The sequence below is a fragment of the Cricetulus griseus genome (genome assembly GCF_003668045.3).
Source record: "Cricetulus griseus strain 17A/GY chromosome 1 unlocalized genomic scaffold, alternate assembly CriGri-PICRH-1.0 chr1_0, whole genome shotgun sequence".
NCBI classification, from domain to species: domain Eukaryota; kingdom Metazoa; phylum Chordata; class Mammalia; order Rodentia; family Cricetidae; genus Cricetulus; species Cricetulus griseus.
Window position 1 is genome coordinate 51,879,435 of NW_023276806.1, and position 144,179 is coordinate 52,023,613.

General features: G+C 44.2%; 1 protein-coding gene and 2 pseudogenes across 3 annotated transcripts; 2 read left to right on the forward strand and 1 right to left on the reverse strand.

Annotated features, from left to right (window-relative positions):
• Positions 1–57,195: 57,195 nt before the first annotated feature.
• On the forward strand, positions 57,196–106,534 carry Cttnbp2nl (CTTNBP2 N-terminal like). 3 transcript variants are annotated; one of them, XM_027393877.2, is made up of 7 exons: positions 57,196–57,428; positions 57,727–57,781; positions 73,000–73,122; positions 78,305–78,412; positions 96,997–97,227; positions 100,771–100,878; positions 102,210–106,534. In XM_027393877.2, exons 4-7 carry the CDS (start codon positions 78,314–78,316, stop codon positions 103,686–103,688), a joined length of 1,917 nt encoding a protein of 638 aa, XP_027249678.1. In that variant the 5' UTR covers positions 57,196–57,428; positions 57,727–57,781; positions 73,000–73,122; positions 78,305–78,313; the 3' UTR covers positions 103,689–106,534. The 3 variants fall into 3 exon arrangements, with proteins under 3 accessions (XP_027249678.1, XP_027249679.1, XP_027249677.1); XM_027393878.2 differs by lacking the exon at positions 57,727–57,781; XM_027393876.2 differs by lacking the exons at positions 57,196–57,428; positions 57,727–57,781 and adding an exon at positions 59,526–59,607.
• A 16,817-nt stretch (positions 106,535–123,351) lies between these two features.
• On the reverse strand, positions 123,352–123,829 carry LOC100760657 (annotated as a pseudogene).
• Positions 123,830–125,058: 1,229 nt separating this feature from the next.
• On the forward strand, positions 125,059–126,230 carry LOC103160544 (annotated as a pseudogene).
• Positions 126,231–144,179: the final 17,949 nt, after the last annotated feature.

Genomic DNA, 144,179 nt, shown 5'->3' on the forward strand with positions numbered 1-144,179 from the left:
GCAATTGTTAGAGGAGTTTAGTCAATGGGTCACAGCAGGATAGAACTCACCCCAGGTCCTATACTCCAAAGGCCACTGAGCAGAGAGCTGATTCTGAGAGTATGATCCTAGAGGACCCCTGTGCAACACCCCAACCTAAGGGATTAGGAATCACCCCTGACTCTGGAGAAGACCTACCTCTTTCTTTTTTAGTCATCAATAGTTCCTCTACAGTATCCCAAAACGACTGAGATACTGTATTTCACAGCATTCCTACCCATCCTCTGGCTCTTAGAGTCTTTCTGTTCCTTTTTTTTTACAGTATTCATTAAGCCTTGTGGAGGGTTGATGTAGATATCCCATATGGGGCAGAGCACTCAGTAATCACTTGTTCTCAGCACTTTCACCAGTCTCTGCATTAAATGGCTACTCCTGCAGAAGTTGAGAACAGTACCAATCTGTGGGTATAAACATAAATTTTTAGAAGATAGTTTGACAACATGTCCATTTATCAAAACAGTTGTAAGGCCTATAACCTCCAGAGCCATGAGCTTTTGACTAGGTTTACAGTACCAAGAATGAGTTCTTTTCTGTGGAGCAGACCTTTAATCCAATTGAAAATTGATTGGTTATACCTATAACCTTCCCACCACTGTTGCACCAATGGGCACATCTTGACTGGCAGGTCATTTTGAAGCACACGGGACTTACTGCTGGGTAATACCACTGATGGATTTTTCCCCAGCAGCCTCCATAGCACTTTCTGGCATTGTGAAAACTAACCAACAGGGAGGTAGTTTTCAGGTCAGTTCCAGTTTAATTTCTCTGTGTCCTGCAGTCAAAGTGTGCTATGTCTTCAACAACAGGATCTTATCATCTTGTGATGGTGAGCAACCAAGAGCAATGGCTGTAGCCTATGTGCCTCTAGAGTCTCCCTGACTAGTAACACATTTTTGCAACTCCATATATATATATGGAGTCTGTGAGACCAATGTCATCACTGTTTTTATCTAACTGGTGAAGAGCCTCACTGGAACCCATTAAAAACTTATAAACTGGCCCATCTGTGAATTGGGAGACTGCAAGCTGTGCCCACCAGGAAATCAAAGTCTTACAGACTTACTTAGAACTCTGCTCTTAAGTTTGTTTTCTTAACTTTAGAGTAAAAATTCTTTTAAAAACAATACAATCTGTTGGTTGCAATCCAAAGGAAAGAATTCTGTCCATGTCAAAACATAGTAGTAGCAATAAAATTAAACACAAGGGGTAGATGAATACTATGCATGGAAGAAATTGGTAAGCTTCCTAAATGTTCTTAACTAAAACTGAATTAAGAATGTGCAACTAAACCCCAATCTGTAGAGATCCCAAGGCTCATTCAATGCCAAGGAGATGGGAAACTGTTTTGGTATGAGAATAAATGTCAAAAAGTCATAATACTAATAAATTAATTAGCTAATTAACCAGATAATGAAAACAGTTGAGCCAGGAAGATCTGTTTCCCACCTGCCAAGAAAAACTTCATGAGAAGAGACCCTAGAAACTCTGCACAAGGATGATTACAGGTGTTTCCCATCATGCTGTGGCATCCACCCCAGAGTTTCTTGAGGGTGATATAATTAATTGGTATTGAAAACCACTGCAGGGGTCTCCAAATAACTTTTTTGCTTGCAGCTTGAAGGATACGGCTTTACAAGTTTGATCACACACACACACACACACACACAGAGAGAGAGAGAGAGAGAGAGAGAGAGAGAGAGAGAGAGAGAGAGATTCCATGCATGTTAAGTTTGATGGTGGCCTTAAGGAGTTACAAAAGACATGCACATTAGCTAGGCAAATAGGGAAAGCAGCTGGTTCTCCTCAGTTATTTAATGCAATTCTTCTCTGTTTGTAAGGGGGAAAAGGTTCTTCCTCACCAGGGAACTCAACCAAACATTTACCAAGGACTCTGTATATTACATATTACAGTCAGATAGTAATTAGGATAAGCCAAACTTTAGTAAAAAAAAAAAAAAACCCTATAGGTCTTATACTGTTTGAGGTTTCTTTTTATGGGGTCCTAAGAGAAGGAGAAGCTGAATTCTACAGAGATAGCTTGGGTGATTCTCTGTTTTAAGTGGCAGACTTGTGTTACATAAACTTTTCTCTGTTAAGTATTTCTTTCCCCATGGTGCATCTGATTCTAATCATATGTACACCTAATTAATAAGCATTAAATGGAAAATAAAATATTCCCCCTAGTTCATTCAAAAGTCACAGTTTGCCTTTTTGCATATATCCAAAATCCCTGCAGACCAGATTGGTCCCTATCTCCCAATCTTGAATGTATCCAGAGTAGTAGTTTGAATAAAACTGGCCCCCACCGGCCCATAGGGAATGACACTATTAGGAGGTGTGGCTTTGTTGGAGAAGATGTGTCACTAGGGGGTAGGCTTTGAGGTCTAAGAAGCTCAAGCCCAGGATAGTGGCTCACTGTCTCTTCTTGCTCCCTGTGGATCCAGATGTACAACTCTCAGCTACCTTTCTAGCAGTGTCTACCTGCATGCCACCATGCTTCCCACCATGACAATAATATACTAAACCTCTGAACTGTAAGCCAGCTCCAATTAAATGTTTTGATGGACATGGTCTCTCTTCACAGCAACAGAAACCCTAAGACAGAAGTTGGTACCAGGGACTAGGGTACTGCTGTGATAGGTCTGACCATGCTTTTGTTTGGAGGAATGTGGAGTTTGGGAGTTTGGATTAGAAAAGCAGTTGAATGCTTTAAGTGGGGCTTAATGAGCCATACTAGTAGGAGCATGGAAGACAGTGATGCTCAGGGTGATTTGAACTGTAGAGGCCTGGTTCAAGAGGTTTCAGAAGAGAAGAATATTAGTACATAGCCTAGCGACCAGGTTTGTGATATTTTGGTGAGTGATGTGGCACTTTTCACTCTTGCCTAAGAGTATGCCTGAGGCTAAAGTGAAGAGTTTTGGATTAATTCCATTGGCAGAGGAAATCTCAAAAGAGACTAGTATTGACTCTGCCATATGGTTATTAGCATTCTCTCTTAAGAAAATCTAAAATGAAAAGGAGCAAGCTGAGTAAGCAAAAAATACAAAATGTACAGATTGAGGAGAAAAGGAGCACCAGGAATTGGAATGGAGCTAAATCCTATGTTCAAGCAGATAAACAGATTAAAGAAGAGCTAGGTGCTAAATGGAATAAAGGAAATGGTAACCTAAAGGAAAGACCCCACCCAGCTAAGCTTCCAACTTGTGAAAAGGAATTAAAGAATGGTTTGGGTCCAGGCATGGTGGTGCATGACTTTAATCCCAGTACTCAGAAGGCAGAGGCTTGTGGATCTTGGAGGCCAGCCTGGTCTACAGAGCAAGTTCCAGGACAGTCAAGCTGAGGCAGTGAAGGAAACCATCAAGAACAGAAAGCTAGTGAAGATTTAACTGAAAGAGGGGTCCATGTTCCAGCCCCAGGAAGCAGCAGAACTTGGCAGCTTTGGTCACATGGTTCTGGCTTTAGAGTCAAGGATAAAAGAAAGGGGTTATGGAATCTCCCTCTGTGACTAAGAAAAGCTACTGAGGCCAGGTGTGAGGCCTCTCTGCATGGAGGCCCAGAGAGGCCATTGTGTGAAGCTGTGAAAGATGAAGCCTGAATTGCCTTGGAGACCTCAAGATGTTGGAGATGCCATAACTGAGGAATAACTGCCAAGGACAGCTACTAACAGGGATTGGAATCAGCCCAAGAGAAAGAAATGTGTTGCAGTTAACAAAGATGAAAGTAGTTGGAGATATGAAGAATGTTTGACATCAGATATGGAGATGCAGAGTTTGGGGTTTTCTCCTGCTGGTTTTCAGTCTTGCTTTGGTCCAGTATTTCCTTACTATGTTCCCTTTCCTCCATTTTGAAATGGTAATGTACGTCCTGTGCCATTATATGTTGGAAGCATGTGACCTGTTTTTTTTATTTTGATTTTATAGGGGATTACAGTTAAAAAATTGCATGAATCTCTGAAGATAATTTGAACTTTGGACGTGTAAACAATATTGAGACTGTGATAGACTATGGGTACTTTTGAAATTGAACTAAATGCATTTTGCATTATGTTATAACTACAAGCCTATGGGAGTCAGGGAGTGGAATATGGTGATTTGAATAGGTATGGCCCCCATAGATTCGTGTGTTTGAATGCTTGTCCCAGAGGAAATGGTACTATTAGGAGGTGTGGCCTTGTTGGAGGAGGTATGTCACTGTGGAGGTGGGCTTTGAGGTCTCATGTGCTCAAGCTGCTCTCAGTGTGGCACACAGTCTCTTTCTGCCAACTGGGGATCAAGATGTAGAACTCTCAGCTCCTCTCCAGCACCATGTTTGCCTGCACACCACTGTGTCCCACCATGATAATAATGGGCTAAACCTCTGAAACTGTAAACCAGTCCCAATTAAACATTTTCCTTTATAAGAGTAGCCATGGTCATGGTGTCTCTTCACAGCAATAGAAACCCTAACTAAGACAAATGCTAAGGGGAATAACTTATTTCCATTGTTTGAAGTGTATACTTGCAGCTTGGTGCAGGAGGAGGTTCCAAGTTGTCAACAGGTTCTTGAGAGCATCATTAGGAAAAGGTGTGTTTACTGCCCAAGTTATGTGGAGTCCCACATTGCTAAGCTATTCCTGTGTTTGTTGGCCTCACTCCCATGGAGTTCCTATGTGTCGGGGGAGACAAAAAGTCAATTAATGAATGAGTAAATGAGATCAAAACTGACATCAAATCAAGTCATGCTAGGAGACTGAAAGAAGAAAAAGTGAGATGGAGTGGGGTGGTTGGTTGATGGAGCAGCTGCTGCAAGTGGGAAAGAATAGCAAGTGTTGTAGTGAGGTATCCAGAAGCCTGGAGGAAGAGAAGGGAGGCACATGTGAGTGAGACGCAGCTTCCCAAGAGCACATAGTTGATGGACAAGTGGAAGTGCCCAGTTAAACCTGAAATTCAGATAAATGAGAATTGTATGAGGCATGTCTAATCTAAGAATCATTGTTTATCTGAAATTCTATTTTAACTGGATGTCCTGTGTTTTTATCTGCTAAACTCAGCGAACATAAGGGAGAAGGAACTGGAAATGTGAAGACCCAAAGGTGAGAGCACGTGTGACATATTCAAAAGTCAGTGTGGAGGGTGCAGCGGGGCATGTGGTAGGAGAGGAGGCTGGAAGAGAAACAGGTGCCTGAGCACATGAGACCATGTGGAATGGAACAGTGCAGGGAGATCAGTGGATCACATGGTCACCCTCCAGTGATGTCTGCTCCTGAAGAGTGATCTGGAAGAAGCTGGTAATCAAGCTTACTCTACACCCCATCAGCCACTGTGTAGCACAAATATGAGAATCAGGGAGTTTTGTGGTCACCAGTGCAAATGGGGACATCGTAACATGGACAGGGATCATGAGTCCCCTTCCCAACTTCCCCTCTTCTCATTCAGGGGGAATCAAAGGGTTAATCGGGGTATCCACCACTATCTTCTCATTCTATATGGAGAAAACCTGGTTAACACCACTTCTATCCACAGACCCCTGGGCACAACCCCAGGGCCCACAGGCAGCTACCTCTATGTCACTATGCATTCAGCTGCTTCTGTCCTTCCTAAATAGGGCAGAAGGAGAAAAGGGGAGGGGAGAGGGTAAGAGTGGGAGAGAGGGCAAATAAGAAGGTGAGAGCAAGAGCAGAAAGAAGACAACTGGGAATGGAGAAAAGAAGAAAAAATAACCTCCCCCTTCTCCCTTTGCCCTGACACTCTTCTGATAAGTCTATGAGGTGGGAAAGAAAGGCCTAGGTTTCTCTTGGTTCAGCGATGCTATTGATTCTTTTCCCACCGTCAGACTGTTGGCAGTTCAGTGCCTACAGTCTGGGCTCCTGGTGCTCCAGCTGTCTCCTTCAATCAACAACAAGAGTAAATACAGGCAGATGCTGATGACTCCCAGGATGCTTTAGAAAGCTTATCGCACTCTGCTTGAAAAGGAGTGTTTTCTGGAATTGATTTAGGATATGTGACCCCCACAAGCATCCAGACTGCAGCCAAGGAGACAAGGAAGGGGCCTTGTTGCAAACACATGAAAGGAGGAGGTTTGTTTTGTGGCTTAAGAAGCTGTAGGCTGCAGTTTCCCATACCAGTATCTGATTCCAATGTCAACAGCTGACTGAGCTTGTACCCAGGGTATTGATTCTGGGATTGGTGTGAGAGACATAGACCTTCCACTAGAGGTTCTCCGGTCTCTGCCCTTGGCTCTGTCCTATGCAGCACTGCTTTCATTTCAGTGTAGTGTGATATAAGAGAGATGCTGAGCCACCTCAGTAACTGGCTAAGATTGTGTTTATTGTTTACCTGAAATTCTATTTAAACTGGATGTCCTATGTTTTCATTGTTTAAACCCAGCAACCATAAGAGAAGAGAAACAGAAAATGTAAAGACCCTAGGCTGGAAGGGAAGCAGATGCCTGGATGATTTGTTGAACCACTCTGAACTACTGTTCCCACCCATATACATGTAAATTCAACCCTGCCACTTTGGATCATTGTAAGGATTCATTGAGATGATCCATGCAAAACACTTGGCCCAATATCTGGCACAAAGAACCTTGTCATCTGTATAATGGAGACAATAAAATTATACTTGATGTTAGAACCTGAAACCCAACTGACTCCAGAAAGGAGGACTTAATTATTGGATAACTACCACGCACTCAACTAATAGATCAGAATTAAGACAATGGATATTAATAACCCATGCAATTAAAAACCAATAACAGCACAAAGACTAAATATGAGCTTGATAACGATTTCAATGAAAAAGACTCAGGAGTTTCAATTAGCCACAAGCTCAGTTTGAAATGAGAATGGAACGAGAAGCTTGTGCAATGGTAGATTGTGTAATGACAATTCACATATAGTGAGCACTTGCTGTGTCCCAAGTGCTCCTTTAAGTACGATGATTTACTTATTTCAGTGCCCTCAGCAACCAATGAGAGGCTACTTTTATCACCAGTTTATAGATGACAATACTGGGCAGAGTACATGAAGTAAACTGCCTGTGGTCATAGAATTTGCTAATAGCAGGGCTGGGACGGACTAATTTCCCTCTTTGCACAGTTCTTCTAGATTTACTGGGTAAGTGCTGTGTATGCTGTCAAGGCAAAGCCACAGTTCCCTGCCCTTGTGCCACCTCAACCCTCTGCTGTTTCATGACAACAGGCTGAGGAGGAGTCTAGAAATGGCCCAGATTAGAGCTAAGCTCCTTCCCCAACACTAGGTTCAAAGACCAAGCCTTGACTTCAAGATGCCCACGTAGCTTTGCATTTCATTGTCTGTTGGGCAAGAGACTCTGAGCCTCATGGAACATCCGTGAATACTGTATCACTTCTAAATTGTCCCTTCTGTCTCCACCAGCTCCCATAAGCCTACTCAACTGTACCCCAGAAGCTTATAGCTACCTTCCATTTAAAATGTTACGGAAGGGAGGGCTCACAAGCCCCCAAAATTTTTATGCAGTTAATGGTCAATGAAAAAGAAGAGACATTTTCTTCGGTGGTGTAGTCACCGATAAGGGGCTCATGATCCTGTAACCAAGCCCTGATAAAACTCATGAGGTCACAGAGGGGAAAAGTAAAGACATGAAAGGAGGAGAGGAGCTAGTTAAGAACAGGAAGGGGATTAGCAGGAGTGAGGGGAGGATGAGAGAAGAAAATGGAGTGAGTGTGATATAAATATATTGTGTTCATGTATGAAAGTGTCATGATGAAGACTGTTGCTATGCACAATTAGTACATTCTGATAAACATCTTTCAAATGATGATACTGAAAGAAGAGGAAAACTTGATGTCTTTGGAGCCTCAAATCTCCTGAAAAATTCATGATTATTTTGTACTCTACTCCATATTACATCTAGTTTTGTTTTAACATAGCAATAGTATTTTAAGCAATTTAGCACTGAGTAAAACTGATGCTCCAAGTGTGATGAACCATCCCTTCTGTTACATATGACTCCAGCACACTGCTAAACATCCCCAGTCTGAAAAGCTCAGAACGACAGATTCGTATTTCATAACATAGATGTCCATGACGTATCTAAAAAATGGGATACCATGCATTGCCATATCTTTTGCATGCCGGAAAGGCTGTATTGTCTATATATGTATAAAAAGTTCACAGAGATTACACATATGGCTTATAAAATGTGGGAGGTTTTATATCGCTCTTTTTTCAAATTATACCATATTATTTTTCATTATGAGCACATGAAGAGATTATACAATCTGTAGTAAGTTTCTTTGGGAAAGTTTTGCTTGGGATTTTGTTGTTTGGAGTTTCAGCTTTTTAAAGATCTCTCTCTCTCTCTCTCTCTCTCTCTCTCTCTCTCTCTCTCTCTCTCTGTGTGTGTGTGTGTGTGTGTGTGTGTGTGTGTGTGTGTGTGTGTGTGTGTGTACCATATGTGTGTGGGTACCCATGGAGACTGGAAGAGTGTGTTGAATCCCTTGGAGCTGGAGGTACAGGTAGCTGTGAGGGAGCTGACTTGGGTACTGTGAAATAAAAGTCTCCCAGAAGAACAGCAAGTGCTCTCAGCTGCTGAGCCATCTCTCGATACCTGTTGCAGCTTTTTTGAGACAGGATTTCACATTATGTCCTAGACTGGCCTAGGACTCACTATGTAGCCCAAGCTAGCCTCTAACTTGAACAATCCTCCTGCCTCAGTGCTGGGATTACAATGATGAGTCACTTTGATGGGCTGTTAGTTTTGCTTTTAAGTTTCAGGAGTTCACAACTGCCTGAATTATTTAGACACTTCTTCAGCGGGCTTGTCCTTTAAAAGCCTGAAACCACTTCCCCCTGATGCAAGGACATCAAACCACAGTTCATGAGAGTGTACGCTCTCTCTAGCTCCCCACTTTGTCACTTCCAGAAGTGGCCTGAAACTGCTGAGATACTTGTACAAAATCTTCTCCCCTTCTGTATTTGCTGTGAATTAGCCCAGCTGCCTGTTCCCAACACTGTAGAATTTTACAGCCAGAGGTTTCTGTATCCTGCCTATGCCATCTTAGCCATCAACCCCAGTCTACCCAAGTCTTTGCCTTCCCAATGACAGTCTTAATACAAGTGATTCATACATACCACTGCAAGCTGAGAAGTAAAGGGTTCCTTACACTGGACTGATTGTCCTCAAGCTGTATGCTGGCTGAAGCTTGTCATTAACCCACTAGACATTTGGAACTTGTGGACTGGACTGGCCCTCTTCTTATTCCCAGAGATGCCCCTACTGCAAGATCAGCCTCCTATTCTTCTGTCTTTACCTCCTTCTAAGGTCTCAACCCAGATCCCATTACTGTCCCACTTATGACTTCATTAATCTCACTTACTTATTGCAGAATTATGCTGTGACATACACAGGTTGAGTGCCTTATGCATATGATCTTTTTTTTTTCAACTGAAGTCTCATGTGATCCAGGCTAGTCTCAAACTCACTATGTAGCAGAGGAAGACCTTGAACTTCTTTTGGTGGGGGAGGGTATTTCAAGGCAGATTTCTCTGTGGCTTTGGAAGCTGTCCTGGAACTAGTTCTTGTAGACCAGTCTGGTCTCGAACTCACAGAGATATGCCTGCCTCTGCATCCCAAGTGCTGGGATTACAGGTGTGTGCTCCAGGCTTGATTTATGTGGTGCTGTAGACTGAACCCAGGCCTTTGTGCATGCTAGGCAAGCACTCTAGCAACTGGGCCACACCTCCAGCCCTGTGAGGTAGATTTCACTGGCCTCATTTCACAGATAAGGAAACTGAAACTCGAAGAGCTCTAATAAAGCCTAAAATAATGATCCAATTAACTTCTGATGCATGTAGAATCACTCCTAAACTTAGCAGCTGAAGACAACTATTTCATTCAGAGGTCGCCCAGGCTCAGTTGAATGATTCTTACCTGAGATTGTTCATGCTTTTGCAATTAAACAGTTTTGCAGTCAAGGGCTGAGTCAAGCATCTCAGGGGTTTCTTAACAACTACAATTACCTTGACGACTGTCTTTTTTTTTTCTATTAAGCAGGATCTTACTATGTAGCCCAGGCTGACCCTGAGCCTCCAATCCTCTTCCTTCAGGTCCCCCAGGGCTGGGATTATAAGCATGCTGCCACTGTACCCTCTTTTCAGTTTTTTTTTACATGTCTGAAGGTTGACACTGGATATGAACTAGGACTTCAGATGAGCTATCCAACAGAGCACACATACACAGCTTCACTGTGCCATCTTCCCACTTGAGTCACTTGGGGCTTCCTTTCAGCATGATGACTGAGTTCTACAGTATACAAGAACTATAATTTCCATGAAATCTTTGTCAATCTCATGTTGAGATTTAATCCCCCAGTGTAATGGTAGTTTGCTCTTTAAAAGGTGGGGCCTGCTGGAAAATGATTAGGCCATGAGGTCATCATCTTCAGAAGGGATGAATGTGATTTTGAAGGACCAAGTAAATTCTTGTGAGAGTGGGTTAGAAAGGAAGACCCCTCCATTTAGCCATTTCCTCCCTATAATGGCTGACTCCCTTCCTACTTCTCCACCATGTGACACAGTCAGATGTCAGCACCATGGTCTCAGACTTTCCAGCCACACCAAGATAATAAGTCAAAGAAGCCTCTTTATATATAACAGGTATTGTGTTATCACAACAGTGAACCAAGTCAGCATCCGAAGGAAATACAATGAAGTGCAGGCATTTTTGTGGCACCCTCAGAAGTACACAGCTTTTCTCAAAGGTCTGCCCAGGTTTCAGGGGAAAGAGTATAGACTCCACCAAATGGTAAAAGGAACATTGTCACACTGCAGGGAGAACATACTGAACAGGGCATATTGTGGTGGCCATCTTTAGAATATGCAATCTGCTACAATCACATGGCTAAAAGCTTGATCAGAGCCAGCTTTTGAACCTGGTTTGTCCTCACTTACAGGCCTGTCCTTTGTTTGCCAGGGTTTTTCATTGTGTAGTTAGCTGGGTGGGTGGGTTATTTCAGTTTGGTTTTGTGGTTTATTAGAAACAACATCTCACCATGAAGCTCAGGCTGGCCTCCAATTCTCATCATGACTCAGCCTCCTGGGTGCTGGGATTGCAGGCCTCCAATTCCATATCAGAAAGCTTATGTTCTTAAATCATGAGAGTATACTGCCAAGTCAGATTCATAACATCCCAAGCACTAGTCTGTGATCGAGAACACAGCGCATCAGAGAGACATTAAACAGTAAGTGTGCCCTGGAAAGGGAGGCTGGGGTATTGAGATGCCTGGGCAAAGAATAGCACCATACAATTTAACGAACACTTGAGAATATTTAGCCTAAAGAAAAAAAAACTTAAAAGTGGCATGCCGTCTTTCTTCAAGTGTGTTAAGGGCAAACATAGTCAAGAAAGACAAGTCTTGGGGACTCTAACAGAGAAAGACACAAGGAAGGGAAGCAGGTCTCCGTCTTGATGAGGTTTGATGCAGGTGGCCTGACACTGACTTTGGATTCAAGCAAGCCTGGCTCACTAACTGCAGCCTTCAGCAAATCACTTATCTTCTCTGGGCCTCATGTTCTGTATCTGACAGACATTAATAAAGTTTACCCTACCATTAAAAGCAAAGTCTCGGTGATCTGTATGTCCATATTCATAGCAGTGCTGTTCATAATAATCTAACTGTACATGCAACTCAAGTGTCTACCAGTGGGCAATTGTGCAAGCACAATGTGGTAAATATGTGTAGCGGAGTAGAATTCAGGCTTAAATAGAAAGGGAAGGCTGATGTGTGCTCCCAAGGATAAACCTTGAAGATGTTGTGTAAACTGAGATAAACCTAGTTAGTGTTTTGTAATGTGAAGAGTTCTAGAGTTGGGTAAATGGTTCCCAACAGTATAACTGTACTCACTGTCACTGAATTGCACACAGAAAAGGGTGATGATGTGGCTAGGGACATGTGGAGCATATGGATTCAATACCCAGTACCCAAAGAAAATGATTAAGATGGTATATTTTACATCGTGTGAATTTCATCAAAATTTAAATGTTGGAAGAAACATGTAGAGTTGCATGTACAGCCTGCTGCTCACTGGAAGTACTTATTAATAAGATGATCTGCTTGCAAAAGCAAACATACCAGGTCTGGTAAAATGGCTCAATGGGTTTGCTACCTAAACCTGACATAAGTTCAATTCCTGGAACTCACATAAAGGTGAGAATCAACTCCACAAAGTTGTCCCCTGACTTCCACAGAAATGCTACAGCATTTGCATCCCTACCTTCACCCACATCACACACACACACACACACACACACACACACACACACACACACACACACGCACAATATTCTTTTCCAAAAACAAAGTGTAAGAGTTTCCAAAATGGATTGTTATACAGGAGAGAAAAAATTATACTTGATAATAGAAGTCTATGGATGGAAAGAATGTTGGACTAAACATTGGAGTGTTTGGCACACCCAAGATGAAGTCTGAAGGCCCAGCTTTTAAGACTAATCATTGTGTTCTGATGGGCTTCACCCTAGGGTGTCCCTGAGACCTTAGCAGAACTGGCTAGGGAACAACAGAAGGAGACCAGGAAGCATGGAGCTCCTGCAGGGTCAGCACTGAACCCTCAAGGAGCATGGCTGGGGCAGCAAGTGTCCCAAGCAGTGATTAGAGTCAAAAAGATGTTGGATCAGTTCTAGAAACATCCGCCTAGACCAAATTAACCTAGGCATAGATTTTTCAAGCAGGCTCCAATCCCTAAGAGAAGGGCATAGTAGAAATTGGGATTCCCATAAAGAAGGACGGACACACACACACACACACAGAGAGAGAGAGAGAGAGAGAGAGAGAGAGAGAGAGAGAGAGAGAGAGAGAGAGAACTGATTACAAATCAAGAAGCTAAGTCTCAAATCACCAAAGAACACAGCAGTAAGAACAAAGGGAGGAAAGGAAGGGGAAGCAGGGTAATTTTGACTCCCCGTTTATTTGAATGGTCTGTGTAGCACACACCATGTCCAGGAATGGTTTTAGGTGTTTTATGAATGTTCACTAGTTTAAGCATCATGATGCTTCTATAAAGTATTAAACACACACACACACACACACACACACACACACACACACACACACACACACACACACACACAGGTGTGTGTGTGCCCGTTAAATGTACAGAAACCCACGCAGAAAGACTGATTAACTTGCCCACACACCCACAGTTACAAAGCTGTGGAGTCCTGGAGGCCTGGGGAGTAGCTCAGTTGGCTGAGTGCTTACCTAACATGCAGAAAGTCCTAGATTTGATTCCCAGAGCCATGTAACTAAATGCAGGCTCACACCTATAATCTCAGCACTTGGGAGTTGGATTCAAAAGAATCTGGAGTCCAAGTCCATCCTTGGCTACAAAGAAAGTTTGAGATCAGCCTGAATTACCTGTCCAAAAAGGGGACAGAGAGTGAGGGAGGCTTGTGATAACTCAGCAGTTAAGAGTACTTACTTCTCTTCCAAAAGACCCAAGTTTGGATCTCTGCATGAACATTACAGGCCTCTACCTAGAGGCCTATAACACAAACTCCACAGGATCCAATGACCTCTTCGGGTACCTGCACAAATGGGGCATGCCCTCACAGACACAATCATACTCATTATTAGTATTCAGGCTGCCTTTGGAGTTCTGACAGGATACAACCTCAGCTGCTACCACTAAGAGCACCACCTGTGCCTATTTGCTATGTTACCTTTTAAAAGGGCCCTGCCCACCTCCCATCCCACTCGCTCTCTCTTTCTTTCTCTCTCTCCCCCTCTCTGTTCCTCTTTATCTATCTGTCTTTCTCTGTCTCTGTCTCTCTCTGTCTCTGTCTCTCTCTCTCTCCCTCGCTCCTTCCCTCCCTCCCTTTCCTCTCTCCTACTCTCCTGCTGCTCCCGTCCCCAGAGGCAGGTCTCCCACCCTATCCCCTTTGGCTTTTTTACAAACCCTTTCCCCTATTAAAAAAATAAAAATAAATAAAAAATAAAAAACCCTTCAGCTTGAACTCAATATTGTATGGTGTTTTTCTCTCACGTGCTGCTTTTTTTAAACTACAACACTCATAAAAAATAAATATTGTTTAACTTGTCAAAAACAGGCTTGACCCAAGAAACTTGGCTCCAGATACATCACCTTTACCATTTATTTCCTACCTCACTGGTGCCAGCCAGTTGTACATATACACCGTGTAACTCAGCTCTGCCGAGAGGATAGTTATTATGGCCTCCTACCCAGGGAAAGAAGGCTGAGGCACAGAGGAATAAGATGCTCATTCAGCCAATGGAGAACTGAGTTAGGGCACTAACACAGCCGGTCAGCTCTCTCCAGCACAAGTTTGATAGACTCAAGGACACATGCCCCTTGCAGGTACCAGGCACCAGCTTAGGGTTATAGGACCAGCTGAACTCATTCATTTTACCTGGAGGCTATGGAGCAGATCAAATCTCAGGATCATGGCAGAGTCTCAGTACCCTCCCCTCCCCTGCCACTTCTCCCTTACAAATGCAGCCCTGCCTGGGCTTGGTGTCACAGTGATAAATTCCTGTCTCTGAAGGCAACCCTCCCAGGCCCCATCCCTGACTGCCTGTTAAGCTGCAAGACCTTTTCCTGGCTCACCAGGGAAAACCTTGGAAAAGAAGAAAAGAGACTGTGGGTTTCCAGAACATTAAACTTCCATTGCTGCTGCTGCCTGCCAATCTCTGTGCTAATCACTTGGAGAAAAGAAAGCCAATGTACCTCAGAGGGAGCCTGAGCAGGGCCTGCCCTCAACAGCAGTGCCTGCTGAGAAATCCTTGTCTCTCCAGCAGGAAGGGACCTTGGAAGGTCAATGTGTCCCTTCTCCTGCCCTGGCTCCAACACGCTTCATACAGAAAAAGAGGCCTGGCTTGGCCAAAGAGATGCTTCTCTCCCCGTATTTGGTGACAAAAATATCAAATGGAGTTTATTCAAAAGCCAGCAGACGTTCAGTGAGTACTCTCTACGTGCCAGACTGATTAGATAGGCCTTCATTTTGTCACCGCAGTTTATAATCAGAAGCTCAAGCAGCAAGAACCAAATAAGGCATGCTCCTCAGATCTGAGGATGTAAACTCTGACCCTCTCACTCCCCCCGAGCACCTCCGCCTGCTCTGCCTTCTCTCCTGGCTTTGCTGACCTAGGAATGATTTTCATCTGTGCAGAACCTTTCCAATGAAGGCTCTGTGGAGTTCAGCCAGCAGGGGGCATTGTAATAACCATAGAGTTCTGACTGGGTTGTTTGCTTGTTTCTCAAGAAAACCGCATTGACTTTAGGGTCAATAATATGGCTCAGCAGGTAAAGGCGCTTACCACACACACCTAGCAACCAAGTTCAATCTCCAAAACTGAATGAAAGTAGGAGAGAAACAACTTCACCAAGCTATCCTCTGGACTCCCCAAATGTGTCATGGTGTACACACACACACACACACACACACACACACACACACACACACACACACTAACAACAACAAGAATAACAGCAACAATAATAATTTTTAAACTACACTTGGTGAGTCAGTTATGTTTGTTTTGTTTCTGATACAGGGTCTCTATGTAGCTCAGGAGGACCTGGAATTCACAAGCCTCCTGCTTCCCCCTCACAAATTCTAGGGTTATACCTGTGTGTTACCACATGTGGTGTGGGATTGGGTCTTTGCGGGAGGAAGGTCATGGCTCATGGCTCATGACCTCATGCTGGCGTAGCAAGCACTTTACCCACTGAGCTATCTTCCCAACTCTGGTTTGGGTCTTAATGACTGGGGAGTCACTCAAACTCAGTGAGTCCCAGTTTCCTTATAAAGTAGGATTTATTATATCATGTACCTTATGAATTTTCATTCCATCCCAATCTCTTCACCATGTTGCTATATTCAACAAAAACACATTTTCTAAAAATTTCATGAAAAGGTGTGAGGAGTGGGCCCTTCTTTGTACTGTTTGGAGAACTGTAAGTTGGTGTGCCCTTTTGGGAGTGTGAACAAGCTTATACTCATACTTTCTTCTAAAGTCTTTCCAGAAATTTACCTTGTACATAAAAAGATACACACTACCACAAGGGTCATCATAAATCATATATTTTTCCATTGTTTATCATATCAGATGCATATAACATATATATGATGGATACCTACACTTTGAAGAATGGCCATAATAAAAAGTAATAATAATAAGCCAAGTACCCAACCTCAACTTAGAGGTCAGACCTACTGCTACATGCCTGTTATCCCAGCTACTCAGAAAGCTAAATCAGGAAGATTGCAAGTTCAGGGCCAGCCTGGGAAAAGTTAGTGAGATCCTGTCTCAAAATAGTTATATCTCGGTGGTAGGATGTTTGCTTAGCTTGTAAAAAGCCAAAGGTTCAATCTCCAGCATGCTGGCTAGTTTTATGTCAACTAGTTGACACAAGCTAGAGTCATTCAAAGGAGGGAACTCAATTGAAAAAAAAAAAAATGCTCGTGTTCAAAATGAACTTTGGGAGTCCTCTCCACATAGTGGGATACTCTCTCAGCCTAGACATATGGGGGAGGGTCCAGACCCTGTTCCAAATGATATGACAGACTTTGAAGATCCTCCATGAAAGACCTTTACCCTACCTGGGGAGCAGAAAGGGGTTGGGATAGGGGGATGAGTGGGGGCATGGGTGGAGGGGAGGGAAAGGGAACTGAGATTGACAAGTAAAAGAAGCTTGTTTCTAATTTAAAGAAAAAAGAAAATATGGACATCAAGAAAAATATTTTTAAAATGCTTATATTTTATATCTCACAAAAATTACATAAAAGCATTTAAAATTAATGATTTTTAATTTAACAATACATTTATTTACTATCACTTTGGACAACCAGTATTTAAACAGCTGCCATTTTCTCTCTTCATTGTTTATTGTTGTAGTTTAAATCTTATGGGAAAATTTTCTTCCTTCCTGGGGTGCATTTTAAAAGGTTCCTTTAGTAAGTGCTCTTAGTAGCCAATTGTTTAATTTTAAAACATTTTCATTGTCTTTAATTTGCTGTCACATTTGGCATATACTTTTGAGGGATTAGAGCAGTGTTTCTCAACCTGTGGGTCATGACCCCACTTGGAGTCACATATCAGATATCCTGCATATGAGATATTTATATTAAGATTCATAACAGTAGAAAATTACAATTATAAAGTATCAACAAAAATAATTTTATGGCTACGAGAGTGAGAAGGGAAGAAAAGGAAGGATACAGAGGTCATGAGGAAGCAGAAATTTTGAGTCAGGTGTAGATTAGAAGAGAGGACATGCGATAGGTGGGGTTTTAGTTGGGGGTGGTAGGGGAGGAAGGGAGGGAGAAAGGAACTGGGATCATCATGTAAAACAATCTTGTTTGTAATTCAAATATATAAAAAATAAATATAAAAAACACACAAAAATAATAATTTTATGGTTGGGGGTCACCACCACATGAGGAACGGTATGAAAGGGTTGCAGCTTTAGGACGGTTGAAAACCACTGTCTCAGAGTTTAGCATGACAGTCATTTTCACATCATGGTACAAAGCTGCCATCCCACAGTCTTCTTGGCTTCCACTGTTTCTGTAGAAAAACAAGGTGTTGTTATAATTCTCATTTCTGTGTGGGCAATCTTTTCTCTCTAGTTACTTTCACAACCCTTTCTTTGTCTAGCTCTTGTGCCGGGTTAGGGAGAGTAAGGGTCTGGGGGCATTAATCCCCATGTTCTTGATTTCCTTCAGAGCTACCTGGATGGTTCTACAGAGTCCTGTAATTTAGACATTTGACACTTGACAAGGAGTGAAAAGAGGAGGAGACTTTGACTCTTTTGTCCTACTTCTGCCTCCCTTCCAGTTTATGTGGTACTGCGAATGGAATCTGGGGCTTTACTAATGCCGGGCAGGGGCTCTACCAACTGAGTGACATCTCCAGTGACTCTATTCTGTTCTTTATAGAAGCTGTCTTCTCCCACTATAAGGATATTAATAAATTTAAGATTTTTCCTCTATATAAAACCTTACTTTCAAGACTTTTGCCTAAGTGAACCCCAAAACAAAGAGCTGGCTTAGAGATGTCAAGATGAACAACAGCTTCCTTTTTTGAAGTGCTTCCCGGCCTCTCTGAAGCACTAAAAACCCGTTCGCTCTCATAGGAGGAAAGCAAAATATACACAATATGGATATTCATCCAAAGTGCACTCAGTCTGTCCCCTGAGAGATGTTCCCTCAGAAGTGACCTCATTGCCATCAATTCTTTATCGAGACCACCAGCATCTTCCTTACTAAGCTCACCTCCCTCTCTTCTTTTCAGAACTCAATCCCTACTGCTCAGTTTGTCCTCTTTCTGACTGCTCAGTTTGAGCCTGTTTTCCTGGTTTTGAACATAGCAATTCTCCCAGGCTGTGAGCTCTACTACTTACCCTTTGAATGCAAAATTAAAAAAAAAAAAAAAAAAAGGATTCCTGGCCAGGCAGTGGTGGTGCATGCCTTTAGTCCCAGCACTCAGGAGGCAGAGGCTGGAGGATCTCTGTGAGTTCGAGGACAGCCAGAGCTACACACAGAGAAACTCTGTCTCGAAAAACAAACAAAGGATTCTTTCCAGCACCGTTTACTAAGGAAAGAGAAGTCAAATGATGGCACAGTCTGTCATGTTAAGAAATTATATATGCAAAGTCACTTTGCAAATTGTCGCTCACTACATGGCTATCAGGTATTATCTCACGAAAGAAGCTTCTCGTGGCACTTGTCTTTCTGTTGCCCCCTCTATATACTTGCCTTTGTGATAACATATGTCCCAGAGGGCAGCAAGGAGAACCTTAGGGTCAGAAGGTATCTTCTTAAGTCTTTAGTGGAAAAGGGTGGCACCAGAGGGGGCACTTGTGGCAAGGCATTGCAGACGCAGCTCATCTGCCTTGACAGCCACTGGCTTCGGGCATCTGCTGACAGAGTGGTATTAGGAAATGCAGCTCACAGACCACATCTAGAGAGGTCCAGGTCCTAGTGTGAGCTGGCAGCACATCAGAACCTCCAAGCCATCACTGGTCACTTCTGTGGCCCTGGGCAGACATCCTCCCCGGCTGCCGTCCAAACTCTCTCTGCTGAGTAGAAGAGGAACTGATTTATATCTCCAGCAGGTATGCCAGAGAAAATTCAAATTGATCAAAAATTAAATATTCATAGGACATTATTCATTAAGATTCATCTCACCGAGTGGATGAAATGAGGCAAGGGAAGAAATTAGCTTGCTTGAGAGTGTCAAAGTGATTATGTGATTAAATTGCAATTTATAATTTCTCCTTCAAAAAAAAAGTGTTACTTCATGATTTGTGTTTTCTCTTCCTTTCTGTGCCCCCTTGTTGTCTAGACCTAAGCCAAGGACACTCAGGGTTAATGAAAAACAAGACTCCAAAACCAGGGTCTGGGTCACTCCTGCCCGCCCCTATCCACACTGACTCCACCCAGGACCTGGGATTGCTCTTTCCACTGGCCTTATCCATGCTGACTCCACAAAAAGCCCTTCCACCAGTCTCAGTCCTCTGCTCTTGGTACCAAGGTCAGGAACTCCAGAAACAAGTGTCCACTCCCAGAGATCATAGACTCTCTACAGCGCCACTCAGTGGACAGTTTTCAGATCTGACCACTGCCTTTCCTTCCTCCACATGAAAAATCAAATATATGCAATTCAACATTTCCATCCTTCTAGTTGTCCCTGCCCAGTATATCTAGGGACCTCCCCCACCCCACCCCACCCCAGTTAGTGTCCACACTCTCAGAGAGAAAGGAGGTCCTTCCCATATCTGGGTCTCCTCTCCTGAACTTCCAAAAGACTCTTGATTCGAAGTCTGGATCAGGTGGTCAGCTGACGAAGGTGTGCCCCCCACCCCACCCCCTTACTCCCACCCACCACCTCGAGAAAGCTTTACCAGGAAGCCAGTGAACCAGCTCCCAAGCTCTGCCAGCAAAGGTCCCTGGGGGAAAGATTGTCAGAGCTCAAGAAGCCAAGAGGTTCATAAGCAAGTGAGTACATGTTTGCTCCTGAAACCCACCTCGAGGACCAGGTGGCATATTCTGTCCCCCAAGCCCACTCTAGGTGACTCTAGGCAAAGCCTGAATCCAGGGACGAAGCAGAGGCATGGGCTCTAGGCAGGGTTAGTTTCCCAGCTGTGCCTGTCCTGACCTGACACCCCTGGGGAAGGAGACAGAGGGGCCCCTAGGAGCAGTAAGTTCCAACCACCATAGCTCAGTTTTTATCTGTTTTAGACATGATGTTTCTGTGTGAAATTTCATTTCAAGAAAAAGCTTTGCTGCTAAAAATAATTTAGAAACCATTGAATTAGATGACCCCTTCCATGGCCCTTCCTGTCCTGGAGGCTCTGATGCCCTGACTTCAGGAGTACAGGAATCAAAGCATTCTCTGAGCTAGACAAAAGCTCTGGCTCATAGAAAGAAACTTTTGTCTGTCTGTCTGTCTGTCTGTCTGTCTGTCTGTCTGTCTGTCAGTCTGATTCCAGACTCTAGCTAAGCTGGTATGTATGGAAATGGAGACAGATGGAGAACTGTATTTATCTTCCCCCATCTTTCTATCTTCTTCCTCTTGGCCTTTTGCTGTCTCTCTAACTTGCCATGTCTTGCTCTTCCTACTTCCCAATAAAGATTTAGAGGCTGGCTCCAGCAGCCGAGAAGAGCAATATTAATTCCAAGCTTGTTTCCAAACACCACGGAGGCCTGCCCGGGTTAATTAGTTGCACAGGCTTTTCTTCGAGTGAGCGAGCCGGCAGGATTTTTTTCTTAACAGCTCTGTCACTGCATTTATTTGTTTGTTTTCTGTTTTATTTGAAAATACATTTATCTGACAATAAATAACATCCACCACGACTAGAGCTGATAAAGACAATGAACAGCCCTTCCCAAGGCCTTGGAGAAGATACATTTAGAAGGTTTCCTGATCTGGTCTCTCGATCTCAAAGGCTGTCTCCAGCCCTTGAGAAGTGAACAGGCCAGGGCTGAAGAAGGAGGCAGCAGGAAGTGACAAGTCCAAGGGCATGGACTTGTAAGTAGATGCCCACTGGGGAAACAACCAGAAACAAGGGAGTGGGCACCTGAAGGTCTCGGTAAAGGACATAAGGATGCACCTGCAACATGATAGGTGAGACAGACGTGTCTCCAGTCCCAGTTCTACCACGGATAAGCTGTGCCACCTCTGCTGCTCACCTTGGGCTCCTCCACACAAAAATGAGAATGATAATCACACCACTCTGCCCAGGCTGCTTGCAAATACATAAAGGAGATGACGGAAGTGAAAGTACTGTGCAAACAATAGACTCTCTTTCAGAAAAGAAATGTTCAGGTGGACTCACCCAGAATATGTAGTCAAAGTCTGAGTCTCCCTGGAAAAAGCCAATCTAACATATTAAAAGGGGAATTGGTGAGAGAGCCTTCTGTCTACAGGGTCTGGTGCTGAAGACCAACCTAATGGCATAGTCTGTGTAGTCCTCCAAAGTCTCAATCAGCTCTTGCACAAACTCTATCTGGGAAGATTTTGTTATTCCAAACAAATGAATACTGTGGTGTGTACCTCACTCTGACCCAACAGAGCTGTCAGTGAAAGATGGGAGAGGCAAGAGGCAGAAGGCTGCAGCATAAAACCAGGCAGGCAGTCTGGACTAGTTTGACTTCTGTCATTGTGATAAAACACTGACTGAAATCAACTTGGGAAGAAAAAGAATTATTTCATCTTGCAGTCCAGGTCAGAGTATAACAATGAGGGAAGTCAGGGCAGGAACTCAAGGTAGGAACCCAAAGGCAAGAACTGATGCAGAGGCCATGAAGGAACACTGTTTACGGCCTTGCTCTCCATTTTCTCAGTTGGCTGTCTTCTACAGCCCAGGGTTGCTCACAGGGGTAGTACCACCCACAATGCGATGGGCCCTCCCACATAAATCATTAATCAAGAAAATGCCCCACAGGCTTGCCTATAGGCCAATCTGACGGAGGCATTTTTTTTTCAGTTAAAGTTCCCTCTTCCCAGATAACTGTAGCTTGTATTAAATGAAGAACAACAACAAAAAAAAAAAAAACAAATCCCAGCATGCAGTCCTAGTTATGGTAGAATGAGCCCAGGAGTCCAATCCATCTCTTTGTGCCACTTTCTAACTATAATGTTTAGGCGTGGTGTTTCTGTCTTAGTTTAGTTTTTCCATCTGTAAAGGGGATAATGATGGTACCTAACTCACTGGGTGAAAATGGATGTAGGATGTGCTCCAAGCATGTGATAGCAAGAAGTGAGAGCTCAGTAAACACTAGTCATCCTCATAATGCATAGAAACTATCTAAGATACACACAAAGACACTCAGCAGATATAAACTCACTGCCAAAAGAGAACCTGAGGCACACAGTAAAGGAAAATTCCAGAGGGGTAGGATTTACTCAAAGAATGCTTGCAGGAGAAAGAGCACACTAAACACAGTCTTAAAAAGAAGACACAAACAAAACTGTGCATGTTTGTACCTGTGCTTCCAGCACTGAGACAGGAGGATTGTCATGAGTTCAAACCTGGGCTGCATGAGTTCCAGACCAGCCTCAGTTAGAGAGTAAAACCCTGTCTCAAAATGATGACAATGATGATGATGATGAGTGCCATGACCATGATGATGGGCAGAAGAAACAGGATATCCCTGCACACTGCTTGATTTGCCTCCCAAGTCTCCCCATTGTGCAGGTATCCCCATTGTGCAAGAATTAAAGCCAAGAGCCAGCCAATACCAGAGTTACCAATAATCACCAGCAGATGGAACCAGTACCCACCACACAGGGCTGAGGGAACACTAGCACATCACACCCCAAAATGTACCAGCATCCAATCCAGCTCAGAAACAGCTGACTTGATGGTGTAAGTGTGGAGATGCGACAATCTCTCTCCCCTGTGGAAAAACTGACAGGTGGGGGGGGGGGTTGCTTTCTACCCAAAGTGAAGGAAGAGAGAATCCAGACTAGTGATTGTAACAGAGGCCCAGAGCATCCTCAGAGGCCTTTAATATGCATACTAAAGAACACAACTTATATTATTGAGTATTCCAATAAACTGGAATCCTGGAAGTCTGTGACACAGCCCAATGTGCTTTCTGCTCCACTCCCCCACGGTGGGGAAAGAGAGCAGAATCCGTGATGTTCCTGGCCTGGAGTCTGGAGCTACACTGAGTACAGACAATACTTTAATAACCTTTATTTTACAGTGCTAGAGATTGATCCCAGGATCAATACTTGCACATACTGAGCAAGAACATTTAAAACAAACATGTGTGCACAGTCTCAAGCACACTCGTGTGTGTGTGTGTGTGTGTGTGTGTGTGTGTGTGTGTGTGTGTGTGTACAGGTTCATGCATGCTTGTGTGTGAGTGCAGGTACACCCATGCCACAGTTCACATGTGGAGGTTGGAGGACAAACTGGGATCAGTCGTTGCCTTCTACCTTGTCTGAGACAGAATCTCTCTTTTGCTACTGTGAAAGCCAAACTAGCTGGCCCACAAGCTTCCAGGCATTATACTACCTCCATCACCCATCTGAACAAAGGAATACTGGTACTACAGATATACCCTACTGTGCCCCTCTTTACATGGACTCCGGAGGGTTCAGAGAATCCAAACCCAGGTCCTCACACTTGGGTGGTTAAGTGCTTTTACCCACTGAGCCATCTTCCCGACCCCTAAGCAAACACTCTTGCGTAGAAACTGGTACTCATCTGAAGCCTGGAGGTTCTGAAAGCAGGAAGACCACTGACTTTCACCCAGAAGCAACAGACAAAGCTGCTGCAACATGCCTGAGCAGAAGACAGAGTGCCCTTCCATCCAATCTCACAGAGGTGCTGGAGAGCATCCAGAAGACCCTGTGCCTCCATGTGGTCATGTACAGAAGTCTGCAGAATGACCAGAGGCCAGATTTGCCTGGCAGCTTCTAAACTGACAGTTGGATGCACATGGCAGAGATGGAGTCATTGAGGGACTGTACTATTGGCGAGACCAAAGACAAGGTACAGCTAATGGGTGAGGAGAGGAAGAGCTAGTTCAGGAAGAGAGCTCAGTAAAATCTCCAGCAGAGCCACATTGGACCAGGAAGGGGTAAGGGACACTAGCCCTTTCCTGTAAGTCATGCAAAGAGGCCTATCATTCTCCATCCTGCCCCTCTGCCCGGGGCCCTGAGCCCTCACAAAGGAGGGTGATGGGGTGGCTGCCAAACACCATTTCTCAACCACTCTGCTCCAACATCTGTAGACCAGCTCCAGCATGTGTTGAAAGGGAAGGAGGAAAGCTTAACTCAAAGTTACAACGCAATTTTTAATGTAAAAGACTGTGTCTTAATTAGCATAATAAGACCCTTGTAGTAGATGAAAATGGTTGGGAAGTTATGGAAACAAACAGATGGTGAAGGGAGCTGCTCCTCAGCAGGAAAGCGACCTGGTGCCACACAGGTCGAGCACAGGCAGCAGCTAACTGGAATAACAAAACTGCTTCATGTTCATGCAACAATGAGTTGAGATCATCCAGTAAAATCAAACGCAATTACATACATGTGAGAAGTAATAGGGCCTTGGAGACCCTGCCCCCACCATGGTCAGCACCCTGGTCAAGAGTAATGACTCACACAGAACACATCCCTGTCTTAAGCCATTTGGGCATTATGAGGCAGGAGACTCTGTCCCAGGCTTTTAGGGAGGCACTTACAAAAGGAACATAATGGTTTTTCCTTATGAGAATCCTTGGTGAGATGTGCTGTAAGAGATGCAGTTTGGTTATCCTCTCTTTGATACACTCTAGAAAACATTAACCCCACCTCATGGGAACAGAAGCTAGTGGACCCATCTGGAAGGGTCAAAGCCAAGGACACCCTAAGTCTCCAAGCTGAACTCTGGAGAGGAACAAGTCAGGGGACACCACAGGTCCTGGGACATATATCCAGAAAATGGGGAAACTGCCATTGGTGCTGGGGTAGGAATGAAGCTTTAAAAGAGCAGAGTGGGAGCTGGCTTAGAGAACACAGTGTCTGCTTGCTTTATTTCTACCCAGCACTGATTAGTGTCTGCACTGTAACAGAGAATTGCTCAGCCTTGCCTGGCCTTCAGTTTATGTGGTATTGAGACAGGATCTCACTCTGTAGCCCAGCCTGAGCTCACACTCCTGATCCTCTTGCTTCAGCCTCCCCGTGCTGGGTTTACAGGCATGAGCCACCACACCCAACATCACCCTTGTCTTAGCCTCCCACAACCCTGTAGAGAAATATTCTCCCCGTCTTACAGATAGGGAAAATGAGGCATAGAGATCACGCAAGGTCACATGTTGCTGTAATTTGAACCCCGGGTCTGTCTGTATGACAGACATGGTAATTGCATACCCATATGGGATCTAAGCACTGACTGGTCTACTCCTAGAACTATTGGCTTTAGTTTCTTAAGACGCCACCTCGGCTTTTGAGATACAATCAGACTTCTCTTAGGGGTATCCCCTGCCAGTGGTTGAGCAAGGTAGTAGTGTAAGATGGTTGTCCTTTCCTACCAAGCAAGAATTCCTATCAAGCGATTTTTGCCTGACATGTGCCACCTGACTGGCAGGGACCTCCAGGGGTCTGTGTCACCCACTGAGAGCCAAACATCCTGCCTCACTTTCCTTCTGTCCTTTGATAGCTGCCACACCCCTGTGTGCACATAACTCTGTCTCACTCAGCATCTGGTTCAGAGGCTTCAGCTGGGACTCCCCAACAGTCTGGCTCCAAAATTCTCTCTCTTTCTGACATTTCTTCCTCCTTCTCACTCATCTTCAGGTGCTGCAGTCAGAGACTTCATGCTCTATCAGTAACTGCAGCTTCACTTGGTCCAAAGCTTCTAAACCAGAAAGAATTAGGGCAGTTCCCAAAGAGTGATTTAACCTTGGTGAGTAGATGTTAATGCTCAAAGACAGTGGTTAAGGAGCCTGTGGGCACCAAGGGCAAAATGGAATGGGTTGAAAGTGAAATGTCACCTGTATGTCCATGTGTTTGAACAATTAGTTCCCAGCCAGTGGCACCATTTTGGAAGTCTGTGGCAATTTTCTGGGGCAGAGGCTTCCTGGAGGAAGTGAGTGACTGAGAGCTGACATTGAAGTTTCACATCAGACCTTAACTTCCTGTTGGATCCCTGTTTTCTGTTTCGCTAAAGTATGAGGAGGCGAAGTCCCAGCTACTTGCTCTCACTGGAGCCACCTACTGCCTGCCATTCCTTCCTGTCCATAGTGGATGTATCCTCTCAAACTATAAACGCTTCCTTTGTGAAACATTTTTAAAAGTTGAACAATGAGGCTGGAGAGATGCCTCAGTAGTTAAGAGCACTGGTTGCTCTTCCAGAGGACCCCAGTTCAATTCTCAGATGGTGGCTCAACCATCTGTAACTCTAATTCCAGGGATCTAACTCCATCATCTAACCCCTTCAGGAACCAGGCTCACAGACATTCAGGGGAAACACTTGTATACATAAAATACCTTTTGTAATTTTAACTGAAGACGTAACAAATGTGCCACCATACTTAGAAATCTACGTTCCAGGTAGAGTGTCCCCAACTTTCTTCACTTTCCTCTTATCAGCTCCATTCTATAAACTGCAACAACATAGAATTGAGCCGTGTAGTTTCATTATATTCTGTGCTTAATAGGGAAGCTTTTCGATACCTGGATTTGGTCGTAGAAAGCAGCTAGTCATGAGCCACAAAAGAGAATCTACATAATGGGAGCTTCATGAAAAGAAAAGCCTTTTGTGCTTGAAAAGAGAATGAATGAAATGACAGTCCTAAGAATGGGAGCTGTATTTTCAAACTGTGTATTTGATAAGAAATTAGTATCTGCAATATATAATTAGCTCCCACAATTCAACAATAAAAGGATAAGAAACTCGATTTAAAATGAGCAAAAAAAAAAAAAACTGAACATTTTTCTGAAGAAAATGTACAAATGGCCAATATGAACATGAAAAGATGTTTAGCCATGTTCACCATGGTGGAAATGCAAATCAACACCACAGTGAGCGGGAGAGCATCCAGCTTAGTGGTAAAACACATATATGATGAAAGAGAGAACCAACCCCTGCAGGTTGTCTCTGACCTCCACACACATGAATGAGTAAGAAAAGAAGGAATCACAATGACATACCCATTAGTGTAGCTATAGTGTTTTTTAAAGACCAGGCATAGTGACTTATTCCTTCAATCTCAGCACTTGGAAGGCAGAGGTAGACAGAAATCTGAGTTTGAGGCAAGCCTGGTCTACATAGCAAGCTCCAGGTCAGCCAGGCTATATAATGAGACTCTGGCTTAAAAATAATAGTAATATATGGAGGCCCTGGGTCTGGGCCACAACCTGTGACCTTTTTGGTGTCTGGGGGCCATGCAGATCTAAGTGGCCTGTGTTACCACATAGAGCCATGGTGTCCTCAGGCCCGGGCTGCTGCCGAGAGCCATGTCTGAGTCCATGGCCCTATTGCAACCAGGGTCTGTGTTGATGTCCTTTGATCCTGTTGTCATGAGGGCCATGAAGATTCCCTGGGGTCTGGGCCTGTGTTGGTGTCTGAGGGCCTCACTGCTGCCAGGGCCGTGCAGGTCTGAGTGGCCTGCACAGCCATCTGGGACAATGGTGACATCCAGACCCAGCTGCTGTGGAGGACTGTGTCAGGGTCCATGGTCCTGCCACAGCTGGGATCTGTGTTGAAGTGCAAGGCCTGTGTTGTCACCAGAGATTACATGGAAACCCGGGATGGCGTGCAACTTGTGGCCATTCTTATCTTAGTGGCCTGTTGTAGCCACGCCTACTTAGGAGCTGGCTACAGCAAGCGTGGTCAGGCACACCTATAGCCAGCCCCTAAGAAGGCGTGGCTACAGCTTCCCCTACAGCCTGTGCTTCCACTGGAGCCAGGATGTTGTCTGTCCAGGCCCAAGCTACTGCAGAGGGCCATGTCTGGGTCCATGGTCCTATTGCATCTGGGGTCTGTGTTGATGTCTATGGCCCGTGTCATCTCAGGGGGCCATAGGAACCATGCATGATGAAATAAGAGGGCCATGCTGAGCTGGCCCCACCCTTTACTGGTCCTGGGATAACTGGACCTGCTCCTTGCTGGATGCTAGAGCAAGACAGCTAAACCTAACCCTCATGCAAGAGCCTTCCCATCCCCACTCCCACCACTCCCCACCCCACCATCACACCCCCCACACTCCCTCTCAGCCATACTCAGGAGAGATGGTCCCATCCCTCACTATAGGTGAGGAATAGGCCTGTAGGGGAGCTGGCTCCACCCCTCACTTGAGGGGTGACCCCAGTGATCTGGACTGACCAACTCAACTACCATCCAGGCCCACAGGGGGCCTGGGGTTGGACCACCCTAACATCTACCCCATCTAGAACCTGCTGGAGCTCCATGACTCTGGATGGCCACAGTATATCTAAGAGGAGTTTCTGCGAGGGTCCAGTAACAATGGTGTACCAGAAACCAAAGGCCTTGAACTAATTGCAATAAACATTTGCAAGTAAAGCTGATTGGACAAAAGTGTATACTGTGTGACATACTGTGGCTTCTGATGCCACCAAGATGAGTGAAGAAGTGTTGGAGAGGAGGGAAAAATGGAGGAGCAAAAAGGGGTCTTTGTTTGTTTGTTTATCTTTTTGTTTGCTTATTTTGTCTTGGACTGGTTTGATTTTTCTTTTGGGGGGCAGTGTAGAGGTGAGAGGGGGTATGGAGGGACTGGGAGATGAGCAGAAATAGGGTGCATGGTGTGAAATTCCCAAAGATTCAGTAAAGAAATTATGTTAAATTAAAAAATAATATTAGCCAGGTGGTGGTGCATGCCTTTAATCCCAGCACTCGGGAGGCAGAGGCAGGCAGATCCCTGTGAGTTTGATGCCAGCCTGGTCTACAGAGTGAGTTCTAGGACAGCCAAGGCTACACAGTGAAACCCTGTCTCAAAAAGCAATAAATAAATGAAGCATAATAACAGGCATTAAGATATCAGAGAGCATGGGAGGAAATTGGAACCAATTATAAAGCAGGGTAGTCACTTTGGCAAACAGTTCAGGCAATTGATTAAACTATTAATAGAATTTTTATCATAGTTACTTTGTGTGGCTGTGGTCAAAAGCAGCTGACAGAAGAATTACTGCAGCTCATGGTTTCAAAGTATTCTGTCTGTTATGACATAGAACACATAGCAGAGTAGTTTCAAATCACTGAACCTGGCAGGTGCAGTGGACACGGAGACTGTTCATATCATGGTCACCCAAGAAACAGACAACACAGGAACCAGGAATCAGATGCAACCTTCAAAGAACTGCTGATCTGTAACCAGGAAGGTCCCGCCTGCCAAATTTCCATAGCCTTTCAAAATGGCAACTCTCACCAGCTAGGGAACAAGTATCCAAGCATAAGTCTGTGGAAAACACTTCAGATTCAAGCCATAACAGTTACCATATGACTCACCAACTCTACTCCCAGGTGTGTATCCAAGAGAACAGGAAACAAGCAAAAAAAGAACCTTGTACATATATTTCCAAAGACAGACCATTAAAAAACAGAAAAAGAAGTCCAGCAATTAATAAACCAAACACAGTATATGCATACCAATCCAGGATTATTCAGCCATAGACAGAATGGAGTTCTTATACATTATACAACACAGTGAACCTCAGAAGTGAAGAAGTCAGATACAAAAAGCCACACAATGCATGATTCTACCTACATTAAATGTCCAGAATGGCCAATCCTTAGACACAGACAGTGGGTTCATGTGGTTGTCAGGGACTAGGGGAAGGAGAAATGGAGAGTGACTACCTAGTGGGTCTGGGGTTTCTTTCTGGGGTGATCAAAATGTTCTGAAATGACATAACGGTGATGAGTTCACAGCTTTCTGAATATACTAAAAATTACTGAAATGTGCACTTTTAAAGGGTAAATTTTATGGTATGTGAATTATATCGTAATAGAAAACTTTAAGCCAATAAGTTAAATATTTTATATTTCTCTAAGGAGACCAAACCACTTCAAATTTGGTGTCTCAAGACATGACCTTTGACTGACTTCCTCCCACTAGGTTGATGGTCTTTGACAAAAGACCCATCCTTGGTCTAAGAGGGTCATTTGTCAGGCAGATTCATACGTCAGGACAAGGTCTAGAATGACTAAAGTCATTAAGGCTTTTTAGTTTAAGAGATCAAAGAAGGAAACTAATGAGACTCAGCGAAAAGCCAGGTGCGACAATTAGAACAGATCATTCAACCAGAAACAGAAATTCCAGTGTGTGTCCTTCAAGTCAAAGAAGGCAGCTCACCAATAATCAACCCATGAGACAAAGGGCCCTGTCCCACTGGGAAAATTCCACCCTGATCCTAAGTTTATGCCCAGCCCATGTTGTGAGCGGACTTAACCACAAACCCCAAGAAAGGCCTGAAGCTATAAAGTTAAAATTAAGGCTTCATAATGAGTAGTTGATATGGTTCATTGGGTTTATAAGATGGCCATGGGTCTCCTGTTTTTAAAAAGCAAAAAAAATTAATGATCCATGTATACCAAGCCTATATATGTATGTAAATATGCATATGTGTGTATGTATGTGTGTATATATATATACATATATATACATATATATGGATTGTGACAAAGAATAAAAGAATTTTTCAATAAAGGGAGCTCAAATAATTGGATGTTCACATGCAAAAAAACAAAATGAATTTTAATCCTGGCCTTCATAGCATACCATATACATTATATGAATGATAAAAATTAAAATAAGACCACAGATATGAATGTAAAAATCTAAAACTAAAAACAAGCAACCAAACAAAAAAACCTACAAATATATAAAAGGGGGCTGGAAAGATGGCTCAGGGGTTAAGAGCACTGGCTGCTCTTCCAGAGGTCCTAAATTCTATTCCCAGCAACCACATGATGGCTCACAACCATCTTTAGTGGGATCTAATGCCCTCTTCCAGCATAAAGGCATACATGCAGATAGAGCATTCATATATCTAAAATTATATACATAAAAGAAAATTCATGGTAAATATTACTTAGATGTGCCATTAAAAACAATCTATAAAAGGGCAAGTTAATAAATTGGGCTTCACCAAAAATCAAAATATTTGCTCTTTAAAGCTAGAGCCCGACAATGGTGGCACTTGCCTTTAATCCCAGCACTACCAGCAGAGAATGAGCCGATAAGCCACACAAACTGGGAGAACTCTTTCCTGAGCATATATTTGATAAATGCTTATATCTAGAAGATGCACCAAACTAAAAACTCAGCAATAAGAAAGCAAATATACAATTTTTTAAGTAAGATAGATTTGAACAAATGCCTCAACAAAGAAAATAGATGCAAAATAAGCTCAGGAGAAAATGATTACAAATTGGCACACCATGAGGAACTACCACGTACCAACAGAATGCTTACAGTTTTCAAAGGCCACATATGTGTTGCTGGATGTTAGAGCAACTGGAACTTTCATAATATAAACAGTCTGAGAGTAGTTTGGCAGCTTCTTCAAGACTTATACATAGGGAGCTGGGGAGATGGCTCAGCCAGCAAAGCTCTTGTAGAGCAAACATGGGACCTGAGTTTGATTCCCAGAACCCACACAGAAAATAAGCCATAGTGGTCCATGCTTGAAACCCCAGCACTGGGGAGGAAGAGACAGGCAGGTCCCAAGGGCTCACTGGCTACCCAGCCTAGCCTACTTAGCCAGCTTCAGGTAAGTGACAGAGTCTCAAAAAAAAACAAAACAAAACAAGACAAAAAAAAAAAAAAAACAAGGTAGCAGGTTCTAAGGAATGGCACTCAAGGTTTACCTTTCATCTTCACACTTGTTTTACACACTTGTGCACCTGCACACACACCAACAAGCACACAAATCCATTAACACTCATAACATAACAAAAGCCTGTAACTTCAGTTCTTGAGAGCCTGAGCAGAAAGATCACTGAGTTTCCAAGATGGTGCTCCTTTTGAAGGTATGAAGAAGTCACAGAGAGGAGCTTGGCTGGACTCTACTCGATATAAGAACTTTTTGTTGTTTCCCTTTAGGGAGAATGAACTGCCCACAAAAGAGCTATGAGCTGGTGATGAGAAGATGAGCGCATGACAGTCCAAGGCAGGGATGATTCTCAGCCAGAAAACAGTTTTGGGGATCACATCAATCTCTTATTAAGACTCTGGAAGCATCACTTAAGAATCTTAGTTGTGCTTTATAGCATTTAATGAGGAGAAGCCTTTCAGTACAGCAGCATTAACAGGATTGGAAATTTGAAAACGCTTTGGACCTTGGCCCTTGATAATGTCAAAAGTGCCCAATAGCACTGTTCAGGTTGCACTATAATCTTGTGTTTAGCTATCTCGTCTCCAGCCTCAGGAGCAGAGTCATTCTGACCCCAGACCTACCTAGATTATATGGGGTCAGATCTCAGATTGCTTAACAGTGAGGTGAACTTGAACGTGTTATTTTTCCTCTATAAACCACAATTTCCTCGTCTTTAAAGTAAAATAGCAAGCACCTGATTGATGGAGTTAATTTTTGGGATTAAATATGACAATACATAAAAAGCACTTCAACCAATGTCTGACCCATCAAAATCCATTGATAAATTCCAGTAATTAGGCCGGGCGTTGGTGGCAAACATCTTTAATCCCAGCACTCGGGAGGCAGAGGCAGGCGGATCTCTGTGAGTTCGAGGCCAGCCTGATCTCCAGAGTGAGTGCCAGGATAGGCTCCAAAGCTACACACAGAAACCCTGTCTCAGAAAAAAAAAAAAAAAAAAAATCCAGTAATTAGCTTGAGAGTTCCCTCTGGGGCAGAGTCTAAGTCCTAAGACTCTTAGGAGGAAGTGTTTAAGGTTTTTAGTTCTCCAGTGGCACTTGAAGTGCTTGGTGCTTAGAACAACCTCAAACAGAGCTGGGTGGACAAATGAGTCAGTAAACGACTTAAAGCCCGGCCATTTTGTTCCTAGCATCAGGATTGCTTGATTGTTAGTGTGGTGGGGGCATTTCACCTTGGCATGCCTGGTATCTTGATACCACTAACATGGCCCTCCTTCCTACCATGACCACATCTACCACTATAATCAGTTTGCAGTTATTGAAGATCATGGTGAAATGATTACAAGAAGAGAGACAGAGAGGCTTTATGGAGCCACGCCTCTACCTCTGTACTGCATCTTACCACCATGATACTGAGACAACGGCTAGAATCTGACAAAACTGGAGAAGAGAGATGCAGACAGACAGCTGCCTCAAGATTAAGGTAGTAGAGCTGGGTGGTAGTGGCTCATGCCTTTAATCCCAGCTCTCGGGAGGCAGAGGCAGGCAGATCTCTGTGAGTTTGAGACCAGCCTGATCTACAAGAGCTAGTTCCAGGACAGAGAAACCCTGTCTGGAAAAAGAAAATAAAAGATTAAAGTAGTGGGGCTGGAGAGATGGCTCAATGGTTAAGAGCGCTGGCTGCAAAATATACAAAGAACTCAAGAAGCTTGTTATCAAAACACTGAATAATTCAACTAAAAAGTGGAGTACAGAACTAAACAGAGAATTCTCAATAGAGGAATCTAAAATGGCTGAAAGACACATAAGAAAGTGCTCAAATTCCTTAGTCATTGCAGGGAAATGCAAATCAAAAAAAACCTCTGAGATACCATCTTATTTCTGTCAGAATGGCTAAAATCAAAACACCAACAACAGTTTATGCTGAAGAGGATATGGAGAAAGGGGATCACTTCTCCATTGCTGGTGGGAGTGCAAACTTGTACAGCAACTTTGGAAATCAGTATGGCAGTTTCTCTGGAAAATGGGAATCAGTCTACCTCAAGATCCAGCAATTCCACTCTTAGGCATATACCCAAAGGATGCACATTCAACAAGTACATATGTTCAACTATGTTCATAGCAGCATTATTTGTAATAGCCAGAACCTGGAAGCAACCTAGATGCCCCTCAACTCAAGAATGGATAGAAAAAACGTACATTTACACAATGGAGTACTACTCAGTGGAAAAAAACAGTGGAATCTTGTAATTTACAGGCAAATGGATGGAACTAGAAGAAACCATCCTGAGTGAGGTAATCCAGTCACAAAAAGACAAATATGGTATGTACTCACTCATATATGGATTCTAGACATAGTGAAAAGGATTACCAGCCTACAATACACCCTGCCAGAGACGCCAGGAAACAAGGAGGACCCTAAGAGAGACATACACGAGCTGGGCGTTGGTGGTGCACGCCTTTAATACCAACACTCGAGAGGCAGAGGCAGGCGGATCTCTGTGAGTTCAAAGCCAGCCTGGTCTACAGGGCGAGTGCCAGGATAGGCTCCAAAGCTACACAGAGAAACCTTGTCTCAAAAAACCAGAGAGAGAGAGAGAGAGAGAGAGAGAGAGAGAGAGAGAGAGTTCCCCAGTGAAGCAGAAAGTGACAAGAGCCCCTAAACAAATGCAGAATATGGAGGGGGGAAGGAGGAGATCAAGGAGGGAAGAGGAGGGGGGAGGAGAACATGAGGGATCAGGAAGATTGAGTGGGGAGGGGAGTAGAGGAGAACAAGAAAAGAGACACCGATAGAGGGAGGCACTGTAGGTTTAAAGAGAAATCTGGCACTAGGGAATGATACAGAGATCCACAAGGATGACCCCAACTAGGACCCTAAGCAATAGTGGAGAAGCTGCCTTAAATGCCCGTCCCCTATAATGAGATTGATGACTACCTTAAATGCCATCCTAGGGCCTTCATCCAATAGCTGATAGAAGCAGAAGCAGAGATCCAGAGCCAAGCACTGAGCCAAACTCCTGGAATTCAGTTTCAGAGAGAAAGGAGTGACAAACAAAGGTGTCAAGACCATGCTGGTGAAACTCACAGAAACAGCTGACCTGAGTAAGTGGGAACTCATGGACCCCAGTCTGACACCTGGAGAACCAACATAGGACCAAACCAGGCCCCCTGAACATGGGTGTCAGTTAGGAGCACTGGGCAGTCTATGGGGCCTCTGGCAGTGGAACCAGAATTTATCCCTAGTACAGAATGGATTTCAGTGGCCCATTTCCCATGGAAGATACTCTCTTAACCTAGATACACAGGGGAGATCCTAGGCCCTGCCCAAAATGACTTGACAGAGTTTAATGATCCCTCATGGAAGGCCTCACCCTCCCTGGGGAGTGGATGGGAGATGGGATGGGGGGGGTTGTTGGGGGTATGAGAGGATGGGAGGGAGAGGGAACTGGGATTGATATGTAAAATAAGATTGTTTCTAATATATATATATATATATATATATATATATATATATATATATATATATATATTTTTTTTTTTTTTAAAGAGCACTGGCTGCTCTTCCAGAGGACTCAGGTTCAATTCCCTGCACCCTTGTTGTGGCTCACAACTGTCTGTAACTCCAGACCCACTGGATCCAATGCTGTCTCTGTGGGCACCAGGCACACTTGTGCAGATATAGATGCTGACAAGCCATATATAATAAATAAATTAAATTTAATTTAAACTTTTAAGCTTCCCAGCACTGGGGAGGCAGAGGCAGGCAGATTTCTGTGAGTTTGAGACCAGCCTGGTCTACAGAGTGAGTTCTAGGATAGCCAAGGCTACACAAAGAAACCCTATCTCAAAAAGCAAAAATAAAAAAGATTCAGATAGCACCCTTGCCACCTGGAATCTATCCTCAACCTAGCACTCAGAATGATCCTGCTAAAATCTCAATTGGGTCATGTCCACTTCTCTGCACAAATCCCTCATCTGCAGACTTCCCTTGCTTGGAGCAAACCCTAAAATTCTCACAGTAGCCCAGTAGGCCATGTCCATCCTCTCCGAATTCATCTCTTCCTGTGTGTCTTCTTGTACACACTACTTCAGCCTTTTTCTCAGAATTGGCCTTGCTTCAACTCTGACATTCCCAAAGGGCTCTTGCTTGGAATCTTTGCACTTACCTGTCCTCTGCCTGCTATGCCTTCCCCAAAAATTCATCAGTTCTCTGTTCAAAGACCATCTCATCAAAGAGGCCTTTTCTGCCTTATCTAAAGCTCCATGGCAGTGAGGAATCTATTCAGTGCACTCCTCCATCCCAACAGTCAGCCCAGCGAGTGGCGCAGTAGACCAGTGAGTGCTTATCAACTGATTGAGTGAACTGAAAACCTCAAGGTTCGTGCTGGGGAGATGGCTCAGAGGTTAAGAGCACTGACTGCTCTTCCAGAGGTCCTGAGTCCAATTCTCAGCAACCACATGGTGGCTCACAACCATCCGTTATGAGATCTGGTGCCCTCTTCTGGTGTGCAGATACACATGGAAGCAGAATGTTGTATGCATAATAAATAAATAAAATCTTTAAAAAAAATAAAAAAACTTCAAGGTTCACTTGGTTCCTGCTTGTTTCCCTTCCAGGGCTAAGTCCTCCCCAAGGGGAGACTTCTCCCGCAGTCAACTGTGCCCAAAGATGGCTCCTGGACCCGCAATGAAGCAAGGAACATAAAAGCAAATCACTGGAGGGAAGAGGAGCAACTGACTAGAACTCTCTGCTGGAAAAATTGAGGGTCCCTGGCTTAGCACGATGATTGTGTTTGTTAGCGTTTTCAAGGCAAGGTATGATGTGTCAGTGTCCAAGAAGACTAAGTGCCCATTATGTGACATTATTAAACAATAAATGTACCAAAATGGGACACAGAAAAAAAAGAGAGAGAGAAGAAAGAAGAAAGGAAGGAAGGAAGGAAGGAAGGAAGGAAGGAAGGAAGGAAGGAAGGAAGGGAAAACCTGTTGTAGAGGGGTGTCTAACATTTTGACATTGAAATATGGCATTGTTACCAACAAATGTGTTGGGGCACATTTTCTTTTTAGGTTTATTATTTTATGTGTATGAGTATTTTGCTGAGTACATGCCTGGTGTACCCTCAAAGTTCAGAAAAGAGCATGAGATCCCTGAGACTGGAGTTACAGACACCTGTAAGTCACCATGGGATACTGGAAATCAAATCCAGGACCTCTGCAAGAGCAATCAGTGCTCCTAGCCACTGAACCATCTCTCCAGCATCAGTTTTAATTTGGTGTAATTCCTGCTTAACATTTTTTTTCAAACAGTGTCTCACTGTATAGCCCTGGCTGGCCTGAAACTTGCTTCATAAACCAGGATGGCCTTGAATTCACAGAGATCCATCTGCCTCTGTCTTCCACATGCTAGGACTGAAAGTGTGTGCCATCACACCTGACCACGTTCTTGGGATTCACGTGGCCCAAGGGCTGAAAGTTGGACATGCCTGGATCATTGATGAGGCTCACTTTGGAATATGCATTTTAAACAAGTTCCTTGGGCAATTATTGTTCTTTTTGTTTTGTTTTAAAGCAGGATTTCACTGTGTAGCCCAGACTCACCTCCGGTTTACTATGCAGCCCAGGCTGTCCTTGAACTCCCAGTTCTCCTGTCTCTGCTAGCTAGGGATTCAGTTTACAGGTATGCACCTCTACACCCAGCCTTAGGCTGTGTGTGTGTGTGTGTGTGTGTGATGCCACTTTGTGTGTGTGTATCTCTCTCTCTCTCTCTCTGACACACATACACACACACACACACACACACACACACACACAGTGACATCACAGAGCACAGAGGTGAAAACATAATCCAAAAGACCTATTCTGCACTAGAAAACACTCTTTAATCCCTTCCCTAGAGCTCCTCTTTGCCCTCTAGAGCACACTGGGTGACACATTTTGCTCTTAACTACTATTGATCACTAATAATAAATCCATATATTTTTAGAGTCCTCACTCTACCAGAGTTTTTGAATATGTTGTTTCAGGACTGAAGCTTAAGGAGGTGTCAGAACAGAGCCCCTAATCTCTCACAGTGAGTGGTCTGTCTGTGAGAATGTTATTGCACCTGGATTCAGAGACCACAGTGTGCACAGTTCATTAGGAAGCAGTCTCTAGCATCAGGACCTTAGGACTCCAAGCTTGAGGACAGAGGAGAGAGAGGCAGAGACTACACCACCCTGTTGCTTCTCCTACCCTGAGCCAGCAGGGCTCGGAAATAACAGTTGAAGAGTGTGGGGCGGCTGGAATTGGTCTAAATTTGACTCTATGTTCCAGCAATGTTCAAGATCGCCAGCCTTCCACAACTCCACACTCCCACCTGCTGGAAGCTGCCCTGCACAGCTGGGCCACCCATAGCCTGCTCTGACTGCAGCTCCCCAAAAGTCATCCCGAATGAAGGGGCTGCTTTGGGAGCCACAATACACAGGTTAGAATTACTTTCTAATCTTACTTGAGTCTCCATCTGTGCTGTTTTGTGAACGCTGCACACTTGGAACTTTAGATTCTCCCTATTTGTAACCAGAGGGACACAGCCCTGGCTTGCCCTGCCCTGGCCTGTCTGGGTGAAATGGATAGAATGACAAACTGCCCTGTAGGCCAGATGGAAAGAATTGAGATGTTAGAGAGGGAAGTGCTGTAAGCTTCATAACTAGGGGGATAAAAGCAGATACATTCCCAGTAAACAGATGGAGAAGGGAAGACCCAAAAAATCAATGCAAGCACCATAGGGAAGGAACTCTGTTTCTTCAATTCTTTCCCCAGTTCTGTTGACGCAGCTCCCACTGCGGACTGATACACACAACCACAGAAAAGCTCACTGTCTGTACTTTCAGACCTTTGCATAGGCACTCCTTGTCCTTCTGTCCATCTTCTTATCCATTTGGCTTTTGAATCTGCTCTTCTGTTGCCTTGACAACCTTATTCTAACAGAGAAGAGAACAGCACCCTCCAAGAACTCTCCCTCCCTCCTCTCTTTCCCATCGTTGAGTCCTGGCCTCCTTGTCCAAGGACACTGGTGTTCTCAAAGCCCTCTTCAGTGAGCTTGTTCTTTCTCCAGCATGAGTTCCGTTTCCCAGCCAGAAAGGGAGTGCCTGGGGTCAGCACCTTCCCACCTTTACCAGATCCACACTGTCTCTCTTAATACCTCACTTAAAGCACTCTTTGTGCTGAATAGTGCATTGGTTCGCCTCGGTCTTTTCTGGCCATTGCTACTGATCCTGGCCCACATTGGCCAACAACTTCCCCATTGATCACTGGTGTTAAACGTCACTGTCATCCAGAGACAAACTGGGGAAGCCTGACACCTAGTCTTCTCTCATACCCTCCTCTCTTCCAGTGACCTTCTGCTTTCCTCCGGGCTCCTCCTCTGAAGGCCATCAACAGCTCGCACCTCTCAAATATTCACCATAAACATCTCAACTTCAACAACACTACCCACGCCCCTCTTCCTCCCACTTTCCCACCCCTGACCTCCCTGAGCTCTAGTGCTTCAGTCCTTTCCCTTTCTCCAAGTTTATCTCCCTCTCTTCCCACCCCACTCCCAGGTCAGTCTTTTGAAACTCAATCTAAAGCCAGGCATGGTGGCACATGCCTTTAACCCCAGTTTTCAGGAGGCAAAGTCAGGCAGATTTCTGTGAGTTCAAGGCCAGCCCAGTCTATGTAGTGAGACCCACTCTCAAACAAAAGAATCTAAGTCTCTTAGCAGTATCTTAAATGATTCCTCGTTTTCTTCCTAGGTTCCCTGGCTCCCTTTTGCTTCCACTCACAAGCCCTAGAAAACCCTGACCCTGAGGCCATTCTACCACTGCTTGCCTTGCACTTAAGTCTGGACTTTGGAATCCTGATTGAAAGAGCCTACACTCTTGTACAAATCAGTCACTCGTAAGTTTCTTTAAAGGCCATTACAAATCTACCTGATTCTCCTGTCTCTCACCAGGCTGACTGGCCTTTTCCTTGCTGAATAGAATTAAAGTCAATGGTGGCTCAGAGAAAGAGCGCTTGTTCTTGCAGAGAACCCACATTCAGTTCCCAACACCCTCATAGCAGTTCACAGCCATTCGTAACTCCAGTTCCAGGATGCCCACGAATAAAAGACATATGTGCAAGCAAAACACCAGAAACCATAAAATAATGATAATAACATTGATGGTGTAGGCGATGGTGATGCCGATAAAGCCAAGAGCTCCCTCAACATAACATCTCTTTCCTTCTTGCCCTTCCCTCGGTCTCTGAAGGTGACCCTCTTTCTGTTCAGAGTCAGCCATTCAGCCTAGGTCTAAATCCTCCTCTTCTGTGCCAGACATGTAACTCAGTGATAGAATGCTTGTTTAGTGTGTTCAAAGTCTTAACTATGTTGCCATCCCTTTTAATGCTCTAGCACAGCTCTAACCACCACTATCCAAGGAAATTTCCATGGTCAAGCTTTATAATTAAATTCAAAGCATATTTTTTTATTTTGAATGCTTTATTTTTTTACTTCATGTATATGGGTGTATACATATCTGTGTGCCACACATATGCCTGTTACCCACGGAGTCTGGAAGAGGGCATCAGATTTTCTGGAACTGGAGTTACAGACAGTTGTGAGCCACCATGTGGCTCTAGGAATCAATGCTGGGTCCTCCGGAAGAGCAGCCAATATTCTTAACTTCTGAGCCATCTCCCCAGCCCCAGTAATTTTTATCCTTATCCTTTTTCATTTCATTCTTTTGAAGGATATAATCCCAAAAAGAGGTTGTAGGACCCAAACACGGTACTCAGCAGGAGCTGAGCCTGGATGTCACTATGGTCCTGGGCAGCAGCATAAGCAACTCAGATCAGTATGGTCCCAGCAGCAGCATGGCCCTCAGACACCTACATGGTCTCAGGTGGCAGCCCATATTTCCTGGACATCTGCATGGCCTTGGGGGTAATAGGAGCCACAGACCCTGACTGAGGTAGGGCCATGGGATAAATTATTTTTTTAATGCAGAGGGATACAAATATGAAGGGAAGAGCCAGTAGATCTTAAGATGATGCTTGTTACACAGATTCCTTGAAAGACAAATTATCAAACTGACACAGCAGAAATAGAAAAATATAAGGAGCCCTTTATCTACCAAGTATATTGAATTTTTTATTTAAAAAACTTTTATACAAGGCTGGGGTAAGCACATTCTTAAGATGCAAAGCCCTTGGTTCAATCCACAGCCCCTCAAAACAAAAGTTTCCACAAGAAATCCCTAAGCCAAACAGCTTCACTGATGAATTCTACCTCTCACATCGGAGGAAGAGGCAATTTAATTTGTTAGTAGTCTTACACTGCTATTAGAACCTAACAAACACATAACAAGAAAGTAAAACTGCATCAGTACCTCTCAGGAATATGGATATACTCTCCCTAACAAAACATTAATAACTAGAAGAAGCAATATGTAAAAATGATTTTTGAAAGAATCTGTTATGATTAAATAGAGTTTCTCAAAAGCACAATATTTAGTCAAATAATCACCATGGTTTATATAGAGAATAAAGGAGAATAAAGGAGACAAATAATGATTATCTCCACCTATGCAGAAAATGTGTTTGATAAAAAACTTGGCAACTGTTCATGGTTAAGGTTCTCAACGAACAGGATAGAAAAGAATTTCTTGACCCAGTAAAGCTCCTACAGAAAGCCTAGTGGTCACATCACACATGCTAGTTGGGCCTTGAATACTCTCCCTGCTAGCAGCAAAAACAAGGCAAGAAAAGCCCTTTCTTTACACCTCTATTCCACACTGTATGGAGTTTCTAAGACAGTAGAGCTAAAGAGACAGAGAGAATGGTGGAGACCCAAAGAGACTGCAAGAACTGGAACTTTCTGCACTCACAGCTGGATTGTGCTTGTAGGAATTTCTAAGGCATCTAGTTCTGAGATTTCACAATACAAGGTCAAATATCAACACCACTCTTTTTTAAGATTTATTTATTATGTATACAGTGTTCTGCCTGCATATAAGCCTGCAGGTTAGAAGAGGGCACCAGATCTCAGTATAGATGGTTGTGAGCCATCATGTGGCTGCTGGGAATTGCACTCAGGACCTCTGGAAGAGCAGCCAGGGCTCTTAACCTCTGAGCCATCTCTCCAGCCCCAACATCACTCTTTTTTTTTCTGGAGCATATTAACATAGTTTTTAATTTTAGGGAGTGTTAAATTGAACCACTTACTCCATGGTCCCTAAAAAAAGACTACACAGATATGGGAGGCAGGGGTCCTTGAGCTCTCTATCAGGTTGGTCACCCAGTGCCATGAAGGTCTGCCTGAGGAGGAAGCAGAACATGTGAACATGCTAACACTTGTTTTTACCATAAATGAATAATTTTTAATTATTACCATAAAAACAATTTTTAGCCAGGCGTTGGTGGCGCACGCCTTTAATCCCAGCACTTGGGAGGCAGAGGCAGGCAGATCTCTGTGAGTTCGAAGCCAGCCTGGTCTCCAGAGCAAGTGCCAGGAGAGGCTCCAAAACTATACAGAGAAACCCTGTCTTGAAAAAACTAAAAAAACTAAAAATAAAAAAAATTTAAACTTTAGTACCATTTAAAACAGCACCAGGACTGCTAATCCTGACCAAGATGGAGTAACAGGAACTAGATGTCCACTCCAACCTGAAATAGCTAAAACTCCAGACAAAATGCATGAAGAAAATTTCATACTTTAGCAGCAAAGCAGCTCGGGTGTGAATCCTAAGAGACAAGCAGTCGGGAGGGCACTGCAGCTTCAGGTGTTAATCTAAGAAGAGGGATCATCAAAGCTCCCTCCATTCAAAGATATCATGCAGGCCAGGTCAGAATTCAAAGATGGAAATAAAGCGATAGCCAGGAATCTGGGAAAGGTCTCCATCAATGCTGACCCACATTTGTTTGTGGCTGGCTGACCATTCTTTCGCCCAATCCAGATAGATATCTAAGACAGCCAAGGAGCAGCAGCCCCCTAGATATTGAAGGGCCTGAGTTCCAGAGTCTCTCATCTAAGCTTCCAAATCCAGGAGCTTAAAGCACTAAGCCTCAAAGATGAGAGGTTTACAGCTCCACGCTTTCTAAGCTGGAGGCTTATTGCTCCAGGTGCTCAAGGCACAGGCTTACTGCTTAGAGTGCTAACACTTGATAGCAATTGGTAGAGCCCTGAGCTTTAGGTATAGGAGACTCCCAGCTCCTCAACTCTCAGAGGCTCTCTCAAACTCTTCTGGCATCTGGAGCTTGCAACCCTCATAGCCTCGAACCCTTCCTTCAGCTCTTCACAGCCCCTCATCTTCTGCAATTTCAGTGACTCCTTCCTTCAGTCCTTCACAGACCCTCATCTTCCAAAATCTCAGCTTCTCCATCATCTCTTTGCTTCTCACTACTTCCAAGGCCCTTCATAGCCTTAGGGTTTTCAGAGTCTGCAACCTCCTCGTGCTGCAGCACAGGGCTTCGGCCATCAGAGCATTTCGCTCTCTGGGACTCTTAGCTTCCTCTCTGTGTTATGTCTTTGAACTTTTGTTATCAAGCCCTTTAGCCAATGGTGACTCTGGAACTCTTCAGAGGCCTCTGCTGCTGCTGCTACTAGGAAAGTCCAGGCTTTTGTCTACTCTTCATGTTTAGCCTGTTTTACCCAAAAATTGACAAAAGACCTTTCAGAAGAAACCTTTTCTGAGACCTAAGGTTGCAGCACGGGGGAGGAGGAGTGTTGGTGCCCAGGAGAGAAACCTCCCAGACAGAGCACACGGAAACTGCATGGAGAAGAGTAGGCACGCTTGTGCACAGACTCTGATTTCATCATTCACAGCCCCACCTAGTGCAGTCTCTAACTCCACCAATCACAAGCCTTACACATGGATTAGACACAAGCCTTGCTGAAGTTGGTACAAAGCGCCTGGGTGGTCCAGACTGGAGTACGGTTCCGAAGGTGGAGTCACCACTGCAGTGATCCTTTGCAGCTAGCGTGGTGTGTGCAAATTAGCCATCTGATTGCTCCTCCTCACTCATGGCAGCCAGGCATAAGGGAAGGATCTGCCAGCTGCCAAACACAGCGTCAAAACATCTGCCCTCAAACAGAGTTTCTTGTATGAAAAAAAAATTTAAAAAGCAGTTAAGAACACCTGTTGCTCTTGCAGAAGATGGAGGTTCGATTCCTAGCACCCACGTGGTGATTCGAAATCATCCCCTAACTCCATTTCCAGGAGATCAGATGATTTCTCTGAACACCAAGCACATATCTGGTGTTCATACATACACATCTGGTGTTCATACGTACATATCTGGTGCTCATACGTACATAAAAGCACATACATAAATGTAGGAACAATACTCGCACATAAAATATGTAGATCTAATATTAAAAATAAAAATTTTAAACCAGGTACCAGTGGTGGCACACACCTTTAATCCCAGAATTTGGGAGCCAGAGGCAGGTGGATCTCTGTGAGTTCCAGGCCAGGCTGGTCTACAAAGCAAGTTCCAGGATGGCCAGGTTACAAAGAGAAACCATGTCTCAAAAACAAAAGTAAAACAAAACAAACATGTAAGTACTAATTCTCCTGCCCCCATCTCCTACCTCCAGACTTTCTACTCATAAACCAGCTTTGCCCAGTAAGTGTGGCCCCCACCCCCACTAAAGAAGCTTTTCTTTGCAACAGATGGAGACCATTATGGAAAAACACAATTGGCCAAAACTTACAGAACAACTGATCATGGAGTCCCTTGACCTCCAAAAGCTACATCTACAATGCAACCTCTACACCGACATCTCAAGGAACTTTGAGGAAGAGGAGAGGGTAGAAAGACTGTAAGAGCCAGAGGACCAGGAAATCTGCTGTGAGATTGTGTCTCCTAGGAATGTCAGGGAAGCTTCAATAATATGGCCACCTAACCAAGGGAAATGCCAAGGATGGGGGAAACCTCACAAAGTCCTGTATCTAGAGGAAAAACCACCAGAAAATAAGGAATGCTGCGAGCAAGAGATGAGCTTCCCCAGATATGAGTTCCTTAATTGGTTACCCAATACCAAGTGGCCAACCCTAAAATTGCATACATGTAAGCAATAATAAATGGATGCAGCAGTGTGTGTGTGTGTGTGTGTGTGTGTGTGTGTGTGTGTTTGTGTGTGTGTGTATGTGTAACAATAACGATTAAAGAAAAAGAGGTCATAAATTTGAGAAGGATAGAGAAGAATGGGCAGGAGACATGGGAGAGGTGGGAGGGAGGAAAGGGAAGGGAGAAGTAATATAATAATATTTAATACTAATAAAAGTGTTATAATTTTTTAAAACAAAACAAAATTAAAGTGTTTACAATAAAGATCTAGCATGACATTAACATTCTAACAGTATTTATAACTCCTAGCCAAAGTCTCAAAATCACTCAAGGTTAGAATAAAATTATATTTGAAAAGAGTAGAGAAGGAAATCCTCGGAGTTCGCCTGCTGGTCTGCTAACCTTCATGAAAAACCTCAAAATCCACAAGTCATCGCTTTTCTTTAGCTAGTCATTACCTTAGTGGTGGAGCAATACGAGGCAGAGACCAAAAATCGCTCTGGTTGTACCTAAACAAAGCAAATTCAAAAGATCAAATCTATTTCCAGAAGCTCAGTTATATCACAGATCCATGTCCAGGAGCATTTGTAGAACTACAAAATATGCAACACAACAAGTCAAAACGCACAGTATTTGGAATTCAACCAAGATGTGGTTTTAACAAGGAGGGCCCTCATCGCTCATATATTTGATTGTGTTCCCCAGCTGGTAGACTCTTTAGGAAGGACTGGGAGCCATAGAGTTGTTAGAAGAGGTGTGTCACTGCTGGTGGGTTTTAAGGTTTCAAAGGCCCATACCAGGTGCGCTCTCTCTCTCTCTCTCTCTCTCTCTCTCTCTCTCTCTCTCTCTCTCTCTCTCTCTCCTCTGCCCCCTGCCTACAGATCAAGGTGTAAGCCTCAGCTACTTCTCCAAAGTCATGCCTGCCTGTGTGCCACCACACTCCCTGTCAGTGTGATAATGGACTCACCTCTGAAACAATAAGCAAGTCCCAGTCAAATACTTTCTTTTATAAGCTGCCTTGGTTATGGTGTCTCTCCATAACAGTGGAACAGTAACTAACACACAAGAATTATAGTACACACAAATAAACAGGAAAATATAATAGAGATAAAGAGCAGGGAAAACTGCCTGATCTAGTCGGGCAGTAGTGGTGCATGCCTTTAATCCCAGCACTCGGGAGGCAGAGACAAGCAGATCTCTGTGAGTTCGAGGTCAGCCTGGTCTACTGAGAGAGTTCCAGGACAGCCTCCAAAGCTACAGAGAAACCCTGTCTCAAAAAAGCAAAACAGAAAAAAAAATAAAGAAAAGAAAACTGGTCTAAAACGGATAAACTTAGTAGACATAGATATTAAAATGGATACTAAAACTGCATTCCATATATTCAAGAAAATAACAGAAACAATCAAACACATTAACTAAACACATGGAAGGTTGTCTTGTTTTTACGTGTCTTTATGTGTGTATATGTGTGATGTGCAAGCCTGGAGGCCACAGAGGCAAGAAGAGGACATCAGGTGCCCTGAAGCTGGAGTTACAGACAGTTGTGAGCTGCCATGTGCGTGCTGGGAATTGAACCCAGGTCCTCTGGAAAAGCAGTTACTGCTCTTAACTACTGAGACACCTCTCCAATTCAATAACACATTTTTAAAGTGTAATGGAGGCAAATTATTTCATGGCACATGGTGTTATTAAGCTGAGCTATGGCTCCATGCTAGAGCACTTGCTTAGCACACTCCAGGCTCTGAGTTCAATCCTCACACTGAAAAAAAGAAATTTCATCTTCTTCTCTTGTTCCCTCCTCCTCCCCACTGCCACCTCAAGCCCTTTCCAGGAGACGGGGTAAGAATGAAGTTGGCACACCTCTGAATGGCACATAAGCAGCTTTCTCACTCCCCTTTCCCTCTGGCAACATGGCTACCACCATATCTGCTGGCAATTGGTATTTTAGGCAGCTGTGTCCAGCTGAAGAGATGTGTTACCTGATGGTGCATCTCTCTGGGAAACCAGAAAAAGGAAAACTGTGTTTAGAAGGTATATTTTCTCCCTCTCCAGGTAAGCAGGAAAAATAATGGAATTCAAATTGGACTGACCATGTGATAAAACTTCTGCCCACCAGGTGTTTATCCCAGTTCATAAAAACAACTATTTGAAGGTAATGAAAAACCACTCCCTGTTGGGGAAGCATATGGAACCACATGGTTCAGAACAGTTTGAGAGAAAGCTGCAAGCCTGGGGAGCAGACAGCAAATGCATGTCAAAAAGGATCAGCACGGAGTCCCTCAGGAATTCTCTCCAGATGAGGCCTGAAACTCCAGAAACCCAACATGCATGCCATATGCCTTCCATTATCAAACACACAGGCTGCTCTGCTTCTGTGGGAAGTGGGAAGGCTTCCCACTTTCCCTCTACCCAGTGCCTAAGCATGCATCTTCATCTCAGTTTCCGTTTGGATGCCCTAGTACTCCATTCAACTGGACTTCCCCACCCAGTTCTTTCTTCCTTCCTCCATTATGCCTAACGATAAATACACAGGCTTTTATGGTTGGCAGAGTTTACTGCTAATCACACAAGCAAAATAGGGTATAAGGTCAAACAAAGATGAAGACACTTATTTGCCTAATGACCCTTTATATGTGTGTGACCAAAATGTCCCTCTTTTCCAAGGGCAGCCCTGTTCTCCTGAATTGTTGTTAATAGCATCCCTTCACTCTCAAAAGTATTCATTATAGTCATAAAGTAGAACAAGTTATTTTATTCATATAGCACTTAGTTTATTCCAAGATTAAAAGCACAAACCTACTTAATCCCCAAAGCAATCCCATGAGGTAGGAAATATTTTTAAAATAACAAAGTCAAGGGATGGAGATGTTTTTAGTAGCTAAACCAGGCCTCTCAGATGCACAGTCAGTGTCTAAGCCAGGATTTGAACTGAGGCAGCCTGGCTTCAGTCATCTTGCACTTCTGAAAGTATGATGGTTAACCTTCACTGTCAACTTGTCTGGATTTAGAATCACCTCTTCATGTGTCTGTGAGAATGTTTCCCAGAAAGCTTACCTGAGAAGGGAATACACACCCTAAATATGAGCAGTGCCATACTGTGGGCTACGGACCCATGCCGAATAAAAAAGAGAAAAAGAAGAGAGGGAGCTGGAGAGATGGCTCAGTGGTTAAGAGTGGTTAAGAGCATTGGTTGCTCTTCCAGAGGACCTGGCTTTGATTCCCAGCAGTCACATGGTACCTCACAACTGCTGATGACTACAATTCCAGGGAATCTGATGCCCTCTTCTGACCTCCATGGGTACCAAGCACTGATGTGGTACACATACATGCATACATGGATACATACATAGAAGCAAAACAGACAAAATCAAAACATTTCTTAAATGCCCTTCCTTCTTTATTTTGTTTTTGTTAGATATTTTGTCCCATCAATGAGAAAAGTTACTAACACAGAAAAGTAGTGTCATGGAGTGGGTTTGTCACTGGGATAAATCTGACCATGTGGTTCAAAGGCCTTTAGAAATGGTTTGTGAAAGGAATGTGGGAAAGTTTGGAGGTCTAGAGAAGTCTTAGGATGCTGTAAGCAGAGCTTAATGGGCTGTTCTGGCAGGGATTTTTGAGAACGAACACAGGAAGCATCAGTAAAGACAGTACCCACAGGGTTTCGGAGGGGAATAAAGACTATTGGGAGCTGAGCTAAAGACTGTGTTATATATTGGGGGCAGAGTCTGGCTGCCTTCAGCCCATGTGCTGAAAATTTGTACAAGTCTCAACTAAAAGTTAATGGACTAAGTTGTTTGATGGAGGAAACTTCAAGATGGCCTAGCATCTAGGTAGGGACATGGCTATTGCTTACAACTATTAGCGAGATTTACAATAAGAGAGCAGGAATATATTTTTTAAAAGTGTACAGTTTGTGGGCTAGAGAGACTCACGGCAGTTAAGAGAATTGGTGGCTCTTCTAAAGAACCCAGGTTCCATTCCCAGCACCCATGTGGTAGGTAGTTCACAACTACCAGTAACTCCAGTCTTGGAGATCTGGTGCCTTTTCCTGGCCTCCAACGGCATCAGACACACATGTAGTGCACAGACATGCATGTAAACAAAACACCTATACACATAAAATAAATAATAAAACTTAAAAAAGAAAGAAAAGTATGCAGTTTGGTGAGGGAAAACATAAGCAAGTTTAAAGTTGCAGATAGGCTTGTGTGGGGAAAGTTAAGAGAACTCCCCCTTCATCAGAATAATGAGAAAAGGAAGCCCTCACCCTTGTATGGAATACAAATTCATCCCAAAGGAAAGAGCCTGGACTGAGAATGCCAGTGAAGAGGGGAGTGTTTTCTCGGGGTTAGGTATTGAGACTCATATAAGGCACTACAGAAGGGGGCCAGACTTCATCAGCATCTGGCAGCAGAACTTAGCAGCATTCTCCATGTAGTTTTGTAGGCATGCAATAATTAGGGGATTATGAAAGTTTAAACCAAAGCAAGGTCTAAGAAAGTCGGTGAGGCCAGGCAATGTGTGGCAGATCAGATTCCCTGCAAGTATGCCCTGACAAGCCATTGTATGAAGCTATGAAAGTGAAGCCTGAATTGCATTGGAGACCCTGGAATACTAGAGATGCCAAGACAATGAGATGACTGACAAAGGAAGCTTCAGACATAGAGTAGAATGGGCCTGTGAGTACTATAGGTGGCAGAGCTGGAAAATAGGATAAGCAAGACCATTGGGGCTCAAGTGATTCTATCATGAGACCCAGATGCCAAATATGGAGCTGTAAGATTTGGTGTTTGCCCTGCTTGGCTTTGGTCTTTCTTTGGCCTTTCCTTGCTGTTCACTATTCTTTCCTTTTGGGATGGGAATATTTATTTTTGTACTATGGTATATTGGAAGTATATGCTTTGGATTGTTTTGATTTTATGTAATGTGAGCTTACAGTAGCAAGATTGTCTTTAGTCCTGGAAGAGACAGAGTTGGAGGCTTCTTGAACAATGTTAGAACTGTTAAGGTTTTGGGAGACCCCTTATATAAATGTACTAAATCCACTTGCATTGAAATAACTTATGACTGTATGAGGACTAGGTTGGAATGACACTGGCAAAAGCTATCTGTTTGGGTGTGAAGCTGACAAGGAGTAGAATTGTGGTGATTGACCGCCATTGTCAACTTGACTGGATTTGGAATTACCTAGGAGACACAGCTCTAGGCGTGATTTTTAAAGTGCTTTCCAGAGGTATTAAGATGAGGGAAGACTCATCCTGAATGTAGATGGCAATGCCCTATAGGCTAAGGGTCTGGAATGAATGAAAGGGGGACAGGAGAGAGACCACCAGCATTCTCCATTTCCTAACTGTGTGTGACCAGCCTGCCCTGATCCAGGCCACCTGCTTTCCCAACACGATGCGCTGCATCCTCAAACAGTGACCCCAAACCAAACCTTCCTCCCTTTAGTTGTTCTGCCAGGTAGGAGGAAAGGAACTAATATACACCCTCAATCTAAAGAACCTCTAGTCCTTAAAACATTTTTTAGATAATCAGGTCCTTTAATAATGACAGCCATTCACGGAGGATCGGAGATCCAACAACAAAGTGCCTCCCATTCCTGTTCCATTTTGGGCCCCCAAATCCTCCATAAAAGTCAGCTACACACAAATCTCTTGTTAATGGGTTTCTGGACAACAAAGGACAAAGATAAGGAGTCTAAATGTGAACAAGGAAAATCCCAGCCAAAGCCAAGTCAAGATAAAGTGATGAGTCGGGTGACTGACTCCTCGGTACCTCAAATGACACAAGAACAGATGCAAAACAAACCCTCAGATGTATGGCAGGCACTTATAATTTGCCTTTCAAAGCATCCAGTCCCACTTTTTTGTGACAAATAGACAGAGACGATAGATAGACAGATAGATAGACAGACAGACAGACAGACAGACAGATAGAGGCAATAGTAGGTATATAGAATATAGACGATAGACAACTATGATTATAGATAGTTACCTTTATTTTCATTTGAGGTTGCAGCTTTCCACCCTCTTGATCCACATCTCCCAGTGGAGGCCATGACAAATACCATGCCATGAAAGCTGCCCACCCCCTGGCCACAATCACCAGCATGAATATATAGACGTTGGGCACAAGGCATGCCTGTAATCCCAGCACATAGAAAATGGAAGCAGGAGAATTTGTTAGTTAAAGATAAGCCTGGGCTACAAACAAGTTCTAGGCCAGCCTGGGCTACATGTAAAACTCTGTCTGAAACAAACAAACAAACAAGCAAAAAGAATGAGCACAGGGACTAAGCCCTGCCAAAGACACAGTGAGATTTTTCTCAGTCTCCTGAGAAAAGTGGGTGATCCTTCCCACTGAATGTGGCAGGTCATGAAATGGGATCCAAGGTGCCTGGCGCCTGTGGAGGGAGAAAGTATGCCCGAGAACAGAACCAACACACAGGAGATGGAGTTGCAAACTACACAAAGAGAAACTCGACCTTGGTAAATTTTTGAGAAGCTAGATCAAGCCACATCTGAAGTCAGATTTCACAGACTTTTCCATCACATGAGCCAATAAAAACCTTGTTTTCTTTTGGCCAGTTTGGCTGGAGCTTTTTGTCCCTTCCATCTGGAGGAGCTCTGATCATGATGTAAGATAATGATTTCAATTATTTTTTTTGGGAAGCTCAAGTCCCGATTATGGTGTAAGATAGTGGTTTGAGTTATTTTATTTGGAACATGCGACTGCAAGAAAGCAGGACTTCTTGGGGTCAGCAAGTTACACAAGCCTAACTCAGGGTCCTGGGTGTTCCAGGTCCCAAAGTAAGAAGGAGTGGTTATTGCTGTAATGGGAATACGCATTAAATAATCGCTTAAGTGTAAAAGGAGGACAAGAGGAGGGCACAGTGGCCAGAAGAAAAAGGGACATGTAATATACAAACTCTTTCCAAAGAAACTAATCCTGGTCACTTTGTTCAGAACAGATGGGGCCCCTATAGTGCCCAACAGGGGCAGTGGAGCAGGAACTGAGGACATAGATGCTTCCAGCATGTGCTGGCTCCAAAGGGCACTTACCAGGAAATTGCCTAGAAATGACGGTACAGCCAACAGTCATAACTGGCCCATTACTTTCTCTACAAATATGTCTCCCTTTTGTGAGCAACAAGGAACCATTCAGCCAACTGTGTGGTACTTCAGCTGAAATAACAACTGGAGGAAATGCCTAATTGGCCTTCAACAAATCAAAACTGTGGGGCAGCTCTGGCTCTGGCTCTGGCTCCAGTGTGGAAATGATTTTCTGCTTAATGTCAGGCCATGTGTGGAGAAGAAGAGGGGAATAAAGAGAAGAGAAAAGGAAGATCAGCCTTTAGACCATCTTTAACTTCTTTGTGAAGCCATAGCCCAGAAGGGACAGAAAGGGATTTGGCCTAGGCTTGGGAAGAAGAAAAGCAAAGGCAGAAAGGCAAGAATGGGCTGGGAAGACAGCTTCATTGGTAAAGTGCCTGCCTTGCAAGCATGAGGACCTGAGTTCAAATGGGGTGGTTTATAATTAATTCCTCTGCTGAGGAGAGAGACACCAAAGGCCCCCTGGGACTCCCCAGCCAGCCAGGCTAGACTAACTGATAAGTTCCATGTCAGCAAGAGACCCAGTCTCAAAGGAGGCAAACAATGTACCAGAGGACAACACCTGAGGTTATCCTTGGTCCTACACACACTCACACACTCACAAACATACACACACACCACCAACAGCAAAGGGGCAATTAAGAGAAAAAAAAGTATAGTTAGCCAGGTGTGGTAATACACTCCTTTAATCCCTATCATCAGGAGGCAGATGCAGGTGGATGTCTGTTGAGTTTGAAGCCCACCTGGTCTACATAGTGAGTTCCAGGACAGCCAGGCCTATGTAGAGAGACTCTTTCTCAAAAAAAAAAAAAAAAAAAAAAAAAAAAAAAAAAAAAAGAAAGAAAAAGAAAAGAAAAGAAAAGAAAAGAGTATAGTCAACTAATACCTTCTCCCACCTGACTGTGCAAAATTTACATTTAGAGATAATAAATGGGGGTTGTGTGTTCCTTTACTCTCAGTACTTAGGAGACAGAAGCAGGCTGATCTTTATGAGTCTGAGACCAGTCTGGTCTACACAGCAAGTTCTAGGTCAGCTAAGGCTATGAGACACTGTAAAAAAGAAATGAAACAAAAAAAATCACAGTTTACCAGCTCATTGCTCAGAATGTGTGATGACAATGGTTGTTTAATGCTTTAAAAGATGACAGTGAAAAGGGAAACATGTGACTCAGAGACACGAAGCATTATTCAGGAGATCTATGACTAATGAGTGTTTGGAGGGTGAGAGGAAGAGCTAAAAATAATCCAGATTCTTGGGAACCTCGCTGAATGGTTTGAGAACCCTGTAATTTCTCTATTTCCAGGAATTTCCCCTCTCACATTTCTTTCAGGCCCGGTGAGCTCTGGATTCTGCACCCTGGCACATCAGCCACGGGGGAAGATGTGGGTTGCATCAGAGTCCTCCGGGTGCTCTCCCTGCTGGGTCCCAGAGACCTCTGCCTTAAAGTTTTCATTGCCATCCTTCCTCAGGTCTGGAGATATGAGGAAACACATGACCCTGCTATCTGGTCCTCAGAAAGAACCTTAGTAAGTAACGCAAAATCCTCCAAGTCATACTGACTCCGCCTAGGGACCCACTTCTATCACCAACTGCACTGTGAGGCAATGATAGCAGACCGGAGAGCCCTCCTCTGTGACTCCAGGCAAGCTGTTTAGCTTTTTAAAGTATTGAAATCTATTACCTTGTCAGCAAAATGGACTTTAAAGCTTTGCTGTGATAACCAACACAATGTACCTAGTGTGAAATAGACACAGTAACTGGCATTTGGTGCTGCATTGTTACCATGTGACCTTTGTTCGGAGCAATCTTTCTGAACTTGCTGCTTCTCTCCAAAGGCTGGAAGTAGTAATAATTACCTCTCAGGGTGGTTATAAGGATTATATTTATGAAGATTACAAGGTGTATATGCAAAATGCCTGGCCTAGTGTCTGACAGACAGTAGGCACTTGATCTTTGGGTGGGTTTTGTTTTTGTTTTTGGTTTGGGTTTTTGTTTTTCCTTCTTCCTCTGAGAACTACCTCCACCACAATCCAGGTTAAGGGTCTGGCACTTCTATCACAACCGTTCAGCTAAAAGCCAAACAATCTGTTCCTGGAGTTGTCTTTTGAAACTGCCTGAAGGTCTTTAAAATCCCCTACCTGATGAGCTTTCTGCCTACACCCATAAAAGGAAAAGCTGTCAGCTCACCGTGGAGACATCGGGAAAGAAGCAGACAGTTGCAGGATCCAGAAGTCAACACTAGAGGGAGCAATAAGCTCGGGAAAGTGGTGAGGGCCACACCCAAAAATCTCAGCACTCTCCTGGTTCCTGGGGCTCAGGTCCAAGAAAAGAATAGAAGGATTAACAGTTGCCCAAAAAGACCTTCGTGAAGACAAAAGATGCGAGGGGGATGCGAAAGCAGGGATAAAACACCATCCCTTCGGCTGCGGCCCATGTCTGGTCTTTGAGAGTGGGTAGGACACATAACTCTTCGTTGTCACTCCCGCTTCTTGATCTAGCTCAGCCGGCATCGCCACCACGTGCTCTGAATCGTAGCTCTACAGAATATTATAGAGTCCCTGGTGTTTAGTTTGAGAGCTGAGACCCACAAGGAGAAGGAGCTTCAGTAAAGTCTCCAGTTGGTTTACAAAACCCCACGTGGAAATGATGGGCTACTTTCATGTGTGTCCTCTTACTGGATATTCACAGGCTGGTATTTGGGACAGAGGCGAGTACCTCATCTTAAGGAAACTGAGGTTCGGGTAACCGCCCACACTTTGGGTATTATGCTCCAACACCACTCACTATTTGCACCTCTTTTGTTGCCCTCGTTTTTTGTTTTTTATGCGGTCTGGGAATCTAACCCAGACCCTTGCCTGTGGTAGGCAGGTGTTCTGTTTCTGAGCTATACCCCAACCTCCCTCCCCTTGCTTTAAAATTAGTTCAAACTACACACGAAACTGCAGGAAAACAACTCAGCCCCCCCACCAAGTATTCCATAAATCGCTTAAATGTTTTTATTTTATTTTATTTTACCTTTTACATGTCTGAATGTTTTACCCGAATGGACATCAGTATACCATGTGTATGCCTGGTGCCTGGGAGGCCAGAAGAGGATGTCAGGTTCTCTGGAACTGGAATTGTAAGCTACCATGTGGGTGCTGAAAATGAAATCTTGGTCCTCTTGTAAAGTAGTTAGTGTTCTTAACTGCTAAGCTATCTCTCCAGGTCCCATAAATCAAAAAATGTTATTGCATTTATTCGTGTGTGTGTGTGTGTGTGTGTGTGTGTGTGTGTGTGTGTGTGTGTGTGTGTGTGTGCATTGCCATGATTTGGGTGTAGAAGTTAAGAGACAATCTGTGGACGTTCATTCTTTTCTTCCACCATGTGGGTTCTGGCCCCACGCTTGGCAGCAGGTGCCTTTGCCCTTGACTATCTCACTGGCCCCATAAATCAAAACAACATTACTGTACTCTTTCTTTTCCTAATCCACTGAGCATGGTGGAGAGATGACACAACATAGTAAATAAGATTCCTCAATTGTGGACTTATTTGTGCTCAATTTCTAAATCTGCAAAATGGGACTATTAATATTCTTCCAACGGTACTGATGCAGATGCTTTATGAAAAGTAACTCCACAGTGCCTGGCACACAGTTTAGTCATTAATCAATGCAGGATGTATATAATGGTTTTTACAATCACAGCCTGTAATGATATTTAATAATCCATCTATTTCTTTCCTGCTATTTAACAAGTGAAGTTAGAATTAAGTGGGGGAGATTACTTTGTCAACTAGATTTATACTGAGTTGGTCCTCTAAAAATTACTGTCTACCCAGAATCTCAGAAGGTAGACTAGTTTGGAAACAGGGTCTTTGCAAATGTCATAACTTAAGATGAAGACAAGCAAAGCATAGTGGTACATGCTTTTAAATCCATGATTTCTAAGCCAGCATATAGGTCTATAGAGGGAGACTGCAAAAGAAAAAAAAGTCACCGTAGAGCTGACTCTAAATTCCACATCTAGTGTCTTTATGAAAGAGGAGGGCACATAGAAACATGAGACAAAGGGACAGCACCAGGTGATGATGGAAGCAGAGATTGAGGTGATGCAACCGTAGCTAAGGAGTGCCAAGGACTGCCTGGAGCCACAAAGAGTCATAGGTTGGATTGTCTTCACAGCCCCCAGAAGAACACAACCTGTCAACAGCTAGCTTGCTTGCAGACCTCTAGCCTCCAGACAGAGGAGAGAGTGTGTTCTGTTGTCCTAAGCCACCCACTCCCTGGTGATTTGTTTCAACAGCTTGTGACAGAGCAGCTATCAGACCCTGGTTCAACAAATACTTAGAACATCTACCTACAAAGTTTGCCATTGTACAAAAAACTTGACCCAAACCTCAATTATTTTTGTTTTTGTTTTACAAGACAGGGTTTCTCTGTGTAGCTCTGGAGTCTGTCCTGGAACTCGATTTGTAGACCTGGCTGGCCTTGAACTCACAGAGATCTGCCTGTTTCTGCTTCCCGGGTATTGGGATTAAAGGCATGGACCACCACTGACTGGCTGCAAACTGCAATCTTTTAGCATGTAAACAGCATAAAGTTGTTGCCAGACACACAGGGCCCATTTAATAAATATTTATCGACAAGTTGATAAAACATTAGACCAAAACATGATATATTGTGTTATGCCTATTCAAGATATCATGAGCCTACTTTCCTCCTCTACATTCCAAGACCCTAAATTTATTTACAAGTTATATGAATGGAATCACAAGATTCCAGCAGAACTGCCACTGTCAAAGCCTTCAGTTGAAGGCCGAAGGTTATCAGAGGCTCAGAAGCCCTCCTGTTCACTACCTCAGCGGTGATAAATTTAAAGCCATCTTAACACTCTCAGGACTCTGAATCTTACAAGGCAGGATGATCTCATCCTTGCAGAACCCTTCTACACTTGCTCAGGAATGGGCTTAAAGCAACCCGTCAAGCCAGAGGAGCTGTTCATTGCTGTTAAGGATGTGGGTCACATGGTAGTTTCCATTAGGTCAGTTTTGGAGTAGAATGGGTGGTGGTGGATTAATAGCTACAAAGGGAGGGAGAGGGAGGCTGGGAGAGCTGATTCATTGGAGCAATCTTAGAGTGAGTCAGAACTGAGCAGAAAAATAGCCTGTTGTCCCACATCTGCCTCATTGTCTGGCAATGAGACACTTCCTCCATGCATACCCACAGGCAAAGAAAAGGAAGGAGGAAATGCATTCTTTTCAAGCTTATGGTACTATCCCTGTACCTAATACTGTCTTTAAACCACCTCCAACATTATGTTCTGTGCTGAGAGGTCTCCTACAGCCCAGGATAGGCTACAACACTCAGTGGAGCCAAGAAGGATCCTGAGTTCCTGATTCTCCACCTCCCAGATGATGGGATTACAGGTGTGTGGCACCCTATCCAGCTGGATTGTCTTTCTGAACACAGAGCATGAGGTCTTTGTGAAGTTCTCCATGCCCTACATCACTGCTCCAAAAGCACCTGTGCTGTACTGGAGCATCTCTACCTGTTGCTGCTTTTGCTCCGAAGCTGTCTTAATCACTATCCAGGACAGGTCCCCAGGACAGGTCCACCTGGTGAGAACTGGTGGTTAGCAGAATATAGCCCAAGCTTGGAGTTACTTATTCTTGAAATTTTTCTTTACCATTTACTAACTCTATAACCTTTCTCTGGTTCTCTTAGGTTTTTTGACTATCTTCTCTTCATAAAGTGATCACAGTGATATCCACTTTACAGGGTAAGACAGACTTCTCACACAACACTGACACAAATATTATATGGAGGAGCATAGCTGTAATGATGAGAAATACCTTTTTATTTCCTCTAAACCACGATTACACAGGCTGACATCTCTCTATCAGACTGTAAACTGCACCTGTCTTGAAGACTGTGTTTGCCTAAGGCAGTGGTTCTCAACCCTCCTAATGTAGCCTTTAATACAGTTCCTCATGTTATAGTGACCCCCAACTACAAAATTATGTTTCTTGCTACTTCCTAACTGTAATTTTGCTACTGTTATGAATCATACTGTGAACATTGTTGAAGATAGAGGTTTTCCCAAGGGGCTGCGTCCCACAGATTGAGAACCACTGACTAGTTAGGGTGTACTAAGTCTCTAATTAATTATGAAGGTTAGGAATTATGTATTCAGAGTAATACATTACTTGTGCATTTAAATGCTAGGATTCTCTTTTTGTTTGGTTGGTTTGTTTTTTAAAGACAGGGTGTCTCTGTGTATCTTTGGAGTCTGTCCTGGAACTTACTTTGTAGACCACACTGGCCTCGAACTCACAGAGTCTCCTGCCTCTGTCTCCCAAGTGTTGGGCTTGAAGGCATGCTCCAGCACCAACCGCAAATACTCGGCTTCTTGTATGTACTTGTTACAGCCCTTTAAAACAATGTGATTATTAATCCAGCTCAATCACTTGTGAGCTGAAGTGCAGCCTATGGAAAAGGAAACTAAAAACTCTGATCTCAGGTAGATTGCATTCTCTTCCCTGCAGGTTATCTGGTCCTGTTTCTAGGGTTTGCCATCACTAATATCTGTCTTGTTAGAGTGTTCACAGAGAAAGTCATTCTCTCTCATCCAACTGTTCTTTATTTCGGCTTCATTACAAACGCCATTGCCCATGGTAAGACGAAGCCCAAACGTACAAGTGTCTCGCCAGGCGGTGGTGGTGCACGCCTTTAATCCGGAGGCAGAGGCAGGCTGATGGATCTGTGAGTTTGAGACCAGCCTGGTCTACAAGAGCTAGTTCCAGGACAGCCTCCAAAGCCACAGAGAAACCCTGCCTCAAAACAAATCTAACAAACAAAAGTGTCCCATATACCCAATGGCAAGCATAGCATGGGAAAACAACACATAAGTTTGCTATTATTTTACTTCGGCCTGAAAGGGAGGTCGGCAGGGCTCATGCCTTCGTCTACCGAGTGCTATCTGGTTTGTTCCGCCCTAGGGGCTCCATAGCTATAATTCTTTATGTGATTAAGAAAGTGGTCTTCGGCGCTTCACCTTTATCTTTGCGCCCTTGCTTCCAACACCACACCCAAGGGTCGTCGGTGCAGGAGGAAAAAGAGAGCAAAGAAGCCACGTTACCAGGTTTTCAATAATTAATTCTAAAGCAGACGCTAAAACTCACTTGCTTTATTCACATTGTGGATAAAATCCCAATTAGGACACCACAAGGTGTTCCCAGGGCCCCGTCGCTCAGGCTCCCAGGAGGTGGAAAGTTGCTGAACCTTGGCCGGGGAGAGAGCGAGCCCACACTCGAGCCGGTCTGAAGAGTGCACTTCCTTCCGGAAGTGACGCGAGCTCAATCCCAGCCTGGCTCTCCCAAACAAAAGGGATCTTGGGGCCCCGGGAGGAGATGGGATGACTTTGGAGAAGCCCCGCCCTCGACAGGCGCGAATTGGTGGCGGTACCGCGAAGGCGAAGCTTCGATTGGCCGAAGCATCTGCCAGTCGCTGCCGCCGGCGGATAAGGGGGCGGGTCCTGGGAGGCTGGGGATGGGGAGCGGGCGGCGGAGGCGGCGGCGGGGAAGGATCCCGGAGCGCCGAGACCAGGTAGGGAGCGCGGGCTCGGGGCTCGGCAGTGCTGGGGGCCGGGTCCCCGAGAAAAGCCTTCAGGCCTGGAGTGTGGGTGGGTTCCAGCAGCGGTCCCTGCCGCGGTAGGGCTGGTCCTTAGGGGGCGGGGCCGCCGCCTCCAGCTCTCGGGATTCCCCGAGGAGGCGTCTCGGCATCCTCGGGGGTCCTTGCGGCTGTTCATTGTCTCTCGCTAGCATCCGCCCCTCAGCTGGGATCCCATCCTGACAGGGTTCACGCCACGGTGCCTTGTGCCCAGTCCCAGCCTCGGAGAGGGATTGGTGAGCGCAGTCTTCGAGGCTGCAGCCCCCACCCCTATATTGGACCCCCACCAATCCAGGCATCCCTTCTCACACCTGTCCTTCCTCGCAAGGGTGGAACCAGAACTAGTGTTCTACATAAGATAAAAACAGAGTTTTCCCTATGAGGGATGGGGAAATTTAAAAAAAAAAAAAAAAGGACTAGATCCAGACAGACATTTACAACAGCCAAAGCGGACTCCCCCCCCCCTTTTAGTCCTCTTTAGTCCTTCCCATCCCCCAGCCTCTGATGCTCAACATTGCTCCTGCAGCCCCTCGATTCCTGTGTTCTCTACTGAGTGTTGAGAGCTGCCCAGCTTTGGGACATTTTTAGAATGTGACAGGAGAAATCGTACATTACCTCCTTCACGTCTCCCTTTGTACCTTCTTCACCCTCCTAGTTCTTGTGGGAGAAGCCAGCTTTTAGGGTCTTTTTAGGTTTGAGTTGCCTTTCGGTTTTGCTTTCCATTCCACCTGATTTCTTCCCTGAGAACTTGATAAGAAAGCATCCGCATAGTTCATAGCAAGGTGGGTGTGTTAGCTATCAGCAGAGTTGGCCTTGTGTGGGTAGGAATGCAGTGTATTGTTTGACAGTGAATAATAACATATTTTCAAATGAAACGGTGTCTAGGAGTCAATAAATGGCTTTGCACTAAGAATCCCCTTCTCTCAGTTTGGAGTGGGCTGGTCCGTTGCTCAGGGAGACTGCAGTTAACCTTGAAGGTGTATGGCAGGTTGAAACAAAAGACAGGAAATATTTGAACAAAATTCAGGTTCAGTTGGCTAGGTTTATGATTAATCTAGTCCTGTGGCCTTTGCATTCTCTAGACCTTCTTTTGTAGTGGGATTTTACCCCCAAAGGAAATGAATATACATGTGATTGTTTCTTCCATACCAACATCGTCAACCAAAATTTAGAGCATTAAAGTAAAAGGTAGTTTGGGTAAATAAAGGCCTGGTAAATTCTGTTCTCGTGTAAAACTACCCAAGTGTCTCTGTAACTGTGAAGATTTGCTCAAGTCATCAATTGTGAAGTACAAATGACTTTGTCCCCATGTTAATGTCATTGAATATCCAATAAGCATCTGTAACTAGCAGTACCACCTTTAGTTTTTCCCATATTTTTAGCATTTCAAAATTTTAATCTCAAGTTCACTTGACTACTGGCTATTTATAGCTGGTAACTGTGAGATGCAGAACTGCAGTCCCAGAGGATGATTGGAGTGGCTGTTGTCTCTAACCCTCCCGAGTAGACTTCCTGAAGGTAATTACTTTTGAATAGTCAGGTTCCAAGGTTTCTGAGCACTCTGGGGGCTTACAGATCTGCTCCATGATTGTTTCCAGATATCTAGTAAAAGGAAGCACAAAGAAGAAACTGTATTCACATTCTCTCCAGCAAACACAGAGTTTATTGCCGAAGGAGGGAAAGATACGTTGTCCCAGCAATAGCAGGAAAAAAAGAAAAAAATCCTGAGGCAGAACAGGAAATCCCCAAAAGATATATCTTATTACATGAGTAGAGAACAGAAAATAAACTAAGGTAGAAGACTTCAGGAAACCAAAAGAGTGGTGATTGCCAGGGTCTTGAAAACAGAGAGGGAAAGAAAATAATGTTCGTTGATGTTTTGGCACAATAAAAAAGACCTGTTTAATATACCTTCGGGTCTTGAGGGTGTTTTTTGTTTTTGGTTTTTGTCCTTTTAAATTGAGTGTGGGGCACTAGGTCTCACCATGTTTCTGAAAGGTAGCTTCCATCTCCTGTGTGTTGGAATTATAGCATGTACTACTACGCTGGTGGAACTCTTCCCTCTAGCCTTTTCAATGTCTTTGGTCATGTTAGATGGAGAAAAGTGTTGTGTACGGTTTGTGAGTGTATGCTTAGTGGATTTCCTTAAAATATTCTTTGAGGGCATAAAGTCTTCTCTTTGTAGCTTCCACAGTGCCTAATAGGAACACTGAATTCAGTTAAAGCTCTTAGCTAAGGATCAAACTAGACAGGTAACAAACTGGTAAAATATGGCACATCATGTTAGTTTAAAACCATCTGCCTTCTGTGTTCATGTAATTTGATTTTTCCTTATCTGATATGATAGAAAATTGCAATATCTGAAGTGACTAAAATACTGACTTTCCTGTGAGAAAATATCTCTGGTTAGGTGTTTTTTTTTTTTTTTTTTTTTCTGTCATGAAATTTGAACCAGACTTATGAACGTGATCAGTCGTAGTCATTTTAAAGCTACATATAAATTAGAATCTGACCTACTGGGGATGAAGTGAGCTCTGGAGAACATACTGGGAACTGCTGGTTATTTTTTTATTTTAGTTTCTGACTAGTTTTATGTCAGTCTCACAAAACTAGAGTCATCTGGGAAGAAGGTACCTAAGTTGAGGAAATGCTCCCACCAGATTGGCGTGTGGGACAGCCTATGGGGCATTTTCTTGATTGATGATGATGGATGTAAGTGGGCCCAGCCCACTGTGGGTGGTGCTAGCCCTGGGCTGGGAGCCTGAGTGATAGAAGAAAGCAGGATGAGTGAGCCAGTAAACAACCTTCCTCTGTGGTACTGCTTCAGTACCTCTGCCCAGGCTCCTGCCTTGAGTTCCTGCCTTGACTTTCCTCAGTGGTGGAGTGTAAGCTGAGAATTATAAGATGACAGAAACCCTTTTCTCCCCAAGTTGTTTTTGTTTGTAGTGCTTTGTTATATCAATAGAAACACAAACTAAGATAACTGCTCTCCTTTTAAGTTTTTTTATTTTGTTTTGTTTGTGGTGTTTTTGGTTTTGTTTTTTGTTTTGTTTTGTTTTTTGATTTTTGTGCTTTTCTCTTAACCCTGTGCAGGGACTTGAACTTCAAACCTTCCATCTGAGCTACACCTCCAACCTCAATTTTTGTGCTTTAACTTAACCACTAAATGTATTAACAGGGTACAGGCCATCATGAGTTTTTTGTTTTGTTTTGTTTTTCTAGACAGGGTTTCTCTGTGTAGCTTTGGGGCCTGTCATGGAGCTCACTCTGTAGACCAAGCTGGTCTCAAACTCACAGAAATCGGCCTGCCTCTGCCTCCCAAGTGCTAGGATTAAAGTGCGCCACCAATGCCTTGCCCCATCATGGGTTTCTGACGGTTATCCAAAATGCTCACAGTGAGCACTGTATCCCTAGTCTGTTATGGATTTATGCCAAGTCAAAGTCACATTTACGGTGCTGCCAGTTAGTTTCCTAACCAGAACTTGAATTCTTGGCTTTCTGTGGTGTGTCTTAGAGGCTACCATTGAACTGATGTTTAGTGGTATTGAGGGGAGAGATATTATTTCTGTATAGGAAGATTGTTTGTGATAGTGGTCTGTGGGGTTGGCCCCCAGGAGTTTCTTGCCAACCTGCTTTTAAAGGCTATTTTTAATTCCTGAATGTTTTCAGTTGATAACTAAAAATCAAGTTCCAACTTTTAGTTCAAAGCCCTCTCAATGACCGTTTCCTATATGAGGCTCCCTAGGAGGTTCACACATTGTAAGGTGCTTGATTCCTTATGCTTCGAAGACCAGTGTTCTGATCTGCAGCACCCTCAAAAACAGCCAGTGCAGCTGCAAGCCTGTGATCTCAACACTGGGAACCGGAGACCAGAGGATCCCTGGGGCTTGTGACAAACCAATCAGGAATTTCCAGGTCCAGTGACAGAATGTCTCAGAAAATAAGCAGGAGAGCAATTTAGGAGATACCTGTTGCTGACCTTTGTCCTCTACATACATGCACATCTACACACACATCCAGACATCTCTCTCTCTTTCTCTCTCTCTCTCCCTCTCTCTCTTCTCTCTCTCTCTCTCTCTCTCTCTCTCTCTCTCTACACACACAACACACACACACACACACACACACACACACACACACACACCACACACGGGGGGGGGGGGAATCAAGAGGGATTGCAGATAAGAAGGAAAGAATATTTTAAAAAGTGGTAGGAAAAAGTGCTATTGAGGGCAGAGTGATGCTGTACTCGCTCGGTTGGATTCTCCTAGCTAGTCCTTTGTGTTTGCAGGTACCCCAGGGGTAGCAGTGTAAGCAGAGCCAGTTTAGTTCTTCTTTACCCCAACCCAGGAAAAGGGCCTTATACATGCTAGGCAAACACTCTGCTCCTGAACTATGCCCCCACTCTTTTTTTCTTCCTTTTTTTTTTTTTTTTTAAACTGAGACTGATCTCACTAAATAATTGCTCAAGCTTGAACTCATTCTGTAGTCCAGACAGTCCTTGACATTGAGATCCTGCCATCTCAGACTCCTGGGTAGCTGGAATTGTGGTCTGTGCCACCAGGCCAGGCTATAGTCCTTTTTTAACTGGCTTAGGATATGAGGGTACAAATCTGGTCCTATATGTCAGCTTTACCCCTTGTCTTTAGATTAAAGACACCAAAATAGATTTCTTTAAGAGCCCATCTCCTAAGCCCTTGCCCTGCAGCACACTAGCTAACTCCCACAGGTTCCTCTTGGGGGCTGCTTGGTTCTTACTCAGCATGTCTCATGTCACGGTCTTCATCTTCCCACTAAAACTAGTTCCCGTTCTGACATCCCTGTTTCTGTTGACTGCACTGTCATTTGTCACCAAGTCTCTAAACCTCTGCTGGGTTTGGATTATTTCCCCATTAACCTCCCTAAATGAAATCAGTCTCCAAGTTACTGTAAGTAAATCTCTCCCACTTCCTCCTCCATTTTCTACCAGACAGGACAGCTGTCCACAGAGTTCAGAATCTTGTGAAACACTAAGCAGATATGTAAATGGATGAATTAATAAAATAGAATGGGATAACTGATCCTGAGTTTAGAGTTGGCTCATTTCTGTTACTTGTCTAATGTCAAAATTAGCTGTGTAATTTTTAGCAACCCCATTACAAGTTAAGAGTTGTAACTTGATTAAAAGATGTAAACTTTGGCTAGAAGCAGAGACATACTTTTGCTCTCATTTACATTGCCAAAATCACAAAGGAATGATGGAGGCAGAAGAGGGTCCTTCTCTGTTCCCAAGTAGTTTGCAGCCGTCATCACTGACTTGGACATGTATGGAATATAGCCCTAAACTGACATTTTTGGGAACTGGAGATGCCATCTCCTTTTTGGATTAGGTCAGCCTTCTAAGTTGGGTTAAAGAAGTACATTTATTTGATTTGTAAATTAGACATGTGAATGCTAAACCGTGGTGCTCTATGGGGGGCGTGGGGGAAATAACATCCCATCCTTGTTGGTAGTCTGGAATGGATGCTCTTCAGTAAAGCAAAGTGAGAACTGACCAGTCACAGGCACTAGCTCATTGAGTCCATAGCCTCCTGCTAGAATAAATGTCATCCTATTTTCTGTATGAAGATCTATAGCTGAGATGTTAAATGTACCGGAGGCAGCTTGAAAACCCAGTTGTCAGGCTCCAAAGTCCATGTACTTTCCAATACAACATACCGTCTCCCATGAGAATGATTTCCCCTGAAGGACCTAGAGCAGGAGACATTGCTGTTTCTTGATAATACTCAGATGGCAACAAATTGCTAAAACTATACTTCTGTTAGAGGCTTGTGTGGAAGTTTTTGCAGTTCGGGGAAAGAGGTAGTGAGCATTGTTAAGACACAGACACCTTGACTGTGGTGGTTAGTCCTCCAGGCTGGTGGTGTGTGTCTTTGTAATCCCTGTGGAGCCAGTGACTTCATCTACTGCAGCAACTGAAGGTTTTTCTATCCAGGCGGCCTCAAGAATTGTGACCCATGAAATATTTACTGAAAATGAAATCAACCTACACAACCATTGTTCCCTTGTTCTGGCTTTGTCAGAAGAGCAGAGTTTTGGGGAACTCTGTTAGTTAAAATAAACATGTTAGGCAGAAATCTTGTATAATTTCATTTGAACTAACTAGCAAGTACAAAAATCAAACTTGTGATAATCTGATGTTGAAAGATACATGTTTCTTAAAATTTCAGTGAAAACTGTTACTAATTTTCATCCACACCCTTTCTTCTGGTGTGGTTTGCAGGGTGTAAACAGATATCCAGGTAGACCTGTTTTTTTGTTTTATTTTGTTGTTGAAACTAGGTCTTACTGTGTAGTCCTGGCTTGCCTTGAACTTGTAAAAACCATCTTGCCTCAGCCTCTAGAGTGCTGGGATTATAGGTATGCACCACCATACCTATACCTGGTTAGCAGACCTGTTTTTAATAGCTTTGTCTTGGTGTCTTCATAGAGGGAGAGATGCTTGTTTATGGGCAGCTATTCTTTAGTGCACATGTAAATCTTGCTGACAACATGTAAGAGAAATAATGGGAGAGACAGATGCACAGATACACACACAGAAGACCCCAAGGACCAAACCAAACAAAGCTTAATTGTAGTGTCCGAAACAGCAAGTTAGACCAGATTTTAGAAATGAGTAAGTGGGGTCTCAATGGATAAGGACATTTGCTGCCAGGTCTGATGACCTGAGTTCAGTCCTGGGACCCACTCTGAACTTTCCACAGATGCCATGGTATACACACAGATAGATGATAGATAGATAGATAGATAGATAGATAGATAGATAGATAGATAGATAGATAGATCGATCACTAGACCTGGTTCCCTTTAACTGTGCCATATGCTCAGTCCTCATTTGTAAAGTGGAAGGCTGAATGGGATTATTTCTGAGGTCCTGTCACCTAAGCCATGAACAGTGGGGTTTTTTGTTTGTGTTTTGTTTTGTTTTTTCTTTTTGGGGGGCCTGGTTTCAAGACAGGGTTTCTCTGTGACTTTGGAGGCTGTCCTGGAACTTGCTCTTATAGACCAGGCTGGTCTCGAACTCACAGAGATCCACCTGCCTCTGCCTCCCAAGTACTGGGATTAAAGGCTTGCACCATCACCGCTAAACTTATGAACAGTGGTTTTCAAGAACACCTCTTGAGTCATATTTACTGGGTTCAATTCCCATTTCTTCCACATACTAGCTACAAGATTCATAGCAAGTTCTTCAGCCACTGTGCCTCGGCTTGGCTGTTTTTAACTGGGATTTGCAGTGGTCTGTTGTTGAGGGGTGTGACATCTGTCACCCAAGGCGGGGATACTATATGTCTGTCGAGTACCTAGAAATGCCTGGCACACATTCGTGTGTAGCTCAATAAATTTTCATTATTTTTCACTTGAATTCTTCGAAAGTTATGCTGTAGAATGCTGAGGTGGTGATTAATATTTTCATTGTTCATAGTGAACTTTTTTAGAGTAGCATAGGCCTTGAAAGTCTGGTGTCCTTGACCAAGTATGCCAGTGTCTTAATGCTGACCTTGAGGAGTTTTAGCATGACTGCAGAGCTCGTCTTTAGAGACATCCTTGGTGTTAGATAAATAAAGTCTTGATTCCCCCAGCACCATAACATCTCCCTAAGTGTGTTATTCAGGTGTCTTTCAGGGTAATTCAGAGAGGGTCCTGAAATGTACAGTCTCTAAAACATTTTCCCAAATCATTCTTTTTATTGTAATGCTGTTTATTGGGTGGCCAAGAGAAATGCTAAAGCTGTCTGAGAAAGGGTGTGCTGTGGTGTCCACTCACCTGGTAGGGGGAAGGCTGGGATCCAGTTGTTCTGATGTACTTTTAGAGTAGAAAGTGAGCCAGGCCTAGTGGTACATACCAAGTTCCAGGCCAACCAGGACATGGGAAACATAGAAACAAAAAGCGGTTAGTAAATTGTTCTATTGTGTCCTGTGTCACTGCAGACTGGTTGGTTTAAGTTTTTTTTAAAAATGTGTTTCCTCATATATTGGCTAAAAGTTTAGACTACTGTTCTGATTAGAGTGCATTCTGGCCGGTTTCACTAATTTTCTCTCATGAGGATACCAGCCTTACTGGATTACCAATTATATTGACCTTTTTTAAATTAAGTTTTCTTCATACAATATATTTTGATCATATTATTTTTTCCTCTCCCAACTCCCAGATCCTTCCCACCTCCCTACCATGTAATTTCATGTTTATTCTCCTTAATAAACAAACCTGAAAACCAAAACAAAAATAAAACACACTAAAAAAACATGGAGTCCATTTTGTATTGGCCAACTACTCCTGGACCTGCCCTGGAGTATGGCTATCAGAGTCAGTGGTACTCCATTAGAGAAAATGATTTTCTTTTTCCCCATCAGGTATCAATTGCAAATAGCCAAAAAGGTTAGGGCTGGGACCCTGTGTCTGCTTCCCTTTCTCCGTGCTGAAATCTTGTCCTGTTTGCAGCTTCGAGGTCTGAGGATACTCTCACAGTCTTTGTGACTTTGTGACTCTTTGTGTCCTGTTGGATCTGGATGACTGTTTCTTTGGAGTCATTCACCACCTCTGGCTCTTACAGTCATTCTACCTCCTCTTTCCCATAGATCCCTGAACCTTGCGGGAAGATGTTTGATAGACATCTCATTTAAGACTGAGTACTCCAAAGTCACTCTCTTTCTATGCACGTTGTCATGACCTCATTTCAAGTTAATTGCCTCTTTAAAGTCTCTGTGTCTGTGAGTGGTAGAGCACTTGCCTAACAAGTTCAAGGCCCAGGGTTCAGTCACCAGTACTGCCAAAAAAGAAGTTGGGGGAGGGGCACTCCTGTGTCCTCAGATGCAGTCACATTCTGAAATGCTAGGAATTAAGATTCAACATGAATATGGGGTAAGGGCTCAGCTCATCAGCATATGTTATAAGAATGAAATAGTCTTGTAACATCTTCAGCTGAGAAAAGCTTGATTAAAAGTATGGCTAATTAGACAAACATGATATGTACTCACTCATATGTGGACCTGCTTTATGATACATAGTAGTGACGTGCTTTATCAGAGCTGTTTTTAATGATGTTGCTCAGAATGGTTCCCTTCCAGATGATGATTGAGAAGCTAATTTTAAAAAAAAAAATGTTGCCAGGTACCACAAGGGTAACAGAACTGTGCTGTTTTTCTGGGATTTTGTTTACTTTTTTTTTTTTTTTTAATGGAGAGTGCTGGATGTCTCTACAATTTTGTTCAAATGACTGCAGAACCTGGAAAAGCTGTTGCTGCTATTAATGCATAACATACTGCCATTATTGGTCTTTTTATATAAATATATATACATATATATAATTTGAATTTTTGGAAACTTTAGCTGTGCTGTCAACTTTGGAAAAAAGTATCCCAGTTTACTGCGTTCCGTTGGCATTGTACAAAAATTAACACCCATATTGTTTTAGAAATGTTGAACTTAATTTTTTTCCATTTGTACAGGGGTAACGCACTGTATTAAATATGTAAGGTCTTAAAAAAAAAAAAAAAGAAGGGATTTTGAGAGCCCATCCAATATGAAGGGATGCTCTCTTGACCTGGACCCATGAGGAAGGGCCTAGGCCTGGCCCAGGATGATGTGGTAGACTTTGGGGAGCCCCTTTTGAGGGCCTTACCCTGCCTGGGGAGTGGAGGGGAGGTGGCTAGGGGCAGGTGGGATGTTGGGGGGGAGGGGAGGGAGAGGGAGAAGAGATTGACATCTGAAGCAAGCTTGTTCCTAAGTTGAACTAATAAAATAAAATAAAAATTAAAAAAGTATGGCTAATTAAGTTTATATTACTTAATATTATAAAATGAAATTGTTTTTTGTACCTTGACTTTAGTATTTTTTTTTTAAGGGACAGTAGTAGCAAAAAGAGATGCCTCCCAAATATTGCTGTGTATTGCAGTCGGCCTCTCCTGAGCTTTCTCTGCCTTAGTCTCCCAAATGCTGGGGTCACAGGTGTACCTGCACACTTGGCTGAAAAGACAAATCAGAAAATTGTTTTGTTAAAGCATGTTAACATGGTCGTCTTCTCTAGCTAGATCCTATTTTAAAAAAGATAAAAGAAGGTGGGACCATTTAGAGCATTGTCACTGTCATTGTGCAAATGGACAGCTAGCTCTTCTGAACCCAGATATACTAGAGCTTGGAGAGATTTTAATCTTTTGAGATAGTCCAGTATGTGGGTGCTTTCCACATCTAGGAAGGGGCCTCTGGACTCGTAACAGCGCATCGTGTCCATGTTTAGGTGTAGTCACCTTAAACAGTGCTTCCTATTCATTTTTGTAGTATCTCATGTATACTGATTTGGCTTTGTTTTTACAAAAGGTCTCATAACCCAGGTAGGCCCTGAATCCACTAGGTATTTACGTCCAGGCTGGTCTTGAACTTTTATCCTACTGCCTCCCACCTCCTAAGTGCTGGGGTAATGAGTATGCACAAGCAAGTACAGGTATATACTTGGGCTCATAGGCCAGGTTTTTAAGATAATGCACTATTTAGTGGATAGATGTCAAGATCCTTATTTTGTGTATTATCTCTTTGCATTTTAAGAAGTAACTGACTACCAGGCAGTGGTAGCACTCACCTTTAATCCCAGCACTTGGGAGACAGAGGTAGGCAGATCTCTGTGAGTTCCAGGACAGCCAGAGCTGTTACACAGAGAAACCTGGGGGGCGGGGGGAGGGGGGCACCAGTAACTATTTTAGTTTTACAAATATATTTGAGGCTACATGATTGGAACAAATTCAATTTGTATTTCTGGCCATATTTAATTACTGATTCTAAAGTCACGACGAATGGCCTATGAGCCCAAGTGTGAGTTATTTAATTGGACATGAGTGTATAACAAAATGATCTAGTAAAATAACTGAATGTGTAAAAATTTGAGTTGATTTTTTTTATTTTTTTGTTTGTTTTTGAGGTTGCTCTGTTAAAGCGTTGATTTTTGTTTAACCATGTTCCTTATTACTGACTGCTTAGAAAGTAAACCTTCCCTTGCATGTACACCAAGATACTAGACACAAACATTTTACCTGTGCTCCGCCCTGCCCCACCCTGCCCTGCCCTATTACTTACATGGCTGTAGAAGCTGTTTGGGGTGTTTCTTTTTCTGCCACCTCGTCTCTCTGGTGAAAGGGCAGCTGTGCCTGTTGTTCTACAGAATTAGTTCAGTTCCAGGGTACAGGCAGGCTTCATCGAGAAGCAGGAAGCACAGTGAGAACCAGAATGAGTGGAGTTTGGGTGTTACTCAGACGGGAAGGTTGGGAACAAAGAGCAGATCACAGAAATGCATTTCCCAGGCACAGTCACCATGGCAGTTAAGGAGGTGCTGTTTGGGTGTAGCTCATGTATGCATATGTGCTCCCTCCTCCCTGGCACCAGTAACTCCTGTGATTGTTGTCACATTTAGGCCAGGCATAGTAGGACACACCTTTAATCTTATTGCTTGAGGAGTCCCAGGCAAAAGGTTAAATTCAAAGCCAGCCTGGGCTACATAACAAGACCCTGTCTCAAGAAGAAAAAAGAGGGTTGCATGTACTCAGGAGGCTGAGGCAGGTGGATTTGTCAAGTTCAAGACCAGCCTGTTCTCCATTGGGAGTTCCAGGCCTCTCAGGGCTACATCATAAGACTGCCTCAAAAAACAGACAAAAGGAAAAAATTTGTTTAGTGAAGATTCACAATCTCTTGCTGTTAGCTCTAGAGAAGTGGGAAGGTCTGTGACAGACCCCTTGTTGAGCAAGCTTGTTTGAAATCACACACCATAATGTAAAAAAGTCTCGGGCTTATTCTCTAAGTGGGCTTATTTTTCCAGGACATTGAAATACTTGTAACATTTTTATTGTATGTGTTTATATGTATTTTTATTAAGAAAACTCTGAAGTTTAATACACTGTCAGCTGGCACTGGAATATATCCAGACAACTTGTCCACAAGTGGTTTTTCTTTCAGATTTATAGACTGTAGCATTCCTTAGACAGAGTGTCTGGGTATAAACTCTGGGGCAGACTGGAGGGTTCTACTGGAAAGAGTAAGCTGGGCATATGGTTGGAATGATCCTGTCTTTCAAAGTCACTTAACGGATAGTGTCAGTGACAAGTAACAGCTCACTTAGAAAACCAACGAGTCAATAGCCTGAAGTATAGCATGTCATACATACCTGAGACCTGGCAGTGGTGATTCTGGTAATGAGTGTGGGTTAAGAACAGCCTTTTTCTGAAAACCTTGGGCTGTATAATTCTGCCCGTATGCTGGCAGAAATTGCTGGAGTAACTTATTTAGTGGTTTGCCTACATGCTGTTGTCCTCTACTCTGGACTGTGTGATAGACCCACACTTCCTGTCCTAAGTAAATTGGGAGGTTTGGAGTTTAACCGTTGACCCGGGAAATAAATTGAATAAAGTTAAAGCTCCCCCCTTTCCATTTTTGTTATTTTTTTTCAATTTTTCATACATGTTTATATTATATATGTTGAGTCTGACTCCCCCTCCCCCACCCCCCCCTGAGCCTACCATCCCTTTCCTTGCCCCACTCCTTTCCCAGTGCCCCTTTTTTCCCCCTGTCAGTTTCACTTCTTTCAGTGTGTGTGTGTGTGTGTGTGTGTGTGTGTGTGTGTGTGTGTTTTAAACTATAGCTTAATAATACTATTGGGGCAATATAAGCAAAAACATTTGTTTATAAGTCAGCATTTAATGTGTAGACATGATGGGAAAATACAAGCTGGAGGTATTTGATCATCCTTATAAACAGTGAAAATGGTCACAGATTGATTTGTTTCTTTGTGGTTATCAGGAAGTGAGATGAGACATTTCCTTACAGATTTGGCAGGTGGGACATTTTGGTTGTGATTATGTTCTGAGTGCATTGTGGCATTGTGCATGAGTTGTCTGATACTGACAGACTTTTGTCAGTTCAGGGAACGTGAGTGCCCCCAGTGCCCTTAAGAAGATAGTCCTTGAAATGGTATTGGACATGAGAAGAAATTTTAGGATCTCGGAGGCTGAGGCAAGAGCATCACCATTTGAGTTTGAGGCCACCCTAGGCTCTGTAGCAAGCCCCTGTCTTAAAAGAAAGGGGGGGGCAGAGTCAGCAGCTCCCATCCTCCCTGAGAACCCTTGCAAGAGGGAAGTCAGCCCTAGTGTTTCAGATGTTATTCACCTTCAGCCTGAGGAACCGGCTATATCCTCTTGTTAACAACCTACTGCTGTCAGTTCTTACCAGCTGTGGTCCTAGTTGACACTAATGGACTCATTGCATTGTTCATGGTATGCTCACAGGGACAATGAATTTCTTCTTGTTTTGCAGTGTTGGACACTCTTTCACCATGCTGACAATATTTTAAATATCTGTCAGTTTTCTAAAATTTTAACTGAAGGAAACCTCTAAGACTTTGTACCAGAGGACTAAAGTGCAGCCACCAATTACCAGGTCAGTGTCACCTCTACTCCACCTGCAGAAACACCACCACTGCCATACTAAATCATAATGCACTTTGGAGGTCTCTGTGATTCAGACAAGATTTTAATGTAAGAAATATTATAATGTGTATTGAGAATAGAGCCCAGTGTACAGAAGAGCAAAGAATTGCTAAGTTTTACTATCTGTGAAGAAAAGTTACTAGAATATGTTGGTCTTGAGTTATACACCTGTGTCTTTTCCCCTATCTTGTATACTGTTTGTTTTGCATTATAAACAATAAGCCAAATGAGTTGATATGTGTTAATAAAATGTTCCAGATATTAACATTTGTGTGTAGAAGTTATATATAGACACAGGTAAGACTACGGTGTGTGTTATATATGCAAGTGTGTGGCAATACATGCTCCTGTGCATGCCTTGTAGAGACCAAAAGACAATATGAAATGTCTTCCTCTATTGCTCTTTACCTTATTTTTTTTTTCCTTTTTTTGTTTTTTTTTTTCTTCAAGACAGGGTTTGTCTGTGTAACAGCCGTCCTGGCTGTCCTGGATTTACCTTGTAGACCAGGCTGGCCTTGAACTCACTGAGATCTGTCTGCCAGTCTAAGTGCTGGGATTAAAGGCGTGTGCCACCACTGCTGGGCAACAATTTTATTCTTTCATTCAGATGTATATTATCATAGCAGGTCAGAGACTTTGATTTGGGTATAACCTGATTTACCGAGAGAGAAGGGTGTGTGTGTGTGTGTGTGTGTGTGTGTGTGTGTGTGTGTGTGTGTGTGTGTAGGTTTTTGTTTTCATGGTAGTAGAGGTAAAACCCAGGACCTGATAGACTAACCAGTCCACCACTGAGCTTTACCTCCACTTCTTAAGCTTATTTAGAGTGGAACTAAGGAGGACTTTGGAGAGCACTAATTTGTTTTTTACTGTTTGGGCTTTAGTCCTGGACTCACTGTAGACCAGGCTGGCTGGAACTAAGATCCACTTGCCTCCACCTCCCGGCCTAATTTGTATTGTTTAACCTGTTAAGAAATAAAGGGTGGCTAAGAATCTGTGTTCCTCCAGGCCATCTAGCTATTCCTGTCCAAACCAGGACTGTGTTTTACTGGAATGGCACAGTCATCGTTTAATACCTCTAAACAAAAATGTTTACAGACTAAAGGTATTGAAGAAAAGAGAGTGATATGAACAGTCATGTTAGCATTGCTTATGCCATCTTGCCTTGGTGCTTGATTTACTCTGCCCCATTGGTGTTTGTGGTGTGCCTTTCCCATGTGCCCATTATTCTGCAACATGGGAAGAGAGAGGAAGAACATGAAAGGATATCCCTTTTATCTGGTCTTGGTAAGGGAAGTAAAAGCATGAACCCATGATAAGAAGCCCGCACAACTCAGCCAGGGTTTAATTCCTTACTATGCTTCACCCCTGATGCTGTGGCTCTGATGTGGTCATGACTGCAGAGGGTCCAGTGCCTTCCTTAGAGTCACTTTAGAAAACAAAAGAATCACGTTATTAATTACTAAAGCAAGGAGCTGGGAGATAGCACAGTGGTTAATTGTGCTTGTTGCATAGCTGGGTGTGATGGAGCATGCCTTTAGTCCCAACATTCAGGAGGCAAAGGCAGGCCGATCTCTGTGAGCTCAGGGTCAGAAAAAAAAAGAGGAGTGCTTGTTGCTTTTTCGAGGAACCTAAGTTTGGCTCCCAGCATCATGTAGGGTGGCTCATAACTACACATAACTCCAGTTTCAGGGGATTTGATGCTCTTTTCTGACCTTTGTGGGACCTATATTTGGGTGCACATACACACAGGTGTACGTACACATAAATAAATAATAAAATAAGTCAAAAATAATGGTTATTAAATGAGGACCAACCAATGAGATGGTTCATTGGATAAAATCACTTACTACCCAAGCCTGATGACCTGGGTTCAGTCCCTGGAACCCAAGCTAAAGGAGAGAACTGACTCCTAAAAGTTGTCATCTAACCTCCTCATGCTGCCAAGACACACACACGTTGCCCTCCTCATGCTCACACCCTCACAAAATAAGTAATAAGTAATTAATTTTTTTTATTTAAAGTCATTGATCAAGGTGTGATGGTTTATGCTTGCACTCTTAGCACTAGAGAGGCTGAGGCAGGAAGATTGCTGTGAGTTCAAGGCTAGTCTAGTCTGGACTTCAGAGTAAGACCCTGTCTCAGAAAAAAAAAAAAAAAAAAAAAAACAAGGAAGGAAGGAAGTCAGTTCTTAAACAGCTCTGCATGTCTTAAAGTAAAGCTTCCTAGAGCCCCATCTTCCTGAATACATCTGTAAGAGGAAGTCGCCCAGTCATTCAAATAAGAAGATGCAGACCCAGCACTGGCTGCAAAGCTTTGTGTCCTTTGCTGTGCCCTATGTAGCTTACAGCAGGACTGACAGACAGCTTTATTAAGTTTGTTGGGGATTTTCTAACTGCGTTTCTTGTCTGTTTTTGTTTCTTGTTTTCACAATTAACTTAACGGCACATGATCTTTAATGCTACAGGGAGACTCAATAGAGGCAGGAATCCACTAACCAGAAGTTAGCGCTTAGAGCTGAGGTTACATTAAGGACATTTTACTATGTGGTAAAAGATTTCAGATTACATGCTAGAACATGCTCTGGTGGCACATTGAAGTACATACACATCTGTGCATGTTCTCTTTCACCGTAGTACAGTAGCCCCGAAGGAGTCAGTGGCTTGAGGGCACCTCAGATTTAAATTGATGAATGAGTAATTGCTGGAGAGTATATGAATTCACCATGTTGCCTTCACTCTGAAGAAACACAATGACAGTTACAGTTTAGGAATAAAAAGTAGAAGGAAAATAATATTCGTTACTCCCATGAAAGCTGCAAAATCTTGTACAGTGATCACTGGTGGGTGACCCTTCATAGATGATGGAACCAACTGCCTTCTGTCTGCATGTGTTCTGAGACAGTAGATTGAGTTGGTGCCACGCTGTTTAACAGATCCTTGTAGAAACATGAACTTGTTAAACAGATTGACTAAAAACACCTCTTAGTGCTGGTAAACACTCTGAGCAAAGTAGTAGAATACAAAATCAATAGAAAAATCAGCACCTTCCCCATATGCCAATAACATACACCAAGAGAAAGAACTCTAGAAAGCAGTCCTATTCACAGTAGCTTCAAAAAATAAGTAAAAAACTAAATGCCTAGGAATAAACCTAACCAGGAAGTAAACTATTCCTTTTTCCTTTTTTTTTTTTTAGATGTTTATCTTTTTATGGGTATGGGTGTTTTTGCCTGCCTTTATAGCTGTACACCATGTGTGTGCAGTGCCTGCAGAGGAGGGTATTGGATCCTCTAGGACCGGAGCTACAGATAGTTGTGAGCCACCATGTGGGTGCTGGGAATTGAACCCAGGTCCTCTGGAAGGGCACTCAGTTATACTCTATAGGTGGTCCATTCAGAATTATGGTTCCTCAGAAAACTAAAAGTAGAACTACTGTAGGATCCTGCTATACACCCAGGTAAACGCCCAAGGACTCTGAGATACTGCACACCCATGTTTATTGTAGCGCTGTTCATAACAGCCAAATAAGAATGAGCTGTCTCTGCTAACAGATGAAGAGTAAAGAAAATGTGTATCTGTACAGGGTCATTTTATCTAGCCATAAAGATTAAATGTCACTCCATTTGCAGAAAAATTGATGCAACTAGAGATCACTATATGAAGTAAAATAAGTCAAAACTGCAAAATTTTTTCTCACTTATAGATTTTTCCATTGATACCTAAGAGCACACACACACACACACACACACACACACACACACACACACACACACACACACACACACACACACACACACCACAGAAGTAGAAGCAGGATTGGGGGAAGAAGGGAACTGGTGTGTATGAGTAGAAAGGAGAATGTTTGAGGAGGTGAATATGGTCAAAGTATGTGATATAAATGAATGAAAATGTCTTTATGAAATCCATCACTACGCACAAGAATACTGTCTGTAATCTGGCACTTGAGAAGTAAAGGCACAAGCTGAAGGCCAGTGTGATCTACATAGGCAGTTAGGCCGAGCTGCACTATATATTGAGACCATATCTCAAGGAAACAAAATAGTGGTCATAAAAAGTTAAATTTGTAGTAGTCTAGCTCATTAAGGTGTCTAAACTAATTCATGACTCTAATCCTGGCACTCTGGAGGCTGAGGTAGCATGATTGAGACTTCAAGGCCAACCTGAACTACATAGAAGACTCTGTCTCAAAAAAAGAAATAAACTAAGAGACTGATAGATGGCTCCATGGTTAAGAGCACTTGCTACTCTTGTAGCCGCAGCCGGCCGGAGGTCAGTTCCTAGCACCCACATCAGATGGTTCCCAACCTCCTGTGACTCCAGCTCCAGAGGGATTCAGTGCCCTCTTCTGTCCTCATGCACAAACCTGCACACAGCTGCATAATTAAAAGAAAAATAAAATCTTTTTTAAAATACGAAGGCAGACAGGTGCTTACTTGTATATACTTATGGGTTTTTTGGTTTTGGTTTTGGTTTTTTGGTTTTTCGAGACAGGGTTTCTCTGTGGCTTTGGAGGCTGTCCTGGAACTAGCTCTTGTAGACCAGGCTGGTCTCGAACTCACAGAGATCCACCTGCCTCTGCCTCCCGAGTGCTGGGATTCAAGGCGTACGCCACCAACGCCCTGCTGCATATGCTTATATTTAGATCTGCTTTTCTGAAGGGTGGGTAAACATTTGTGATCCCTACTGCTACACTCCCAGCAAGTATTACCTTTGCTTAAACTTGACTTCAGCCAAACAAAGGGAGATGCCAAAATGATCTGTGTGTAGTTTTCAAGTTTGGTTATCTAAAATGAGGATCTTTGTGGGATCCAGCAATTCGTTAGTGAAATGGTACCCAATGCAACCCAATTCTACCTCAGTTTCTAGCAGACAAAATTAGTTCTGAACTTTTCTGTGACCCAGGTTGCAAACCAGCCTGGAAAAGGTAATGAATAATTGATCTTAGTGATGGAATCAATAATTTACAGTGGATTTTATTTTTCTCCTCCTGCTCAGTTTGTTTTGGATTGCAGCTCCTAAGATTATCTTCTGTATGTTCTGTCTCTACTTCTTTTCCTTGGCTCCTGTCAAGCTCCCTCCTCTCCTGGAGACTGATTGCTGTCTTTGTTTAAGACTTTCAGGATGAATCTGGAAAAACTCAGCAAGCCTGAACTCCTGACACTGTTCAGTATTCTTGAAGGAGAACTTGAAGCAAGGGACCTTGTTATAGAAGCTTTAAAGGTATGTAGAGAGAGAGATTGATTGATTACCATGTGTTGTGAACCATTTCTCTAGTGTGTTTATTAAAGTGGATGTTGGTGTAGTTATTGAATTGGCAGGGGAACATATTGACAGTAAGTTGCTTTAGGCACCCACCTCTGTGACAAGATTTTTTTCAGTCAAGTGTGGTGATGCACACCTTTGATTCCAGTGCTTGGGAGGCAAAGATGGGGGGATCTCTCTGAGTTTAAGGCCAGCCTGGTCTACATAGCAATTTACAAATCAGCCAAGGCTACGTAGACCCTGTCTGAAGAAACAAATCAAGGGGGGGAGGAGTGATAGAGCTTTTCTGCCTTCAAAATTGCTCCCTCAGTCTCTACTAGGTTTCTAAACCTTGAACCTTGTACTTTTAGTGTATTTTGGCTGTTTTCAAGTGCTGACCTCTTTGAGAACTTACTGAGATCTACTTCATGAGAAATACATACACATATAACATGTATATATGTATATATATGTGTATATATATGCATTCATATACCAAAGCTTAGGTATATGTCCAGGACATCAAGGTGTTCATAAAACTTTCTGTGCCACCAACACAATTAGAAATTCTTTTGTTTGGCCAGATGTGGTAGTGTGGTGGTACACACCTCCACTGGGAAAGCAGAGGCAGGCAGATACCTGAATTTGAGGTCAGCCTGGTCTACAGGGTGAGTTCTAGGGCAACCGGGGCTGCACAGAGAAACCCTGTCTCAAAAATAAAGAAAATCATTTTGTTACTTAATTTGTTGTCTGTTAAACTGCAAAGGTTGGGAGAGGTATGTTAGTGAAGACAGTTGATCTATGGAAACACTGCAGAGCCTTAAAAAACAGCCAGCAGATGCAGATGCCCCTCCTTTCAAGTTCACGTGCACAGAGACCTTTCCCTTCTGTTTCAGCATATTTAGATGAGAGGAGAAGAGACTTTTTGACGTATCTGTTGAATCTAGGCAGATGATACTCCCAAAGCCAAAGGGCAGTAACCAAAGCAAGTGAAAGGTGAGCCTGCTGCAGACTGAGGACTCCCTGCAAAGTGAAATAAAACATCCAAGCTCGTGGCTTCTGTAACTGTAAAGTTTAGAATGATGCTAGTTTATTTCTTTCAATGCTGACTAAAAAGGCTGACTTTACTAGTTAGATTGGCCTCAGGACACCTTCCCATTCTGTGTCCTTATCTGCTAATGGGGAACAGAAAAAGTACCAAGGAAGGCTTGAGCCTTCTTAACCCTGCTAGTACCTGTTGATGCTCTGTGTTCCTCCCCGTATCATCTGCCTTCATCCTGTCAGAACTAGATGGGGTGGGAGAGGACACCTGTAATGGAAACAGTCAGAGCGTGCTCTGAGTTTTGCCTTGACCAATTTCCCCAGCCCGAGAGGGTGCAGAAAGACACCCGATGCGTGTGTCACTCTGATGTTCATTCTCCCCTAAGCCTGGCAGAACCTGCTGTAGATACGTGGTAAATATTTGCTGTAGTAATTGTAAGATAAGCTCAGGGACATGATCAGTCACTAAGCCACATCCCTAGCACCAAATATTTATTGAACAAATAAAATTACTGTGCCGTTGTGATGGTTGCCTTAAGACGGCCACATTACTTCAAGGCAAGTGTTTGGAGCTAGTAAGAACTGTTCTCTTTTCTCTGCCACAGGCTGCCTTGGCTGCTTGTTGTATATGTTTCTTAACAGTTTTTTTACTTGTGTCTAATTCTGTTTATTGCAAGAATAGTCTGAAAAGTTGAAAGGAGCCAGAGAAGCAGGAGCTCTGTAAGGGAGTTGTTTTGATAACCAGTGGCATTCAGAATTGGGCCAAGTGTTAAACTGAATCTGTGTGTGGCCTGTAGGTGATATAACTGAGCTCGGTCTCCATCCAGTTTAGTTCCGCCACAAGACAGGCATCTTTAGACATCTACTGAGTCAGTCACAGCTGGGGTTAGAGTCATAGTTCTCCCCAAGACTCTTTGTTGTTGCTGGTTTGAGTTTACTTTTATTAATGTATATGAGTGTTTTGCCTTCATGTATGTATGTGCACTGTGTGTCTGTGTGTGTACCTGGTGCCTGGGAAGCCAGAGGAGGAAACCATGTTCCCTGAAACTGGAGTTACATAAAGTTGTGAGCCACCATCCTCTTAACCACCTAGCCATCTCTCCAGATCTTTACATTAAAGTGAAATCTCACTTAATTTGTGGGGTAGTTTCTGTTTGTTTGGATTCTATAACAATACCAGATGTTATTGTCTTACAGCTCTTTTGCTTAATAAGTACCTGGTAGAATTTTTGGACTAACAATGATTTTCTCTTTATTGTTAGTTCCTAATTCATGCTCCATGAGTTGAAAGGCTTTGATCTGTTTTTTTTTTCTTTTGGGGGGGTTGCTTTGGTGGTTTGGAGGGGATTTGTTTTATTTTTAAGTGTGTGTATGTGTGCATGAGAACACACAAACACACGTGAGCACATACAAACAAGTGAAGATTCTCTGGGAGGCCAGAGGCATTGGATCACTTCCATCTGGAATTAATAGGCTGTTGTGAGGTATCCGAAGTGGGTTCTAGGAAACAAACTCAGGTCCTCTGCAAGAGCTGTGTGCCCAATTAACCACTAAGCCATCTCTTATCTCTCCAGGCCACCTCCTCTCACCCCCCACTTTTTGACACAGGATCTCACTATTGTCGCCTGGCTGACCTGGACCTCAGGCCTCAAAAAGATTTTTCTGCCTCTTGAGTACTGGAAATAAAATTGTGCTGTAGAATGTCCAGCTTGGTCTTTCTTAAACAACTTTGACTGGTCTTTTCTGTTTGCTTTCAAAGGGGAAGGACGATCTCTTTTCTACTTTAGGTTTTTGATCTCTGTACAAAACCATATGGCTACCTGTTGCTTCTCAGTGAATAGCAGGTCACACTGGCAGGTTTTGTTTCTTTAGGGAAAGATTATAAATGTCCTAAGTTTGTAAAAAACGAAACCCACTATAGAGCTGGGATTGTAAAAGCTTTATTTACTCTCTGGAATTGTTGCCACATGCTAGATTGCACTGCAGCTCCTATACAGTCTTCAGGTAGTGTGCTTCTCCTACCCAAGGAGGCAAAGAAAAGCCTCCTTGCCCTTCTCTGTTGCTACCAGAAGACCATGAAAGGCAGTGTTTCTATGATGTAATAACCAGTCTTCCTGTATGTGAACTTTAGTTGTTAAAGAGACCATTTATACTGTATTTGGTCCCAGTTGAACCTTATATAAACATGATTTTCTGTTCAGAAGTATGTGTCAGGGAAAAATAATCTTCGTGAAAGTCACATCAACTTTTATTTTCCTGAATGAGAACACTACAGGAATCCCCTCAATAGTAAAAGGAAAATTATACTGGTCAGAAGCCAGGGGCGGTGGAGCTATACAATTCAGCAGCAAAGCCCAGTTCAGTAATTCCATGCACACAGAAAGTGCTGCTGCAGGGGGTGGAGGACAAGGGACTGCAGTCAGTAGCAATTTAAAAACCTGGAAAACAATTGACCACTGATCAAATCTAGAGCCCGTGCTTTGCTTTTACTCTTCCATGCTGGGCATGTTCTACACACGTCTTCTCGGATGCAGAGCCACACTTAGCTGTATCCATGGAGAACCTGTCTTGAGAGAGAGAGAGAGAGAGAGAGAGAGAGAGAGAGAGAGAGAGAGAGAGAGAGAGAGAGAGAGAGAGAGAGAGAGAGAGAGAATAAAGGAAGACATCTTCCATCAGTCTGCAGCACAGAAGCACAGTGTTGTGTCATGGCTCTTTCTGGATGAATTGAGGGGGGAGACAGAGACAGGGTCTACTTTGCCGGTAGTTACTGTGTTACAATCTAAGCTTCAAAGTTCATTGGTTTAGGACAGAATTGTGGTCATAAAGCAAACAGTGCTGATGGGATGCTGTCCTCTGCGAGGAAGATAAGAGCGCGCTTACTTTCCAGTGGCATTTTCTGTTGTTACCAGTCATGCTTGTTTGGAATTACTTCATTCCCCACCCAGATAACCAAATGTGTATCTTTTGAAACAGCTGACAAAGGTGAGGGTTGACTTTGTGGCTTGGAACAGATGGTACATTGTAGCTTCCCTCACCCAAGCCCTTCCACGTGTTTGTATTTTGAGACAGTCTTGTTATTCCACCCAAGCTGGCCTTGAGCTCAAGATCCATCCATCTCTGCCAGAGTGCTGCAGTTACAGGTGTGCTCTGGGGACCATTTCTACAGTCTCAAGGACATGTCCATCACCCCCAAGATCTTCCTTATGCCCTTTGTAATCCAGCTGCCTAGCCTTCCCACCCCCACTGCTGAATCCCTGATCTGCTTTCTGTCCCCAGATACTAGTTACATTATGCTTTTATGGAATCATACAGAAGTATTCTCTTAGTTGTGGAAGAGTGAACTTATTCGACCCTACATGATTTTTTTTATTATTTGAGAGTTATATATATGAAAATAGTATGCTTTGATCAAATCCACCTGATGCCCTTCCTTCCAATTCCCTCTTTATCTGCCCCCTCCCACTTTTTCCTCTCAACTCCATGTGCTGTGTCTTTCTGTTTTTTTCGAAACAGGGTTTTCTCTGTCACTTTGGAGGCTGTCCTGTAACTAGCTCTTGTAGTCCAGGCTGGCCTTGAACTCACAGAGATTCACCTGCCTCTGCCTCCCAAATGCTGGAATTAAAGGTGTGTGCCACCAACGCCCGGCTTCATGTGCTTTGTTTTTGAATCCACTGAGTCTGAATAGTGCTGCCTGTATGTGCATTGGCACAAGCCCATCTACTGGAGCCTAAACCACATCCCTGGAAAAAAAACAGACTTCCCCCATATCCCATAACAGCCATCAGTTGCCAGAGGCTTCTTAGCTAGAAGTGGGACTTGAAGAGCATCTCACCTATTCACACTTGGGTTTTAGCTGGCTTACTCTTGTGTGGGTCGTAAGCAGGCAGCCTCTGCCACTGAGAGTTCTTGCGCATAACAGGTGCCCTGTCATGTCCAGCAGCTACTGTTTCTCTGCACACATCTACTACTTCAGACTCTTACAGACATTCCAGCCCCTGTTTCTCAACAGTCTCTGAGCCTTGAGGGAAGGGAGAGTGCCCCGGGTGTCCCATTGAGCTGAGCATTTCACAGTCTTAGTCTCTGCAGTAACTGCCACCTATTGCAAAAAGAAGCTTCTGTGGTGACAGTTGAGAGATGCCCTAACCCATAGGTACAGAGGTAAGTTAGGCTCAGCCTGCTACTATGCATATGATTACTTATTATCTATGCTGTTTAATCTATTGATAGTTGATTTCTTTTATGACTGGTGTTCCACTATCTGTATATAAACATCATAGTTTGTTTTATCTATTCATCTTAGTATCTGCATTATTTCTAGCTCTGTGTCATTAAAAATAAAGCCACTGTGAACATTTACCTGTACAAGGCTTTGTGTGGACATACGTTACTAGTTCTTTTGGTTAAATACCTAAGAATGGAATGACACATTGTAAGTGCTTGGATTTCTTTAGCCACCACTATGCCAAGTATCATGTTTAAATTTTAAGAAACTATCCAAATACTTTTCCAGTGTGACAAACCATTTTCCATTCCCCATCATGTGTTAAGATGCCCATGCCCAGCTTTACCATATTTGGTACAACCTCCTTTTTTATTTTAGCCCTTCTAACAGTAACATAAGTCACTTCAATGTCATTGTTGTTGCATGAGACCTTATAACCCCGGCTGGCCTGGGACACACAATGTAGTTCAGGTTGGCCTGGTGCTCTGTGAAGTTCTGCCTCGGCTGCAAGTTCCAGCATCCACACTATGCTCTCGTTTCACTATTAATTTTCATTTCTTATTAACTAATGACCTTGAGTATTTAGATGCCATTAGTATTTTCTTTTTGAGATACTATTTAGCCCAGATGTGTCTGATGTTTACCCTCCTCCCACCTCAACCTCCTGTGTCAAGCTGCAAGTAAGACTGTTCGTAGAGCAGAATTCAGTGTGGTGAGAGTGCTAGAAACAGTCTTAGCATCTCATAGTGGGGGTCTGGTCAAGAAAATTTTGGTGTAATCAGAGTGGAGTACCTCCAAACTAATAAGGAAAGTGGTCTTTGTGTGTCATATGGAGCCCTGTCCACAGTGCAGTATGTGAAAATTGAACCATGAACATAGAACAGTACTAAGTTGTAACTGGTGGAAACTCCCAAGCCTCTCCATTCTCCCTTGGCTGGCTTCCCTGGAGGTGGTAGGAGTCCTACACCACCGGGGAGGGTGAGTCAGCGAGAGGGAAGTGCCAATGGGGTGCCCAGGCAGAAAGAGCCAGAAGAAGGGGAAAGGCCATTAGTACAGATCATTGTTCATAAACTGGGTGCTTGTAACTAGAAGCGTGTGTTCTTAAGTGATGAAACATCTGAATTTTATTCATGAAAACATTGAACCTCATCTATAGCAGCTATCTCTTAAAAGTAATTATGTGGTGTCAGCTGTTGGCTAGACAGTTTTCTGTTACGTGTCATTCACACTGTGAATTGTGTGAGCAGTAATTACAGGTGCCAGAAGAACAGCGACTTTCCTCATCCAGTTCACATCTTCCTGTGGACTGTGGGGTCTGTGTATGGGGACGGGGAGGGCTATGCCCTGGAGGAAGGGAAATTCTGCTTGTGAAGTGTCACTTCCTTCCAGAACAGTTCTCCTCTCCTGGCAGATGGGGACGAGCACATTGCAGTCACTCAGCCTGTAAGACAGATAAAAAAGGAAGTGGCTTATTCCTGTTATTTTGACTTCCTGTCATTGTGTCTCCTGGCATGTGTTGGCCTCGTGATTCAGGTTTAATCAGAGGCTATTTCTAGCTGCTCCTATGGAGAGAAAGTAAGGCAAACTATGAAAGTTTCAGTTTAAAATAAAACTGTCATATAGTGTTGCAGAAATAATTAGGACAGGAGGAAGCTTACTGGCAGTCTGTGTGGAAAGGAGATACTTGCAGAATGCATTGGGAATCTTATTAAATGGAAAAACCAGAGCCAGAGGTGGCTCTTAGCAGGTAAAGGTGCTTGCTGCCCAATGATACCGTCTCCTGACCTGAATGAAAGTCTCAGAACCCATGTAAAGGTGGAAGGAATAAACTAGCTCTGCAGAATTGTTCTGACCTCTACCCTTACACACATACACACAGCAGTAAATAAATGCTCTTAAAAGGGAAAGCTAAAAACTTTTTTCATAGGACCTAAAGAGATGGCTCAGCGATCAAGAGTCCATGCAGCTCTTCCAGAGGACCTGAGATAGGTTCCCAGCACCCACATTAGGCAGCTCACAACCACTTGTAACTCCAGCTCCTCTTCTGGACACACCAGGCACCCATACAGGAGTGGCATATGCTCATGCAGAAACATATACCCCAGTCTGGCTTCAGCTCATAGCAGTCTCCCTGCCTCAGCCTCTCCAGTGATGGTATTTTAGGCTTGTGACCACATGCCTAATTTATAGGGTTGTTTTTTGTGGTTTGTTTGTTTGTTTGTTTGTTTGTTGAGACTGGGTTTCTCTGTGTAGCTTTGTAGACCAGGCTGTCCTCAAACTCACAGAGATCTGCCTACCTCTGTCTCTCAAGTGCTGGGATTAAAGGCATGTACCACCATGAAAACTGCTATGCACTACCTAGATCTCTTACGACAGTGATTGGAAAGTCACAGCAGGGCCTTGCAGATTAGCTGTGTCATTATGTTTTAAACATACACACCTAAACATTGTGTTTGCTTTAAAGTGACCCAGGAGAATTCAGGAAGACTTTCAGAGAGGAAAGATAGATGAAATGGCCCAGGGAGAGAACTCACAGACTTTGGAGAACAGGAGATTGGGTTGCAGTCAAGAAGGACTTCCGTTTATCTAAACAGTTAAAATTTTATGAATGCTGGGATATAGAGGTGCATTACCATACCCAGTTAGCTTTATGGTGCTGGGGCTTGAACTCAGGGCTGCGTGCATACTGGACACGCACTCCACCAACTGGACATCTTTGCCAGCCCTTCTCTTCCCTTTCTTCATGGCTTACTCGTTGCTTACTTCCTCCCTTTCCTTGGTGCTCCGGTCTCTTCCCATACCATTACTACTTGCCCCAAGCTCAAGGCCCATTTGAACCAATTTGTGCATCCTGTTCTTTTTTTAAAAACAAGGCAGCTCTTTGCAACTGTCTTCATTCTGAGCCACCTGCCATCCTCGTTTCCTCTGGTACACTCAGATATTTCAGTGTCATTTGTATTCTGCCTCCCATTTCTAGCATCTCCCGTTTACTTTTTACCTCTATCCCCCGACTAAATTCCATCTACTGAAAGTACATGTAACTTCTAACTCCTTCCCCTCTCTGTACTGGGGATTGGACCCAGAACCTAGGTAATGCATAAGGTAAACTCTCTAACCTCTGAACCTCCGGCCCCTAATGACTTCTTCTAATTAGATTACCTAAGTACTTTTTGTAGTGGTGGTGGTGGGTGGTGATGGGGGAGAGGGTGTTGAAGACAGCATTTCTCTGTGTAATAGCTCTGGCCATCCTAGAGCTCACTCTAGACCAGGCCTCTGCCTGTCTCTGCCTCCTGAGTGCTGGGGTTACAGGAGTGTGCCAGCACCGCCTGGATAGTGGTAGTGGTTCCTTAAGATAGGGTGTTGCTGTGTATAGCTGGCAGACATCAGACACAGCCGACCACCTACTTCAGCTTCTCAATTCCTAAGACTATAGACCTTTTTTTTTTTTTTTTCATGTATATGGGTGTTTTGCCTGCACATATTTCATGTATGCATTCCAGGTGCCAGGGTAGGCCAGAAGAGAGCATTAGATTCCCTTGGAACTGAAGTTACAGACAGTTTTGAGTCACCATGTAGGTCTTCTGGAAGAGCAGCCAGGACTCTTAACCACTGAACCAGCTTTCCAGCCCCTCATCTTAGTTTTTAAATTTCTCTTTTCTTGGTGTCACTGACACTGTTGTCTTAATCCTCCTCAACCCTACATCATTTTTTTTTTTCTTCCTCATGCCTCTTAAATGAAATGCCCTCCCTGGCTGTTTAGATGTGATTTTCTGTGATTCCCATGGTGTATGTTCCAAGTCTGTTCTAGAGCAATCCAGGACTGTGTTGTAATAGTATTGTGTTTAACCCTAAGACTTTTTGGGAGTGGTTTGGGTTTGTTCTGTTGGTTCATTGTGTCTGGGGAGGTGTTTGTTTATTTTATAAAATTACATTTATTTATTGTGTCTGTGTCCGTCCTTGTCTTAGAACTGGAGTTGCAAGTGAGTTGCCTGGTGTGTGTGCTGGGAACCAGCAGCACGCACTTTTTTTTTTTTTTTTTTTTTTTTCAGCACGCACTCTTAACCCTGAGCACTCCAGTATATTTTTTAAAAAGCTAATTAAAAAAAAAAAAATCACTTAATGTGATTTCTCTTTTCTGGTTGACCTCACTGAGTTTTATGGTAATAGGAAAATTGGTTAATTCTGATAAGTACTTCACATTACAAGAATCTTTCTGTTTTGTGTGTGACCACCCCCCTCCCTGCCCCTCCATGAAGTGTCATTTCCATGCAGAGCCGGCATTTAATATCTTCCAGCCTTGCACCCAGTATCCAGAACCTCTGACATACTCACAAGTATTTGTCACAGGAAGAATGACCTCAGACCTGTTAAGTCTTACTTGAATATTGTCAGTTCTCAAGAATAGATGCCATTTAATAATGTGTTTTTAGGAGAGACTTAACTCTAATAGTTTCATAACTCTCACTGTTACAATTCCCATCCAGTCACGTTATTTACATCTCTGGGAACAGCTTGTTCTTCAGACAGGAAGCCATGCCTTGTGTTTGCTCTCATGTTTGTGCAAAGGGTACCAGAGGACAGGCTGGGCATCTCTGTCCACTGGTTGTAGTCATAGACTAAAACACATTTTCCTATTTTAATTTTTAAAATAAAAAATATTTTAATTTTATGTGTATGGGTGTTTTGCCTACATGTATGTCTGAGTACCACATGCATGCAAGGCCAGGGAGGCCAGAAGGAGGTGTAACTCCCCTGGAACTGGAGTTGCAAAGAGCTGCCATTCGGGTGCTAGCAGTAGAACTCTGGTACTCCTGAAGAGTAGCCAGTGACCTCATGGCTGAACCTTGTCTCCAGCCCCCACCCACCCACCACCCACCCCAACCCCACCACCACCCTGTTTTAATTTTCAATGAACATTTTGTCTTGGTATCCTTTCAAGTCAGTGTGAGGTGTAATCATCTGAATTCCCCAACTGGATAATAGTGAGAGCTTTGTATCAGAAGGGAAAAAAAAAACCTGCAGGTCCTTCCCCTCCACCCTCTCCCCACACTGAGCTCTAGGCAGGCCCTCTCTCTCCCAGCAACAGTGCAGTGTTGCTGGCCCTTACCCTCTAGATACTTAATAGAAAGTATACCTCCCAGACTGTCCCAGTGAGGGCTCTTATGAGCATCTGTCTGAATTACAGATAATTCTCTTTCAGAATGCATTTCTTTACCCTGTTTCCCCTGTGAGCTCTATTTTTATTGGGGATTTGTTTTGTTTTATTTTCTTGGGGCAGGGGTAATTTGAGACATGGTCTCACTTTGTAGCTCTGGCTGTCCTGGAACTCAGTTTGTAGCCTCAAACTCATAGAGATCTGCCTGTGTCTGCTTTCTCAGTGTTGGGATTAAAGACATGCACAACCCTGCCCAACTGTGGATTTGTTCCTCAAGATTTTTGGGTTTTGTTTTTGTGGCTTTTAGAAAAATGCTCATCATCTTCCTTTTCTCTCTTTTCCAAATTAACTCTCCTTTAATTTTTTTACTAAACTTACTTTTAATTTACACACACACACACATACACAACACACACACACAGACAAATCTAAAATAAAAAGTTAGTACAAACTAACTTTAGGCTGGAGAGATAGCTCAGCAATTAAGAGTGCATACATACTGCTCTTCCAGAGGACTCAAGTTCAGTTCCTAACACCCACAGCTGGCGGCAGTTCACCGCTGCCTCTAACTCCAATTCCAGAGGATCATATGCCTCCTGGGACATATGCCTCCTTTTTTTTTTTTTTTCCCTTCTGATACAAAGACACATATACATAATCAAACATAAAGATAAATCATTTTTTAAAACCTTAGCCTCAGAGTTAAATGTTTAAAGGGAGCTCAAGTGTGGTGGCATGTCAATGGTGGCTAAGCTTGGTACACTTAGTCTCCAGCACTCGATAAATGTGAGCGAGGAGGAATCCTCTTCTAGCTGGGTGACTCTGCGAAGGAAGGACTGAAGCTGTGCAATCGTGAAATGGGTCTTGTGTGGGATGCGATTTTATTTATTTATTTTGAAGCAGGTCTTACTATATAGCATTGACTAGCTTGGACTCATAGAAAACCACCAGCCCCTGAGTGCTGGGATTAAAGGTGTGTGCCACCACACCTAGCTTTAATGTAACTTGTCTGAACTGATACTCCTAACCCCATATGTGTACTCACACAGCCTGGCCAGCATGGACATGAGGTGGTCAGAGGAGAAGACAACTTCTGGGAGTTGGTTCTTTTCCACTATGTAGGTCCCAAGTATCAAACTCAGGTTGTCAATGTTGGTCTTGGCTGTAAGTACCTATACTCACTGAGCCCTGTGCTTTTCAATATACTGCGAGTAAAAGAGCCTTAGTACATTTCTAGTAGAAAGGGTTTCAGGTTTGTAGGATTAACTAAGGTGTCACATAGTGTGGGCTAGCCCCACTGTGTAACATTCCAGAGGGAGTTTGGGCTCATGTACCTCCCCAGCTCACCACCACCTTACCATATTTCCTGTGATTCATTAAGTCGCTAATTGTCCCATTTATCTGCCAGAACCCACCCACTTCCTGGGTTGGCCTTTTCCTTCCTACCCTTATGAGTTTAAAGTCTGGGTCTTAGAAAATTCTCATCAAAGAAACTGTAGTTGCTGTTCCTCTAAACATGGGTGGTGCTGTTGAGAAAATATTAAACAAGTGGAGGCTGCTGTCCCCTGCTGATGTTGAGTCTGTCCTTAAAATCTAGCAGATTCTCATCTCCTTGAAGACTGAGAACTGTGTCTCTCATGGTCAAATCTGTCTTCCTGTATCACTACCCACATCACAGCATATGCACTGCCCAGCAAAGATGAAGTACTCAATAAATGCATGTGTCCTGGGAACTGTCCCCAAACTCCAGAATATTTTGGTTATCTAGTTTTTGTTTCTTTCTTTTGTATATTATAGATTTGATCTACAATCAAACCTGTTTTAGTTTGTAGACTTTTGTAACATTTGTTAGTTTAAAATAAAGTAGTAATGCTGATAACTTTTTTATTAGAATTTGTATATTTGTTTTACCTTAAATTGTTGAAAAGCATAGTCAGGAGTCAGACTTCTGAGAGTCTTCATTCTGTTCCAGTGTCATTTAGGATTGAGGCATAGTACAAAGTAGATTTTGCATTGTGACATAGAGGACACAGGCTTCTAGTCTAACATGGGAGGCAAGTCTTTGAAATAACCCTCACACTCTCAGTGCTCTGCTGTGGTTTCTCTTATGGTTTTTAGGCAGGGAGGGAGGGTGGAGATGAACCCAGCCTTTACTCTATGCTCTGCAAACTTCCAGCTCCCCTTAATTCACCAGTTAGGGCCTAGTCAATTGAAACCTATTCCTGCTAGGTTCTGAGGAACATCAGCTTACCAACAGACATGGTCAGTACCACTTCCTCTTCTTACTCACTGCAAGTTAGCTTTATAACTTTGAGAGGGTTAAATGCTAAATTTAACTTCTCCTTCTAAGAGAAATGGAGACAATAATGATGTCTAATTGAAGAGGAGTATTGTGCTGGACATGGTGGTGCATGCATGTAGTCCCAGCTCTAAGGAGGCCAAGGTAGGAGGATCTCATGTTCTAGACTAGCCTGAGCCACATTGCTAGATTGGCACAAGCACACAAAAAAAGAGAAATATTGTTAGGATTAGGCTGGAGATGTGAAAACTCAGCATTCTGCTTTCAGGTCATAGCATTTGGATGTTGGCATCCCTGTTGTTTCTGCTACAGCTATTAAAATTACTTTGGGGGTCCAGCAAAATGGCTCAGTGAATGAAAGTGCTTATTAGCAATCCTGATGACCTCAGTTCAATCCTTGGGACCCACATAGTAGAAATATAGAAAAACTGACTTCAGGTTGTCCTCTGACCTCTACCTAAGCAGTGTGGCATAAATGAGCACTCACACATGTGCATGCATCCATGCTCTCTCGTACATATAACACAGGGGTGCTAAATTCAATAGATACTAGACAGGTCAGTGAGATCCTGCTGTAGCTGATGTTGAAACCTGACCTAACCATAGCAGAAGCTGAGAAGGGTGAGACCTGAATGCTTCCCTGGCACTGATGAGGGCGATGATGTGGTAGACAAGTAACTAGCTATAATAACAAAAGAAACAAAGATTTCACCTACAAATAGCTCTTGATTGTCTATAACAGCTTTATTGATAGAAGAATCCAACTTGTTAGAATCACATGTCAATCAAGAGAATAAATGCAGTATATTCACATAGCATTCGACACATGATTTAAAAGGACAGATTCCTTACATGTGCTGATGAGAGTGAACATCATACTGAGAACAGAAAAGGCCAGATACAAAAGGAGTGAGCAGCTGTCTAGAGGAAGCTGTGGATCGGGTGAAAGGACAACAGGAGTTGTCCCTGGGAGGAGGGAGAGTTCTGGCTGAAAGGGGCACAGAATAACTTTCTGTTGAGATCCAGAGCCTTCTGTGATTTAACAGGGATGTGGGTAATAGAGATGTGTGTGTCTATGTGGTGTCTGCACATGTGTGGGAACTGGGGAGTGGGTGCGCCAGGTGTCTTGCCTGGAACTCTCTATCTTATTTCTCGGGACAGGATTTGTCCCTGAACCTAGAGTAGCAGGCAGTCAGCAAGCTTCAGAGACCCCTGTCTCCACCCACTGGCACCACAGGTGCCAGGGGTTACTCCCAGCTGGTCTTCATGCTTGCACAGGAAGTATTATCAACACAGAGCCATCTCTCTAGCCTTTCACTGAGCCCTAAAGAGTACTTCTTGGCCATTTGGATTTTCTCTTTGGGTCTGTGGCCAATGTGTTTTTAATGTGTTATATTAAGCAGCCATTGAATTTTGTTGTGTTTTAAGGGATGTGTTATCACCTGGCAAAAAGATGAAGAGCTGGAGTTGTAGCCTAGGAGGTCCTGGGTTCCAAGAGCGGCACTGTGTCCCATTCTAATAAGAGGTAGTGGCCAGGGGAGAGGCTTTGGGCATGTGACAGCAAGAATAAATGAGAAATCTCTAACTTGCTTAGTTAGAGAACATAAAACTTTGGGGAAAGGTAAAGTAGTTTTTGGTTTTTTGTTTTGTTTTTTAGTGTACCTTGAAATCCTTATTTTATGTTCAGGAGTATTTGCCCTACCTCTGTTCTTTCTTTTCTGTTGAATTCCCATACGCATTTTCTTCCCCACATCAAAGAATTGAGCATATGGACCTAGGCCAGAAAGTACATACAACTCATGTCAGCCTCATTCCTGGAGGGAAGGACAGACATACTCCATGTTTCCTTTGGTTTCATCAAAACGTTTCACAGACTTTGGAATTTGTATGTTGACGCTGCTCCTTGCAGCGGCACTTAAAACTACTTGGATTAAATCCATTCTCAGTCCTGAATAGAATTTAGAGCACCTTAGTCAAATAATAATAAATCATCGTCTATCCTTATGTAAATAATTGCTTTTATAAATATCTGTGCCTGAAGATTATTTTGAGGGGATGTTTGAAGTCCATCCTACTTCAAAGGCAGTTGACATACTTTTTTATTGGGGGCGGGGTGGGGGGGTGGCACATGCCACAGTACTCTTGTAGAGGCCAAGAGGATGACTTACAGGAGTTGGCTGTCCTTCCATGTAGGTCCTAAGGATCAACTTGAGGTCATTAAACTTGGAAACAAGTGCCTTTTCCAGCAAAGCCATCTTGCCTGTCAAGTTGTTAGTTTGTTTTGCTTTCAGGCAGTGTCTCAAGTAGTCCAGGTTGGCCCTGTTGATATTTAGCAGGAAATGACCTTGAATTTCTGATCCCCTACCTTCACTTGCCAAGTACTGGGAATGCAGACATGCACCACCACACCCAGTTTCATGCTGTGCTGGGATTGGAACCCAGGGATTCGTGCCTGCTAGGCAAGCACTCGGCCAATTGAGCTATCCCAGACTAATTCTTTATCTGTAGATTTGGAACCACTTCTTATCCAAAGAATATAGGGACTGACTTCCTGCACAAGACTGGACTATGCATACTCCCGTGTCATTGCACACATTATACTAGGAAGGTAAGAAAGGAAACTACAGTTTTTCTTGGGGCTTGAAACAAAATCTTCCTTTGTGGCTCTGGCTGGCTTGAAACTCAGTTCTCCTGCTTTAGTCTTTCTCTTTGAAGTTGGTGATAACACAGCTGGGACTTTGGAGACTAAGTATGACAGGCTCCAAGGCTGTTCTCTGATGTTATTTTAAGCCTTCTGTAGCGATGTGTTTCCTCCAGCCTGTGAAGTGAAAATAAATGAGTAATAGATGGCTAGTGTGTTCTGTCTGTTGATAACACCCCTGTCGTCGAGTCTGTCTAGCAAGCCAGTTATTTTCTTCTTCTCTGAAATTAAAGGCCAATGTATTTTCTGACAATGTAGGAATTTCTGTTCACCTGAAGTTTATATTGTCACTTAAAGCAAAGTAAAAATGCTGAAACAGGAATTTGATTGATTTTAGCTTTATTACTAAATTTCTCCAAAGCTCAAACCCAAGATCATACCCATCCCACTGTATATTCTTAATAGTTGAAATATTAAAAATCAGTGTTGGCAGTTTGGGTCTTCAAATTTTACTCCAGTATGTAATGTTAATGGCAGTGTACCTCACCCCCTGTCTGTGGCCAGCTTGAGGGGGGTCACAGCTCTCTGGGGAATGAGTGCTGCCTGCTGATACTCATACCCTATGTGGTCCCGTCTGGAATGTTCAAGGTTGGGCTGCACACCTGAGATGTTGATCACCTGCATGCTGTACACTGTGGGAAGCTGGCACTCGAGCCATGGCTTCAGGTGATTAGAACCTCTTAAGATCCTGATCTAGAACCTGCCAGCTAACCCTTCACCCTAAATTCCTAACCATCAGATACCATGTGAGATAAAGTGAGTATTATCTGCACTGCTGATTTGGGGGGGAGGAGCGCTGTTTGTTATGCATCGACAGATAGCCAGGACATGCCTGCCTAAAAGTTATTTTCATTATTTAAGTTTTAGCATTTGGTTTTGCTTCTTACCGTTATTTACAGTTTAGTCCATTTTCTAGGTGTTTGGTATCATAAATACAGCCTTCATGTTGACCTTTTCTGTGTTTGGCCCTATGGTAGAATTGCTGTGACTAGAGCCTTTTAGAAGTCCGTCCACAGCGCCTTGTCACTTCCAGGTGAAGCCATCTGTGTGGCTTGTAATTACTGTGCTGGTGACTATAGAATTACTCTCAAGGACTCGGAGAGAAAGCAGACAGCCTAACCGCTGCTTTTGGGCTAGGGCCTCAGCAGAGAAGCTCCTATTACTCGGGACTCTGATGCTCATTAATTATACAAGATAATCACTGTGTGGGTCTTTAAAGTCGTGTTTTTAGGATTAGTTAACTATATATTCAAACCTGACAGACAGCTTCTCAGCACAACTGATGTCAAGGTTGCTGGAGCTTCTCCCAGCCCTTTTTCTCCACAGCATTTGGAAAAGAAAAGATGTTAAAATAATTTTTTTTAACTCCAGCTTATCCTATATGTTTTGCAGTACAAAACCAGCCAGTGACAGTAGTCACCCATTTACCACACTAATGATGCGGTCATAGTTATTATAGGAAGTGTGACCAGGGCAGGAGCTGTAAGAGACTCTAGGTGAAATCCTCAGGGTGAGGGGAAAGAGAAAGAAGAAAGAAACGGAAGGAAAGTGGTGAGGACTTTCGTTTTTAGGTTTCCTGTGATGGCTCATGCCTGTAAATCCAGCCAGAATTCAAGCCAGCCTCCTCCCCAGCTAAGGACCTCCATATGCCAGTACACATGGAGATGTTTTAAAATAAAGAATATTTTCAATCTAAGTAAATTTCTGTTTCTACTGTTTAAGTATCATCAAAATACTCCAATCGTGTGGTGACAGGATGGCTTATTTGTTTTGGACAGGATCTCACTGTATAGCCCAAACTGACCTCCAGTTCAGGGGCTCCCCATCTCAGCCTCGGGGCAGGACTGTGGGATGTGGTACCACACCCAGCCTCGGGGTTTTCTTAATAGTTTGCTTGTTGTTGCTTTTATTGTTTGTTGTTTTTGAGACAGGGTCTGAAAACGTTGCTCATGCTGGCCTCAAACTTATAGAGATCCACCTGCCTTTGCCTCCTGAGTGCTAGGGTTAAAAGTGTGCCACCATACCCAGCCTCTGCAGAAACTGCTAATGCCCCTGGGGTGCTGGTGGCACACGCCTTTAGTCCCAGCACTTGGGAGGCAGAGGCAGGCAGATCTCTGTGAGTTCGAGACCAGCCTGGTCTACAAGAGCTAGTTCCAGGACAGCCTCCAAAGCCACAGAAAAACCCTGTCTCGAACAAATTAAAGGAAGGAAGGAAGGAAGGAAGGAAGGAAGGAAGGAAGGAAGGAAGGAAGGAACTGCTAATGCCGCTCTGTTTACCTACATGTAGTACTTGTTGCTTCTACCATGTAATTCTTAAAGCTGTCCCAAGCAGAGGTAACACAAGAAGGAAACTGAAGTATCTTTCCAAGCATTTGTTGATCCTTAGATGTCTGCTTGCTGAGGGGAACAGAAAAGACTGAGGAAGGTAGAGACTTATTGGAGATTGAAAAGTTTGGGTAGAATTTGATGGCAGGCAGAAGGGATTTTTGTCTTCGGCTATTGTGCAACCCCCTCTTGACCCATCAACAGTGGAGTCAAGTTCTCTGTACAGATAGATCACAAGGGGTCCTGGATTCTCCTGTGTCCATACTTGCATCTTTTGCATACCTGCTGGCACTTTGTTTGTCTCTAAGTATATAAACCCATAAAGTCATCATGCTTAATACTATAACAGAAGGAAGGTGAGATAAACCTGAGGGTAACACAAACAGACATATGCAGGGACAGTGAGACTGCCGCTTCAAGACAGGGGCTTGGGAGGCAGGCTGGCTGGGTTTAAGTCCCAGTCCTGATAGTTGGCTAGCTGAGTAACTAGCCTCTTTGTAATGGTTTTCTCATCTGCAAAATGAAGATTATTAGCGCTACTTTATAGGGCTATAAAATATCCAAGTTAATATGGCCATATCTGCTTTGGATAATGTCTAGTGCCCCGTCAGCTCCTCGTAATCATTATCACACTGTTACACCTTCTGAAGTGTCCTGCTTTTTGTGAATCCACCTGATTTGTAATGAGATTTACACCAGAGCTACCATATTTAATATGTAAGTACTGGTTATAGCACATTCCTCACTTTAATGGTTTTGTTCTTTGTTTTTTTTTGTTTGTTTGTTTGTTTGTTTGTTTGTTTGTTTGTTTTATTCTCAGGCCCAACACAGAGATACTTTCATTGAAGAACGCTATGGAAAATATAACATCAGTGACCCTCTAATGGCTCTTCAAAGAGATTTTGAAACACTAAAGGAAAAAAATGATAGTGAGAAGCAGCCAGTGTGCACAAACCCCCTCTCCATCCTTAAGGTGGTGATGAAGCAATGCAAGAACATGCAGGAGCGAATGCTGTCCCAGCTGGCTGCTGCCGAGAGCAGGCACCGAAAGGTAGGCTCGCCCATGGGCAGGTGTGTGCTTCGGAAATCCTCAGAGGACTCAATAAACAATGCTCTCCTGTCAGCCACCAGTGTTCATGGGACTCTGATGGGGCAGGGGACCTCATGGGTATCAGAGGGTCCTTCAGGAGCCAGGAGAACACAAAGCAGTACAGATTATTGCACAGGTCCAGTGTAAGGATCAAGCCAGACATTACTGAAGGAGACATTCCTTCTTGGTATGTCACTCCAGAACACTCAATGCATTTCTTTTTCCCAGATCTCAATCTTCCAAACTTTGGCAACAACCAAGTGTTGAACCAAGCTTGTAGCTGAACAGAGTGTTCTCTGTTTGCTTCCTTAAGTGATAAATAGATTAACAGGTATTTAGGGAAGAGAGAGTATAAATCTACCTGATTATAACCTTGCAAGCATGGAGATGGTTTCCATTCATTCTAGTTTTGTGTTCCATTACGTGCATGCTTGTGAGGCCATATGCAGCTTCTAGGGTGGCTTGCTTTTAAGTTTTTCCTATACTGGAGTGGGGGTAGGAAGCAGGCTGTCTGGTTCTGTCTGATAGCTCCTAAGTAAAAAGGGCAAGTTTGTGTTCCCTGCTCTCTTCATCTTTTAGAATTGTGGTGTGTGAACACTCGTTTCTCAGCTTGTCATTTATTGCTTCCTCAGTTTTGGCCTGCAGACGATGTTGGGCAAGAATCTGCATTTTAAAAAATCCACCAGTTTGATTTGGGCCTACAAGATAGGCATCAAGAGCATTTTGTAGGAGACATTTTAACCAAAAAATGAGGTCAGCAACTGCAAACTTAGTAGACATTAGTTTGTTTCCATGGTTATCTCCTCAAGAGCGCTATGCTAACGCTACATCTGGTGAGTTGCCCCCAAGCCGGGTCTTCTTGCCTATCAGCCTTTGTTTCTCTTCATGGAGTACAAAGGATGGGTCCTTAGTCATGGGTAGGCCACAGATGTCCCACAAGGCCTCTGAAATACATAAAATGTCGGAAGTGTATGCATTTTTGTGGAAAGTGTATTTTTTTTTCTGCCTTTAGTCTAATTCCAAAAGTTGCCTAAGACCTCAAAGAGTCTAACGAAGAATGCATCATCTATAGTATTCGTTGACATGAACTACCTCACCAGATCCTTGAGTAGTGGGCAGGCTTTACTCCCACTTCATGCAGGAAGTAATTGAGCTGTGCTGAATGGCTTAGGAGTCATGAAAGGTGTGGTATCGTTTGCAGGTTTGGGTGACTGGAAAAAAGAAAAAGTCAAAAACAATTGAAAATTCCTTGGTATACTGTTTCAAGTGTAAAATGTTAAGTAGCATTAAATTTTTGAAACCTAGTAATTTGCCTGTTTGTTTGTCTGGTTTCTTGAGACAGGATCTCATGTAGCCCAGGCTGGCCTCAGCTCTCACTGTATCACCAAGGATAACCTTTACTATGCATGTGGGAAGGTTTTGTTACCATGCCCAACAAAGTACCTGTCTGCTCTTGGGTCTGTAACCCAAGCAGGGCATTAAAATTGTCAGAATCAGTTGGTACTTACAGGTCTATAATTAGAGAAAGCTGATAGTCCTGTCTGAATTTGCTGAAGATTCTCAGTGTCTACCCTTCACTGTCTGTGGCTATTAACTAACCCCTTCACCACTGGGAAAGATTAGGATTTGAACAACAGGTGATGCTGTCACACTGCTTGTAATGGAAGGAGAGTTCCTCAGTCACATCTCCTTGCCCAGCCCCCAGCATGCAAAGGTAGCTTTATCTTTGTTGTTTTGAAACAAGGATTTGTGGATTCGTGGAGCTCCCGTTAGGCTTGAACTCACTACGTAGGTGAAGATGACCTTTCAACTGTACCTCCCCAAGCACTGAGATGACAGATGTGTCTTCCCATACCCAGTTTAAGGAAGAGTCTTTATCTCATCTTCTGAAAATTCACTCTGAACCAGCCTCCCACAAGCACCTGCTACTTCCAGGTTCCGGCTCTTTGGGATCCTGAGGGTAAAATGGCTTCCTCTGCCTTACTGATGACTACCTCTCCTCAAACTATTTTCCCACTTCAGAATGTTATTAAAGCTGCCTATCTGGGCCTGGAGAGTGGCTGAGCAGTGAAGAACTCCCAAAGGGCCCAGGTTCAGTTACTATCACACCCACATCAGACAGCTTACAAGCACCTGTAACTGCAGCTCCATAGACTCCGATGCCTCCATGGGCAACCACACTCACGTAGTGCACACACTCTCTCACACATAAATAAATAAATCTTATAAAAAAATCTTTCTCCCCTACTAAAGCCTCTCCTGTCTCTGAGACTTTGTAGTTTCTTTCATTCCTTTCTGTAATTTTAAAGGGCTCTCAAGAGAGGATAGGTAAAACATGGCTACATGAGGTAGCTGACAGTGCTGTGCCCTGGAGGTCTGGGCTGAGCCACCTCTGAAAAAAAAGCTACTGAGTAATAAATACATCCCCATCTAGGATATTGTGTGGTTTGAGCAAAATTACATGGTTAGTGTCCTCTTCTGCTTGTTTTTTCCTTGAAACTGGTGTGGATCCTTGAGCACCAGGATAAAATTCCAAATCATTAAGAGTTTTGTGAAAAAAATCACCACTTAGGATCCCAATAATTGAGCCTTCTGCACGTAGGATGAAGTAGGAGTCTTCCCTGTTTTATCTGGGTATACCAAAATAGATATTATTGCTGGCCGTTGGTAGCACAAGCCTTTAATCCTAACATTCAGGAGGCAGAGGCAGGTGGATCTCTGTGAGTTTGAAGGCAGCCTGGTCTACAGAGTGAGTTCCAGGACAGGCTCCAAAAGCCACAGAGAAACCCTGTCTTTAAAAACCAAAAGAAAGGGGGCTGGAGAGATGGCTCAGAAGTTGAGAGCACCGACTGCTCTTCCAGAGGTCATGAGTTCAATTCCCAGCAACCACATGGTGGCTCACAACCATCTATTATGAGATCTGGTGCCCTCTTCTGGTGTGCAGATATACATGGAAGCAGAATGTTGTACACATAATAAATAAATAAATAAATAAATAAATAAATAAATAAATAAATAAATAAAATCTTTTAAAAAAAACAACTGAAAGAAAGGAAGGAAGGAAGAGAAAGAAATAGGTATTATTAGTTTAGTAAGGAACAGGACAACCCACTTGAGATGTTTAATTTCAATGGTAGTATTGAGAAGAACACCTCAGCCTTGTACACACACACACACACACACACACACACACACCAAAGTAGGTCTCTAGTCGCACCAAACTGCATATGATTCCCCAGACTTCTGCTAGTTCTCAAATCTTCTCAACCCCCACAGCTAATCAGTTACTCTCTTGTCTCTGCATTCTTCTGCACATACTTCAGCAAAGTAAATATCTTGTTTGCTAGCACATAGCTTGCATGTCTTTCACCCTGCTAGACAGCATGCTCCTTGACGGCCCTGGCTGGATTTCATTTATTTATTTAATCTGGAACCCTCAAGTGTTGAGTGGTATAAATGTGATTACTTGGTATTTGAAAGTGAATGTTTTAAAATCCTTTACAGGTGATCCTTGACCTTGAAGAAGAAAGACAGAGGCATGCGCAGGACACCGCTGAAGGAGATGATGTCACCTACATGCTGGAGAAAGAGAGGGAGAGACTGACACAGCAGGTAACTCAAGCAGAAAGATCATGATGGCACTTGCCTAAAGTGACATTTCTTAGGGTCATTGTCAGTGTACCAAGTTACATTATAAGTCTTCAAAAAGAAGATAGAATGTTCCATGTATATCATGTCTTATTTCCAATGTCGTCTTTTTTTAAACATAGATTACTTGGGGGTTGGAGAGATGGCTTAGTGGTTAAGAACACACAGTTTGGTTCCCCGACATCCATATCAGATGGCTGACAACTCCCTGTAACTCCATCTCTAGGGGATCTGATGCCCTCCTCTCATCTGCAATGACAGGGGCACTCACATACACTTAGCTCCCTAGATGCACCCACAAGTACATACAATTTTAAAGATAAAACAAACAGATCATTCAGTGGAACTGTCATTTATAGCACATTCTTTAGAGGTCTCTGATTTTCAGGATTTTTTGTTGTTTCACAATCTACAGTAACAATGTGGCCTATCGCAAACCAATATGTCCAAAGCAAAGATTACAGGACACGCAACAACCCTTTATTCCTATAGTACACAGTGGTATTTTCAGTCTTTTAGATCAGGCTAGCTTTGAACTCACACTTTTTTTTTTTTTTTAAAGTATGATCATGGCTAACCAAATTGATTTCCCCATCCATTAATGTATCTCATTTTGAAAATCCCTGCTTAGAAGGGTTCAGTTCACCCTGTTTCCTCTCATTCAGAGTCTGGAGTCTGTGTGATTATGTTAGACAGTTAGACAAACTACATTTATGTAGATCCAAGGATGGTGGTGCAAGCCTCTAATCCTAGCAGTTGGAAGGAGGATTTCAAGTTCAAAGCAAGTCTCAGAGTAAGACCTTGTCTAATGAAAACAGCAACAAAAGGAAGATTTAAGTGCAGCTACTTAAGTTTTTTTTTTTTTTTTTTTTTTTTTTTTTTTTTAGATCAGAGAAAATGATTGCTGGAACTTTTAAGTTTGATTTTCAGCGGCATCCATCCCCAGATCTAGCTTACATAGTGTTCTGTTATTTGTTTTGGCTGATTCTATGTTCTCTCCACATACCTAAAACACAATGGTGCATCATATTCCCGCTGTTCACCCTGAGGCAGTTAGGAACTCAAATGCCTCCCAAGTCATCAAGAAATGATTAAATCATAGTATGTGGGGGTTCTGTGTGGGATGTTTTCATACTTCAAAAATACTAATTAACCTAAGCACCGTGGCGTTCCTGCTAATACCGAGTGTGCACCAGAGAGCAGCTAGCGAGGGCACTCTACATGATCATAATTTTCAGTGCATCCTTTTGTTTTCCTACTCTAATCAAGATGTGTGGTGGCTTCTTTTTTTCTAGTTGGAATTTGAAAAGTCCCAAGTGAAAAAGTTTGAAAAAGAACAAAAGAAGCTGTCTAGTCAGTTGGAAGAGGAGCGCTCCCGCCACAAGCAGCTCTCGTCCATGCTCGTGCTTGAGTGCAAGAAGGCCACCAGCAAGGCAGCCGAGGAAGGGCAGAAGGCCGGAGAGCTGAGCCTGAAACTGGAGAAGGAGAAGAGCCGGGTGAGTAAGCTGGAGGAGGAGTTGGCCGCTGAGAGGAAGCGAGGCCTGCAGACAGAGGCCCAGGTGGAGAAGCAGTTGTCTGAGTTTGATATTGAGAGGGAACAGCTGAGAGCCAAACTGAACCGAGAGGAGAACCGGACCAGAGCCCTGAAGGAGGAAATGGAAAACTTGAAGAAGTTTGTGAGAGACCTCGAGGCTGCCCAGCGGCACAGTGGCACCAGTGAGCAGTGCAGAGAGCCAGTAACCACGTCCAAAGGCACAGCCACAGAGCCCCCCATGCTAGTGTCTGTGTTCTGCCAAACAGAGAATGTTCAAATGGAAAGAAGCCACGGGAGCATCATAGCCAAGCTGACAGACACTGGTCTTCCATGCCCCACCACTCCTGCTTACTCATATGCAAAAGCCAATGGCCACTGTGACCCAGAAATCCAAACTGCTAGGGAGTTGACCTCAGGCAGCAGCACAGAAAACCAAGGGCCTCCACGAGAGAAGTCTGTGGCATCGGCCCAGGAGAAACCAATGGAGAATGGTGGGTGTCCTGTAGGAACTGAAACTCCAGTCACAATGCCAAGTCACCTCCCTTCCAGTGGCAGCTCACTGTCTCCCAGCAGCACTGCCTCCTCCTCTCTGACGTCATCTCCCTGCTCTTCACCAGTTTTAACCAAGCGTCTCTTGGGGTCATCAGTCAGCAGCCCCGGCTACCAGTCCTCCTACCAAGTAGGGATCAACCAGCGCTTCCACGCGGCTCGGCACAAATTTCAATCGCAAGCAGACCAAGACCAGCAAGCCAGTGGTCTCCAGAGCCCTCCGTCCAGGGACCTGTCCCCTACCCTTTTAGACAACTCTGCTGCCAAGCAGCTGGCCCGAAACACGGTCACACAGGTGCTCTCCAGATTCACTAACCAAGGGCCAATCAAGCCAGTCTCTCCCAACAGCTCTCCCTTCGGTACAGACTACCGAAATCTGGCCAACACTGCCAACCCAAGAGGTGACACCAGCCATTCCCCTACTCCAGGGAAAGTGTCCAGCCCTCTGAGCCCCCTATCTCCAGGAATCAAGTCCCCAACCATACCCAGAGCCGAGAGAGGAAACCCTCCGCCAATCCCCCCAAAAAAACCTGGCCTCACCCCGTCCCAATCTGCGGCCACTGCAGTGACCAAAACCCATTCCCAGGCATCATCCTTGACCAGTACAGAAGACCTTGCCAGCAGCTGCTCTCCCAGTGCTGTGGTGGCCAACGGCAAAGACGTTGAGATACTTTTGCCCACCAGCAGCTAGTCCCTTGGAGTGAGTCTCCACACTTGACATTCCATCAGATGTCATCCAAGAGCTCAGAGTTAAACCTTGGAGTCAGATCATATTATTTATTTTGATAGTAGCTACAGCCATCTGTATAATACATTCAGTGTATTTACCTTTTTGTATTTTTTTTTTTTTTTTAAGTAGAAACTGAGTACTTTGGGTTTTATGACTCACCTCTTTGTACTAAGCTAGAAGGGGACCCCACAGACATCTCAAGCTCAGCAGTCACCAGCATGTTGTGATGGAGATAGCTAATTGGCGGTGATCTGCTGTCAGTTTGGGAGCTAGAATTACTCAGCACTCATTTCAAATTATGCAGAAGCAGTTCATGCAGATTTTTATCCCAGATGAACATGCTTTAAAAGTGCCTGAAATAAGACTGCCACATGAATGTGATTCTCCGGCAGAGCCGAAAGACAGAGCATTTATTGCAGAAAATGAGATCCTCTGAATCTGAATGTCAAAAGCCAACACTGCTTTTAATCCTCTCCGACTGTTCAATACCAGCTTTGTGTTCCAAACCAAGGTTTGCATACGTGGAGTGGAAATCCTTCTAAAGGGGCGTGATCTCTGCCAGGCTGAGCCTTGCGCTTCATTAAGCCCTTGAGAAACCCTCCTGAGCACTAAGCAGTTAGGGTGCTGATTTTCTTGTACTTTTGAAAAATTAAGTCATTCTCAGTTTCCTGCATCAGTTCTAGAATAGAGTGAAATCACATCTCCATTCCAAACCACCTTCAAGCATCGACTGTTGGGAACTTCTGGTTCTGGTTGCTTTTACTTGAATAGGAAATGACCTAATGAGCTCTTTATTCTGTAATCAAAAAGCAATAACTTAAAAGTCACTCTTTGTAATATTGTAGGTCAGAATTATACAGGTTTTACCAAATTGTTACATTTATTCTCCATGCTGCCAGCACTTGTAACTGTGGAACCAAATTAACTTCTGCCCAAATGGAAGTATACATATATCTGTATAGTTACATGCCCCTTTACATGTTCAACACTTAAGCACATAAATATTAGTGTGATTGTATGTTTGGAGTTTGCAGTATAGCATAAAGGACAAGTAGAATCGCATGTTAAGATTACCTACCAAAGCAACTACATGTGGCTTGGAGCCAGTCAGTCAACTGAGGAATCAATTTCACAAGGATTCCTTCATTTGCCACAGCCCCAAATGAAGCCCCAATCATCAGATCATAGAAAGGCACAACTAAACTAACTAGCCCTCAACTGGTCATCTAAATGAGTGAAACCACATACTCCTTCAAGTGCTGGCCACGTGTTTGGAGTAAAGGGAGATGTAGCAAACCACAATATCACAGCCTCATGTTAATAGAGACACCCCTTTGAGCCCCGCTGCTGGCATGCAAAATTTCCAGACCAAGGTTACCAGTTCTCCAAACTTTCGTGGAATTCAAATTTCCACAAGAAAGTTCTCATTCAAAATATTTCCATTTTTTAAATACCAGGAACTGATTCGAAATGTTTTTAAACTGCTGATTAGACCAGCATGGCTGTCACTGACTTTAGCTTGTCAGCTACCAAGCTGCAACCTCTTTCATCCTAGAACTTCTGCTGTTTCCCTCATAGTGACTTTGACTAGACAGAAGCCTCCAGGCTTCTTTCTCTGCTGTGTCCTCTACATGTGACCAAGTTCACAGAACAGAACAGTATCCCTCTTGGCAAGCAGAAGTCTACACAGGCCAGCTCAGGGCACTGGTTATATAGTTTTGTATCCAGAGTGGGAGAGAGGAAGGCCTTGGCGTCTTTACATGCATTCTCAAGCCAGCATCTATCCAGAAGCCCTTGACCTGCTGTAACCTTTTACTGGAAAGTGGAATGGGTGGTATAGGGAACACTTGATCATGTGTTTCAAAAGCCAAAGGATTCAGTAGATCCATCCAGGTTAGGTAGTGCACAAGGAGTTAGACATTGGTTTTCTTGAAAAACATAGAACTTCAAAAAAAGTCTTCCCAAAACTGTAGTAGTTAATAATTTTTAATTCTATTTTCATTAACCCATTGAGTTAATGGGCGAGAGACCGGTGATGTAAATCGGCAGACAAGTCAACAATGGACTGTTGACTTACAGCTTATCTCTTGATGTGATTAAGGTAAATGCATCGCTAGTGAAAGTGCTGCTGAAGTCCTAGGGTGTCTACCAAAACAATGGAGGCATGTGAAACTCCCCAAAGCAATCCAGCATTGAATTTATTCCTATTGCGATTCCAAAACAGAGCAGTGATGGTCAAAAGCTGAACCTTCTAATCAGGAGAGACTCCAATGCCAGAACGTCCTTACCTCTCTTGCTTTAAATGGTAATCTTAAAAGTTGCATTGTACTCTTCCTCTTTTTGGAGATAGAGATATATATATATAGAGAGAAATGCTATAAGGAAGTTTATTTCTTAGGTTCACTGAACAATATTTCTTTTACAGTGTAATATGGGGGTGGGGATATGCAAAAGAAATGTGTATTTTTGCTAGTTGCCTATCTTCTGAGATAATAAGCACAATCCTGAAATGGATCCAATAATTCAGTTAGATGTTATAGATTAGTATTTAAGTTTGCAGTAGGGGTGTGTGTGTGTGTGTGTGTGTGTGTGTGTGTGTGTGTGTGTGTGTGTTAAGTAAAAGTTCATGATTCACAATTTGGGTATTAACCCATGTCAGAAAAGCTGTTAACTGGTCAACAGATTCTAATGATGTGCAAGGTGTAACACAGGCATTAACTAGTTATTAACATTTGTAAAGCCAAATGTACCATGCAGAAGTCTTCATTTTTATAGCAGACTACTACATTAAAACAAATTAAATCATACTGTCTGGGGAGAAAAGTCTTGTCTACAAAACGAAGAGTGTTGTACAGTTCAGGCCTGTTTTATTAGGAAGGGGAGTGGATGCTGTAAGGAACATCTGTTTGAAAAAAAACAAAGTATTCAATGGGTGCATCCAGGTTAGAACTCATGAACAATTGCCCAGCGTGCGCATGCCTTTAATCCCAGCACAGAGGCAGGTAGATCTCTGTGAATTCAAAGCCAGCCTGGTCTACAGAGTATGTTCTGGGATAGCCAGAGCTGTTATACAGAGAAACCCTGTCTGGAAAAAAAAAAAAAAAACTCAAAAAATTAGACATTAGTTCTCTTATGAAACATAGAGCTGGGGGAAATAATTTCCCAGTTATCTAGTCTTCAATAACTTTTAATATAATATTTTTAATCATTGAGAAGCTCTGCTGGAGTCTGGCCTGTATCAGTCCTACACTACAAGGGCCATCTATTCCGGACTGATGTCTTTAGGGCTGTGATCCGGACCACCTGAACAGCCCCAGGTCCAACCCTGAGTTGAGGGAGTTTGGATGAGGGAAAGCCTAGCTACCCAACTATGTTAAGGATGAGACAGGGACATCTGGTCATCTCAGGAGGGCTGTTAGTCAATACTGGAAAGCACGGTTTATTTCAGCATCATCTTCAATAACTTTACAAAAGCGGAGATACTGGCAGAAGACCTCAGTTATGTGTATGGAGCTGATATCAAATATGTCCTTTAATCCTAGAGATACTCCGGAACGGCATGTCTTACTAGCCCAGGGTAGTAGGCTTGCCCAGGGCCTAGGTCTTTTGTTACACAAACTGGGAGCCATTCCGAGGCCAGGCACCCGGAGGTAATCAGCCAGCATCTGAAAGACAATAGGAGTTCTGAACTCCTAGAATTCTTGGCTGGGCTGAGCATATTTCTGAGAAATAACATCGGGGCCCCAATAAAGCTCATACATACATATAATGTAGTTTGGTATCTTTGCCCCCAGCCAATTTCCCTAAGTACTCCCAGATCCACCCCACCCCACCCCTGCCATTTTCTTTTTTATAGGTTTGAATTTATGCTATCCATATGTGCAGGAGTATAGGACCATCCACTGGAGCATCGTCCACCTGCCAGAGGCCACATCTCTTAGAAAAACTGTCACTCCCTCTCTGGTAGCCATCAGCCCCCACTGACTACTCAGCTAGGGTAGGAACATGAGAGCCCATAGAGGATGGTGCAGGCAGCCACGGCTACTCTAACTTCACAAGTGTGCTGGGCGTGCCATGTCTGGGAGACACTTGTCCCCATCTTCCCTCACCTCCGGCTCTTAGAATCTTACCTCCTCTTCTGTGATGTCCCCTGAGCCTTGGGAGACAGTGTGATACACTTGACCCATTTGTGGATAAGCAGTCCACTTGGATTTATTCTCTGCACTTTCACCAGTTGTGAGTTGCTGTCATAACCATTGAGCCCTACACAAAGAAGCTACTCTGATAAAGACTGAGAGCTGTACTAATCTGTGTATAAAGATACAAGATTAGAGAGCAGTTGCTCCTCTGTCCACAGCAAAACAATAGTAAGTTCACCCCTTCGGCCTACAAGCTCCCCAGCCATGGGTTCTTGGCCAGATTTACAGTACCTCCTGCATGCATTTCTTCCTGTGAGACAGGCCTTAAATCCAATCAGAAAGCAATAGACTACTATAGCACCATGGGCATATCTTGCCAGATCAGTTAGTTACTAAGAACTTTTCAACATTTTTAGGGCTCTGAGCCTTTCGAAAAATCTTAGAAAAGCTGTATGTTGTATTCCCAGAAAGATAAATATGCCTATATGCAAAATTGGTGGATGGTTTCACTGGAACCAGACCAGAAGCCACCAGTGACTCATGTGTTCCAGCTTTAATGCCTGGTCTTGTCCTGCCCTCTCATTTCACAAATGACTAATGCTTCCCTTAAAGTTTACTAGTCCATGCCTTTGCTGCTGCTCCATGTTTGCAATTTTAAGTTGTAGCCAGACGAAAGTACTTGAGAATCCTTTGATGTACAAAAGATGTTAAACAGTGTGGATGTTTACATATCTTCAGTAAGCTCATTAGTGATCCATTCAACAAACACTAGCTATATCCAGTTTCCCATGACTGCTGCCGAGTATCTGTGTATGTGTGTGTGTGCGCGCACGCGCATGCGTGCGTGTGTGCATGTGTGATGTGAGAGAGAGATCTGATGAGTAGGTCGTCCTTGAACACAACTCCAGCGTCTTGAGATGCTGACATCAGAATAGGGGGTCCCGGCTAGAGATGGGTCTGTGGTGGCATGCTTGCCTAGCACATGCTAGGCTCTGGGTAACATCCACAGCTTTGGGGTGAGATGAAATACATTTTCAAAACAGTGAGTTAAGAGACAGGCAATGAGCAATGTTCCATGGGAGTTGTTTTTAAATTTTAATATTCAAGCTAGTTGAGGAAATGTGGGATTCTCCATCTATCTGTTCACCTATCAATGGACAAATCATTACTAAAAGGAGGAAACAGACTGGGATGGGCTTCTCAGACCTATCATGCTTGTGTATTACCTGGGAAGCCTGCTAAAAATGACTGCAGGGGTATTGTGAAGACCACATTTTGCTTAAGTAATGCTTCATATCCCTCGCTTGTTCTTTTGAAACTTAAAATTTGCCCATTGTATAAAGAAACATCTTAGTTTCTGGAAGTCTTGCCAGCATATCAGTGATGCTGAGAGTGAGAAGTGCCTTTTTGGGTACCAAGCCCCATGACAGTGCTGACTTGCATCCCACTCTACTGCTCCTCCTGTGAGCCCATTACCTCTAGAGAGCTGAGGAGGTCTGTACAAAGACAGGATTTCAAACCTGTTAGTGAAAATCTTAGACTTGCTGGATGTGATGACCAAGTAGGATGATGGGCAGGAGAAGAGGGAAGAGGTTAGTCTAAAACTCCAGGAGCTTGTGGCTGGAGAAAAGAGCACTTGGTGCTCTTGCAGAAGACTCAGGTTCCGTTCCAAGCAACCACAGTATGGCTAACAAACCTGTATCGGTGCCCTCTCCTGGCCTGTGCAGGCACTGCATGCATATGGTACGCTTACATACATGCAGGGAAATCCCTCGTACACATAAAAAGAACCTTAAAAAACCTCTTCGTGCTGGAAACGGGGTCTCACCACACAGACTCAGCTGACCTGGAGTTCACTGTGTAGACTAGGCTGGCTTCAAAACTTTCATCTCTTTGAAGGTATGTTAAGGTCTCATGGCTCACCACCAGGGCGGTAACACCCTGTTCTACATAGACTTTTGGAACTATTAAGTACAGTCCAGAGCCAACAATTTCATCTATATACTGCCTTTCTACAAAGTGTTCCTGCTACACATAATCCGTACCCTCTTAACAGCCAGTTTCATGGAAACACTTCATAAAAGTACTCTATTTGTGCATGGTGGCTCACACCTGCAGTCCCAACACTTGGGAAATGGAAGAAGAAGGATCCAGAATTCCAGGTCAACTCAGCTACTTAAGGAGTTTGAGGCTAGCCTGGGCTTTTTGAGAACTTGTCTGGAAAAGAAATGGTTACCAGTGCTTGCTGCTCCCACAGAGGTCCAAATCCTCTTAAGTCCAGTTCCTAGGGATCCAGTGGCTTCTGAGGACACCCTTGTGTGCACATGCACACACACACACACACACACACACACACACACACACACACACAAAGAAACGTCTCTCCCTCCACACACACAAAAAAATGAAAAAAATACTCTGTAAAAATCCCCTCAGCCCTGGGTCTGGTGGCTACTTTCCTATTGGCTCGGGAGCACTGCTGCATCAGGCTGTGAGATCTTCCAGACCCTGGTTCTTTATTTTCCTGCCAGCATCTGTAATAATTTTGTAAACTTGCTTATTGTAGCACTTGCTCAATCCCAGGAGTTTGGGTTTAACTCCATCAAAAGGCCTGAGACAGTCTACATAGTGAGTCCCATGTCAACCAGAGCTACACAACGAGACCCTATCTTAAGGGGGGGTAGGAGGTAGACTAGAGAGACGGCTCAGCAGTTAAGAGCACTGGCTGCTCTTCCAGAGAACCCACATGGCAGCTCATGGCCGTCTATAACCTCAGTTCCAGGGAACATGACACCCTCACAACAGACATAAATGCAGGCAAAATACCAATGCACATAAACTAAATAAAATAAAACCTTTAAAAAAAAAAAGTCTGGGGATGTAGCTCAGTGGCAGAAAGTATGCTGATCATGCATGAGCTCTTAGATCCAATTCCCAGCGCCATGCCCCCCAAAACTTCAAAGTCAAAATTACAACATAAAGATCATTGGCCCTATTCGTGGTTGTAGAATCAAACACATAAAATAGAATAAGTTGTTGGAGTGAACCAAGACCTGAAAGGATCAGAAAGTAGTTCGGACTAAGGCAAAACAGAATCAAATCTGCCTAAAGCTTCAGTAGGTTCAGACAAACTAAGGCTGTGGCTGCTCTGTCGGCTTCTCTGGGGGGTCAGCTAAGGTTAACCTGATGGTGAGCTGCTGTGTGAGTGGTTTAGATTTCTAATCTGGTCTCCTGGGACCTGGTTTAGGAACCTAGGCCAAAATAGCCACTTGTAATATTTATCAAAATGTTTTTTCTCCTAAAGTACCTGTGTTTCCTGAATGAGGGTGTTTATCCTAGCTGAGGCCAGAGGATTGCCTCAAATCCAAAGTCTGTGTAGACTGCATGGCAGATTCTGCCTCAGCAAAACCTAAATGTCACCATCATCACAAAAGAAATGGACACGTTCCCAGGTGCCTCCCTGCCGATTCAGTCGGTCAGGACAGTGCTCAAACTGGGTGACACAGAATGAACAAGGTCAGAAAACCCAGTTGGGCTCCACTCTAGTGTCTTATCAGACCCAGCCAGAGAGACTGGAGACTTCCAGATAAAGGAAACAAAAACAAAGGCCTTAATTAATTCCCCTCAAACAACAGGTTTCTTAAGGATCCAAGGAGAGCCAGAAACCAAGGTAGCTATTAAAGATACAAGTTTAAACCTGTTACCTGCCCTCAGGGTACTCTCGATTTAGCTGAAAGAAACAGACACAGAAATTCACGTGGCTCTAAGAGGAACTTAAGTTCTAGGCCAGTTTGTACTACAGGGTGCTCATCTGCCTTTAAAAAAGAAAAGATAAAAGGCATATAGTTACTGAAAGTACTGTGGGAGTACTTCTCTCTAGTGCAGTCCTCAGAGCAAAAGCTATAGGGCAGTTCTTCAGAGATGGAGGGATGGGGGGCAGGGGACGACAGTACTAGAAGACCAGTAAAGTCTCCTGTCTCTTTCCATGTTTGATTTAGGTTTCATCCTGCCTTGATCCAGGGATGAGAGCAGATGGTGACACAAGGCCCCAAGGGCCCAGACTTGCTAGAGGAAGAACTACGGGAACTTGTGTGTAATTTCTACAACGGTTGGGATTGGTTTAAAGAGATTCAAATCTATAGCACTGTCATGTGACTTGTAGAGATTGTGCAAAAGGCAAGGTGAGAAAGGGCTGTGCTTGGCAAAACACATCACCAGAAGCATCCTCTTTTGTCCATTCCCTCCTTACTCTCTGAATCTCTAAGCAAAAAAGAGCAAAGAAAAATGAGCTGGGGGGGGGTGCGGGCGATGGTGGTGCACACCTTTAATCCCAGCACCTGGGAGGCAGAGGCAGGGGATCTCTGAATGCTAAACTCAGTTCCCCTGAAAAAGCAGCAAGCATCTTAACTGCTGAGCTATTTCTGTGGCCCCTTGAAATTTTAAAGATAGTCCTTATTTTAGGGAGCCAACTACTTAGTCTGACAGGTTGGGCTTGGAGCTCTGCTAACTCCTTGTGTTGGGTGAGATCCTGCCTAGGTGCTCCTTCCTTAAGTACAGGGAATGTTGTTGGCTTGGCTGTTGCCCCTCATAGGAGCTGCATTTACTAGGGAGAGAAAACAAATCAAAATGACCAAGGTCGTTTGTCCTATGCTCAAGTCATTTCAAAGAGTGTGTGTGTGTGTGTGTGTGTGTGTGTGTGTGTGTGTGTGTGTGTGTGTGTGTGTACTATGTGCATGCATACTCTGTACTCAAACACTCAAACTAGCTGTCTCTTTGCTTCAGCATCCCAAGTGATGGGATCACACCCATGCTGCCTCAAGTTTACTATTTTGTCTCCTTGTCCCAAATAGGGAGAACTCTGAAGAGTCATCCTAACTTTAAAACCACATGAGGACTCGGGGTGTACCTCAGTGGTAAAGTGCTTTGCCTTGCATTTATGAGGCACTGGGTTCTATCCTTAGTATACATTCAAAAGCCAATAAATAGTGCAACTGTCAACACATGAGGGTTAGCTCTGGCCTTTCTGGTACATGACACAGCCACTTAGTTTCTCCCTCTATCCATCCTGCCCCACTTTCTGGGTGTGATTAGCCTCCAACCAGCAAATCCCTAGCCAACCCCACAATCTCCCTTTTGGTCCTGATTAAGCCCAGTAAAAGAGGGAACATAGTTTTGAGAATGTTTGTCAAGTAGTCAACATATGTTACTTCCTTTAACCTATGTAGCTAATGAAAGTGATCACCCTACCTAACAGATATAGTGACTAAGGAATTAATTGCCCAAAGGTCCTACAGTAGAGCCAGGCTGAGACGGAAAGTCACAGCTGCAAGTCAAGGTCTTTGGGGCAGGGGTAGGGATAGGGATGGCATTATTCCTGGTTGAGAAATACGACTAGCCATTGCTTGATATGTGTTGTGTTGTGCTTGGGTGGTGTGAGGGACCAACATACGATAGTGGTTGTTCCACTACTGAGCTTCATCCATACCCCTACAGCTGGGACTCAAACCCATATCCATTTGGTTTTCAAGGCTACCTTCCTTCCATTGGCCACACCACCATTTCAAAACAGGTCAGAGGGCTGAAGCTCAAAGATAGAACATACTCGGACTTAAGAAAGCCCTGGGATATTCAGTCCCCAACACCAAAACCAAGCAAAATCAGCAATGCATGTGGGAGTTAGGACATTAGCTTACTGTTGGTCATATTCTGAAGTCTAAGTCTACTGGTTGTTTTTCCTTTAAGCTCTTCAGCTGAGAAAAGGACACAGCAAAAACAAAACTGAGTTTTAATGAGAAAGGCAAGGGCAATTTGTCTACTCTCATGGAATCAAATGGGAGAAACTTGGGGAAACTCTGCCGTGAGCCTCTTGTATTAAAAATGAGGATGCATCCTAGAGAGGTCACATGACTAGTCAAGTTCACACAGCCCGTCTATGGCAGAGCCCACACAGTCTGTAGTCTCACCCCACCCGCCACTTCTGCCTCAGCTTTGGGCTGACCTGGAACTGACCAGCAGTTCCCAGCCTGGCCCCAGCTACTCCCTCAGGACCTCCCTCTCTCCTCTCACCTGCTTCTCCACAGTGCTTGGCTTTGATCTTGCTTACCAGGGCTGCCTCAGCCTCAGGCTGCCCACCACCCTGATTGCCACAGGAATCCTGTCCTCATGTCTCTGAACAGGTTTGACAGCCAGCAGAGGGTAGGAATGAAAAGCATGGTAGGGCTCTTGCTCCCAGGCTGGGCCTCTCTGTCTGCCCTCAGCCCTGAGAAATACAAGGCAGGCTTGCTCCTCAGGTAGAGCCAGGAAGCCACAGAAACTGTAAACGTCTGTCCCCCTCCCTGCTCAATCTCTGACTTGCCACACCTTCCTGTGGGGAAGGGACACCAAAGGCCTGTAGAGAGATGCCTCCTGGCCCCCTTTGTCCATCAGAACTCAAGCCTGAAGCTCTCCCTTAGACAGCCTTTTTGCATTCTTGCAGCTCCCCATCTCATCACTGGTGTGTGCTCCCTCCCACTTCCCTTTCCCGTGTCCCATCTCAATTACAGCCTTCCAGGACTGTTTGTACCTCAGGGCGGATGGTGTGTGTCCTCAGGAAGCCCCTGACCAAAAGGGATCTGGGTTGGCGGGGTGGTTTGGAGGTGGTGGCAAGGCACACACAGGCCCCTTCTTCATCCCTAGCATGTTTTCGCTTTCCTCAGCCTGGTGAGTCAGCAGCACAGGGCCACACACAAGGCTCCCATTCAGGGCTCAGCTTCCTTCTGCTATAACTCAGGTCTTGGCATTTCTCCCTCCCTCATTCTCTATGTGGGCCTCATTCTCACCATGGGAAAACTCTGCTCCCTGCCCCTGGCCTCCTCACCTTCCCCCAGCACCCACATCACTTCACATTCCTCACTTTGGCTTTCTGGGAGTCTGTAATCCCAGCTAGCTAGACACACAACAAAATGATACCTCAGTGAATCTTCATTTGCATATCCAATAGGGATTTATTGGTATGTTAGCATAAGTCTGTAATCCTGAGTTGAAGGTCAGCCTGAGCTATATAGCAAGATACTGTCTAAAGTAAATAAATACAGATGAAACCCAGTGTTTGTTGCTACTGGCCCTTGTGTAACCCTGAGCTGGATCTAGAAACACACACACACACACACACACACCCTATTTTGTGTCTGCCTCTCATTTAATCAGCATATGGTTGAGAGCTGCAATTTATATTTTAGTGGTGGGATGAGTTGAGTGGCATCTTGCAGGGCAAGACAAGTAGAAGTCTCAGATAGGTTGGGGATGGGGTTGTCTATGTACCCCAGTCTGACCTTCAATTTGGGATCACAATTATATGCTAACATACCAACAAATCCCTATTGGATATGAGGATTTAGAGTGGTATTCTCAACCTGTGGGTCTCTACCTCTTGCAAACCCTCTGTCTCCAAAGATATTTACATTACAATTCAGAACAGTAGCAAAATTGCAGTTATGAAATAGCAACAGAAATAATTTTATGGTCGGGGGTCACCACAACATGAAATGTATTAAAGGGTCACAGCAATAGGAAGGTTGAGAACCACTGGCTTAGAGATTAAGAAAAGACAAATAATTTACGGATAGAAGGGAGAATGATCTTGGTTTGCATGGATGGGGTATGGCTACAGCAAGGGATCACAAAAGGAATTTGAACCACAGGAGACATTGAGAGCAACAGCGTTGTCATTTTCTGTGGAACCCTGGTAAGTGACAACCTGAGCTAGCTTATCGGGGCATGAATAGGTGTCGCTTGCACTCCTCTCCGTGGGGGTTTTCTGCCTAACACACAGCAGCTACTCTGTAGGTTATCTGCCCTTGTCTATCGGAGTTGCAGGGCAGGGAGGACGAGCTTGCTCATCTGGAGTGGAGACGCTGGTTCTTGACGCCACTCCTAGGCGCAAATGCCAGGCGGGCTCCTCGGGGCTGGCAGCCTCACCCTGCTCTCAAAAACTGAGTTGCTTGCGCCCCCTGGTGTTTTCGACACCGGCAACCTCTCTGGGACGAGGTATGGGGGTGCACCAACCTCAGACACCCAGAGCAATGGCTCTGTGGCTATGGGTGGAAGGTACATCAGAGCCTCCCAGAGGCAGGGCAGTGCCCTTAAGTATCTATCCCTGTGCTCAACAGCCTCTTTGGGGACCGGTCTCCCACTAGGTAGCAGTCCTAAAAAAATAAACAAGTAAATAAATAAAAATAAAAAAAATAATAAAAGGGGCGATAATGATAGAACCACCACACAGGATTGCTGGGGTTGTTTTGTTTTTGTTTTTGTTTTTGTTTTTTTTTATCTTTTGTGTTTGCAGTGCTGCGGATCAAACCTAGGGTCTCACACCAGGTAATCGTAAGAGCTGGCCCAGTGAGCTACACCCCAGGCTGATTTATATACTTTTAAATTCGAGGCTCTCTCACTTGTGATCCTCCTGCCTCAGCCTTCTAAGTAACCGGATTACAAGCCTGCCTACCTTAGGAGCCTTGGCTGGATTTGTGTTTTAAAGGAGCAGGTTAAAGAATTGAAACTAGGTGGGTGTTGGTGGTGCACACCTTCAGTCCCAGCACTCGGGAGGCAGAGGCAGGCAGGTCTGTGTGTTCAAAGCCACCCTGGTCTACAAAGCAAGTACCAGGATAATCAAGGCTATTACACAAAGAACCCTTATCTGGGGGACGTGGAGCTAGTTCCTGGTCCTCACCAAGTGTTGGGATAGTGACCAACACCTTAGATGCTCAGTTACTGCTAGAGGGGTCGGGGTTTATTATTTAATCACATACTGCATGATGCCGCAAAGTGCTGCATTAACACAGAACTCTTAGTGAAGTGACAGTTTGGTCTTACTTTGTTTAGTTTCTGGTGCTGGGGGCTGAACCGCTACCCCTGCTCTACCACTGAATCCCCAGCTCTGTTTTATTGGTGGTTTCTTTGGGGGCTAGCTCTCATTCTGCTGCCCAAGCTGGACTCAAACGCATAGCAGTCCTCCTGTGGCAGCCTTCCAAATGTGGGATTACAAACTGGGACTACAGGCATGTACTACCATGCCTACTTTGTTTTGTTTGTTTTCTGAAACAGGCTCTCACTCTGTAGCCCAGGCAGGCCTGGAACTTGCAATGACCCTTCAGTTTCACCTCCCAAGAGCTGGGATTACAAGCATGAGACACCATGCCCTGTTTTCACAGGCCAAGCCAATGCCAGCACTCTGGAACACACACACACACACACACACACACACACACACACACACACACACACACACACGTCTGTATAGATATCTATACCACAGTTGCTACTAGGTGCTAGGCACCGGCATGGACACTTGGAAGAACAAATAATTTACATCCTTTTGGGCTTTTAGACACTAGTGGTGGGTAAAGCAAACATGAAATGTGCTGTTACATAAAATATGGTGTTACTTAGACTATAGGCAGGATAGCCCACACCTGGTTTACAAAGCAAGTTCCAGGCCACCTAGGGCTACACAGTGAAACCCTTTCTCAAATAGCAGGAAAGAGGCGAGCAGTGGTGGCAACAAGCCTTTAATTTCAGCACTTGAGAGGCAGAGGCAGGTGGATCACTGTGAGTTAGAAGCCGGTGAGTCTATAGAGTGAGTTCTAGGACAGATGGGGCTACACAGAGAAACCTTGTCTTGAAAACCCAAAAACCAAACAAATAAAAATATCATGATAGTGGCACAAAAACACACATAGATCTAAAGCCCTGGTATTCACCCACACAGCTACAGCTGCTTGATTTTTGACAGACACACAGACAGCATCTTTAACAGGTGTTGGGAAGAAAACTGGATATTTATACATAGAAGAGTCAAACTAGATCCTTACCTTTCACTTTGCCCAATAAAACAAAGCATAAGACCTAAAACTCAGAAACTGAGGACAAAGTAGAAAAAACACTCAAAGAGATAGGCATAGGTGCTAACTCTGAATAGGACCCAGTCAGTAACTCTGGAAATAAGGCCAACAGTCAACAAATAAGACCTCATGAAATAGTTAATGGACATAGACTAGAGAATAGGAGACAATCTTTGCCAACTATATGGCTGTCAAAGGATTAATATGTAGAACATTTACTGAACTAAAACAAGACAGAATTAAAGAGCTAGAAAAATGACTCAATAGTTAAGAGCACCTTGCTCTGCAATCATGATATCCAAACAAGCCAGGCACCCCCACAAATGCCTGTAACATTAGCTCACAGGGAGCAGAGACAGGGGAACCCCAAAGACTTGGTGCCTCCGAGCCTACCTGAGACATGAGCCCCAGGATCAGGGAGAGACTCTGCCTCAAAGGAATAGGCAGAGCGTGACAGAGAAGGACACCCAGTGCCCTCTTCCAGCCTTCCCAGATGCACACAGGTGTGTGCCAATATACTCACATGTCCATACACTCACACAGAAACATAAAAATAAATACCTTTTAAAAACCCAAATATTACAATCCCTGATTGAAGAGCAATATATATATATATATATATATATATATATATATATATATCCAATAAATGTTTTAAAAGTGGTTGGTTCAACATCCTTAGCCAGCAAGGAAATGCCAACTAAAACTACTTTGAGATTCTGTTTCACCCCAATCAGAATGACTATCAACAAGACAACAAAGGCTGGCAAGCATTGGAGAAAGGGGGAACCTTTCTTCCTTGTTGGTGGGAATGTGAACTGGTATAACTACCATGGAAATCCTTGTGGAGGTTTCTCAACATGCTAAAAATAGAACTACCTATGATCTAGCTATTGTGTTCCTGGGCATACATCCAAATAACTCTGTATCTCAGAGACACTTACACATACATGCTGGATGTCCAGCAATTGAATAGATATTACAAATATGACAATATATATTGTGGGGGTTGTTTTTGTTTTGTTGTTTTTGTTTTGGTGGTGGTGGCAGTGGGTTTTTTGTTTTGTTTTGCTTTGTTTTTTGTTTTGCCAGCTTGACACAATCTAAAGTTAGCTGGAAAGAGGAACTTCAATTAAGAAAATGGCACCAGATTGACCTGAAGGCAAGTCTGTAGGGCATTTTCTTGATTAATGGTGATTAATGTGGGAGGACCCAGGCCACTTATGGGCAGTGCCATCCCTGGGCAGGTGGCTCTGAGTTGTATAAGAAAGCAGGCTGAGCACGCCAGTAAGCAGCACTCTTCTATGGCTTCTGCTTCCGTTCCAGCCTCCAGATCCTTTCCCAGACTTTCCTTGTGACAAAAGTGTGACTTCAGAGTTGTTAGATAAAATAAGCCCTCGGTGATATTTTGTTTACGATCTAACAAATTAAGCTTGCCTGAAGATCAGAATGCAAAGCTAGCCACAGCCAAAGAGGATAGATAGATGGTGGTGATACTCACCTTTAATCCCAGCGCTCAGGAGACAGAGGCAGACGGATTTCTCTTAGTTCAAGGCCACCCTGAGCTACATGAAATTGATCCAGTCTTTAAAAGAGAAACAGAGCTCACACAAAGGTGATCTCAGCACTTGGAATCCTAAGCTTTTAATCCTTGCACTAGAGAGGAATATATGGCAGGAGAAGATAGGAGCTGAGTGAGTCTGGGGTTTGGTCGTGAGCAGTGCAGTCTGAGGTTCGGCAGATCGCCTCTTAGGTCTGAGCATTGGTAGAGATGAGAACTCTCTAGTGGCTGGCTGTTTTGCTTCTCTAAGTTTTCATTATTTGTACTACAAGACCCCCTTCCCTACTTAGTTGCTTTTAGTTATAGTGTTTTATTACAGCAATAGAAACCCTAACTAACGCAATATATATAATGGCATTTTATTCAGTCATAAAGAAAATGCAAATTTTCAGGAAAATGTATGGAACTGGAAATGTTACGTTGAGTAACCAGGCTCAGAAAGACAGACCCTGACTATTCTCTCTCATGCAGATTCCAGCTTCTAATTTTTATGAGTGCACATTAATGTGGGAGGGACTATGTGTCGGGGACCAGGAACTAGAATGGGCCATGGCAGGGAGTTTAAGGTGTGTAGGATACAGTGAACACATGTGATATGAAAGTCTGTGGGGAGTGTTGAGGGTGGAAATGCTGAGGTGGGAAGGGAGCAAGGATGGGGTGAGAAGTAGGGAGGCCGACCGACACGAAGGACATAAGGAAAGCCATAAGAAATCTGCTACCTCTTTTGTTGTTGTTGTTTTGGGGTGTTTTGTTTTGTTTTGTTATTTATTAGTACAAATTAGGAACAAGCTTGCTTCAGATGTCAATCCCTTCTCCCTCTCCCTCCCCTCCCCTGCAACATCCCACCTGCCCCTAGCCACCCCCCCTTTACTCCCCAGGCAGGGTAAGGCCCTCAAAAGGGGCTCCCCAAAGTCTACCACATCATCCAGGGCCAGGCCTAGGCCCTACTGTTTTGGGGTTTTTTTGTTTGTTTTTCGAAACAGGGTTTCTCTGTAGCTTTGGAGGCTGTCCTGGAACTCCCTCAAGATACCAGGCTGGCCTTGAACTCACAGAGATCCACCTGCCTCTGCCTCCCAAGTGCTGGGATTAAAGGCGTGCGCCACCACCACACAGCCAAAAGCTGCTACCTCTTAAACTAGTTAAAAATTTATTTTTTTAAAAAATCCATACATGCCAGGCAGTGGTGGCACACATCTTTAATCCCACTCAGGGGATAGAGGCAGGGGGACCTCTATGAGTTCAAGGTCAACCTGGTCTACAGAGCAGTTCCAGGACAGCCAGGGCTACACAGAGAAACCCTGTCTCCAAAACAAAACAAAACAAAGGTTAGGGAGCTGGAGAGATGGCTCCATGGTTCAGAACTGGCTGCTCTTCCAGAGGACCCAGGTTCGACTCCCAGCACCCACATGGCAGCTCAGAATGTCTGTAACTTCAGTTCCAGGGGTTCTGACACCTTCACACCAATGCACATAATATAAATTTAAAACACACACACAGATGCCTAGACAAAAACAAAACACGATTGCATCAGTAGATACAGAAGCTCTAATACAGTGGTGCATGCCTACAACCTCAGCTACTTGGGACACTGAAGCAGGAAGAATGTTTGAGCTCAGGAGTTCCATACCAGCCTCGATAACATACTAAGACCCCCACCTTAAAAAAAAAAAAAAGTGTAGAAAAAACATTTGACAGAAGCCAAATCCACTCATAGTAAATTTTCTTTTTTAAAGTTTGTTGTTTATTTATTTATTTTTAAGATTTTATTTTTAATTACATGTATATATGCATGTGACTGTGTGTAAAAGTGCCCCTGGGATCCACAAGGAGTTACACGTAGTTGTGAGCCAGACATCACATGTGCCTGGAACTGAACTCAGACCCTCTACAAGAGCATATGAACTCCTAACCTCTGAGCCATCTCTCCAGCCTGCACGTAAATCCTCTTGCTGACTAGAATAGATGAGTTCCAGGTTCTCTCATAGACTGTCTCAAAAACTATGATGAAAGCAGGAGAGACGGCTCAGCAATGAAGAGCACTTGATGCTCTAGCAGAGAATCCAGGTTCAGTTCCCAGCATTCACATGGTGGTTCACCAACAACTGTAACTCGGGTTCCAGGGGATCCAATGCCTTCTTCTGACCTTCTCAGGCACAGGCACACATATACATGCAGGCAAAACACACATAAAATAAAACGTTTAAAAACAAAAAATAAGGTAGACAGAAATTGAGGAAGACACTGGCCTCTGGCTTCTCCCTCATACACACACGAGAGAGAGAAAAAATATGCAATATTTCTCTTTTTTCCCCCAAACCTATTGCTGGGTTAAATACTGACCAAATGCAACATGAAGAGGAAAAAGGGGCTTTGGGGGGTTTTGTTTTGTTTTGTTTTTTGCCTCTGCTACAAAAAGTAGCAGAGGCAAAGACGCATAGAATAATGTTGGATACTGGTTTGCTCTCCATAGTTTGCTCAGCTTGGTGTTTTGTTTTGTTTTTTTTAGACAACCCAGGACCACCTGCCCAGGGATGGCAGTACTCACAGTGGGCTGGGTCCTCCCACATCAATCATTAATTAAGAAAATGTCCCACAGACATACTCATAAAGACAGGCACACAAGTGGTCAAAACACTCATGCACATAAAATAAATCTAAAAGATTTTTTAAAAGAAGAAAACAAACAATAAATGTCAGCAAGGATGCAAGGTGTGTGTGAGGGGTGAGGAGTCCCATCATTGCTGGTGAGATGTAAATGAGTCCAGCCACAATAGCAGTCAGCAAGGAGGTGTGTGGAAGAGTATTATTTTAAGGTGTGTGACTTTTGTTTATGCTGAGTTTGTTTAACTCTGTGAAGCTGTGTTACCTTGCCTGTCTAAAACACCTGGTGGCTCTAATAAAGAGCTGAAAAGCCATAGCAGCAAGGCAGGAGCAAGGATAGGTGGGGCGGCAGGCAGAGAATAAATAGAAGGAGAAATTAGGCAAGAAGGAGCAACGAGAGAACAAGAGGAGGAGGACATCAGGGGCCAGCGCGATTTGCTCTTTTGTTGTTTAACTTCTCTGAGCTCTTTATACATGCTTTGTTTGTTCATTCACTCATTTGGTTTTTTCAGCCAGGATTTCTCTGTGTGGCCCTGGCTGTCCTAGAACACACTCTGTAGACAAGGCTGGCCCCAAACTCAGGGACTCTCCTGTTTCTGCCTCCCAAGTGCTGGGATTAAAGGCATGCAACACAAATACCTGGCTATATGTTTGATTTTTTTAAAAAAGCTTGTTTTATTTATTTGCGTGCGTGCGTGCGTGCGTGCGTGCGTGCGTGTGTGTGTGTGTGTGTGTGTGTGTGTGTGTGCATGTGACTGCATGAAAGCAGGTGAAGCAGGTCCATACGTGTCATGGTGCACATGTGGAGATCAGAGGACACATTTGGGGATGAGTTCTTTTCTTCCACTGTTCAAGAGGTCAAACTCAGGTCATCAGCCTTGCTCAGCAAGTACTTTTACCTACTGAGAAGCTCATTAACCCTAGCCTAGGTATTAATCCACTGTGGACTAAATATGTAGTAGATTCTTTCCCATTCTGTAGGCATTTCCTTCATTTTTTTTTCTGTGCTTTCTGAGGCTTTTTCATCTGATACAGTTCCATGAGTCAACATTTGCTCTGATTTCCTGAGCTTTTGGTGTGGCATTCAAAGTCACGGCCTAGATCTTGAGGTACCTCCCCACATTTTCCTCTACCCGTTTCAAAGCTTCATGTTTTATATTAATATCTTTGGTCCACTTTTTATTTTACAGTGTGAGCTACAGAAATCTAGTTTCAGCTTCTACATGTGGATATCCACTGTTCTTAGCAACACTTTTGTTTAAAGAGGCTTCTTAAATTCTATTTGATAACTTTGCCATGAATTTTGCTGGATATTAGTCTAGATCTACTATTTCATTACAATGGTCTATGTGCCTGGTTATGGTGTCAGTAACATGCTGTTTTTGTTACTATTGCTCTGTCCTGCTTTTTTTTTTTTTTTTTTTTTTTTTTACTGAGTTTTATTGTTTTTTGTGTACACAAGAGAATTTATGCCACTAGAGCAGAGGCTGTGGATGACTCATATTTCCAATTGGGTGGGAGGACCCGCTTAGTCTTATAGTAACGAGCCAGCCGGTGAATTCTGCTCTCTATCAGAATCAGGTGGAACTTAGCATCCTTATCCTTTCTGTTCCTCTCAAGATGCTTTCGGACAGCAACAGCTTTCTTAATCAAATGGTAGAGATCCTCAGGGAGATCAGGGGCAAGGCCCTTAGACTTAAGGATTCTCAAGATTTTATTACCAGTCCCAAACCGACATGGGCCACACCATGTGAGTCCCTTAGGATCACACCTATTTGGCAGGGAGTCAGGCCTTTCTTGGCCAGTTTGTAAATCTGTTCCTTCACATCATCAGACGTCAGCTTCAGCCACGAGGGGAACGCTATGGCGGTAGGGCAGCACCGACTGGGACAGGCCCTTCACGGGAGTGTGCATGCTACCCATGATGGTGGAGGGCTCTACTTTTTTTTTAATTTATTTTTCTCTATACAGTACATCCTGACCACATTTTTCTGATATATTATATATATATATATATATATATATATGATTGGGGAGGTCCTTCTTGTATGTTTATCTTATTGGTTGTTGAATAAAGCACTGTTGGCCAATAGGGAAGCAAGATAGGTGGGACTATTTAGCATTCCTTGTGGCAAAACCTTCCACTGATATCTCTTAACTGGCTGTGAATTATTAAGAGTTGGTACAGTAAATGCAAATCTTTCTCTATCATTTTCATGTAATGGTATTGTGAAAAAAACAATCTTTCAGATCAATGACTATGATTGACCATTCCTTAGGAATCAAAGAAGACAACGGCACTCCAGGCTGCAGAGAGCCCATTGGCCGAATTACTTTATTGATGGTTCTCAGGTCTGTCAGCATTATCCACTTACCTGACTTCTTTTTGATAACAAATACAGGAGAATTCCAAAGGCTGGTAGATTCTTCTATATGCCCAGCATCTTACTGTTCTTGCACTAGCTTTTCTAAAGCCTCTAGCTTCTCAGAGGTCATAGGCCATTGTCCTACCCAGACAGGTACATCTGTAAGTCACTTTAAGGGTAGGGCCTTTGGCTCCTCTGAAGGTTTATCATTTGTACTTTGTTTCTGAACAGCCTGGATGGTTGGTAATTGTTTTCCATAGTGCCTTACTATATTTTGTCTACCATCTAAAAACTGTATATAATTTGCATCTGATACTAGAGGAATATTAATCTGGGTATTCCATTGTTGTAAAAGATCACAACCCCCAGAGATTTATAGCTATGTCTGCTACATATGGTTTTAACCTTCCTCTCTGACCTTCCAGTCCAATGCAGACCACCCAGTTAACACTCTGGCAAACTCTAAATAGAGTTCCAATCCCTAAAAATTGTACATTCACCTCTCTAAGAGGCCATCTCTGAGGCCAGACTTTTGGGTTATAATAGTTAGTTATGTCCGCCCCAGTGTCCACCAGACCAGTAATAACTTTATTATTAATTCTTACTTTCAACTGAGACCTCATATCATTAATAGAAGTTTGCCAAAATATGTGTTTTTCATCTCCTCCAGTCACGTTTGATTCCTCATCACTAGCCAAACTACCATCTAGAGTAGTATCATTTTTTACAATAGGCAATGTACTATCTATTCATCCTGTGATAGATTGTCCTCCACAGTGACTGGGAATGACTGAACCTTTCTCCATGTGGGGGACCTTCGAGAGTCCCCCCCCAAGGAGTTTCCTAATTGTAACGGGTTTCCTTGTATGTCTCTGATCGATCTACATTCATCGGTCTGGTGCCTGCCCTTAGCACATCTCCTACATAACCCAGAAGGTGGAGGCCTCCTATATGACATTGTTGGAATTTCCTTGCCTACACTTCCTCTTAATATGTCCTATTCTGCCACATTTGAAACATCTGGGTTCCTGGTGCCTTCTTGGTCCTCTGGGGATTGCTCTTCCTACCCAAGTTCCTGTTCCATTACAGTGATAGCATCTGGCCTCTTGGTGCCTATTTTGACCTCTATAGGTTACTTCTCCTTCCCAAGCTCCTGCGTCATTACCTTGAGAACATTTAGCCTCTCTCCAGAAGCCTGCAGAATGAACGAGAGAAGCAGAAGAAGGTGTCCTTCTACCAGGAAGAAGACATCAGCCCTGAAATGAAAGAAGATATACACGACCCCACTACCAGGATGAAGATACATGCCCAAGCTGGAGCACATCTGGAAAAACATCACCTCATGGCCCTGCTGCACTTGGGGGCCCTGTATGGAATTATACTGGTTCTGTCCTGCAAGATCTACACCTTTTCGGGATTATGTACTATGCCGTCAGTGCCTTGGGCATCACGGCTGGAGCTCATCGCCTGTGGAGCCACCAAATTTACAAGGGGTCAGCTGCCCCTGAGGGTCTTCCTCATCATTGCCAACACTATGGCTTTCCAAAATGATGTGTATGAATGGGCCCAAGACCACTGCACCCACCACAAATTCTCAGAAACACACGCTGACCCTCACAATTCCTGCCATGGCTTTTTCTTCTCATGTGAGCTGGCTGCTTGTGTGCAAATACCCGGCTGTCAAGAAGAAGGGTGGAAAACTGGACATGTCTGACCTAAAAGCCAAGAAACTGGTCATGTTCCAGAGGCGGTACTACAAGCCCAGTCTCCTCTTGATGTGTTTCATCCTGCCCACGCTGGTGCCCTGCTATTGCTGGGGTGAAACTTTCCTGAACAGCTTGTTTGTTAGCATCTTCTTGCAATATGCTTTGGTGCTCAATGCCACCTGGCTGGTGAACAGCACCACCCACCTTTATGGACATCGCCCCCAACCAGCAGGAAGCAGTCTGGAATGAACGACACCCAAATTCCCAAATATTCTTTATAAATGTTTGTTTCCATTTCAATGGGGTTGGTTATAAATGTTAATGATCACAGTCAATCTCTTTTAAAGGAAAAAGGGGAATAGGATATAGAAATGAATACTTTGCATTGGTATGGATTTTCACTTATTGATACAAATTTAAGGTTAATTTTTATATGTAAATTTCTCCTTTTATTTGGTATTGTGTTTATATAGATCTTTTAAAATGTAATGCATAATTAAATACAGATTTATAGATAATTACCTATAATAGTCAAAACTTATAGTTAGGTTAGTTAGGATTTCTAGATATACAGAGATGTATTTGAAATGGATATTCTTCAAACCTTTCAAAGACCTACAGAATATATGGCATTTAAATGGCTTAGGGTTTTTTCATGACACGAGACACAACTGCTCCTGGCACACCAATTATGTCAGAAAGGAGGATGGGAATCAAAAAACTCGCTAGGGAGTTTGCTTTCAACATGGCAAGATTAGACATTTGGGCAAGAAACTGCTCTTGCCTGGACTGTTTAATAAACTGGACATGCAGGACCCACAGGAAAGTGATTGTGGAACTTGCAAAACAAGACAGGCATGAAGGGTTCCTGCTTCACTGAGAAGTATGCCAGACACACTGTGGCCTATAGGCTGAAGATGGATGCCCCAACGTTACAGAGGAACTTTGGGTGACTGTCCAGGTAGCAAGATGTCTCTGTCAGACATCTGTGGTCTTTGATGGAGTTGAAGATAGATAGTTATGGTTATAGTTTTCTTTAGTTATTATAAAAGATAAGTTACATGTAAGACCTTAGACTCATAAAGATAGAATAGATGATAGAATATTTTGTTTAAATCTTGCTAAATGTTAATGGACTAAATATTGTAACTATAGTTCTTACTTGATAACTGTTTTGTTATGTATTTTACTATGTAATGCTAAAACCCTTCTTTTTATTTAGACAGAAAAGAGGAGATGATGGGGGAGGTCCTTCTGTGTATGTTTATCTTATTGGTTGTTGGCCAATAGGGAAGCAAGATAGGTGGGACTAGGCATCGAGGAGGGAAATGTAGTACAGAGAAGTCTTGTGATCCAGGCAGGAAGTGACATAGCAGGCAGACTCGGAATATAAGCAGGGACAAGCAAGAAATCACTCTCTTCCTCCTCCTGTCTTCTGTGTGGAGCCGCCATGTGATCCCAGAAAGAGGACAAATTCCGACAGTGTCCTCGTTAAGTCTTTATAAAATATATAGATTAAGAAATCCTAGTTATTAGCCAGCAGCATTGTACCTTACATTAATCTCTGTTTGTTATTTTGGGTGCCCACATGCCCATATATATATATATATATATATATATATATATATATATATAATCTTAGGTATAATGTTCTGTCTACATGTATACCTGCATGCTGGAAAAGGGCATTAGTTCCCATTATAGATGGTTGTGAGCCACCATGTGGTTGCTGGGAATTGAACTCAGGACCCCTGAGCCACCTCTCCAATCCAAACAGGGTTTCTTGTGTAGCCTTGGCTGTCCTGGAATGTAGTTTGAACAGTTTTATGCATTCTGCCCAGTCCCCCTGGACCAGTTTCTCTCTGCCCACTGGGTCCCTGAAGCCCCTTATAAGATAACACCCAGAGACTTAGTATGTATTTGTAATTGTTTGGTCATGTGGCTGTTACTTACTGGTGATGCCCTGGTATTTGCCTCCCCAGTGGCTTCAACCCCACGTGAGTACTCTCATCTCTATTCAAATTTCTCATCTGGCTTGACTCTGTTAAGCCATTGGCCAAAAACAGCTTTATCCATCAACCAATAAAAGTAACACATATTTGCTGCCTACAGAACATCCTACATCCCTGGAACTCCCTTTGTAGACCAGGCTGGCCTTGAACTCACAGAGATCCCCATGCTTCTGCTTCCTGGGTGTTTCGAAATATTTGATTACATTGTGTAAAGATATGTCACTGTGATTGTTTTTAATAAAAAAGCTAAATGAACCATAGCTAGGCAGGAAGTTCTGGACAGAGAAAGCTCTGGGAGCCGCCATCCAGACTCAGAGGGAGCAAGACATGCAGGAGAAGAGGTGCATGGCAACATGTAGATGAATAGAAATGGGTTAATTTAAGTTATAAAAGCTAGTGGGACAAGCCTAAGCTAGAGGTCAAGTTTTCACAATTAATATTAAGTCTCCATGTGCGTGTATGTGTGTGAGAGAGACAGAGACAGAGACAGAGAGACAAAGAGCAAGCTAGCTGGTGGTCCACAGGGAAAAAAAAATCCATCTACACTTGGGTGCTGGGATTAAAGGCATGTGCCACCACCACCCAACTCTGTCATGTATTTTTAAGTGAGGAATTATGATGCTGACCATGTTGCCCATTATGCTGAGATTGGTTACAAAAATTACCATATAAAAACAGTCATTGGGTAGTCAATGATACAATAGGTAAGTCTGAAATTTGAGTTCAATCCCTGAGTCCACATGGTGAAAGGACAACACCCACTCCTGCATGTTGTCCTTGGGAGACCTAGAAAGATGGCTCAGTGGTTAAAAGCATATACTTCTCTTACAGAGGACCTGGGTTTGATACCTAGCACCCACATGGCAGCTCACAACTGTCTATAACTCTAGTTCTAGGGAATCCAATATCCTCCTCTGCCCTCCATGGGCACCAGACACATGCATGGTACCCACATTTCCATGCACATAAGCACAACACTCGTACACATAAAATAATAAATAAAAATTAAAAACTGGGGGCTGGAGAGAAGGTAGCCCATCAGCTAAAAGCACACACTGCTCTCCCAGTTCCCAGCACCCAAGTCCATCATCAGTTCACAGCTGCCTACAATTCCAGCTCTAAGAGATCTGAGGTCCCTTCAGGGTCTTCATGGGCACACAATCCACATACAAATTAAAACAAAAATAATTTTTTCAAAATTAAAAACCAGAACATTGGTACAAACCTTTAATCCTAGCACTTGGGAGGCAGAGGCTGAGGATCTCTGTGAGTTCCAGGCCAGTCTGGTCTCCAGAATGAGTTCCAGAACAGCCAGGGCTACACAAAGAAACCCTGTCTCAGAAAACATTTTTTAAAAAATTAAAAACTACTAGTATAAGGTTGAGGGTGTAGCTTAATGGTCAGGTGGTTGTCTAGCATGTTAAAGACACTGGGTTTGATCCCAGCACCAAGGTGGAATAGATAAAATGGGGTCTTGAACACACACACACACACACACACACACACACACACACACAGAGAGAGAGAGAGAGAGAGAGAGAGAGAGAGAGAGAGAGAGAGAGATTTATCTGTTCTGCCTCCCAGTGGATGTAGAGACTTCTCGCATCATGAGTCTTTCTTCCTTCCCTCCCACAGGCCAGTGGCCCCTGTGGTTTATTAGACTCAGAAGTGCCTGCAGCTACAGTGTTGGCTGGGCAGAGGCTTCAGCCAAACCAAGCTCTGCAGTGGCAGCCCTCAATGGTTTAAACCATGATTTTTTTTAAGTTAATGGTCTTTTTATTGGGGGGAAAAGATTAGCATTTACAACTTGGAATGGATGTGATTTCTTGAGAAGCAGTGGTGAGGGCTCTGCTGAAGTCCACAGGCACAGCCTATTCTGCCAGCCCCAAGTGATGGTTGGAAAGGTGCTAAAAACAAAGCCTAAAGATGCTCCCTTGATAGAAATTTCTTGTTAGAACTTTGTGTGACTAGTGACAGTCTGATATTCATTTCACCGTGGTCCAATACATGCGGTACTAAACCAAAACACTCATTTATCTCCCCCTTTTTTCTGCACACCACCCTGAGGTAAACATGTTTGTTTAAACATGCTTGTTTTCAGAAAAGCAGCTATTGACAATTTATACCAACAAGTTGACCCCATCTGAATAGTCTTTGACTTTGTTTCCCCATTTTAAAATTTTTAATACAAATGCCTGACTGTGCTCAATTGTCAAGCTACATGCATGGAAGACTGGCCAGCCCAAACAGTGCATTAATCATCATTAGCAAATGGAACGTTAAGGAATCCACTAAGTGCCTCCTTATCATTAAGGCAGTACAAGTATTTATACTGTAAAACTAATGTAGAGCCTGATCGCAGGGGACAGGACCACCAACCAATACACACAACTCAGTGTGGACAGAAGGTTCCTTGATATTCAGTTTTGCTCTCTGGAAACAAAATGAATAAAGGGGCTCTCTCTCTCTCTCTCTCTCTCTCTCTCTCTCTCTCTCTCTCTCATTTATTTATTTATTTTGGCAAAAAACAGGAGATTCAATTTGACTTTCCTAGAGTGGGGAAGTACTTGAAAGTAGGTCTTAATTTTAAAGTCACAATCTGTATGAATTTTTCATGGTTGCCTTGCCATCTCCATCAATATCTGCAGTAAAACAAACTGAATGCTTCAGGAAAATGTGTGGAACAGGAGGCCCACATTAAGTGAGATTCCCCGGGCCAGGAAGACAAGTGTCTCGTGTCCTCTCATATGTTAATCCTGGCTGTTTCCTCTTCTTTTCTTCTCTTCTTCTTCTTCTTTTGATCCTAGCTTCTAATATTTATATATGTGCTCAGTTCTGCTGTGACCCCGAAATTGCTTTTTACAGCTGAATGGGAAATATTCATTATCCATTCAACAAGTGATGGACATGTAGGCTAATTAAAAGTGCAAAGTGGTACAATCATTTCAAAGAGTCTTTTTGTAATAGGTACCAAAATTTAGGATATGCATGCCCTTGGACCTAGCAGATTCATTCCTAGAGATTATTAAATTATTTCCCCAAAGACATATTCTGCAATATCAATGGTAACTAGACATTCATCAATAGGAGAATAGTAAATTATGATATTTGCACAACTGGGAAATTATGGCAACTACAAAAACGAGTAATAGTAACTTACTCTTGTTTTTGAAATTATATTTACTTTTCATAACGTTAATGAGTTTATTATTGCTATTTTTTGTTTTATTTGTTTTTTGAGACAGGGTTTATCTGTGTAACAGTCCTGGCTGTCATGGAACTCGCTTTGTAGATCAGGCTGACCTCGAACTCACGGAGATCTGCCTGCCTCTGCCTCCTGAGTGCTGGGCTTAAAGGGTTGCACCACCACTGCCCCACCTTTTTTTTTTTTTTTTTTTGATGCAGGGTGTTATGTAACCCAGGCTGGACTCAAAATCACTGTGTAGCTGAGGGTGAATACCTGACCCTCCCACTTTTACCTCTCAAGTGCTAGGACTATAGGAAAATAACATCAAACCAGGTTTATTTTATTTCATATTTTTGTTCTTTTGAAACAGGGTCTCTCTGCAATGCTCCAGGTGTCCTGGAACTCACTATGTAGACCAGACTGTCCTTGAACTCTCGGTGCTCTACTTGTATTGGCCTCCAGAGTGTTGGAATTTAAGACATGCTCCTCACCTCTGGCTTTAAGCCAGGTTTATTATTTCTACTTTTGTTTTTATATGTATCCATCAATCATCTACCTACCATCTATCTATCTGGTGTGGGTGTGGGTGTGGGTGTGTGTGTGTTGCACCTGTGTCACAGTATGCCTCCGGCAGTCAAAGAACAACTTTTGAGAGTCACTTCTCTCCTTCTACCACATGGGTTGTTGGCAAACACGTTTACCTGCTAAGCAATCTTACCAACTTGCTAATTTCAAAAAAATCAAAAATAATGTTTCCACAAACAGATTTCCTTTATTTCCTCCGAATATCCTCATTCTTTTCCAGGCCCCATTCTGGAAATAATATTCTCAACATATTACAAAAGGAAATGAAGAAGAATGTATTTTCAGTGGGGTGTAATGTTGCACATCAATAACCTCAGCACGTGGCGGGCTGAGGCAGAAGGGCTGAAAATTCAAGGCCAGCCTAGACCGCACAGCAAGAACCTGTCTCAAAAAAAAAAAAAAAATCCTCAAGTGGAATTTGTCTGATATTTTCCCCGTGATTTCTCATGACACTAGGATTATGGACGAGGCCACAGAGGAGGAAGTCCTGACGCTATAGTTTCATAGTTTTGCCGTTTGCCAGAAATGCACAGTTGGAATCACAGCCCTTCTGACCCATTTCTGTCTGCTAGTAATATACATTAGAGGCTCCACCATGTCTGTTCATAGCTCATTTTCTTTTATCACTGAAAAACATTCCATTCTCCGCATGCATAGCTCACGTTATCTATTCATCTCTGAGGCGCATGCTCGTTGCTTCCAGATCTTGGCAGTTACGGAGAGAGCGGCTATCAACATCTGTGTGCAAGTTTTTGTGTGGACGACCCAATGGGTGCAATGGCTTGATTGCATGGTAGGACTATATAACGTTTCCTATGAAGTTTCTTAACTGCCTTCCCAAGTCACTGGCTGTTTTACCATTTTCCAGCAACAAATGTGGTCCTGTTGCTCTGTAGTGACAAGAGCTATTTTTGTCACAGGGGCAAAAACTATCGCCCTGACACTAGTAACGGTGAGCCCGGTTCCCCCCGCTGATGTATTTATTAAGTTTCCTTCGTGGTTTCCCCTCTACACTTCATAGCAGGGTTGTATTCTTTGGAAAGATCTCAGATTGCACAACCCAGATTTAAAGATTAGAATTAGTCCCTGTCGTTGAGGTGCAGTGTCTACATAAATTATTTGCAAGTTTTTCTACATGGGAGATCTGTCCTTTCCCCGTTTAATTATTTATTTATTAAGTTGCTTATATTAGTTCAGACCCATGGATATTTGTTTTATCTTTTGGGTTACTTACTATTCAGAACTGTTTTTATTTTGTTGCTCGTAGTCTAACCTCATCCATCAGGAGCTTTATCAGTGGTCCCGGTGTTCGTGATAACTAACATGGGTGACTATAACCCACATAAACAAAGGATCTTTGGGAGAACCTTGTAATATTTGTGTTTCTAAGACAAAAAAAAGAAAAATCTAAGAACCTCCAGAGATCCCTCGCCCAATCTGGCTCCAGGTGCGTTTGGTTTTACAAGAAGAGGTTGTGGTCCTGTCCTGGCGGCGGAATCTCTGAGCATCACACTCTCACACATGGAGAACAGTTCTCCATGTCCACCCCTGTCTGAATCCCAGGGATCCCTAAGACTTGCCCTTCCAGAAAACGCCACGGCGGGGCGCCCTGCCCACGGGGTGCAATCCAGTTGGCAGCGCGCTTAACGGAGGGCTGGGCGTTTGTGCTCGCTCAACACTATCCCTTTCTAGCCCCGGCCCAGGCGGCCTGCCTCACTCCAGGGTCTGTAGCGTCTCTCTGAGCCACGTCCGCGCTGTGTGGCGCTCGGTACGGAGCGATCGCGGCCAGAGTGGTCGGCGGGCTCCACTCCCCTCTGCGCCCTCCTGCCCTCTGCCGCAGACAGCAGCGGGACGCTCGCGGCCCAGACCCCGCCCTTCTGTCTCTCGGTCCCGGCGTACTGGGCTGGGCAGACCCTTTTCCAGCGCACCAAAAGCCAGCGATAAAAAGCTGCAGCTGGAGACCTGGCTAATTGATACAATAAGTTCTGTAATTGCCTCGAAAATAAGGTAATGATTTGGCAGAGGGAATGCTTTGATCTTATCAGCCCAGAGAGATCTCTCCAAGGAAACTTCAGGGACTGGCTAGAGTCTTCCAATTTAGAGTGCAAAACCGAAGGCCAGCCTGATTTCCCCCTGCTCCTCCCCCACGTTCCCTTCGTCCTTCTGGAAGTTCTGGGATTTTCAAGAAAGGATTGACAAGTCTTTCTGACTGCAGAGTGCTACACAATTAGGCCGTGGGATAATGCGTTAAAGAGGTGGGGATTCTGGGCTGTTCAGGAACAGGGGCATGGCTGAAATACATAATTCAGTCCTGTAGGGGCTGCAGAAAAGATTGGAATAGAGGTAGAAAGCTAGCTTGGCTCCAGTGTCAGATGTTTTTCACACGGGGAGGGGAGGGGGGCGGTTTGCTGATTTGGACTTTACAGGCAGGAGAGGGTACCAGAGGAGAGAACCTTGTGTGCCCTGCCTCTCCAAGAATTTACACACACACACACACACACACACACACACACACACACACACACACACACCTGCACTGTGGGTGTCCCTGCCTGGCAGAGGCCCCAGCACAAAGAGGATTAGAAAGATGACCTAATCTGGTTTGTATCCCAGACATGGCCCCAGAAAGGGACCCTGTCTACACTGGTGTTTAAGGGAGTGGAGAAGTGAGGAATCTTTCTTTGAGGGCCTTGCTGACAATAGTGGAGACGTCTCCCCACTGGCGTCCCTAAAACACTAGAGTCCAGGCTGCAGGGTCAAATTTAGGATAGGGGATGCTACAAGAAAGAAGACGTAAAGACAGAGGAAACTGCACGCAAGAAACTAGCTCTCCATCCACACTACTTGTCCCACTCGTGGAGAAAATGACTTGAAGACTTGTAAATAGTACACAATTACTGTGTTGAAGGAAGAAAGTGGTTATTGATCTTTTGTGGCCCATGTATTGCAGGAGCTGAAGAGGAACAGAGCTGAAAGAAATGAAGTCACATATCAGAAAAAGTACAGAGGCAGGTAGACAGGTACCCAGAAGATTTAGAAAGCCACAGAGTTATGTTTCTTTGTTTGATTGGTTGGTTGGGTTTGGGGGGGGTTGTTTGTTTGTTTGTTTGTTTGTTTTGTTGTTTTTTGAGACAGGGTTTCTCTTTGTAACAGCCCTAGCTATCCTGAAACCAGCTCTGTAGACCAGGCTAGCCTTGAATTTACAGAGGTCTGTCTGCCTCGGCCTCCTGAGTGCCATTGCTGGAATTAAAGGTGTGCGCCACTGCTGCCCAGCAAGGTTAGTTGATTTTTAAAAGACATGGAGAAAACAGATGAAGAAGAGAGAGGGCAAAAAAAGAAAGAAGGGCAAGGCTCACAGTTGTACTCGGGGTTAGGGAAAGATGACAGACAGACAGACAGACAGACAGACAGACAGACAAACCCAGAGATAGCCAAGTGACAGGGCTGAGAAAGAAAGACAGGCACACCAGGCATAGTGGTCCATGCCCTTAGTCTCAGCCCTTGGGAAGCCGAGTCAGGAGAATCTCTGTGAGTTCAAGGCCAGCCTGGTCTACAAAGCAAGTTCCATGACAGCCAGAGCTGCTACACAGAGAAACCCTGTGTTAAAAAAATCAAGGAAAAAGAAGACGAGGAGGAGGAGAGAAGATAAAGAAAGAAAAGATAGACAAATGAAGACAGGGAAACAAACTTAGAGAGAGAGATAGGACTAGACAAAGAAATGCAAGCCCAGGAGAGCAGCACCCTACAGAATAGATGGGGAGACAGCATGAGAACTGAGGATGGCAATGTGAGGACAGTAACAGCAGCTCTGCAGGTTTTGACTCACTGGGAGCAAATCTAACATCCAGATCACTCTGGGACCCAGAACAGGCAGAGAGGGAGAAAGAGAGCTCAGAACTTAGCTTATGCGATACAGAAATATTGGGAAAGGGGTTGAAGGCAAAATGGGAACCTTCCTTTGATGAGAGGCTGGTCAGTGACCACCCAGGATCCCAGCAGCACGCCCACTGTTCTCTCACAGAACCTGGGCCACCTGCCCAGGATGGCCCTCAGCCCGCCCACTGCCTGGCTCCAGTCTCATTACAGTTCAAGTGCTAAAAGACTCCAGACCACACAGCCTACCCCCAAGGTCCCATTTCCCTTGTCCTCCTTTACTGCTGTCCCTTCTCTCTTAATTTCTTCCCTTCTTGGTCTTCTGGGGACATGTTTGCTCTGCTTAGTCACTTGGTAAATGGGATGAAAGGGATGCTGTGCCACCAGGCCCATGATTTGGGGCTGGGTGTTCCTTGCTTCCTCCCATGGCCCCCCAAAGCCTGATTGGCTTAGTCTCTTTGAGACTCGATCCATGTCTTGCCTGGAAGCTCATAAATACTAAACAGAGGGCAGCAAAGCTGTGTAACAAGCCTAGATCCCCACAGCATCCCCCTTTAAAGTCCTTGGGTTCTTCTCAGACTCCTCTTTTGTCCCCCAGATACCTGCATGGTATAGCGTGTAGCAGGGCAGGAGGCCGGGCACTGAGGCTGGTGTGAACTCAGCTGCAATTCAAATGGGACCTGCCTTAGTCTGCAAAGAAATCTCAGGAAAGGCATCCGAGGGCCTCTCGTGTAAGTAGCAAGCTCAGGAATTCCTTGACTTTCATCCAACCCACCCTCAGCCCCTTCTTGGCCTTTCTCTCTCTGCTCATTACCATCCACACCACCTCCCACCCACCAGGAAACAGAAGGTCATCACCAATCCAGGGAAAGGGGGCTTTCTGGAAGATAAGCCAGGGTGGAACGAGAGCTGTTCACCCACATCCCAACTCCCCTTAGCTCATCTCCACTCCCATCCAAAGGCCAGTTAACAATGTAAAGTCATTCAGCCACACAAAACTTAGCACAAAGTAAAGGAGGGATCTTAACCCTAAGTGGCCTCGGTAGAGATCAGAGCGTGAAGTGCACAATCAAAGCTGAGAGCGAATCTCCTCTTTAGGCATTCATTTTGGAAAGGAGAGGAGGGTGCCACTGCTAAGTAGAGAGGTAGCTTGGAAGCTGTCTGCAGAAGGCCCCAAGGAATTCGGCTTTGTGTGTGCGTGTGTGCATTACTAAGGGATGGGGTGAGAGGGGGGCAGCCTGGAATCCCTTGGGTCTCTGCTAGTACTATTGCCATTGTTTCTGCAGCATACAGCCTGGACCGAAACAGAGCTTAGATACCACCTAAGGCCTTCTTCTCCTCTGTGTCCTTTAAGATGACCTCATCATTGGTAGATACAGAGCAAGTGCTTACTAAGTTTGACTTGACACAAAGCAGGGCCCCCCAGACCAGTGCCTGACTCTCAAATCAGAGACTTCTCCTGCGGGCTCCCAGGAGTGGGGGATGGGGAATAAGCTAGAGGAGCAAGGCTGAGTCTCCAGCCTTGACCCTCTTTCTGAAAGCCCTGTAGCAGGCCCTTGCGTGAGGAGCTGAGCTCTCCAATAGTGTCTAGGACCTCGAGGCTGGACGTTTATTTTGAGATTTGAAGCTCCGAAGTGGCAGATCCCAGAAAACCTCTTCTCTGGCTCCGCATTTGTCCTCTAGTTAAGTGGCTGAGTGCTCTTGCGGTCAGCTGGCTCCTGCAGCCTGGGGATCTGGGGACTGGGTCGGGCAGAGGGGGAGGAGGTGGAAGGAGACGAAGGAATAAAGTGCCACCCTGGGTTTCCTACTCGAGGGCAGAGGTTGGCCTGGGAGCTGTGAGGAGTCTTGTCCCTCAGTCCCCTCCCTTCTTCTTGGAGCTGCTGGTGTTTTGGGGTGGGGGCTCATATCAGAAATATATTTTAATAGCTGAGCATCTGTGGCGTGCCAAGACTTGGTCCCACTCAGCTATGATGGTAGCTGCAGCCAAGGAAGGGGCCTCAGAAGTGAATCTGGGGCCCATGCGGGTGAGTCCACCCAAAGTTAGATGTGATCATCTCCAGCTCCCGTCCCACAACCCCAGGCTCATGAGTACAAATAAACACAGGGCCAGAGTCACACCCAGGTCTAAACACACAGGGGAGTCTGGGAGAGGCATCCAAGCTGGAAGATTTAGGCCCTGCAGAGGGGTGGAACTGGGCTGGGAGGAGGTAAGAGTGGTCCAAAGAAAGGGCTTCAGCAGGAAGGGCCTAGACTCACAGCCCCTTACCTGCCCCTCACAGGGAAACTGGCTTTAGAGTCTGTTCCTAACTAAAGACACAGCAGGCTAAAGGGAGCCTACCAGACTACAGGAATGAGAGAAGGGGAGGGAACGGACATAGCCAGCTGCTGGCTCTACATGCTCTCCGAACTAACCCTTTTCACTTTCCCATCCAAAGGCAGCCCGACCCCACTTACACCCACATGCCCAATGACGGTGGACACCTTCTCCCCACCCCCATCTTAGATCACCCTTCATTTATTCATCTGAACTCTACTCTTCCTTTAGGGCCCTCTGCTCCATTTGACTGGCCCCTTTGATGGCCGGTGTACTCCTGTCTGGAGTTGTCTTCCGACTCTTTCCTTCTTGTAATGCTCTACACCACAACCTGCCCAGCTGATTTCCTGCCTCACTTCCTCTCTTCACTATCACTATGATGAGGCCCCTTTTTTTTTTACCCTGCCCTATCCCCCCACTTACCACTTTGGAACATTCTGTATGTTTCATTTCTAAAGTTTATTATCTATCTTGCTATCTATCTTACTCAATAAAATGTAAGCGCCATGAAGGCAGAAATGCGTGTGTGTGTGTGTGTGTGTGTGTGTGTGTGTTCTCCGAGCTCAGCACAACCCTAGCAGATGAAGGAAAATCATATCTATGGAATGAATTGATGCATATCAATTGGCCTCTTACCACAAAAACTTCAGGCAAAGGACTGAGTTGGGAGACAGGGCGAATGCCCTCTGAACTTTCCTCTCTTCTCTGTCTCTGAGATGTCTGCAGCCAGCTGTGCCCTGTCCTTCGCACTCTGGCATCTAACACCACCAACCAAACAAGGACTGACAGTGAGTTTGGGGTTAAGGTGGGTGGGCAGTCACCAGCATGATGTTTACATCAGGACTTTATAGTTTAGATAAAATCACACGAGGAGAGGCACGAAAGACACCTGGAAATGGGAGGCTAGGCAGGAGAAACTGAGGCTGAAGGGGTTAGGTCAGACCCCCTGAGGCAGCCTTCATGGAAAGGCTCTGGGTAAAGAATTTTTATGTTTCAGTAAGAATCATTCTGCCCCATAGGGGTTCTTCCTCCCACCCAGGGAAGTGCGAGCGAGCGCGTTGTGAGGTGGGGGCGGGGGTAAGAGCAAGGAATCACTTTCAGCCCACAACACCTCCCACTTCTTCCCAACTTCCCACACACACACACCCCTGGGCTCTTCGGGGCTGAGGGAGGACCAGAGAGTAGTGGAGAGGAGGAAGGGTGGAAAGGGAGGGGGAGAGAAGGCACCAGGGCTTCCACTCTCTCCGCAGGACCCCCACCCCGGCCTCTGGTGCGGGAAAGCCGCCCAGCTGTTTCTGATTCTTTCCTAGTCGCAGCTCCGCCCGAGGGGGTGGGGGACGGAGATATTGGGAGAGACCGAGCTCGGCCGAGCTCCGGCCAGCCGTCAGGGCACGGGCCGCCGCATCCCGCCGGCAGGTGTGTCTCTTGGGCAGCTGCGCGATCCTGAGCCGGGGAAAGCACCTAGGTGGATAGGAGCTGGGTCTCAACGACTTGCGGGACGAAAGGATGGTGTCGGTGTAGTGGATGGGAGAAGTGGGGGCGATGAACCGTTCATGAGGGAGTCCCCCGCCCACGGCGCCCCTGAAGGCAGCGTGGCCAAGGGAGTCCCACTGTCTGGCAACTCCTGCGAGCCGGGTGTCTACCAGTTTCCCAGAAGCCCAGGGATAGGAGGACCGGAGGAAGGCGCATCTTCTGCGTTTAATCTCCCGTTTCACCGTAGGTTAGGGGGCGGGGAGTGTCCGCAACCGACCCACCCCCGCCCCCGCACTGGGTGCGCCTTGCCACCAAACCCCCGTCCGTGTTGCCGAGTGAAGGGCGCTAGGACCCGGTGGCGTGGCGTGGCGTCGGTAGGGACAGGGGCTGCAAGCAGAGAAGAGCCTCGTCGCGGGTGGCCAGAGCAGGTGAGGGCGCGGCCCGGTGGCGCCCGGTAAAGCCGAGGGGAGGAGGCGGCCGCCACACCTAAGGCGCCGCGGAGCACCGGGGTTGGCGCGGGCGGAGCCGTGCTGAAGGCCGCGCGTGTCCCCGGCCCCGCCCCGCCCCGTCCAATGAGAGCGGCGGCCGCAGGGGCTGTCCGCGCGCTCTGGCCCCCGCCGCACTCCGCGCCCCAGAGCCACTGACACCGCACCCGAGCCGCCTACACCCGGCTCAGCTCTCGTCGGTCTCCTGGCCCTGCAGCTCGGGAGTTCTTGTGAACTCTGCGCCCGGCTCCCCGACTCCACGTGCCCCGCGGGCCCCGGTCTCCCATAGTCCCCATGGTCACCCCGAGGGGCGAGCTAGGAGACGCCTGAGGAAGCCCAGACGGTGCCCGTCCACGACCCTGCGGGCTGCGCGACGGGAGTCTGCGCGGAGCTATGCTGAGGCCGCGGGGTGCGGAGGAAGCCGCGCAGCTCGCCCAACGGCGTGCCCGCGTCCTTGTCCCCGTACCCAGACCCGCGGCCCCCGACGTGTCCCCGGCTTCCGCCCGCCTGGGTCTTGCCTGCCTGCTGCTGCTGCTACTGCTGACTCTGCCAGCCCGTGTAGACACATCCTGGTGGTGAGTGTGGCTCTAAGGGGTGTTAGGCGCAGGGAACGAGTGTACTGCTCCAGGCACCGGCTGCTCAAGCACCAGGTAGTTGCCTGGGTGGAATTGGAGATGATCCAGGCAGGACAGTCCCAGAAGTCTCCAGTGGCTAGTGAGGGGTTGGAGAAAATGAGGCGCTGGAGAGAAGAGCGCTGAGCATCTGGAGCGAGGTAGCTGGTAGTTGAAGTTCCCTAGACTGCTACATTGTGCCCCCTGTATTTCTACTCAAGCCCCTAGGGCAAAAGCTACTATCAGAGTCTCTCTCAGAGTTGGTTCGAGGAATCAGTTGCCTCTCCACATCCTGCAGTGGTTATTCTGCACAGTCCACAGTCGTGGCCTTCAAAAAGTCTTCGACCACTTAAGGTCTCCCCAGGGGATGTGGAGTAGGGGGCAGCTGGCTGGGTCCCACATTCCTCTGCTACTCTAGGCCACACAATGAGGCAGTAGCATCCAGAGCAAGGCTTAGAAGTGAAATTGAGGTACAAACTACTCCCCTTCCCTTAATTCCCACAATTTGAAACAAATTAAACACTTGGGTTGCATAACCCAGGCATTTGTCATCAGCCTCGGCTTTGAGGGTGTAATTTTGAACACTGATGCCCTTTTTTGCTTTCCTGCCCCAAATGACCTATCCTCCCACCTCTCCCCTCCAAGCCTCAGAGACTTCTGGAGTCTCAAGAGTTCTGAGACCCTCTCTTCAGATCTCTTGTAGACTTTTTAGTCTTCAGACACTTCTAAAAGGCAGATGAGGCAGTCCAGGATCCACTGGAAGCACGGCTGTGTTCTTTGTAGAATTCCCTACCCAGCCCCAGAACTCCTCCAGCCCCGTAGTGACACTCATCTTTCCAGAAGGGGCAAAGTAAGGGGGTAGAATTGGACTGCAAAAAAGATTCAGTCCCTCATCTTTCCACCTCACCCCTCAGTCAAACTGGCTTCTTGGACTGGGCTAGCGTCCTTCTCTAACATGCAGTGTCCCCTTTCCCCCTTGCTCTGCCCCTCCCCTGAAGCAAGCACTCCCCTACACACACACACACACACACACACACACACACACACACACACACACACACCTCCACCCCCAACTGAAGTGAGGACTCTTCTCTCGCACCCTGTGGCTTTTCTCCTCTGAACTAGGAATCTGGACTGGAAGGGTGAGGGTAGCTGGCTGAGGGGCAAGCCAGCTTGGGCTGAGATTCCTATCATTTCAAGATGCTGCTCTCTCCATCCCCACCCCCATCTCTGTTTTCCTGTTAAAGAAAAATCTTTCTTTTGGATCTTTTTTATCTCTGCATTGTTGGGGAAGGCAAGGAGGGGGGGTTCGCATGCAGAAGCAGAGGCCTGTATCTTACATCTGGCTTGAAACATTCCTTTAGAAAGGGAAAGAGAAAGAAGGAAGAGGGGAAGCCTTTCAATGACCAGAGCGAGATCAAAAGCCCCCTTTACCTTTATGACGAAGTTGGGCTGAGGACTTACCTCTTCAGGGTCACTGTGGAGAAAGCATGGCAGTGTGAAGTACCCAGTGCCCACCTCTATCTGGCCCACATGGTAACTGGCTTTTTGAAACATTTGATTGCTTTTCAGCAGTTTGAGACAGTCTTGGTGACCTGTAGATGAGGAAGTGGCACTCTGGACATCTCCACATCCTGGTAGCAGTTCCTAAAGACTCACCTGCAGCCCTTGACTACCTGACTAGTACTGCACGTCCCATTTTCTGTCTCCTTCCCACCTGTGTGGTTCATCTTAAAGATGTTGCAAAAGCTACTAGATGGAAGAGCTAGGTAGGGAGGCAGGTGACAGAGGGACTGAGGGGTTCTTATGTCCATGAAGACAGCCTCAGGGCCAGGATGAGTGTGGGTACAGAGCTCATTTCCATCTCCTTGCCATCGCTTTGTTACAGCTACAGCCATAGGTGTCTGTCTCAGTAGTCACCACCTGTAGAAGGAAACCTGAATTCTGAAGGCAGGTCTGGCCCCTGTGATTATTATCTCAAACCTAGAAAGGCTAGTATTGTGTGAAATCCCTGGCAGAGATGGATGTCTACAGAGCATCTATGCTCTACATCGGAGCAGAGGGCCCTCCTTATGACCACCAGTCTGATCTTCACAGCCTAGGATTCTTCCTCTTCCTCCCCAATAACTCCTCCGTCTCTTCCTTAACTCCAAGAAGTCACAATGGTTTCTTCTTAGTCTATGACAAGAAATGTGGATAAGTGGAGACTCACAAGACCTGGGCATATTGTTGGGCTCATAAAGAGAGAGCATAGAGTAGGGTCTTATTAGTATTGGGTCATAAAGAAAGAGCATAGAGTAGAGTCATATTAGTATTGCCGGTACTGTAAACACACACCCTGTACCGAGTCTTTCCTAAGTTCCAGGCTGCATGGCCAACCACCTTTTTGGGTATCATCTTTAATCTCCAGGATAAGCCAGCTGTAGGTACTGTTATAATCCCTGTTTTGCCAATGAAGAGATTGAGAAATGGGAGAGGAAGGAAAATAAAATAAAACAAAACAAACTTGCTGGGCATGGTGGCACACACCTTTAATCCCAGCACTCCGGAGACAGAGGCAGGTGCATCTTGGTGAGTTCCAGGCCTGCCTGATCTATATAGCAAGTTTTAGGTCATCCAGGGCTACAAAGTGAGACCCTATCTCATACCTATCTCACAAATAAGAAATTTTATGCTCAATTTTATACCAATTTTGGAGTTATATGGTTTTATTTCTAATCAAACATTGTATGCCTCTCTTGCTCCTAGAATAAAAAATGAATTTTGGCTGGGTATGATGGCACACTCCTGTAATACCACTACTTGGGAGCCTGAGGCAGGGGAACCAACACTTTGAGGCCATCCTTGGATGTATAGTGAGACTGTCTCAAAACAAACAAACAAACAAAAAAACCCAACCAACTACAAAAGCTCCTTGAGTTTGAAGTCAGCTGGCTTCCCTCATCTTGGTTTCTCGCCAAGTGTCCCTTCACAGAGTGGGATTACCATCAATATTCCTGAACCCATAATGTAGAGATTTCCCTGGCCCACATCCTGTGGCATCATCTTGGCAGTTTGCTGTTGTTTTTGAGACAGCGACTCACTATGTACCCCGGCTGCCCTGGAACTCTGTACAGACCAGGCTGGCTTCAAACTCACAGAGATCTGCCAGCCTCTGCCTTCTGAGTGCTGAGATTAAAGTTATGAATCACCATTCCCAGCTAAGTTCTAATACTTACACCAGTGGATAGACACAAAAGGAAGGGCTGGAGATCCCTGGCTTCATTAAATGGACAGAAACATAGAATGTCTGAAAAAGAATCGGCAGTGTTGACAAAGAATCAAACTAACTTAAACAGAGTTGGTGGCTGGCTAGAGGGAGACAGAAGCTGGGGATAAAAGAGCAGGCATGCATTTATTCAGTAGCTACTGAGTACCTACTATGCACCAGAGGTTTTTCTTAGTACTGGGGATACTGACATGCAGATTGTGATTCAGTTGATCTGGAGGCAGAGTCTAGGCACTTAACAAATCCCAAGAAGCAAAGGGCTAGTGTAGGGTCTGAATGACTTTGTCTAGAGAAAGAATTGGTCAAAAAGCAGGTGAAGAGAGCACTCTGGTGCAGAGGCTGGGAAGGAAGTGAAGAATTAATTTCTGAAAGGGGAAACAGGAAGTCAGGACT

What these genes read in the sequence shown, in the direction of transcription:
- Cttnbp2nl (XM_027393877.2), top strand. Translation starts at nt 78,314, where the DNA reads ATGAATCTGGAAAAACTCAGCAAGCCTGAACTCCTGACACTGTTCAGT. An exon ending in CCGAGAGCAGGCACCGAAAG is followed by an intron (nt 97,228 to 100,770) that starts GTAGGCTCGCCC and finishes AATCCTTTACAG; the next exon opens with GTGATCCTTGACCTTGAAGA. An exon ending in GGGAGAGACTGACACAGCAG is followed by an intron (nt 100,879 to 102,209) that starts GTAACTCAAGCA and finishes CTTTTTTTCTAG; the next exon opens with TTGGAATTTGAAAAGTCCCA.